General features: G+C 54.6%; 5 protein-coding genes and 4 long non-coding RNA genes across 18 annotated transcripts in view; 5 read left to right on the forward strand and 4 right to left on the reverse strand.

Moving 5' to 3' along the window:
* The first annotated feature begins 778 nt into the window (after positions 1 to 778).
* On the forward strand, positions 779 to 19,452 carry HSD3B7 (hydroxy-delta-5-steroid dehydrogenase, 3 beta- and steroid delta-isomerase 7). Its single transcript, XM_084630207.1, has 7 exons — positions 779 to 921; positions 5,944 to 6,109; positions 12,573 to 12,728; positions 13,448 to 13,556; positions 16,445 to 16,544; positions 16,989 to 17,151; positions 18,016 to 19,452. The coding sequence occupies exons 1-7, from the start codon at positions 850 to 852 to the stop codon at positions 18,438 to 18,440; spliced, it is 1,191 nt and encodes a 396-aa protein (XP_084486333.1). The 5' UTR covers positions 779 to 849; the 3' UTR covers positions 18,441 to 19,452.
* Positions 14,470 to 63,917, reverse strand: STX1B (syntaxin 1B). 4 transcript variants are annotated; one of them, XM_084630211.1, is made up of 10 exons: positions 63,706 to 63,913; positions 47,571 to 47,645; positions 46,132 to 46,231; positions 45,390 to 45,464; positions 45,168 to 45,241; positions 43,628 to 43,736; positions 42,284 to 42,357; positions 41,795 to 41,932; positions 39,276 to 39,386; positions 14,470 to 14,636 (listed from the first exon to the last, which is right to left on the reverse strand). In XM_084630211.1, the coding sequence occupies exons 1-10, from the start codon at positions 63,733 to 63,735 to the stop codon at positions 14,631 to 14,633; spliced, it is 792 nt and encodes a 263-aa protein (XP_084486337.1). In that variant the 5' UTR covers positions 63,736 to 63,913; the 3' UTR covers positions 14,470 to 14,630. The 4 variants fall into 4 exon arrangements, with proteins under 4 accessions (XP_084486337.1, XP_084486334.1, XP_084486335.1 ...); XM_084630208.1 differs by lacking the exon at positions 14,470 to 14,636 and adding an exon at positions 27,082 to 29,334 and having other exon boundaries at positions 63,706 to 63,917; XM_084630209.1 differs by lacking the exon at positions 14,470 to 14,636 and adding an exon at positions 38,086 to 38,192 and having other exon boundaries at positions 63,706 to 63,916.
* On the forward strand, positions 29,332 to 47,562 carry LOC311521712. The gene is made up of 3 exons (XR_014711955.1): positions 29,332 to 30,970; positions 38,207 to 38,311; positions 47,484 to 47,562. It is a non-coding gene; the product is annotated as an uncharacterized lncRNA (long non-coding RNA).
* An 11,920-nt stretch (positions 63,918 to 75,837) lies between the features above and the next one.
* Positions 75,838 to 84,682, forward strand: STX4 (syntaxin 4). The gene is made up of 11 exons (XM_084632311.1): positions 75,838 to 75,968; positions 78,510 to 78,620; positions 78,818 to 78,917; positions 79,759 to 79,833; positions 79,974 to 80,044; positions 80,132 to 80,240; positions 81,683 to 81,759; positions 81,855 to 81,992; positions 82,375 to 82,485; positions 82,775 to 82,912; positions 83,037 to 84,682. The coding sequence occupies exons 1-10, from the start codon at positions 75,858 to 75,860 to the stop codon at positions 82,856 to 82,858; spliced, it is 987 nt and encodes a 328-aa protein (XP_084488437.1). The 5' UTR covers positions 75,838 to 75,857; the 3' UTR covers positions 82,859 to 82,912; positions 83,037 to 84,682.
* Positions 84,683 to 86,399: 1,717 nt separating this feature from the next.
* On the reverse strand, positions 86,400 to 94,151 carry LOC311521624 (perforin-1-like). Of its 2 annotated transcripts, none has more exons than XM_084630005.1 (3): positions 94,105 to 94,151; positions 89,841 to 90,421; positions 86,400 to 89,621 (listed from the first exon to the last, which is right to left on the reverse strand). In XM_084630005.1, exons 2-3 carry the CDS (start codon positions 90,365 to 90,367, stop codon positions 88,553 to 88,555), a joined length of 1,596 nt encoding a protein of 531 aa, XP_084486131.1. In that variant the 5' UTR covers positions 90,368 to 90,421; positions 94,105 to 94,151; the 3' UTR covers positions 86,400 to 88,552. The 2 variants fall into 2 exon arrangements, with proteins under 2 accessions (XP_084486131.1, XP_084486132.1); XM_084630006.1 differs by lacking the exon at positions 94,105 to 94,151 and adding an exon at positions 90,966 to 91,255.
* Positions 94,152 to 99,269: 5,118 nt separating this feature from the next.
* On the reverse strand, positions 99,270 to 100,814 carry LOC311523016. The gene is made up of 3 exons (XR_014712243.1): positions 100,675 to 100,814; positions 100,455 to 100,585; positions 99,270 to 99,851 (listed from the first exon to the last, which is right to left on the reverse strand). It is a non-coding gene; the product is annotated as an uncharacterized lncRNA (long non-coding RNA).
* A 17,103-nt stretch (positions 100,815 to 117,917) lies between these two features.
* Positions 117,918 to 124,262, forward strand: LOC311521851. Its single transcript, XR_014711983.1, has 3 exons — positions 117,918 to 117,989; positions 123,656 to 123,762; positions 124,009 to 124,262. It is a non-coding gene; the product is annotated as an uncharacterized lncRNA (long non-coding RNA).
* A 7,962-nt stretch (positions 124,263 to 132,224) lies between these two features.
* LOC311522757 lies at positions 132,225 to 133,715 on the forward strand. Its single transcript, XR_014712177.1, has 3 exons — positions 132,225 to 132,390; positions 133,286 to 133,490; positions 133,605 to 133,715. It is a non-coding gene; the product is annotated as an uncharacterized lncRNA (long non-coding RNA).
* Positions 133,716 to 136,494: 2,779 nt separating this feature from the next.
* LOC311522438 (perforin-1-like) overlaps positions 136,495 to 139,096 on the reverse strand; it is a 6,408-nt gene continuing 3,806 nt past the window's right edge. For all 6 annotated transcript variants that reach the window (XM_084631771.1, XM_084631773.1, XM_084631774.1 and 3 more), the window contains 2 exons: positions 138,004 to 138,584; positions 136,495 to 137,784 (listed from right to left, as the gene is read on the reverse strand). In XM_084631771.1, coding sequence (XP_084487897.1) covers positions 136,740 to 137,784; positions 138,004 to 138,584 — 1,626 coding nt within the window. In that variant the 3' untranslated portion in view covers positions 136,495 to 136,739. The remainder of the gene's footprint in view (positions 137,785 to 138,003; positions 138,585 to 139,096) is intronic.

Below are 139,096 nucleotides of genomic sequence, written 5' to 3' on the forward strand. Positions count from 1 at the left end.
CGCCCCGCCAGCACCTACAGACTCCAGGGAGAAAGGGGAATAGAACCCAGGAGTCCTGACTCCTTGCCCCCCACCCCACCTCCCTCCCCTAGGTGGGGAGAGAACCCAGGAGTCCTGGCTCCCTCACGCTGCCTCGCTCTACCCATTAGACCCCACTCCCTTCCCGCAGCTGGGGAGAGAACCCAGGAGTCCTGGCTCCCAGCCCCACCCCCTGGTCTAACCCACTAGCCCCCACTCCCTTCCCGGAGCTGGGGAGAGAACCCAGGAGTCCTGGCTCCCTCCAGCTCCCTCGCTCTACCCATTAGACCCCACTCCCTTCCCGCAGCTGGGGAGAGAACCCAGGAGTCCTGGCTCCCTCCAGCCCCCCCCCCCCCCCGTCTAACCCACTAGCCCCCACTCCCTTCCCGCAGCTGGGGAGAGAACCCAGGAGTCCTGGCTCCCAGCCCCACCACCTGGTCTAACCCACTAGCCCCCACTCCCTTCCCGCAGCTGGGGAGAGAACCCAGGAGTCCTGGCTCCCAGCCCCACCCCCTGGTCTAACCCACCAGCCCCCACTCCCTTCCCGCAGCTGGGGAGAGAACCCAGGAGTCCTGGCTCCCAGCGCCCCCCCCCCCCGTCTAACCCACTAGCCCCCACTCCCTTCCCGGAGCTGGGGAGAGAACCCAGGAGTCCTGGCTCCCTCCAGCCCCCTCGCTCTACCCACTAGCCCCCACTCCCTTCCCGCAGCTGGGGAGAGGACCCAGGAGTCCGGAGGCCGCTAGGCGGGCACTAGGACCCGCAGGCGGAGGGCGGGGCGGCAGCTGTCAGTGCGTACAAAGGCAGCACCATGGAGGGGCTCAGAGCCGGAGGATGGCACTGCAGGGAGGACACAGCGGAGGGCAGCCGGGAACCCCGGAGTCCTGGGAGTCCAGGGCCGAGCAGGTACCGTGCCCCCCGCCGGCCCCGATCCGCCCCCTCCCGCGCCACTGCCGGGCTGCGTGGCCCTGGGGGTGCTGGGCTGGGAGCTGCGCACCGGGCTGGGCGCTTCCAGGACTCCTGGGTTCTATGTTGGGTTCTGGGTGGGGAGGGCTGGGAGCCAGGACTCCTGGGTTCTCTCCCCAGCTCTGGGAGGGGAGTGGGGTCTGGTGGGTTAGAGCGGGGGGAGGGGCTGGGAGCCAGGACTCCTGGGTTCTCTCCCCAGCTCTGGGAGGGGAGTGGGGTCTGGGAGTCAGGACTCCTGGGTTCTCTCCCCGGCTCTGGGAGTCAGGACTCCTGGGTTCTCTCCCCGGCTCTGGGAGGGGAGTGGGGTCTGGGAGTCAGGACTCCTGGGTTCTCTCCCCAGCTCTGGGAGGGGAGTGGGGTCTGCTGGGTTAGAGCGGGGGGAGGGGCTGGGAGCTAGGACTCCTGGCTTCTCTCCCCGGCTCTGGGAGGGGAGTGGGGTCTGGTGGGTTAGAGCAGGGGGGTCTGGGAGCCAGGACTCCTGGGTTCTTTCCCTAGCTCTGGGAGGAGAGTGGGGTCTGGGAGTCAGGACTCCTGGGTTCTCTCCACAACTCTGGGAGGAGAGTGGGGTCTGGGAGCCAGGACTCCTGGGTTCTCTCCCCAGCTCTGGGAGGGGAGTGGGCTCTGGTGGGTTGAAGTTGGCGGGGGAAGGGATCTAGGACTCCCTGTGTGGGGGGCGGGGGGGGACACACACACCAGTTGCTCTGATGCGTAGAAGCTGGAGCAAATTCAGCGTCTGAGAAATTTTCCATTTCCATCTCTGCTCGGTTAACCCCTTCGCGGCCCTTCCTGCTTGCATGAGAACAGGTGCTTCCCTGTCGGAGCCTGCAGCCCCGTCCAGCCTGGCATCCTGCCCCCGCCCTGCCAGCCAGGGGCCCATCTAGCCCGGTCTCTGGCCCCTGTTCTGGGCCTGGGGTTAACGCCTCTCCTGGCTGGGGGCTGCGATCTGCTCGAAGAACTAGGGCCGCGTTTCCACCCTGGCTGGACTCTTATGCTCTGAAGTAACAGCACCTGCTCGTCCGGCTGGTCTCGTTTACATGAGACCGGGTCACACCCATGTGTCGGGGCATCTCTCAGCCGGGGTCGGGCAGCTCCGCATGGCCCTAATCGGTGCAGGGCACCTTCTGGGAGTGGCCAGATGGGCCCAGAGTTCTGTATGGGGGAGGGCTGGGAGCCAGGACTCCTGGGTTCCGTCCCCAGCTCTGGGAGGGGGGTGGGGGCTGGTGGGTTAGAACAGTGGGGGCTGGGAGCCAGGACTCCTGGGTTCCATCCCCAGCTCTGGGAGGGAAGTGGGAGCTGGTGGGTTAGAACAGCGGGGGCTGGGAGCCAGGACTCCTGGGTTCCATCCCCAGCTCTGGGAGGGAAGTGGGAGCTGGTGGGTTAGAACAGCGGGGGCTGGGAGCCAGGACTCCTGGGTTCTCTCCCCAGCTCTGGGAGGGGAGTGGGGGCTGGTGGGTTAGAACAGCGGGGGCTGGGAGCCAGGACTCCTGGGTTCTCTCCCCAGCTCTGGGAGGGAAGTGGGAGCTGGTGGGTTAGAACAGCGGGGGCTGGGAGCCAGGACTCCTGGGTTCTCTCCCCAGCTCTGGGAGGGGAGTGGGGGCTGGTGGGTTAGAACAGCGGGGGCTGGGAGCCAGGACTCCTGGGTTCCATCCCCAGCTCTGGGAGGGCCGGGGTGACGGCTTTACGTGTTGGCGGCCGGTCAAGGGCAGAGCTGGTTCTAATCTCATGGCCATGCTCGCCCACGCATCTTATCTCTGCTTCACCTTGGCTACTCGCCTCTGGAAGCGGGGAGGGGGGCGCCGGGAGGCGCCAACAGGGGAACACAGCTACTGTGGGCTGGGAATGAACCAGGATGAGAGCCCTGGTGGTCAGGGCTGGCCCCAATGCCCCAAAGCGACGCTAGGGGGCACAGCAGAGGGCTCAGTAGGGAGCGCTCTCCCCTGGTGGTCAGGGCTGGCCCCAATGCCCCAGGGCGACGCTAGGGGTTGCTGTCCTGCAGGGTGCTGAGCTCAGGTGCTGTTCACCTGTGATTTTCCCAAGACCGGAGGGCTCTCAGGACGGGCTCCGTCTGTTCTTCATGTCCCCACGTCCAGCTGCCCTGCCCTGGGTAATGAGCCAAGGCTTCTGAAGCGGGCGGGAAAGTGTCTTGCTCCCTGCCGGAAGGCAGCCGGGTAACTGTGAACACCTGGCCCGCCATAGAATCTCAGGGTTGGAAGGGACCTCAGGAGGTCATCTAGTCCAACCCCTTGCTCAAAGCAGGACCAGTCCCCAATTTTTGCCCCAGATCCCTAAATGGCCCCCTCAAGGACTGAACTCCCAACCCTGGGTTTAGCAGGCCCATGCTCAAACCATTGAGCTATCCCTCCCCCCTTGTCTGCGGGGCATCGGCACGACCCGGTGCGGTGCAGCCCCGGCTTTCTGCGGGTGTGCCGTGGGGATGGTCCGGCCAGGCCGGGCCCATGAGATGGTTGATAAACGAGATGGATCTAACCTCTTCTGTCTCCAGAAGACGAGACGCACCGGCCTGGGCCGATCTGAGACAGATTCCACCCCCGTCCGCTCTCAGCTCTGCCAGTGCCCCTCCCTCCTGACCTGTGTGGCCCCCCCTTCCCCCAGCTGTGCCAGGGCCGGCCCCCTTCTCCCCACATAAGCCGGGGGCTTGCAATGACTTTTGCAGTGCTGGGGAGGCGGGGGGGGATCTCTTCCCTGTCAACCGCTTGAAGTCTGAGCTGGTGTGCGGTGATCTGGGGACATCCCCTGGCAATTATTTACAGACGCTGGATTAAATGGCTGGCTCCCAACAACTCGGCTGCCTGCGTGCCCTGCTGCCAAGGGGCAGAGCACGGGTGCGCTCCCTTCCCACCATGTTGGGTTAGAGCAGCGGGGGGCTGGGAGCTAGGACTCCTGGGTTCTCTCCTGGCTCTGGGAGGGGAGTGGGGTCTAGTGGGTTAGAGCGGGGGGGCTGGGAGCCAGGACTCCTGGGTTCTCTCCTGGCTCTGGGAGGGGAGTGGGGTCAAGTGGTTAGAGCAGGGGGGCCTGGGAGCTAGGACTCCTGGGTTCTCTCCTGGCTCTGGGAGGGGAGTGGGATCTAGTGGTTAGAGCAGGCAGGCTGGGAGCCAGCACTCCTGGGTTCTGCCCTCGGAGGGGGGATGGGGTTGGCTGGCATGCAGCATCTAGTCACTGCCTGAGTGCAGACCCTGGCTGGCTGGGCTGCTGGGGGGTTGGGGGTGGATAATTTGTCCTGCGTCAGGGAAGCACCAAGTGATCCCTGTCATTTCCCTCTCCTAAGCAGGTTTCCCGCATTTACTGGCCTTCCTGTTGCTGGGAAATTGAGACCGGAACTGAGCCGTGCTTAGGGTGCTGGGCTGGGTGATCCAGATTCCTGGGTTCTATCCCTGCCTCTGGGAGGGGAGCGGGGTTTAGTGGTTACAGCAGGAGCAGGGCTGAGAGCCAGGACGCCTGGGTTCTATCTCTGGCTCTGCCTTAGACTCCCTGTGGGACCTTGCGCAAGTCCTGGGTCTCTCTGAGCCTCAGCTTCCCCAGCTGTAAAAGGGGCAGAGCGTTCTTGCCTTTGTCCGGTTAGACTGTGAGCCCTGCGGGGCAGGGGCTGGCTCCCGCTGTGGGTCTGGGCAGCATCCGGCACTACGGGGCCCCAACGTTTTGTAGGGTGAAGGTGCTAATGCAATAGAAAAACTCAACTGTAATGCATGCAGCTGAGAGACACCACAGCGGGGCCAGCCCTAGCTGCCAGGGGAGAGCGCCCCCGTACTGAGCCTTTGCCCTGATCCCCGCAGCACAGCGCCCCCTAGTGTCACACTGGGGCATCAGGGCCAGCCCTGGCTGCCAGGGGAGAGCGCCCCCTACCGAGCCCCCCCAGTCCTTACAGCACACGGCTTCCAACCGCAGTGAACCAGAAAGAGCCAGAAAAGGAAGTTCTTTGAAAAGCGACAGGACATGCTAAGGTCACCTCCAGACCGCTCTTTAAAATAGCCCAGCTGCTTACGGCAAGAAATGTTCCCTCTGAGACGCAGAGGAGGCTGGGAAAGGGGTTGGGCGGCCATTCCTCAGCTGCCCCCGCCCCGAGGTGGCTGCATCTCAGGGCCAGGTGAGCCGTCCCCCGTGCGGTGTTTGGACTCATAGACTATCAGAGTTGGAAGGAACCTCAGAAGATCATCTGGTCCAACCCCCTGCTCAAAGCAGGCCCAATCCCCAATTTTTTTTTGCCCCAGATCCCTAAATGGCCCCCTCAAGGATTGAACTCACAACCCTGGGTTTAGCAGGCCAATGCTCAAACCACTAAGCTATCTCTCCCACCTATTTATGTGCGGCTGTTCCCCAGCTGCCCCGCCCCAGAAGTGGCTGCATCTCGGCGTCCCTGTACGGCTGTTCCCTTGGTTCCCCACCCCAGAGCCAGCCCAGCCGCCGCTTGTCCTCCCCTGTTGTTCGTTGTGATGTGGAAAATGGTTTGGGCTGTTGTAAATTCAAGAGCAGCTTTGCTTCCTGGCTATTGACAAGGGCTCATAAACACACAGGCTTCCTTTTGTCTTTCGCTATTTCAGAGAGGAAATTGCTCTCCAGTCTGCTTATGGTTCCCACAAGCCGCAACCCTGAGGCAGGAACCCAGGCATCCGGGGTAGCAAAGCCGTAAATTATAGCCCTGGGAGTCGGCAGCTGCCACAGAGGGGTCATTAAGTCTGGGACATCTGAGCCATGCCATTTGGGGACGGGAGGGTCTCGGGATGGTGGCAGGCTGGGACCCAGGAGTCCGGGACCACAGTGCTGAGAGTTGATCTCGAGGGGCCCCGTATTTCCCAGGGAGTGAAGGGGATGGGAAGGAGGCATCCAGGGCAGAGAGAAAGGATCGGTATGCGAACTCCCCGCCTGCCCCCCCGGCCTGAGCTCCCCCTGGCCTGCCATCTCCACCCCCCTTGCCTAACCCCCGTCCTGTCTGCCTTCTCCCCGCAGGGCCTGATGGAGTGGCACCGGGCCCGCCAGGTCTATCTGGTGACGGGCGGCTGCGGGTTTCTGGGCTCCCATCTGGTGCGGATGCTGGTGGAGCGGTCGCCCAACGTGGCCGAGGTCCGTGTCTTCGATCTGCAGCTGGATCCGGCCCTGGGGCAGCTGGGGACAGGTGAGGCGCGGGGTGTGCACCCTCCCCCCCCCAATTCCCTCCAGCAGGGGGCAGGGCTGCATGGGGCTGTACCCCAGGGTTGAAACAGTCCCTTGGGGGAACCCCACCAATAGGCCAGACCCCCAAGGGACCCCGCCCCCTTCCTTCAGGGTTGGCCCCGTGGCCTCCCCACCTCCTAGACTGAGCTGTAGGTCTCCAAACCGTCCCCCCCGCCCTCCCGGGACAGCTGTGAAAAGAACAGAGGGAAACTGAGGCAGAGTGGGATTCTGGAAAATATTATAGGAAATTCCCACTTCATCCCTCCCCTCCCCTTTGGAGGCCAAACCAAGCAGGGGCGTGTTAACCCGTGTCCCGGGGGGAGTTCAAAGCCGCCCACATTATCTGCCAGCCACTTTCAGATCCTTCCAGCTTGGTTTCTTAACCACCAAACTCAGGGGCTGACGCTCCGTGCGGAGCAGTTTTCCCCTCCCCCCGGTAGGGCTGCTCCGTTAGATGATGCTAACTGGGTGTATGGGGGGAGGGGGAAGTTTTCATGCCCCCCCCACTCAGCACCCATCTGCCACCCTGAAACCTTTGGGTGTGAAAGTGGGCTGGGTCCTGCCATGACCCCCCTCCCCTCATCTGCCAGGGGGTGAGGGGGGCAGGGGACTCACCTTCTCCCATGGCTCAGCTGGCTTGGGGTGCCCATCCCCCTAAGCTGTGGGGGAGGGAGGGAAGGACCCCCTGAGTATCTGGGGGAAGGGGCAGTGTAGGTTTGTCCCCCTGCAAAGTTGGGTCTTAACTGAGCCCTATCCCTGGGGCTCTGCTGGCCAGGGGCGCAGGGTGCTCCCCCACATTGGCAGGTTCCCTCCAGGGCTGTGTGCATGCAAGGGCCCCGTTGCCCTCCTGCCCAGGGCAGGGTCCTCTTCCCCCCCCTTGCCCCCCGGGGGGCTGTGATTTGGGCTCTGTTGGTTAAGGGAACCCCCCGGGGCCATGTCACACTCTGAGCGGGTGTCTCTGTGGCCGGCCGCCACCTCTCGGCTGCTTTCCCCTTCCCTGGGGCTTCTCCCGCGACCCGGCCAGGGTGAGCCTGCCCGCGTCTCCTGCCATGGGCTCCGATCCCACCGGGCTCGGCTGTCCCGGCCAGGGCGGGCAGGCCGGGAGCTTGCTCCCTGGGTCACGGCTGCGAGCTGCAGGCACGCCCGTGTGACTCATGTCTCGCGTGCAGAGCTGGCTGGGGCTCGGTCCCGCTCACGGGCCAGGGTTGCTGATGGGCGTCCTGAGGCTCAAGGGCCTTTCCTCTGTGTTAGGGGCAAAAAGCCTGGGGAGGGACCGTCCGCTCCCTGCCATTTCAGTTGTTTGCACTTTCGATGACGTCTCCGCTCTGAGCCCTGGTTTGAACTTTCAGCTGGCACAGCTCCAGGGCCTGACTTGTGGCTCGAAGTGACGCTGTCCTTCCCGAGGAGGGCATCCAAGCTGGGGAGCCCCCACTTCCCACCCCCTGCCCGAGCCGTCCTGTGTCTGTCCAGGGATCTGAGCCAAATAGCTCCGCACCTGGGCCCTTAGCCCGGGTCCCACAGCCCTGCAGCGTTGGAGGGGGTTGGAACAGAATCCCAGGACTGGAAGGGACCTCGAGAGGTCGTCCAGTCCCGTCCCCTGCACTCACGGCAGGACTGAGTATAATCTAGACCGTCCCTGACAGGTGTTTGTCCAACAGGCTCTTAAAAATCCCTAATGATGGAGATTCCACAACCGCCCTGGGCAATTTCTTCCAGGGCTTAACCACCCGGACAGGTAGGAAGTTTTTCCTGATGTCCAACCTAAACCCACCTTGCTGCAATTAAGCCCATTGCGTCTTGTCCTATCCTCAGAGGTTAAGAAGAACAATTTTTCTCCCTCCTCCTTGTAACGACATTTTACAGACTTGAAAACTGTTCTCATGTCCCCTCTCCGTCTTCTCTTCTCCAGACTAAACAAACCCAGTTCTTTCAATCTTCCCTCACAGCTCATGGCTTCTAGACCTTGAATCGTTTTTGTTGCTCTTCTCTGGACTCTCTCCAATTTGTCCACATCCTTCCTGAAATGTGGCACCCAGAACTGGACCCGATACTCCACTTGAGGCCTAATTAGAGCGGAAGAATTACTCCTCGTGTCTTGCTGACAACACTCCTGCTGATACAGCCCAGAAGGATGTTTGCTTTTTTTTGCAACAGCGTGACACTGTTGACTCACACTTAGCTTGTGATCCACTCTGACCCCCAGATCCCTGTCCGCAGTCCTCCTTCCTAGGCCATCATTTCCCATTCTGTGTGTGCAACTGATTGTTCCTTCCTAAGTGGAGTCCTTTGCATTTGTCCTTGTTGAATTGCATCTTACTGACTTCAGACCAGTTCTCCAGTTTGTCCAGATCATTTTGAATTTTCATCCTATCCTCCAGAGCGCTCACAACCCCTCCTAGCTTGGTATCGTCCGCAAACTTATAAGTGTCCTCGCTATGTCATTATCATGCCAGGTTTCCCTCCATCCTAGAATCTCTCCACCCAGTAGCGGTCTCCCCATTGACCCCACTGGGGACCACAGGAGTCTGAGACCCAGGAGACTCCAGCAGGAGATGGTGCTTGCCGTGGGATCCTCCCTGCCCCCAAGGGGTCTGGCTGGGTGATGGCTTTCCCCCCAGAGATCAATCCCAGAGTTTGCCCTCCCTGGCTGGGCGGCGGATGAGTGATCGCCTCCGGTCCGGGCAAACCTGATTTCATCGGACACCTGTGCCCTCTTTTCCTATAAAGGTTGCACCTCCCCCTGAGATCCCTTGCAGGAGGTCTGCCCGCGTGGGAGCCCCCGACCTGGCCCACTCCCCTTCAGCTTACTCTCTGCAAATTTGTCTGCCCGCCGGCCTACGCTCAGCAGCTCCCCCAGCTTCCTGTCCAGCCACGTTCTGCCCTCGTGGGGGCGGATCTCCGAGAGTCGCTCCAACCCGGCCGGATTAAATGAATCCTCCAGCGGCGTGAGCCCTGCACCCGGCCCCCACTTGTGGAGATATTCTCCTGCTGGGGGGGCGGGGGGGTGTCACACCCTGAGTCCTCTGAACACCCTGATAAGGTGTGAATTCAGACAGCAGCAATGGGGCCTTTGGGAACTTCCCCGGCCACCCACCACTCTCGCTCTGGGACCGAGGAGGGGGTGCGAGGGAGGGGCCGGGCCGCGGGGCTGACCAGGTTCAAAGTGCAGGACTTCTCGCCGGCCATGAGGTCGGCATCCATACCCCCCCACAACCCCTGTAAATTGAGGCAACAATTTGGTATCTTGGCTCCCTGCGGAATGGGCACCCCAGGGCCTTTCCCCAGTTACCCCTCTGTGGGTCCTCTTGCCCCTCCCCTTCTCCAGATCCAGGATCTGCCGGTGCTCACCCCTCTCTCCCTGTCCGAGCGAGAGCGGGGCTTAGGCACCATTCTCCTGCTGTTTCCTTTGACTTTGTTTTTACTGCCCATAAGTCACTTCTCGGCAAATGCTCCTGGTGGATTGTGGATCCCACCTCTGCCACCACCTGTCCTGGAGCCACAGGACCGGTGCTACGCCCCAGGTTTTAAACAGTCTCTTGGAGGGACCCCCGTACCTGGGATGGACCCCCGAGGGGTCCCTCTCTTCCTTCAGGGGCGGCCCTGCAGCCTCCCCGCCTCTGAGACGGAGTGTCTGGGCTCCAGCCCCCACTGCTTTGCTCCTCTAGCCTTGCCTGGCGAGTCCAGACCCCTGGGTGTACAGGCATGTCCACGCTGCAGGACCCACGGCACCCAGCTAGCATTGGCAGGGACATCCAGCCACCTTTTCCAAGCAGCGCCAGGTTTGTTGCTCACTTGGCCTCCAGCCCTGGCCCCCCTTAGCTTCGCCCAGAGCCGGGAGTGAGTGCCCAGCTTCCTCCAGGAGCACCCCCCTGCTTTATCCTCTGCTGGTCCCAGCTCGGGCCTCATTCTCCAGGCAGGGCCAGGCTGAGTTCATCCCCGCCACCCGGCCTGAGCTTCCCGCGGTTGAGCATCCTGGGAGCTGAGCTTGTCTCTGCGGATCCCTGTTGATCTGGGTCATTTTCAACCCGTCCCTTACTGTGTCCGAGACAGCCCGGTGTCTGACCCCTCCCCACCCCGTCTCCTATGCTGTTCCACGACCAGCGTTAACCCTTTTGTTCCCCCACCCCAGGCAGCCAAGCAAAGTACAGAGGGAAACTGAGGCACACATGGGGGAGGTCCTAAAAATAGTATAGACCATTCCCACTTTGTCTCCAACCCACCTGGCCCCGATTCCCTCCAGCCGGGGGAAGTACACACAGACACACACGGACACTGAAGGAAGTAACATGTTTTGCTGGTTCCTATCTGAGGGCTCGGCATGCAGGTGGTGATCTCAGAGTGAGTGTGTGTGTGTGTGGGGGGATCAGACAGCTGCGTGGGGGAGGGCTGAATCTCTAGCAGTTGCCTCTGTGGGTCACCCCAGAACAATAGCATTTGTGTCTGTGTTTTGTGTGTGCGTGTTGGGTGGGGGTGGAGGGACTTCCAGCTCCAGAGTGCTCATCACTAGTCCCTAGGATGCCTGGGTTCTGTACCTGGCCCTGGAAGGGGAGTGGGGTCTGGTGGTTAGAACAGGGAGGGGCTGGGAGCCAGGACTCCTGGGTTCTATCCCAGCACTGGGAGGGGAGTGTGGGCTAGTGGTTAGAGTGGGGGGGGTGGCTGGAGCCAGGACTCCTGGGTTCTCTCCCAGCTGAAGGAGGGGAGTGAGGTCTGGGGGTTAGAGCAGGCGGCTGGAGCGTCTATTTGGTTTCCAGCAGCACCCACGCTGTGGGGTCAGCGTTTGCCTCGCGCCTGACCCCTTGGAGGCAGCGGAGAGCTGCTCCCAGGCAGGACCAGAAGCTGTCAGTGAGCTGGAGGCAGGAACAGAATTGATTTGATCCTGAGCTGGCTGGGCCCTGATATTTATGGTCTTGGGCCAGGCTCTGGACTCGTTCACCTTGGCAACACCCCAGCATAACCCAGGCAGGCCTTTAACCGGAATCCTGCTCCCGCCAGCCCCTGCCCAAAGAGAGAGGTGAAATGGGAGAGCCAGCAGAAAGAGGGGTGCAGATCAGGGCTGGGCTGGCAGGAGGGTGTGGGTCGGGTGTGAGGGGCACCGGCAGAGCTGGAGGGGCAGGGCTGGGCTGGCAGGGGGCTGCGGGTCGGGAGCGAGGGGCACTGGCAGGGCTGGGCGGGGAGCCCAGGGCTGGGCTGGCAGGGGGCTGCGGGTTGGGAGTGAGGGGTAGGGGCAGGGCTGGGCTGGCAGGGGGCTGTGGGTCGGGAGTGAGGGGCACCGGCAGGGCTCGTGGGGGAGCCCAGGGCTGGGCTGGCAGGGGGCTGCGGGTTGGGAGCGAGGGGCACCGGCAGAGCTGGGGGGCAGGGCTGGGCTGGCAGGGGGCTACGGGTTGGGAGCGAGGGGCACCGGCAGAGCTGGGGGGCAGGGCTGGGCTGGCAGGGGGCTGCGGGTCGGGAGTGAGGGGGCACTAGCAGAGCTGGGGGGCAGGGCTGGGCTGGCAGGGGGCTGCGGGTCGGGAGTGAGGGGCACCGGCAGAGCTGGGGGGCAGGGCTGGGCTGGCAGGGGGCTGCGGGTCGGGAGTGAGGGGCACCGGCAGAGCTGGGGGGCAGGGCTGGGCTGGCAGGGGGCTGTGGGTCGGGAGCGAGGGGCACCGGCAGAGCTATGTGTTAGGAAACTCCCATTGGAAGAAACTGGCTTTCAAACTTGCTTTGCTCCATAAGATAAATTAATCACGGCTCCGTTTCTAAATGCCTGGAGAGTTTCCACTGGATTCCTGACTGGAGCCAATTAAACAGGGAATCAAGTTTTTTCTGAGAAAATTGAGTTGAGAAATCACCTTTCATCTGGGCCTCAAATCCCACCCCACACCCCCCGGAGCCAGCCAGTCCCCACCCTGGGGCTGGATCAGGGCCGGCGCCCCCTAGAGGCGAAAGGCGCCCTGTCCTGTTTCCCATTTCCCAAATCTCCTGTGCTTGCGTGATCCTCTCTCTGCGGGAGGATGTCCCATTGTCTGTTTCTCTCTGGTGGCTCATATCGGAAAATGTGTTTCAAGGCCGGAGGAACGTCTCCTTCCCCCGAAGGCCGAGGAAACAGCTGGAAGGCAGGGATGGAGAGACACGAAGGGGTCAGGTGGTGGCCGGACAGGAATGCGGAGGGGGGCTGGCACTGGATGGGAGCCAGGAATCCTGGATGACACCCGGCCCAGCTGGCAGGAAAGAGGATCGGGGACTGTCAAGACACCAGTAAAAGAAGTGACCCCACTCTGCTCCCAGAGCGAGGGAGAGAACCCAGGAGTCCGGGCTCCCAGCCCCCCTGCTCTAACCACCAGACCCCACTCCCCTCCCAGAGCTGGGGAGAGAACCCAGGAGTCCGGGCTCCCAGCCCCCTGCCCCATTTCAAGCCATCTCACCGGGGCTCTGTCTCTCTGTTTCAGAGAAGGTGAAGGTGAACCTGATCCGGGGGGACATCAGTAGCCCCACGGACGTTGGAGCTGCCGTGAAGGGGGCGGACGTGGTGATCCACGCAGCCAGCTTGGTGGACGTGTGGGGCAGGGTCCCGCCCGAGAAGATCACAGAGGTGAACGTTCACGGTATGGGAAGGGGCTGGGGCGGCTCACGTCGCTGGGGGTGGGGGTGGGGGGGCGCTTTGCTGCAGGGAGCGTGGCGGGGGTGCTCTCCCCTGGCAGTCAGCCTTCCTGCCTCGCGCTCGATAGCGCCCCCCTGCTGGCTCTGGAGTAGCCGGGAACACCCCCCCCTACCCCCAACAGCCAGCACCCCCTTGAGGCTGAGCCTGGGACTGCAATCCTGAACGTCTCCTCTCCTTTCCCACTCCTCGGAGCGATCTCCGCTGCTCTTGGCTCGGGCCGTCTGTCTCGCCTCCAGGTTTCCACGGAAAACCCTGAGCTTCGGAAAATCCCTCCCATGCAGCCCAGTGACTAAAGAGGGAAGAGGCTGCAGGTGACGACTCTGCGAGCTCTTTACCAAACACAAATAGCGTTACTGGGTGGGCCAGTGAATCCGGGGGGGCCCACTAGCCCCCGCACGAGCCCTGCCCAAGGTCCCGGCCCCAGCAGCCCGATCCGCCTCTTCTGAGGAACAGAGAATGATTCCCGAGCTGGAGAATTTAGGTGCAGAAGGGAAACTGAGGTACCGTGGAGTCCTGGCTCCCAGCCCCCACCCCTCTGGCTGCTCCAGGACCTGGTGCAGGGGCTGGGTTGTGGAGGAGAAGGCTCTCATGCCAGGAAGAGTTAGGGGTGCTCAGATACCTGATTAACCTCATGTTTTCCTTTCCCCCAACCCCCACCTCCAGGGACCAAGAATGTGATTGACGCCTGCATTGAGCATGGGACCCAGTATCTGATCTACACCAGCAGCATGGAGGTTGTGGGCCCCAACACCAAGGGGGATCCCTTCTACAGGTACCTAGGCTCCTGGCTCCCAGCCCCCCCGCTCCAACCACTAGACCCTAGTCCCCTCTTAGAGCCAGGGACAGAACCCAGGCGTCCTAGGGGTTAAAGGCCCTCATCCTTGGGAAGGAACAACCAGTTGCACACACACAGAATGGGAAATGACGGCCTAGGAAGGAGGACTGCGGACAGGGATCTGGGGGTCAGAGCGGATCACAAGCTAAATATGAGTTCAAAGTGTCACGCTGTAGCAAAAAAAGCAAATATCCTTCTGGGCTGTATCAGCAGGAGCGTTGTCAGCAAGACACGAGCAGTAATTCTTCCGCTCTACTCCACGCGGATATGGTCTTAGCTGGAGTATCGGGTCTGGTTCTGGGCGCCACATTTCAAGAAAGATGTGGACAAATTGGAGAGAGTCCAGAGAAGAGCAACAAAAACGATTCAAGGTCTAGAAGCCATGAGCTGTGAGGGAAGATTGAAAGAACTGGGTTTGTTTAGTCTGGAGAAGAGAAGACGGAGAGGGGACGTGAGAACAGTTTTCAAGTCTGTAAAAGGTTGTTACAAGGAGGAGGGAGAAAAATTGTTCTTCTTAACCTCTGAGGATAGGACAAGACGCAATGGGCTTAATTGCAGCAAGGGCGGTTTAGGTTGGACATTAGGAAAAACTTTGTAACTGTCAGGGTGGCTAAGGCCTGGAATAACTTGCCCAGGGAGGTGGTGGAGTCTCCATCATTAGGGATTTTTAAGAGCCGGTTGGACAAACCCCTGTCAGGGATGGTCTAGATCAGTGGTTCCCAAATTTAAACAACCCGCGAATCCCTTTCACGAAAATATCGGCTCTCGCGAACCCCCTCTGAAAAATGAACATTTCCAGGGATTTTCTCCCTTGCCTGAGCATAAATTACAGATGTGGAGTTCTTCGAAATAATTTGGTACCCTCACTGCACACCATTTAGTATTACATTATTACGTATCGTTACATTATTAATTGTATTACATTATGAAAACGGCAATGCTCTTCCAAGACTTCACGGCTGTAGCTTCTATCTCTTCGATTAAGCCTCCTCCGTGTTTTATCAGGGAGTATCAGACCTGAAATAGCAGGAAGGTATTTAAGAAGCCAACGCAATTAAAGAGTTCCTCCCCCAAGCCTTTGGGTCCTGAGCAGTCCAGGAAAACAAACACCCGGCTATAGCAAAGCTTCAAGTTGTTTTGCCAGGAAGTCATGGTCATGGGCTGCCAGCCCCCACGCCCGGGGTCCCTAGGGATGGCTCTGTCCCTCATTCCCGAATTTTTTCTGAGATGCATTTCACAAACCCTCCAAGGGTTCATGACCCCCCCCCAGTTTGGGAACCATGGGTCTAGATCATACTTCGTCCTGCCGTGAGTGCAGGGGATGGGATCTCTCGAGGTCCCCTCCGGTTCTGTGAATCTGTGGTTCCATGACTCCCCGCCCCTCCCTGCCTGCGGTCTCTGGCTCCCACCCCGGCTCAGCTGTTTCCAGCCCCACCCAGGGCTTCCCTCAGGGGTCCCACCCCAGCCCCATGGCAACCGCCACATGAAACAAACACACTGCAGGCATTGGGCACGTTGAGCCGTGACGCCCTTCCCGGGTGCCTGGGTCCCGTTCCCCATCTTTGTCTCTCCCCGCCCCGGCCCGGGCTACGCCTGTCTGCCATCCCGGATGCCTGGGTCCTGTTCTCATATCCTGAAGCTTTTCAGGAGGCAAGCAGCTGTGCTCTGTCTGTTTTTTGCTGCACACGGTTCCAGCGTGGCCCCTCCAGCTGTGGGTGGCTGGGGACAGCAGCTTCCACCCAGCGCTGGCTGGGGGTTGTTTCAATGTCCCTCCATTGCTTGGAGCCGGCTGGGGAGGTTCCAGGGTGGGGTGGTGGGGAATAGCAGAGGGGGAGAGGCTGGGCAGGTGGCCATGTGTCCCGGGGTCCCCGGGCGATGCTCTGGAGCTGCCCCCTATGCAGCCAGGCAGGACTCGGTGGAAGTCTCCTCTCGGGGAGCAGCCTGTCTGCAGGACACACAGCTCCCCCGGCTCCACCTTCCTGGGTCTGACCTTGGAGCATTCAGCCTCCTCCGCCCCTCCGGGCGCTTCCCACAGCGAGTCCGCCCCGGCGGGGTCCTGGGGAAGCCAGAGGGTCCTGCCCCCCAATTCCGCAGGCAGACGGGACTCTCAGCCAGCCAGGAAAACAGAGGTTTATTAGACGACAGGAACATGGTCTAACACAGAGCTTGTAGGTGAAGAGAACAAGACTCCTCAGCCGGGTCCATTTTGGGGGGCAGTGAGCCAGACAACCATGTCTGCACCTCACTCCACGTCCCCAGCCAGCCCCCAACTAACTCACCCTCCAGCCCCTCCTCCTCTGGGCTTTGTCCCTTTCCCGGGCCAGGACGTCACCTGATTCCTTTGTTCTCCAACCCTTTAGCTCTCACCTTGCACGGGGGAAGGGCCAGGCCATCAGCTGCCAGGAGACAGAGTGTCGGCCATTTATGTACAGTGGCCCTTTGCTCTGCAACAATTACACCCTCTTATCCCACCACCTAGAGACTTAAGAAATGCCTAGGGGAAACTGAGGCACCCCTGCAGTATTCAGAGGAAACATTAAGAACAGTCCCACTTCATCACACCATGGTCCAGAGCAAGACGGGTGGTGGGATCATAGCAGACTGGGAAGGGCTTAAGGGGAGGGGGGCGGGGACTGCCAGAGCTCAGAGCAAGGTGATGGTGGGGGTAGTGGGATCCCAGCAGAGGGGGAAGAGCTTAAGAGGAGGGGTGCGGGGACTGCCAGAGCTCAGAGCAGAGGGATGGTGGGGGCCGTGGGATCCTGGAAAGGGGACGGGCAGGAAGGAAGCGGCACTGCCCCTGAGTGTCTGTGTCTTGCCCGTTGCAGGGGGAATGAGGACTCGGCCTATGATGCCCTGCACGAGCAGCCGTACCCTCTGAGCAAGGCGCGGGCCGAGCGCATGGTCATTGAGGCCAATGGGATGCCTGTAAGTAGCCCCCAACCCCCTGGCACAGCCCCTGGGATGGGGAATGAGACCTACGCATCCGTTAGACCCCCCTCGCCATGGACCTCTGCATCCTCTGTCCTGTAACCCCACAGGAGGAAGGAAATGGGACCCAGGTGTCCGAGTCAAGGAACGGTCAGCACCTCTAGGGAGCCCCCCAGCACCAGGGAGGGAGTGAATGGGACTCAGGTGTCCGGGAAAAGAAATGGAACCCAGACATCCAGGACTAGCCCACTAAGGACTCTGCAGCCATCGGGGGGTGGGGTGGGGCGGGGAGAGATTGGGATGGGGAATGGGACCCAGGCGTCCGGGAGGGCATCACACAGAGCACCCAGCCTCTGGGGAGTGAGGGGATAGGACCCAGGCGTCCAGGTTAGGGACTGGGAACCCAGGCATCCGGGTGCTCACCCCCATGTCTGCCCACAGCTGGGGGGTGGTCGATGGCTGGTGACCTGCGCCCTGCGCCCCACGGGGATCTATGGGGAGAAACACCCACTAATGAAGGAATTCTACGAGAAAGGGCTGCAGACGGGACGAAGGCTGCTCCGGGCCATTCCCGTCAGCACCGAGCACGGCCGGGTCTACGTGGGTGAGTGACAGCATGGTGCCCCTCACGCCTGACCCACAGCCCCCTGCTCACCCAGCCCTGCCCCCCTGCCCAGCCCTGCCGGTGCCCCTCACGCCTAACCCACAGCCCCCAGCTAGCCCAGCCCTGCCCCCCCACTCCAGCCCTGCCGGTGCCCCTCACGCCTGACCCACAGCCCCCTGCTAGCCCAGCCCTGCCCCCCTGCCCAGCCCTGCCAGTGCCCCTCACTCCCAACCCGCAGCCCCCTGCTAGCCCAGCCCTGCCCCCCCACTCCAGCCCTGCCGGTGCCCCTCACGCCTGACCCACAGCCCCCAGCTAGCCCAGCCCTGCCCCCCCACTCCAGCCCTGCCGGTGCCCCTCACGCCTGACCCACAGCCCCCTGCTAGCCCAGCCCAGCCCTGCCCCCCTGCCCAGCCCTGCCGGTGCCCCTCACGCCCGACCCACAGCCCCCTGCTAGCCCAGCCCTGCCCCCCAGCCCTGCCGGTGCCCCTCACGCCTGACCCGCAGCCCCCGGCTCGCCCAGATCCCTCCCCCTCCCCCCCCAGCTCTGCTAATACTCCTTGGTGGGGGGCGGGTACCGGTGCGGTTTGTGCATGTGGGTGCAGGGAGACTGTGCAAATGGGGTGTGGTCCGGAGGCGGGGTTATGTGTGTGCAGCACTGCCCCCTGCTGGAGGGGATTGGGCTCGTGTGTGTGTCTGAGCCATGTCGCCATCTAGTGGCTGCAGCTCACAGGCAGGATTGAATTCCTGGCCAACCACGGGGAGATGTATCTTTGGGAGGGGGGATGCGAGAGCCCCACTGTCTCCTCCTGGGGCGGATCAGGGCTGGGCATTTGACACCCCCCCCCCACCTTGTCTCCCCTGCAGGCAACGTGGCCTGGATGCACGTGCTGGTGGCGTGGCAGATGCAGGACGCCCCGGCGGCCATCGGGGGCCAGGTCTACTTCTGCTACGACGCCTCCCCCTACAAGAGCTACGAGGACTTTAACATGGAGATCCTGGCCTCCTGCGGCTTCCGCCTCGTGGGCTCCCAGCCCGTCGTGCCCTTCTGGCTCCTGCGCTGCCTGGCCTTGGCCAACAACCTCATCCGGCGGCTTCTCCGGCCCTTCTTCTCCTACGCCCCCCTGCTCAACCCGTACACCCTGGCCGTGGCCAGCACCACCTTCACGGTGCAGACGGACAAGGCCCAGCGCCACTTCGGCTACCAGCCCCTCTACACCTGGGAGGAGAGCCGAGCCCGCACTGTGGCCTGGATCCAGGAGGTCGACGCCCAGAGAGAGGCGGGGAAGTAGGGCGGGTGGGAGCCAGAGCGGAGCGGGGGAGTGGGCAGCCGGGTCTTGATTCCAGCCTGCACGTATCTTTGCAATGAATCCAGCTCCGGAGAGAGGGATCCAGATCCAGGTGTTGTTCCAACCCACCAGGGTCAGTGCCAGGGGAGCAGGAAATCCAGATCTGGGTTTTACTTCTGCGGGTGTCAGGGCAGGGGCTGTGTGAATCCGGATCTGGCTTTTGATTCAGCCCATGGGTGTCTGAGCAGGGGACGTGGGAATCCGCATCGGGTTTTGCTCTGATCCTGCCTACATCCTTTCAGTGAGTCTGGCTCCATGGAGATGGATTCCGGATCTGGGTTTTGCGTCCAGCCTGTGCCCCTCCGTGCCGAGGAATTTGCCAGTCCAGGTCTTGTCTCATCCCAGCACACAGGGGACTTGGGATCCAGTTGCAACTTGGGATCTGGACTTGGGATCTGGACTCCCGGAGTCCAGCTTCTGCTTCCCCCCCCTAGTGCATGACTGCAGACCAGCCCACTCTGTTTGCAAATGGAGCCAAATCTGGATTTTGTTACCATCCTAGTGCTTTGGTCCAGATCCCCAGTGCACAAAGGGCTCTGGACCTGGAGTCTCCCCCCCACCCAAGCCCCATGTCATCGCAGAGGAGGGTCAAACAGCTGGACCCGGATCGTACTCAAGAAATCTGGGTCCTGGACTCCATTCTCCATGGGCTTTCCTTCCCACCTATGTATTATCGGCCGGACTGGACTCCATGCTCCATGGAGACCAACCTGGGTATTATACCTCTTGGATTGGAGTCCATGCCCCATGGGACTCCAGCTCCAGGCTTTCCTTCCCCTCATTAATACCTCTAGTCCAAGCATTAATTTCCTCAATAGTTAATAATAATTAATAATATTTTATTATGACTAATTCTAATAAGAGGCCTAAAGCCTACAGTCCATTACACACAGACGCACCAAGCAAAGTCTGGTAACTTATGTGTTAATTAAACTGTTATAGGATCACTTGATAATGGATAAAAGATTATTTTTGTGGGGTCGGAAGGGGACTGGCTGGTTCAGGGGGTGGGGAAGGAGACACGGGGCCTTTCCCCTCTAGGGGGCGCTGGCTCCCATCTGGCCCCAGGGCAGGGGGCGGGCTGGCTCAGGGGGTGGGGAATGGGACACGGGGCCTTTCCCCTTGTGGTGCAGTGACCGGGCCACGGCCAGTCCCTCCCCGTCCCCTGTGGCAGCTAAACGAGCCTGGCTCTAATTATCCCCAGCCACCACGCTGCACTCCGGCTGCCAGCCCCCGCGCTTGCTCACCCCTGGCCCTCTGCAACGTGAAACCTGCCTCCCCCGACCGGCACAGTGTGGGCACGGCCGAAGGTCGCCGGGTTTGTTTGCAAATCTTTGACTTTAGTCCATATTTCTTCCGGCTTCTGCTCCCCCCTGCTAGCCCAGCCCTGGGCTCCCTGCCAGCTCTGCCGGGGCCCCTCGCTCCCGACCCGCAGCCCCCTGCCAGCCCAGCCCTGGGCTCCCGCCCCCTCTATTGCTGACCCTCAGTTTTGCCCTGTATCCCCACTGCTGTCCAGAGCAGTGAATTAAGTGAGCACTTGACGTTGGCAGCCTGAGTTATAACTCAGAGCTTAAACAGGCGCCGGCCTCCCTGAGAACTGCCTCTGTTCTTCCACCCATAATCCCCCTGTGCTGAGAGAGCCTGGTGGGCAGGGAGCCAGGACTCCTGGGTTCTATCCTGGCCCTGGGAGGGGAGTGGGGTCGAGGAGGTCAGAGCGGCAGGGGGTGGGAGCCAGGACTCCTGGGTTCTATCCTGGCCCTGGGAGGGGAGTGGGGTTGAGGAGGTCAGAGCGGCAGGGGGTGGGAGCCAGGACTCCTGGGTTCTATCCTGGCCCTGGGAGGGGAGTGGGGTCGAGGAGGTCAGAGCGGCAGGGGGTGGGAGCCAGGACTCCTGGGTTCTATCCTGGCCCTGGGAGGGGAGTGGGGTCTGGGAGGTCAGAGCGGCAGGGGGTGGGAGCCAGGACTCCTGGGTTCTATCCTGGCCCTGGGAGGGGAGTGGGGTCCGGGAGGTCAGAGCGGCAGGGGGTGGGGTGGGAGCCAGGACTCCTGGGTTGCTGCTGGACCTGAGGAGCTGCCTGGGGCTCTGATTCCCTGCATGTTTCTGTTTCGTCTCTCATTCCACCCTGCTGCGATATGCAGCTATGTGAGTAATGGGGAGGTCAGGACTTACATACCACTGCATCCCTGGGCGGAGGCGAAGGCTGGGGCTGTGGAAATCCCACAGCCGCCTTCCATAGGCAGAGACCTGAGTGTCCCCGGTGCAGTAAAGGTCACAGTAACCTTAGGTGCCGCTTGTAAATACACACCACGGGGTGGGGGCAGCCAGGACTCCTGGGTTCTCTCCCCAGCTCTGGGAGGAGAGTGGGGTCTGGGAGTCAGGACTCCTGGGTTCTCTCCACAACTCTGGGAGGAGAGTGGGGTCTGGGAGCCAGGACTCCTGGGTTCTCTCCCCAGCTCTGGGAGGGGCTGGGATCTAGTGGGTTAGAGTAGGGGGGGCTGGGAGCCAGGACTCCTGGGTTCTCTCCCCTGCTCTGGAAGGGGAGTGGGGGCTGGTGGGTTGGGGGGGGCTGGGAGCCAGGACTCCTGGGTTCTATCCCCAGCTCTGGGAGGGGAGTGGGGTCTAGGGGGTGGGCTGGGCTCATTTCCTGGTGCAGGGATTTGTGGGGCTCACCCGGGCTCTGTACAGGGCCCGCTGTGTCCCCGCAGTGAGATAATCTCCTAGGCCCGGGGTGGTTTAAATATTGAAAGAAGGGGATTAACCACATTCCGGGACAGAGCTGAGATGGGAATGGGGAGGGAGAACATCTGCCAGCCTCCTGGCAGGAACATCTGGATTGGGGCACCACCCTGGGTGGCAGGAGGGGAAGCCAGCATGGGGCCCCCCATCCCATCCCCATCCCCAACAATGACAAGCAGTGAGAGCTTGTCCCTGCCCAAGAGGGCTTATGAGCGAGATCAGGCACCCTCTTGTGCCCCTGAGTTCTACCCTGCCTCACCCCACTCCCCTCCCAGAGCTGGGGACTGAACCCAGGAGTCCTGGCTCCCAGCCCCCCACTGCTCTAACCGCTAGACCCCACTCCCCTCCCAGAACTGGGGACTGAACCCAGGAGTCCTGGTTTGCAACCCCCTGGCTCTAACTGCTAGACCCCACTCCCCTCCCAGAGCTGGGGACTGAACCCAGGAGTCCTGGTTTGCAACCCCCTGGCTCTAACTGCTAGACCCCGGTCCCCTCCCAGAGCTGGGGACTGAACCCAGGAGTCCTGGCTCCCAGCCCCCCCTGCTCTAACTGCTAGACCCCACTCCCCTACCAGAACTGGGGACTGAACCCAGGAGTCCTGGTTTGCAACCCCCTGGCTCTAACTGCTAGACCCCGGTCCCCTCCCAGAGCTGGGGACTGAACCCAGGAGTCCTGGCTCTCAAGCTTTAGCCCATCGTGGGCCCATCGGGTGTAATCCTGCGCTGGCTAGGGACAGGCTGGGTGGGCCCTGAAATTTCCCTGCCCGGATCCAGGGTCCCCAGGCGGAAGCGGATCGGCGTTACAAGGGGCCCGCGGCTCCCGCGCCATTGGGCACCCCCCTCCCCCGGGGGGCAGCGCCGAGCAGGGGACCGGCCTGACGCGAGGCAGGGTGCATTTCTGCCCTCAACCGGGTCTTTGCTCCACAGCCGCTTCCAGAGCTGGCTGAACCTACTGGGGCTTCTCAGCAGCTGCCCGCGGCTCCGGGGGTCTCGGTCCCCCCCAGCGGCGTCTCGCCCAGGCCGGGCCGTTTGGGACCTGGACGCCCGCGCCGACCGTCGGGGGGAGGAGAGTCACTGCCACGGCCGCCGGCTCGAAGGCTCTGGGGAGGGGCAGCGAACCCGTGGCCGGGCGGGTGGGCCTGGCTGCCAGATTCGGGGCAGGAGGGAATACGTCTCCCGGGGTCCCCGGGGGCTCTTTCCTTTTGCCTTCCTCTGTGGTAAGGGGTGCGGATCGTCCCACCCGTGCAGCACCCCCCCTGCCCTCGCAGGGCCCAGGGGGGCCCCCCCTCAGTCCCTCCGGCTCGCACGCCCCATCAGTCTCCCGTGGGATGGGCTCAACCAGGCGGGCGGGACCCGACCGGCGGGTCGAACGGAGGAGCTCGGAGCCCACCTGGACACCTCTTGGCCCCCCTCTGGCTTTCACACCAGTCAACCAAGGGGTGCGGGGGGGGCGCAAGCGAGCATCTGCCGGGTCTCCAGCGGCCCAGCTCGGCGGTGGTGCCCCTCCACCCTCTCGTGGTGGCCAGGGCCCCATGGCAGACGTTCACCCATCTGCAGGCCCCGCTTTCCAAGGGCTTGGGCGTGACCGGTGGGGTGGTGGGGTGGTGGGGGTGGAACTGGCTGATGCCTGGGGGGTGCGGGGGCGGGGGGGGGTGCAGGGTTACGCCTGTATTCACGCAGTGCTGCTTAGCTCAGAGAGGTACGGGGCGCTCCTCGCCCCGCCCTCCGGGCACCTCCCCAGCTCAGGGCTGGCCCCACTGCGGCACTCGGGGGCGCTGTGCTGCAGGGAGCGGGGCGGGGGCTCAGCCGGGGGCGCTCTCCCCTGGCGGTCTGGGCTGGCCCCGATGCCCCAGCATCTGATCCCACACCGCAGGGTTTCCTGTGAGTGCCGCGGTCGCTGTGGGAGCCCCCAGTCCACCGAGGTAGAGGGCTGGTCGGGGAGAAAAACTCCCACAATGCACTTCTCCATCCTGTAGTCGGGGGTAAGGGGGGGCAGGCGTCCATCAGTGCAGAGGAGACGGATGGCAGGGTGGTGCGAAGACCTGGGGTTGATGCCCTGGATCCCTTAGGGTTAGACCCTCAACGGCAGGTGTTTAACGCCCCTTGGCTTTGAAGAGCATTAGGCGCAGAAGGGCCTTGGGTGTGCTCGTGCCTCAGTTTCCCCACTGACAAGGGACGATGGCCCCGGGCAAGTCGCAGCCCAGACGCCAGTGGCTGCGGGGGGCGGGGGCTGTGCGTTCATTCCCCGCCCGCGTTGGGCCTGGCCGGATGGCGAGCACTGCTTCGGGCTGGTGGATTGGGGTGGGGGGGGGATGACCTCTCTTTGGGCAAACCGGCTCACCGACCGGATGCTCAGCCAGGGGCGAGGTGGGCGGGGGGCCTTCCCAGCCTCCGAAGCTGTGTCTCTCCGGGGGAAGCTGCAGCCAGTGGGGTGGGCCCGGACGGGAGCAGCTGGCCACTTTGGCCGAGCGGACCTAGCTCATGGAGGGAAGAATGAAATTGCGGCATCATCTGACCCCTGAGGGACAGGGTGGGGGGGGCGGGGGGGCATCGCTGCTTGGGCTGGGTTCACACGAGCTAGGAACAGCTGGTCCCCCGTTTCCTGCCCCGGCTGGGAGGGGCTCGCTGGGCTGAGCTGTTGAAGAGATGGGGGGGAGCCCAGGGCCGGGAGAGCAGGGGGCTGCGAGTCGGGGCACCAGTAGAGCTTTGGGGGTAGAGACCGGGGCTTTGGGCTGTGCTGCAGCGAGCGGGGCCAGGGCTCAGCAGGGGGCGCTCTCCCCGGGCAGCCAGGGCCGGCCCCACGCCCCAGTGCGGCGCTAGGGGGCGCTGTGCTGCAGCGAGCGGGGCCGGGGCTCAGCAGGGGGCGCTCTCCCCGGGCAGCCAGGGCCGGCCCCACGCCCCAGTGCGGCGCTAGGGGGCGCTGTGCTGCAGCGAGCGGGGCCGGGGCTCAGCAGGGGGCGCTCTCCCCGGGCAGCCAGGGCCGGCCCCACGCCCCAGTGCGGCGCTAGGGGGCGCTGTGCTGCAGGGAGCGGGGGATCAGCAGGGGGCGCTCTCCCGGGGCAGCCAGGGCCGGCCCCAACGCCCCAGTGCGGTGCTAGGGGGCGCTGTGCTGCTGGGAGCGGGGCCGGGGCTCAGCAGGGGGCGCTCTCCCGGGGCAGCCAGGGCCGGCCCCACGCCCCAGTGCGGCGCTAGGGGGCGCTGTGCTGGAGGGACCGGGGGCTCAGCAGGGGGCGCTCTCCCCGGGCAGCCAGGGCCGGCCCCACGCCCCAGTGCGGCGCTAGGGGGCGCTGTTCTGCAGGGAGCGGGCAGAGATCGGTAGGGGGCGCTCTCTCCAGCAGTCTGGGCTGTTCTGGTTACTCCACCCCAGAGGCAGCTGTGTCTGCACAATGGGCAAGTGCTGCTGGCAGGGGAGCAAGGCGGGGATGAATGTTAGGGGCTCAGGCTGTGGCATGGAGCGGGGAGGGGGGTGCTCGGGGAGACAACAGGATTTCCCAGGCAGAAACAGGCTAAGGCAGCCCCTGCCAGATGTGCTCCCCGGCTCAGCATATGTCACTCTGACCCCAAGGGGATTGTTCTAACGAGATTGGCCTGTAACGAGCGGGGCTTACCCAGCCCTGTGCGATTAGCCGCCAATCGGCTTAGAGACAGGCCACTCGGCTGCCTGGTTGCGAACAGTGTCAGTTGTGTGGGCCCTGTCCATCCGCTGGATGCAAACTGTGAAGCCTCCTCCGGCGCAGAGCCCCCTCGCCCCGAGACCAGCCCTGACGGCCAGGGGAGAGCGCCCCCCGCTGAGCCCCCTGCCCTGCCCCCTGCAGCACAGCGCCCCCTAGCCCCGAGACCAGCTCTGACGGCCAGGGGAGAGCGCCCCCTGCTGAGCCCCCTGCCCTGCCCCCTGCAGCACAGCGCCCCCTAGCCCCGAGACCAGCCCTGACGGCCAGGGGAGAGCGCCCCCCGCTGAGCCCCCTGCCCTGCCCCCTGCAGCACAGCGCCCCCTAGCCCCGAGACCAGCCCTGACGGCCAGGGGAGAGCGCCCCCCGCTGAGCCCCCTGCCCTGCCCCCTGCAGCACAGCGCCCCCAAGCCCTGGGGCCAGGCCTGACGGCCAGGGGAGAGCACCCCCCGCTGAGCCCCCTGCCCTGCCCCCTGCAGCACAGCGCCCCCAAGCCCTGGGGCCAGGCCTGACGGCCAGGGGAGAGAGCGCCCCCTGCTGGAGGGGATCAGGGCCTTGCGTGTTTGTGGCTATCTCCACCTTGAGACGCACTGCCCTGTTTATTCCCGGGGCCCTCTTTCCTGCCCGCGATGGAGTGGGGCGGTGGCTGCTGCCCAGAGATTTGCCCTCGTCCCCGGTATCAGCTAGACAGACAGGCGGCTCAGAAGGAAGGTCCTCCCCCCGGGGTGGGGGTGGCGTGTGAATGCCTGACAGCAAAGCAACAGCACACATAGGGGGATAGACCGATGGAGGGGGGCCCCCTCTGTCATTCGAGGATCTCAAAGCACCAGACACACAAAAGAATTACATCTCCCAGAGCTGGGGAGAGATCCCAGGAGTCCGGACTCCCAGCCCCCCTCTGTCCCACCCCACTCCCCTCTTGGAGAACCCAGGTGTCCTGATCCACCAGCCATCCCATTTTAACTCACTAAGCCCGTCCAGTCTCAGAGAAAAACAAGGATGAACTGAAGAGAGGAAAGCTGTTCATACAGAAACAGAGACGCACAGGACCAGATGAGAATCAGAGAATCAGAGAATCTCAGGGTTGGAAGGGACCTCAGGAGGTCATCTAGTCCAACCCCCTGCTCAAAGCAGGGCCAATCCCCAACTAAATCATCCCAGCCAGGGCTTTGTCAAGCCTGACCTTAAAAACTTCTAAGGAAGGAGATTCCACCACCTCCCTAGGGAACCCATTCCAGTGCTTCCCCACCCTGCTAGTGAAAAAGTTTTTCCTAATATTCAACCTAAACCTCCCCCACGGCAACTTGAGACCATTGCTCCTTGTTCTGTCATCTGCTACCACTGAGAACAGCCGAGCTCCATCCTCTTGGGAACCCCCTTTCAGGTAGTTGAAAGCAGCTCTCAAATCCCCCCTCACTCTTCTCTTTCGGGTGGGGGACCATTTGTTACACTGTTGATGGTTGCTATATGGGGGGGTTGTCAACATTTTTCAGCTCAAGAACCCTTTTCTTGGCTTTAGCTGGGATCAGGGGGTCTGACTCCCCCCCCCACCCCATGAGTCCTGTGTGTGACCCCCCCTCCCCAGTCAATACCCCCACCTCTATGAAAACCTATAAAGGGAACGGTGGCGAAAGACCGGCCCTGATTCCATCTCGTGATGCCCAGCCAAGGCAGGCGTGAAATCGGGCCGACGGGGGGTCCGCACGCTCGGCCCGAATGGAAGCACAGGGTGGGCCAAGACGGGGATGAGGGCCTGGAAGGGACAGCTGGAGAGGAAGAGGGGACAGGAGCGAGCTGAGGACAGGAAGAGGCACTGGAGAATTGGAGAGAGCCGGACAGTTGCCAAGAACCGACGAGCACCAGCTAGAAAGTTGGCGAGCGCCCATAAGGAGATTGCTCAGAGATTGCAGTGTGTCAGACAGAAAGGCGCAGCGGGTGAGAGAGAAAGTTGTGGAGAGCTGACACAACCAAAAGGCACCACCAGAAACCATGAGAACCAAAGGAAAACAGACAACAGACGACAGGTGCTTTTTGAGTCCTTTTTTTTGGTTTTTTTGAACCCACACAGACTTTAAATTTTTTCATTCATTCGTTGTTTTTGCTTTGTTTTTTTCTCTCGTTCCAGAGGAGAGCAGAGCGCAAGGCAGAAGAATAAAGGGTACACGCCACAATCTCAAACCAGGTTTGGTGGGGGGTTTTTTTTTTTGTTCTTTTTTTTATGTTTTAGGTTTTTTTTTTCATTAAAACATGCAAGCATCTTTTTTCAAACCCGTGAGACAAAAGTTTTGCAGAGAAAAAATATTACAATTCCAGTCAAGCCAGGGATTAAGTCCTAAACCTTCCGCAGGAGATGAAAATATCTTGTGGCTCTTTCCTGGGTTTTTTCTGAGCATGGATTTCACCTGATAAATATTCATGCTTGCTGAGACAAACTGTGTGCTCCTATCAAATTCTAATCTTTGATCACTTTGCTGATGGGCACAATGAATGAGATGAAGACTGACTATTTTTTCGCTTTAGTGTAATTTCACCCCAATATTTTAGCCCCAAAATATTTATTCTTACTGAGACAAATTGTTTGGTCCTATGGGACTAAATCCTAATCTATTGTGCTGGTGGAAGAGTTGTATTGGGATGAATCTGACCATTAATTTTAAGGAGGGATTGCTGTGATCTTCTCCCGATTTGGTAAATTCTGAAGTCTAACCCTTGCCGGTGAATCTTCATCTTTTTATAGGGGACAGGGAAGTTCAACTTGATATTTTTAAGCCACAAATTGTGCTAGATTTGATTGTGCATTATCTCCAGAAGGAGCCCCAGTGGCTGAGAGGTGAAATCAGACAAATTCAGGCCAGAAACAAGGGACAAATTTTTTCACGGCAGCGTGGCCAACTCTGGAGATTTTCGTTGCAACTCTCTCGACAACTGGCACTCACTCTAAAGCCCCAGTGTCCTGTGATGACGGGGGAATCTCAGCTGTCAAACTGTTTTTTAAAAACCAAGTTTTTAGTCAATAGGGTTGTAGAGAAAAGCTCCAAAATGCAGTGTTAACAAAATGGAAGGCCGATAACCTACCATTTGGTATATTTTAAAGCTGATCTCATGGGCTTTCAAGATTCAGCGTCAACAACATGAAAGATGCAACAGATTCTCCATAGCTTGGCACCGTGTAGCTTGACATTGGCTGTGTCTCCACGGGCTACCCTCTTGCTCAAACTCAAGGTAATGCAGGAATCACGGGCAGAGTGGGGTGGGGGAAAATTCTCTGGGTTGTGTCAGACTGGATGATCTCTTCGGGCCTTTAATGTCTAATGAAATGAAACGTCTGCATTCTGCATATACATAATCAAACTCTCTGAAAAGCCTGGCTGGTGAGTCTATGTTAGCAAAGCAAAGCCTGGAGTTAAAAGATCTGGGTTGTCTTAAATCATTTACTTTCTGGACAATGTGCTTCAGACAAATGTAAATCACTGGGTGAAGTTCAGGGGTTGCCAGATGAAATTCTCTGGCTTGTGCTATGCAAGGGACAGACTAGATCGCCTGCTTGAGTGGGACAAGGTTGAGCAATTAGCCGCTGGCTTTAATGATGCACATTAGGACAGACATTGAAAACCGGAAGAATCAGACAATTCATTTGCTTTCCAATGAAAAAAAGAAAAGAAAAGAAAGAAAGACTTAAAACAAATAGATTAAAAACTCAGAAGCAAATGCCCAGAAGTGACACTCGAATGCTCCGCGACCAGGCTGGGGGTGGGGGGAAAAGCGCATTCAGAGGGGAAAAAGCAACTCAGCAGGCAAAAGGAAATGACCCGTCGTGCTCCTCAGTTAATATTTACACACAGCAGAAGGGATGGAAGGAACGAATGGCAAAATAGACCCAGAGGAAAGGAAGGAGAGGAGTGGGGGTGGGAGGTGACCTTGTTAACAGGATGGGGCCTGGGATCCTGCCGAAACTGAGGCGCCGGCTGAAACTGACGGGGGCCGTGAACGCCTTTAACTTTATGCGCGTGCTTAAATCTGAAGCCACTTATTGTTCTCGTTACGTCCTTCGCCTAAGCAAGCCGTCCCATGAACCCCGACGGGATCGACGGGCGGCCCAGATTTCCACGAAGCAGCCAAGGGCACATTGAGTCTGATCCAAAGGCAGAGACGCTCCGAAAGGAAGCGGTGGATTGGCCCGAAACGTCAGCTCTCGATTGGCCGCCTTGCTGGAAGACACGTGAGCTAGCCACAGGGTTTTAGGCTCCGGGCAGGGATCGGACAAGACACTCAAAAGCCCATCGACTCTTCCCGCTAGTCGGCAGGTCGGCATCTCAAAGGCAGGTTTATGTGCCGCAGTGAGCAGGGATGGATTTGGGCGCATAGGACCGGAGAGGTGATGCCAGCAAATCCATCCCGTTCGTGCTCTGACCAGCTGCTTGGCTGAATCGGTACCTGCAGGCACAAAAGCAAAGCCTGTTGTGCGTTTATAAAATCCGGATCCTCGACTGTATTTCATTCAGCTCATTTCCACGGACTTCAAGGAAGTTAGGAGCCTATATTGCGTTGATGATCAGGGCCTAACAGGGCCACCACAGTCACCCCGCGCTGGCTGCTTTGTTAAATCCAGGGCCGCACATTGATCTGGTGGCGATCATGGGTGTGCCTCACATGGATGAGGTGACAGGGTCAGGTGGGCGTCTCCTGCAGGGGTCAGTCCTGGGTCCGGTATTAGCCCATCTGACATTTTCGTGAATGACTTGGCTAATGGAGAGGAGAGTGCGCTATTCAAATTGCAGATGACCCGAGCTGGGCGGGGTGGCAAGCCCTTTGGAGGACAGGATTCGAACTCAAAACGCCCTTGACGGGTTGGAGAATTGGTCTGAAGCCAACACCAGGATGTTCAATACAGACACGTTCAACGTACTTCACTTAGGAAGGAAAAAATTGAACGCACAGCTACCAAATGGGGACTAAGTGGATAGGGGGTCAGATGGCTGGCAGGGCTCTGGGGGTGACAGTGGGTCACAAATTGGAGCTGAATCAGCCATGTGATGTAGTTCTGAAAAAAGGCTAATGACGAATGTCATTCTGGGGTGTATGAACTGGCGTGTCGTAGGTAAGACACAGAGGGTGATTGTCCCGCTCTGCTCAGGCCTCAGCTGGAGTCCTGTGACTTTAGGCCAGACGTGGACAAATTGCAGACAGTCCAGAGGAGAGCAACAAAAACGAGAAAAGGTTTGGAAAACCTGACCTACGGGGGAAGGTTATGGGGCTTTGTGGAGTGGAATCCTCCACCCTGCACCCTCAGAGGGAAGGATGCTAGTTTTTGGGGCGCTCCCAGGGTGCCTGCCTGAGCTGGGGGGGTAGAGAAGAGGGGTGATATGTTCTTCACTCAGTAGGTGGAATTATATCTGCCCCGGAGATACCCTGTCTATGAGGAATGGTAGCAGCTCCCCACCTTCTCAGCCGTGGGAGGTGATTTTATTTGTTGGGGTTTGCATCAAACTGGCCATGAAGGGGTGGGTCTATGTGTCTCTGTGTGTACGTGTGAAATGCTGCCTCCTGCTGGAGGAAATCAGGCCTTGTGTGTGCGAGAATGCACTTTTGTTTTGCACGCCCCCCCCCCGAATCGGTTCACTCTATGGGTGGGCGGGTGCATTTGCACCACCACTCACTATTGTACATCCTCAGTTCACTTTGTGCGTGTGTAGGCGTGTGATGTGTTGCTATTTATCTGGCCAAAACCATCTCACAGCTCCCATCTGGAACAAAACATTGGTTCCTCTCAGGTTCAGTGAGAGGGAGGGGAAAACTCTCTCGATCCAAAGCGGAGCAAATAATGGGGGTGGGGGGTAGGGGAAATAGAGGAGCGATAAATCCAGACAGGATCCCAGATCATGCGGTGATTGGAAAACTAATTTATTTTGGCTGTTCTTTTACATGTTTCCAAGCAGCAAAAGGGGGGAAAATGTGAGTGTTTTTTGTTTTTTTTCCCAGTTCATTTGTCTTTTTAAAAATGTTTTCGTGCCACACAGACCGAAGAGGGCCAGAGGAAGAGAACGGAAGTGGAAACAGGAAAGGGAGGAAGGTAAGAAAAAATGAAGATGTTATTTGTTTGTTTGTTTCTTAGCAAACACACCACAGATTACAGGAAAACAGCCCACATTGAAACAATACACAGCTCAATACCCAAAAAAGGGAAGTCGAGGGACATCGACAACTCGGTAGGAATTTTTCTCCCGCATTTGTTTTGTTTTTTTAGTCTTTTTTTAACGGCTTTTTTTTTTTGTTCGCTTTTGTGTTTTGTTTAAAAAAGATCAAAAAATCTAAGTTTGGTTTGTTCCTTTTTTTTTTTTTCTGGAAGGTGGGCTGGGAATGCAGACACGGAGGAATGGAGATTGTGTAGGTGGGTACAGGGATTGTGAGCGCACACACAGATCACATACTACATATAACGGCTAGATCCTGGGGCCAAGCCGCAGCTGATAGAAATGGTTAGTGGTGCTAAATCCATGGAACGATCATCGTTTGTACCAGCTGGGATTCTGGCTCTGTATGTGAGTGTGTGTGTGTGTCTAGTATATTTTGACACACTGTGTGTGTATGAATACATAGGTATATAGTATATTTGTGATATATGTGTGTATACATAGTTACACACATATATAGTATAGCTATATGATATGGGAATGTAGCTATATACTTATACATAAAGATACACACAGAGGATATTTTATATATTTATATATGTGTGTGCGTGCATAAAGGTAGATAAACATCTATAGTAAATGTACTATATATGTATGTGTGTATTTATTTATATACAACATATATATATAAATATTATACACATAGTAAAGATATTATGCATATATTTTTATATAAAGATAGATATAGACGCATATGGTATATTTCCTATACATATGTATGTGTGTGTGTATATAAATCTAAATATTTACACATATATCTATGTATATATATCTATATATGAGATATATATGTGATATAGATATATGTATGGTAAATATACATATTGTACATGTATTATATACGTTGTATATATATAAATATACATATTGTATATAGAAATATATATTATTTTATTATTATATTATATATATAAATATATATAAAAATACATATTGTACATGTATTGTATATGTGTACTTATATTTATATAGCAATATATCTGCACCCATACAGATACATAAGAAATATACTATCTACACACACATAATAAATATGCCGTAGATGTGTCTTTATGTATCTTTAGATATATGAATATACACATAAATATTAAATACCCGATAGATGTGTGTATTTATCTTAAATATAAATATATTGACTCAGGCATACAGATATATAGGAAATATACTATAGATGTGTCTGTCTATACTCATACACGCATAAGCAGTAAATATGCTGTATATGTGTGTATCTTTATATACACACACACACTAGAAATATTAAATATATTATAGAGGTTTAATTCAATATACCATATTTAATATTCGTGTTTATATACACACATCTATAATATATCTAATACATACACATATACAGACATCTATAGTATATTTAATATTTGTTTATACACACACACACACACATATATATATATACACACACACACATCTGTAGGATATTTAAGATACAAATATACACATATGCATATCTATCTATCTACCTATCTATCCCGGTACATACACATACACGTTGCCTCCAATATATTCTCACACCCACTGGGCCAGATCCCCAGCTGGTATAAAAGAACCACCTTCTTTGCCTTCAGTGAAGCAAAGCTGAATGACACCAGCTGGGACCTGGCCCCAGTCCGGGCCCACCCTGCTTGTATAGTATATTTGGTGTGTTTATGTCTGCTCGGCACACAACAATGTTCCTCACTCTTCTCCCTGATCTAGACAGGAGGCCCCCACTCCCCGTCAGAGAGCGGGCCGGTGGGACCCACCTCAAATACAGCAGATTGACTCTCCGCTACAGCTGCACCGACAGCTGTGGCTATAGCCACTGAGCTGGAGACTCAAACACAGATATGTGGTATACACCGTGTGTATCTCAATCTATCTACCTAGTCACAGGATATAGTTTTATATAGCATAACTAGAATTATATATACATACATATATATATATATAATGTGTAAGTGTATATACACACACACACAATCACAAATATACACACACACACAATCACAGACACACACACACACACACAAAATCACAAATAAGTAAATACACACCTACGCATATACATATAGGTAGATACACATACGTTAATGTATACAATATGCAGCATGCAGAAATGTGTTGTGTATAGCATGGGTGTGAATACACACACATATGTATGGAAATAGAAATACACACACACACACTATATATATGTGTGTGTGTGTGTGTGCGTGCACCCACGTATGTTATAAAATGCAACAGTGTGACACAGTAGTCAGGAAGACGACCTAGTGGGTAAGGACGAGGTACAGGGACAGAATTATGTCGCCCCATTGCTGGGACATTGGAAAGCAGGATTCCGGGGCAGCAGATGGTCAGGGATGATTGTGCCCCAGTTGGGTACGGGCTAGATGGGTCCTGATGGGGTGTCTCCTCATAGCCTGACGGGTGATCACCCCTCCATCTGGGATGAGGGACCAGCCACAGTCCCACCACGTGGTTTGTAGCAATCTAGTCCCTTCCTTTATGCCTATTCCCTCCTGAGGCCAAAGCTCTCAGTAGCGTTTGGCCACAAGATACTTCCGCCGTAGGGTGCCTTGAAGACTGTTAATACCCAGGTGTGGCTGATATTGCTCTGGGATAACCTTACCCACCACAAAAAAACCCACTCTCCTTACAGCATCCCAGAATAATTGCCCCAGATACTTGTAGGAATACTCCACTGTACTAGAGTAATGAGCTCCAATACCATAGTGACATGGCAGCGTTTGGGGCTATTACTCCAGAATGCTGCAGTGTAATTTGGGAGGACTAGCCGTTGGAGATACATTATTATTCCAGTATTTTTATCATGGCATACTTGGGAGCCATAAATACTCCAATTTCTTTAGTATTTTACAAGGGTGTATTTGGGACCGGTTATTACTCCACATTACTCCATGATTTTCTGAGGGTCTGATAGGGAGACACTATTACTTTAACTTACTATAGTATTATTATAAACATGTATTTGGGAGCCATTATTGTTCTCGGTTACTATTCTTAGAGAAGTATTTTTTTAAAGAAAACAAGAATAATCTAGAGTAATATTTGTTTCCAAAGTGTGTTTGGAAGATATTATTACTCTAAATTAGTCTAGAAGTGTATTCAGGAGCCACTGTTAATTAGATCACTATTTATAGAAGTTTAGTGTATACAAATGCTCGCATAATCTAGAGTGAGAATTGTTTCCAAACTGTATTTGCAAGCCATGGTTACTCTAGATTATTCTAGTATTCTTACAAAAGTGTGTTTTGGAGTCATGAGTACTTTATATCATTGAAATATTTTTATAAGTGTTTTTTTCAGGGAGCCATTATGACTCAAAATTACTCTAGTATTCTTACAAGAGTGCGTTTGAGAACCATTATTACTCTAGATTACTATCGTACTTTTTACAAGGCTATATTTAAGTGCCACTATTACATTATATACTCCAGGGTCTTTATAAGAGTGCCATATTTGGATAATCATTATTACTCAAGACTACCACAGTATTTTGCAGAGCTATAGTATTTGGGGACCAGTATTGCTTTAGATTACTGCAGCAATCAAATATAGCCAGCATTACTCGAGATTAGTTTTACATTTCTAGAACTGTGCAGTATTTGGACATCTGTTATTACTCTAGCATTTTTATAAAAGGTATAGTATTTGGGGAGCCATGATTGCTTTATAATATTGTATTATTTTCTCCAGAGAAACAATATTTCAGCATTCACTGTGACTCTATATTGCCTCGGTATTTTCCTTAAGGGAGCATTCTTTGGAAAACAGTAACATTCTAGAGTACCGCAGTATCTTTTATAAGGGTGTAATATTTGGAGGGTCGGTATTACCGTAGTATACTGTCGTAATTTTTCCGAATATAGCATAGAAAGGTAAAGTATTTAGGCATCCATTATTAATTTATAGCGATTTAGCATTTTTATAAGAATGTTGTATTAGGAGAGCTACCATTATTCTGGAATACTGTAGTATTTTTTAGCTCTGTATTGCTTGGCTATCCAATATTACTTTAGGTTTCTGCAATATTGTTTCAGGGGCATATTTGAACAGCCCTTATTATTCTGTACTATAATTGTATTACCCGCAGAGCTATTACTAATATACCCTGGTGCAATATTTTTATATGAATGTAGTATTTGGGTTTCATTGTTACTATATTCTATTCCAGGGGTTGTCAACCTTTTTCTTTCTGAGGCCCCACAAACATGCTATAAAAACTCCATGTCTCATCTGTTCCACAATAACTGGTTTTCTGCATATAAAAGCCAGGACCGGCATTAGGGGGTAGCAAGCAGGGCAGTTGCCCAGGGCCCCATGCCACAAGGGGCACTCTGAAGCTAAGTTGCTCAGGCTTCTGCTTCAGCCCCATGCAGTGGGAATTCGGCTTTCTGCCCTGGGCCCCAGCAAGTCTGCTTGGCGGCCCCCCTGAAACCTGCTCATGGTCCCCCACAGGGCCCGGACCCCCATTGCCCTATTCTATGATTCTTTTAAAATGAGGGTATAATATTTGAGATGTTTACAGTGGTGTAAATCTTGGCAAGCCATTGTTACTGAAGACTACCGTAGTATTTTTCTCAAAGAGATGCTATTTGGATATCCATTTTTACTCCATATTCCTTTAATATTTTTATCAAGGACGTATTTACTTGGCCACTTACTCTCACTCCAGAATACTGTATTTTTTCTTTTCTTAGGCATAATGTTACATATTCCATATTACTCTATATAACTCTGGTATTTTTAAATAAATGTGTAGCCCATTACTCTAGAATACCGTGATATTTTTCCATAGACATACAATTTAGCATTTATTACTAATAATTACCAGTCATTACGTATAGTATCCAAGCAATTTTATAAAGGTGTAGTATTTGGGCACCACTATTAGTCTAAAATACGGTGGGATTTTCCTCCCCAGAAACCTGTATGTCCAGTATTTATATATTACCTGAATGTATTATAAGAGTGTAATATTTGGGTAGCCATTATTACTCTATAGTGCTGCAGAATTATAATAAGGTTGTAGTATTTGGGAGCCCTTATTTTTCTAGTATCTTATATGGCGTTAGCATTTTGGGGTGCCATTATTACTCTAGAATTTTACAAGAGTTTAGTATTTGGGACCTGTTATTACTTTAGAATATTATTCTAGTGTTTTATAAGGGTGTACTGTTTGGTACTTATACTCCAGTATTTTGTGAGGGCTTAGGTTATAGGAGCCAACATTGCACGAGGACACCACAGTAATATCCTTCCTAAGGCTGTTGTATTTGCGATCATGTATTACTGTTTTATTACCCTCAAGTACTGTGTCATTTGCCTTGTCAGTGTACATTATTCTAGTATATTTTACAATGGCCCAGGATTGTTACTCTGGCATAGTGTAATACATTTCCTGATCATTAATAACTTAATAATATTTTTTGTTCATAGCTGCTCTCATGCAAAGGAGGGGCTGAACGTTAGGATCTCCCCATCTAGAATACTGGAGTATTATTTGATTTTGTAGCATTTCTGTAGTAATGCTCATTTCTTTTTCAATAACACCTGACATAGTGGCAACCATTCCTGGCATGTGTAATTGGAAATAGGCGTGAGCTGGAATAGCCACGTGCTTCCCCAAGTCAAGCATACTGGAGTATCTTTAGAAACTGGAGTATTTTGTAGTATTCTCATATCTTCTGATGAGGGATGACTTCATCTGGACAGTTTGAACACTCTTACATACTGTTGTATTGCTACTCCAGTCTTCATGACTACTGCATTCTTGCTCGCGTAGCATAAATACTCCACTATTCCTGGGTACTGCAGTAGAAGCAGTTTGGGTTCTTGGGCACTTTAGCAGCATTGCTCTCGTACACCTGGATGCAGTAACACTGATATCTGAGGGTTTTTTTTGTAGGAGTGGTGGGTGAGGTTCTGTGGCCTGCGTTGTGCAGGGGGTCGGACTGGGTGATCGTAGTGGTCCCTTCTGACCTGGATATCTATGAATCTATATTGAAGTATTCTGAGGTATGGCAGCATTCTTTGGAACGACAGTATTTGTACTCTAGCGGTTTTGATACCGTAGCATTGATACTGTAGCACTGGAGTCTGCTGTAGCATTCCTCTATATGTTAATATGTTAATGCAGGACTAGTATGTTACTATTAGTATTTTGGGATCGTGCTTCATTCATCCTCAGGTATAACTGGATGCTCTTGAATTCCTCAATGCTCTAGTATGAACACTGTTTCCTGTTACTCTAGTATTTTATGTAACAGTCTGTCATCCCCCCCCCACCCCAGCCAGTGACTGACTGGTAATCATTCTGATATTCCTTAATATTTTAGTACTGATATTGTAATAGTTTGCTGCTCTAATGTTTCATATACTTCTCTGGTATTTTTTCCAAATGACTGATGGGTAACGACCCCTCTTTTCCTCAGTGGGCTAATATTGACAGTGTAAGAGTCAGGTACTGTCGTATTTCCTAGAATAAACTGGTATTTTTTTTCATAGCAACTGATTGGTAACCACTCTGGCATTCCTTAACAGTCTAGTATTGACAGTATAATATCCTGTTATACTAGTTTCCCATGTATTTTACTGGTATTTTTCCCCTCTACTATTGGCCACACCATCCCCAGCAGAACCCAAAACAAGATAGCGTTAACAAAGGACAGATCACCACACCGTCCCTCCAGGCTAAGCCCTGATGTGAAGAGGAACCGGAGCTTTGGGTCACTGTGAACCCAAAGGTTGGTTATGAGACAAATCGACGCCCTCCTACCAGTGGTCAAGGATGTCAGAAGATCTGGGGAGAACCCAGGCCTCTGGGGGATGGAGAGATGGATGGAAAGATGGCAGAGAACAAGAAACTTAGATTTGCTGACCCCCAAGGAATGTATGTATAGGTAGCTGGAACATGTGCTGTTATATCCATTGCATGTACAATTTTTCTTTAAATTATTATTATATTATTATTATTATTATATATTTTTTTGCTTTAATTTACAACCCCAGAGTCCCCCCAATTGAGGAAGCAAGAACTACACCAAGGACCACGCAACAAATTATAATCATAATTTTCTTCTACATTACCCCAGGGATCCAGGAAGCGAGCGAGAGAGAGAGAGAGAAGGAAGGAGAGATGTTAATGGCTATTTTAATACTTTCATGGCTGGACTGGGCATCAGCAAGACAATGAGCAGGTGAGTGAAATCTTCAGCTGGCGGAAATCACAGGAGCTACATGGATTCCCACCAGCTGGGAATCTGATCCTGTTGACCCCAATGGAGTGACGGCCGAGTGACCCCAGCTGGGGATCTGGCCCTATTGACCCCAATGGAGCGACGGCCGAGTGACCCCAGCTGGGGATCTGGCCCCATTGAACCCAATGGAGCGACGGCCGAGTGACACCAGCTGTTCTTATTTATTTCCATTGCACAAAAAGGTGATTTATTAAATCACCATCCATCTATAGAATAAGGAATAGAACCCAGGAGTCTGGGCTCCTATTTCCCCTGGCTCCATCCTGTTAGACTCCACTCCCCTCTTAGAACCAGGACTAGAACCCAGGGGTCCTCAGTTCCTTAGATCTCTCCATCTCCTGATGGAAACAAAGGGTGTCCCTGAGCCTCATGTTCACCCGGAGCATCATTCCTCTCCCGCTCTTGGACTCATCACATCTGTTTATTCACATTGCCAGGTGGCAGTCTGACAGAGATCCCTCATTGCCCTGCCAAGGGGCTGGGACAGGAGAGGGCTGTGGGTCGGGAGTGAGGGGCACCGGCAGAGCTGTGGGTGTGGGGGAGGCCAGGGATGGGATAGCAGTGTTTCGACAGCTGGGGGAAGTGGGGGCCAAGACAGAAGGAAGTGGATAGACAGAGACTGCCAAACACAAAATTAACAAAGTGTGTGGTGTGGAGAGGTCTTGGGGATGGAGTGATGGAGAGAGGGAGACAGGAGAAGGGAGGAGACTGACTAGAGGGGCTCCGGTGGGGCGTCTCCCTCTCTGCTGTGGGAGGAGGCTCTCGGGGATGACCTGCCTTGGGTGGTGACGGACAAGATATGTGTATGGGTTTCTGTGGGGTCTCAGCCTCTCTCCCCAGCTGAAGGGGGTTCATTGCAGAGCAGGTTGGGTCCACCCCTCCCCAGCCCCATCCCCGCACTCACCCTCCGAGCCTTGCTCTGGTATTTTACAGCTTTCTTGGTGTCGGACACAGCTCTTTCCACGTAGTCAACAGAGTGCTCCACGTTATATTCAATGCGGTCAATCATCTCCCCCTGAAACAGAGAGCCCAGGTGAGGGGTAAACCAGCACAGAAAGACTGGCCATCTCAGGGAATGGGACCCGGGCTCTTTGCCCTGCAGGGGGCATTGGCTCCAAAATGGGATTGGCTTGCTCAAGGGGGCAGAGAATGGGACACTGGGCCTTTCCCCTCTAGGAAGGTGCTGTAAGTCAGCAGTGAATTTTATCTGAAAGCTTTTCTGAGTCTTGTGTGCAACGAGTTTCATGAGCCTCAGTCCAGATTCTCGTGGGAGAAGAGTTCCCCGTCACAACATCACAATGGGGCCTTGGCTGGCAGCCCTTTGGAGAGAAGCCAACGGCTGAATTGGAAATCTTGTTGTGAGCTTAAAAACGCACACCATGGGACACCTTTGCAGCCCCTGCTGGACTCTACAAAGCAGCCCCATTTAGTGCTTCCCGGGTGCCAGAACCTTTGAAAGATTGGTGAGTCTGTTTCAGAACTTGTAACGCTGTACATTCTGGAACCAAGAACGTGCACCCTCGATCCACTGATGTTCTAGAAGAGTTCTAGAGTGGACCGTCACCTTACGGTAGGGTGTAAGATAGCGCATCCACCATCTGGAGACTCTCTCTAGCACTTTTCCTGGCCCCAGAGTGTTGGAATGCTATGGGTTCTAGATGGCAGAGCACATGCAGCTGTAAGTATCTTCAGAAGCATCACCATCCAGATCTCTCTGGGTTCTAGACTGGGGAACCCATCTGGCTGTCAAGTGTCCTGCGTTCCAGAATGCATTATGTTCTCGACCATTGCTCATGTCTTTCACGATCCAGAACTCTCACTGTTCTGTAATGCAAAAGACCTCTGAGGTTTTAGTGGCTCAAAGGACTGAGAACTTGGCTAATCCTGAAATGCTGAAGCCAACCATGGGCTCTGAAATCCAGAACGTTATCAGTTCTAGACTGCCATTGCAGGTTCTGGATCATGGAGGCTTAGATTCATGAAGCTGTCAGGTTGAGGTAATAATCTCAGGGGTTCTAGGTTACAGTCCCCTGTAAATTATGGGCTATGTTTCATGGGTTCCATGATATAGAACTTTCTGGGTTTTCTAGTGCAACATCTAAGTTCTAAGGTGCAGAAGGCTGTAGATTCTAGATAATAGTTCATTCTTGGATTTATCATGCCAGAACGGTCCATAATGCATGGATTCCGTAATTCAGAACACAGACTGTTGCATTTAGGTGCAGAAGGCTGTTGGGATGCAGATGTCGACTGGACAATAATCTCATGGGTTCAAGGTACAGAACCCTGTACATTCTAGAGCATAGCTCATGGGCTCCATGATCTAGAATTCTGCTGGTTGGAGATTTATTTCTGGGTTCCATGGTCCAGATAGCGGCAGGTTCTAAACTATAACTCTTGAGTGCTAAGATGCAGAATGCTCTTGAGGTAATAATCTCCTGGGTTCCACAGTATAGAACCCTATACATTCCAGACCATATCACATGGGTTCATTGATCCAGAACTCTCTTGGATCTAGGAAAAACGCATGGGTTCTAAGATGCAGAAGACTGTGGATAATAGTTTATGGGCCCCAAGGTTCAGAACCCTGGAACACAGCTAATGGGTTCCACAATCCAGAACTCTTCAGGTTCTAGAGTACATGGGTTCTAGGACCCTGACTTTAGACAATAGCTCATGGGTCCAAGGTCTAGAACCCTGTATGTTGTAGACCACAGCTCATGGGTTCCACAATCTAGAACTCCGTAGGTTCTAGCCTACAATATATGGTTTTATGATGCAGAAGGCTGTGGATAATATGGGCCAAAGGTTCAGAACCCTGCAGTCTCCCTGCAGAGGGAGTCTGGATTATAGAAACGAGCATGCCACCATCCCCCAGGGCCTGCAGGTTCTAGACCAGTGTTTTCCCTATGGTGTGCTGTCAGGCCTGAACAGGGGTGCCAGGGAATTTTCTGAAAAACTACAAAAGGGGGAAAGCTGCGTTCTGATTGGTCATCTGCCTCACTGACCTGCCTCCTCCAGGGGTGGAGCAACCAATCAGAGCTCAATATCCCTCTCTTCCCCTCTTCCCCTCCTGTGTGAGCAACGGGTTGGCTCCTCTGCCCCTCCCCTTCCCTCCTACAGATGCCAGCTGGGGGGAGGGGAGGGGAAGAGCCCCTGGAGCTCAAGTTGTGCCACAGCAGAGAAAAAGTTGGGAACCACTATTCTAGACCATCGTTTATGGGTTCCACAATCTAGAACTCTTGGGGTTCTAGATCACAGTGCATAGTTTCTACGATGCAGAAGGCTGTTGAAAATAGTTCCTGGGCTCCAAGGTCGAGAACTCTGCAGGTTCTTAACCATAGCTCCTGGGCCCCACCATCGAGAAGGCTGCGGATTCTAGGCTGAAGCCCACTCTAGACCCAGAACACGGCAGGTTCTAACCTGGCTCTCCACCAACATAGCCATGTCCACAAACATGTCATGCAGCTCGCGGATACTGGTTTCCAGTTTGATGATCTCATTGTGTCGGGTCTCGATCTCATTCAGAGCCTGTTTCGTCATCTGTGAGTCCATTTTGATCTGTGGAAGCAGAAGGGAGTCTGGATTATAGAAACGAGCGTCCCACCATCCCCCAGGGCCTTCTAGTGCTCACCCATTGCTGAAATGCAGCCACCTCTGGGGTGGGGCAGCAGGGTAACAGCGCACACTGCTACGCTACATGGGGATTGCTCGCCCTGTGCTGAAATGCAACTGTCCCCAGTGGCACAGCGCCCCCAAAACACAGCGCTGGGGCACTGGGTTCAGCATTGACTGCCGGGGGGGGGCGGGGAGCACCCGCTAGTGCTGCACTGGGCTACTGACTTGGTCTCCAATCCAAGTCTGGAACACGGGTAGCCCTGTTTCGGGTGACATCCCAGTCCTGACACTCACATCATCAGTGAAAATAGCCAGTTTGCCACTCTCCAGCATGTCTTCGAGCTCTTCATTGGTGGTTGTCCTGCCAGCTGTGAAGGGGATAGAAGGTCAGTGGCCTTGGCCCATTGCTCCAGGGCTGATGGAAGCAAAATCCCCCCCCCCCACTGAGCCCCTGCTCCCAGCAGCACAGCACCCCCTAGTGCCGCACTGGGGCGTGGGGGCCGGCCCTGGCTGCCCGGGGAGAGCGCCCCCTGCTGATCCCCCGCTCCCAGCAGCACAGCGCCCCCTAGCTCCGCACTGGGGTGTGGGGGCCGGCCCTGGCTTCCCGGGGAGAGCGCCCCCTGCTGATCCCCCGCTCCCAGCAGCACAGCGCCCCCTAGCTCCGCACTGGGGTGTGGGGGCCGGCCCTGGCTGCCCGGGGAGAGCGCCCCCTGCTGAGTCCCCGCTCCCAGCAGCACAGCGCCCCCTAGTGCCGCACTGGGGTGTGGGGGCCGGCCCTGGCTGCCCGGGGAGAGCGCCCCCTGCTGATCCCCCGCTCCCAGCAGCACAGCGCCCCCTAGCGCCGCACTGGGGTGTGGGGGCCGGCCCTGGCTGCCCGGGGAGAGCGCCCCCTGCTGAGCCCCCGCTCCCAGCAGCACAGCGCCCCCTAGTGCCGCACTGGGGTGTGGGGGCCGGCCCTGGCTGCCCGGGGAGAGCGCCCCCTGCTGAGCCCCCGCTCCCAGCAGCACAGCGCCCCCTAGTGCCGCACTGGGGTGTGGGGGCCGGCCCTGGCTGCCCGGGGAGAGCGCCCCCTGCTGATTCCCCGCTCCCAGCAGCACAGCGCCCCCTAGCTCCGCACTGGGGTGCGGGGGCCGGCCCTGGCTGCCCGGGGAGAGCGCCCCCTGCTGAGCCCCCGCTCCCTGCAGCACAGCGCCCCCTAGCGCCGCACTGGGGCGTGGGGGCCGGCCCTGGCTGCCCGGGGAGAGCGCCCCCTGCTGAGCCCCCGCTCCCAGCAGCACAGCGCCCCCTAGCGCCGCACTGGGGTGTGGGGGCCGGCCCTGGCTGCCCGGGGAGAGCGCCCCCTGCTGATCCCCCGCTCCCAGCAGCACAGCGCCCCCTAGCGCCGCACTGGGGTGTGGGGGCCGGCCCTGGCTGCCCGGGGAGAGCGCCCCCTGCTGATCCCCCGCTCCCAGCAGCACAGCGCCCCCTAGCGCCGCACTGGGGCACTGGGGTCACTCAGCACTTTGAGGGTGCGCACACACCCCCCCCCCTCGGGCCCTGATTCCCACCGGCAAGGGGAAGTGCCGCACTCTCTCTTACACACACTCACAACCACAGCTTCCCACCCTGCAACGGCCTCCCCCCCGAATCCAAACATACTTATCTCCAGCTGCCTCTGGATCCGATCCTTGCAGCGGTCCCGGTATTTGGACTGGGTGGCGTTGTACTCCGTCATCACCTCCACGAACTTACGGGACAGGGTGGAGTGCTGGGGGGAGGGGGCGGGGAAGGGAGACACTGTGAGCGACGCAGAGCGGGACGATTTCTTTTTGGTTCCCTTCGGTGGCGGAGGGTTGTGGTGCTGAGTGAGCTTGTGAGTGATCCGCCCTCGGCTTAGTGGAGGGAGGGTTGCGGGGAGCTGTGATGGGAGAGAGCTGGAGAGGTGGGGAAGGAAGGGATGGAAGAGAGAGGATGGCTCCAGAAGTTGATGATGCTGAGGCTGGGGCTTCAGGAGGGAGGGATATTGGGGGCGGGAAGATGGAGGGATACCTGTGTTGGGGGGTGATGGCGGAGGGATACCTGTGTTGGGGGGTGATGGCGGAGGGATACCTGTTTTGGGGGGGGTGATGGCGGAGGGATACCTGTGTTGGGGGGTGATGGCGGAGGGATACCTGTTTTGGGGGGGGTGATGGCGGAGGGATACCTGTGTTGGGGGGGTGATGGTGGAGGGATACCTGTGTTGGGGGGGGTGATGGAGGAGGGATACCTGTGTTGGGGGGTGATGGCGGAGGGATACATGTGTTGTGGAGGGTGAGGGCGAAGGGATACCTGTGTTTGGGGAAGGCGAGGGATACCTGTTTTGGGGGGGGGGTGATGGCGGAGGGATACCTGTGTTGTGGCGGGTGAGGGCGGAGGGATACCTGTGTTTGGAGAAGGTGAGGGATACCTGTGTTGGGCGGGGGTGATGGCAGAGGGATACCTGTGTTGGGGGAGGGGGTGATGGTGGAGGGATACCTATGTTGTGGCGGGTGAGGGTGGAGGGATACCTGTGTTGGGGGGGTGATGGCGGAGGGATACCTGTGTTGGGGTAGGGGGTGATGGTGGAGAGATACCTATGTTGTGGAGGGTGAGGGATACCTGTTTCTGGGCGGCGGAGGGATACCTGTGTCTGGGGAGAGGAAGGCGGAGGGGGATAGGGATACCTGTGTTTGGGGGAGTGAGGGCAGAGGGATACTTGTAATTGGGGGCGCCGAGGAGGGACGGATACCTGTGTCGGGGGGGGCGGAGGGATACCTGTGTCGGGGGGGCGGAGGGATACCTGTGTCGGGGGGGCAGAGGGCGGAGGGATACCTGTGTCAGGGGGGCGGAGGGATACCTGTGTCGGGGGGCAGAGGGCGGAGGGATACCTGTGTCGGGGGGGCGGAGGGATACCTGTGTCGGGGGGGCGGAGGGATACCTGTGTCGGGGGGGCAGAGGGATACCTGTGTCAGGGGGGCGGAGGGATACCTGTGTCGGGGGGGCGGAGGGATACCTGTGTCGGGGGGGCAGAGGGATACCTGTGTCGGGGGGCAGAGGGCGGAGGGATACCTGTGTCGGGGGGGCGGAGGGATACCTGTGTCGGGGGGCAGAGGGCGGAGGGATACCTGTGTCGGGGGGGCGGAGGGATACCTGTGTCGGGGGGCAGAGGGCGGAGGGATACCTGTGTTTTACGGATCCGCAGGTCAGCCGAGGACCGGTTCAGCCCCTCCTCCTGCTCAATGCTCTGCTCGATGGCTGCGGAGAGACATGAGAGACATGAGGAGCAGCGTGAGAGCCGCGGACCCCTTGGCATGGAAGAAGGGGACTATTTCTCAGGGCGGAGTGACATGCCCTGGAGGGGAGGGCGTGCAGGACCAGCCAATATGGCCACGCGGGCTCGTACCTTTCAACTTGGAGCGCACCTTGTTGGCCGTCTTCTTGATGTCGGCCGTGAGGTCCTCCAGCTCCTGCTTGGTCTCTGCACGAGGGGAGGAGAGGGGCATGAGATGGAAGAGTCTCCACCATGCCCGCCTCCCACACTGGGGCTGAGGCCACCTTCCTGGCCCCCTGGGATCCCCATGGCGGGCACGCCCCCCCCGGGGCGTCCCCTCCCTGCCCCCCTTCCACACGGGGGGCGGGGCCTGGAACAGTGGGGTGAAGAAAGGGTGAATGGAGAGAAGCGTGGCTACGGATAGGTAGGTGCATTCACAGGATGGAGGCAGGGATGGAGGGACAGAGTGACGAAGAGATGGAGGGCGGGAGGGACAGTTGGGTAGGCAGATGGAGGGCTGGCTAGAGGGCTGGTGGACAGACAGACGGATGGGTGGACGAGGAGGCGAGAGGGATGGATGGATAGCTGGAGGTGGGGAGGGATGAAGGCACAGAGAGACGGATGGCAGGAGGAAGGGGGAGGGATGTATGGGCGGACAGGGATGAATGAAAGGAGAGGGTTGGATAGACAGAGGGGGGTGTATGCGGGTAGGTCGGTAGGTCGGTAAAGGGGTGAAAGGGTTGATAGATGAAGGAAGGAGGAAGGAAGGGGTGGATGGACTCCTCTAGGTTCCGTCCTCTTCTCCCCCCAGCAGAGCAGGGAGGCGATGGGGCTCAGAGACCCCCCCCCCGCAGCCTGGGGCACCCCAACTCACTCTCGTCTGGGTTGGGAGCAGCCAGGATGGCGCTGTGCTGCTTCTTCACCTGCTCCACGTCCTCCGACAGCTTCTCTATGCAGCCGCGGATTTCCTCCACCTGGGGGTGGACAGACGGACAGATACATGCACGGAGGGAACCGCAGTCTCCAGGCATACCAGGATGGGGCTCTGTGCTGCAGGGAGCGGGGCGGGGGGCTCGGAGGGGGGCGGCGCGCCGCAGGGAGCGGGGCGGGGGGCTTGGTAGGGGGCGCTCTCCCCTGGCATTCCATGCTGGCCCCAATGCCCCAGCGCAGCACTAGGGGGTGCTGGGCTAAGGCCCTGGGTCTTGTCCCACATCGCCCCCTAGCTCCATGCTGTGGCGTTGGAAATGAACTTCCTCCTGCCCCCCGCACCCTACCCGCCATGGCTGCAGAATTAACTAGGCCAGGTGTATAATTTACGACATCACCACCTGCGTGCGAAGGACAAACTGCATCATTAGTGAGCTCCTTTGCCTGTTAATCACCCTGTCTGAATATTAATGAGGCCAGCTGCACGCTAATTCAGAACCACCTGCCTTGGCAGGAGTTATTTCAGGTTACACAGAAACCCCATGTCGCGAGCTAAGGGGCTAAGATGCAGCCAGGTCTGGGGTATGGCAGCTGGGTGAGGAGTAGGACTGGGGTTGCCAACTGCCTAGTCACACAAACCCAAACACCCTTGCTCCGCCCCCCACCCCCGCCTCCCCCTTCCCCAAGGCCCCATCCCTGCCCTGCCCCTTCTCCGAGGCCCCATCCCGCTCCCTCCATTCCCTCTCCCTCTGTCGCTCGCTCTCCCCCACTCTCACTCACTTTCACGAGGCTGGGGCAGGGGACTGGGGTGTGGGAGGGGGTGCGGGCTCTGGGTTGGGGCCGAAGGGTTTGGAGTGTGGGAGGGGGCTCTGGACTGAGCCTGGGGCAGGGAGTTGGGGTGCAAACTCTGGGAGGGAGTTTGGGTGCTGGAGGGGGCTCTGGGCTGGGGCAGGGGTTTGGGGTGCAGGAGGGGCTGTGGGGTGCAGGCTCCAGGAGGGGGCTCATGGCAGGGGACTCCGCGCCCTGCCCCTGGAGGGGGGGCAGGGAACTCCGCGAGCTGCCCCTGCCTGCAGGCACCACCCCCGCAGCTCCCATTGGCTGCAGTTCCCGGCCAGTGGGATCCGTGGAGTCGGCGGTCGGGGCAGGGGCAGTGCGCGGAGTCCCTCTCCCCTTCCAGAGGCCACGGGACATGTCGGACACTTCCAGGAGAGGCGCAGGGCCAGGGCAGGCAAGGAGCCTGCCTTAGCCCCGCTGCGCCGACGAACTTTTAGTGCCTAAAATCTCCCGGTTTGGCTTCAGTAGCCTCCGGCAGACAGAGCCCGATTCCGGGAGACTCCCAGTGAAACCGGGACCAACTCATATGAAGAGCAGCCTTTCATCTCTCACCTGTTCGAAGAATTCGTCCATAAAATGATCCCGGTCCACATGAACCACCTCTTCTTCATCGTCGCTGTCTTTGGCCTGGAGAGGAGAGAAGAGAAGAGAAGATGTTAGACCCTGCGCTGTCTCCCCCAGATGCACACGGATCCCAGCGGCCACCTTCGAGCAATTTCCAGGGTGGGCAGGCATGTATCACACAACCCAGCCCTGAGATGCAGCCACCTCTAGGGTGGGACAGCTGGGGAACAGCCACACAGTGACACCACGTAGGGATGGCTCACCCGCCCTGAAATGCGGCCATTTCTGGGGTGGAGCGCAGCAGTTGTCCTGCAATTTAGGACATAAAATGCCCTTTGACACCAATCTGCAGTTCCTTCATGCTATTCAAGCCATGAGCTCCCCCACCCACAACGCTGTTGAAACACCCATTAGCTATCTATCTATCCCCATTTGGGTTGCCAACCCTCCAGGATTGGCCTGGAGCATCCAGGATTTAATGAGTAATCTTTCATTAAAGATAATGTCATGTGAGGAAACCTCCAGGAATTCATCCAACCAAAGTTGGCAAACCTACTTTGGGGTGCTGTCCTATACACCACATTGCCCACGGTGGCCTGCAAGGCCTGCAAAGGCCAACAGAGCCTGGGCCTGGAGTAGTTTGCTGGCTGGACAGGGAGGCTGAATCTTGGGAGAGGGGAAAAATTGAGACTCTGGCTTTGACCCTCTTTAGGCCAAAAGCCTTCAGGGAATAGGACCCAGTGCTCCCCACTAAAGACAGGGGTGGCTCTGGGGTCTTGCATCCACCCCACAGTTAACAATGGGCGATGCTGTGTCTGGTTTTGGCAGAGGAGGCGGGAAGCGGGATGTGGGAGGCAAGAGATTAAGAGGAGGGGTCCCCCTAAATAATTTCACTGGGGTTCCCCATCCATCCTTCCCCACCAAACACTAAAGTCAGCCTGGCCTAAAGAAGGAACAGATCTACTGCAACAGCTGGGGAAACTGAGGCACAGAGTGCCAAAGGGGGTGGAACAAGGTCATGCAGTGCTAAGACTAGAACCCAGCAACCCTGACCCCCATCCCTCCCTTCCTGCTCTAACCCACTAGACCCACTCCCCTACCAAGCCAGGGATAGAACTCAGGCATCCTGACTCCTAGCCCCATCTATTCTAACCCATTACATCCCACAGATAGAGAGGTGTCTGTATGGAGATGGACAGACAGATATTTGTTTTGGAGGATAGGGAGATCTATCTATAGAATCGTAGGACAGGAAGGGACCTCAAGAGGTCATCTAGTCCAGTCCCCTGCACTCATGGCAGGGCTAAGGATTACCTAGGCCATCCCTGACAGGTGCAACTGCTCTTAAAAATCTCCAATGATGGAGACTCCACAACCGCCCTGGGCAATTTCTTCCAGGGCTTAACCACCCTGACAGGTAGGAAGTTTTTCCTGATGTCCAGCCTAAACCGCCCTTGCTGCAATTAAGCCCATTGCTTCTCGTCCTAGCCTCAGAGGTTAAGAACAATATTTCTCCCTCCTCCGTGTAACAACCTTTTACATACTAGAAAACTGTTCTCATGTCCCCTCTCCATCTTCTCTTCTCCAGACTAAACAAACCCAGTTCTTTCAATCTTCCCTCACAGCTCATGGGTTCTAGACCTTGAATCGTTTTTGCCACTCTTCACCGGACTCTCTCCAATTTGTCCACATCCTTCCTGAAATGTGGCACCCAGAACTGGACCCGATACTCCACTTGAGGTCTAATTAGAGCGGAAGAATTACTCCTCGTGTCTTGCTGACAACACTCCTGCTGATACAGCCCAGAAGGATGTTTGCTTTTTTTTGCAACAGCGTGACACTGTTGACTCACACTTAGCTTGTGATCTGCTCTGACCCCCAGATCCCTGTCCGCAGTCCTCCTTCCTAGGCCATCATTTCCCATTCTGTGTGTGTGCAACTGATTGTTCCTTCCTAAGTGGAGTCCTTTGCATTTGTTCTTATTGAATTCCATCCTATTGGCTTCAGACCATTTCTCCAGTTCGTCCAGAGCATTTTGAATTTTAATCCTATCCTCCAAAGCGCTTGCAACCTCCCAGCTTGGTATGGTCCGCAAACTTTATAAGTGTCCTCTCTATGTCATTATCTAGATCATTGATGAAGATATTGAACAGAACCGGACAGTGGCGCTGGAATATTTTTAAGAGTGGGGGTGCTAAAAACCAGCCTCCTTATCCCTACCCACTCCTCCACCCCCGAGAGCGGAGGCTGGGACCCCGGGCGTGTGGGGACGGCAGCCGAAACCCGGGGTGCGTGGGGCGGCAGCTGGGACCCCAGGCACGGGGCTGGCAGTCAGGAACCTGGGAGTGCTGCAGCACCCCCCGCACCCCTAGTTCCCGCGCTTATGGAACTGGATCCAGAACTGGTCCCTGCGGAACCCCACTCATTACGCCCTTCCAGCATGAGTGTGAACCACTGATAATGCCTCTCTAGGAATGGTTTTCCAACCAGTTTTGTACTTATGTATCTAGTTCTCTCTCTGTCTCTACTGAGATACAGATCTCTCTGCAACTATGATCTATCTCAGCTAAAAAAACCACGAGGTGTCCGGTGGCACCTTAAAGATGAACAGATTTATTGGGGCCTAAGCTTTCGTGGGTAAAAAACCCACTCCAAATAAATCTGTTCATCTTTAAGGTGACTCCTCGTTGTTTTTGTGGATACAGACTAACACGGCTACCCCTCTGATACTTAGCTCAGCTAGCTACAGACTCCTTTACCTCGGCCAGTGGTTCTCAACCTGGGGTATGTGTACTCCTGGGGGTACACACAGATCTTCCAGAGAGGACATCACCTCAGTTAGATATTTGCCTAGTTTTACAGCAGGCTACATGAAAAGCACCAGCCAAGTCAGTCCAAACTAAAATTTCATACACTGATTGGTTTATACTGCTCTGTATACTACATACTGAAATGCGAGTACAATATTTATATTCCAGTTGATTGACTTCATAATTATATGGTAAAAAGGAGAAAGTCAGCAATTCGTCAGTAGTAATGCGCTGTGACATGATTTGTATTTTTATGTCTGATTTTGTAAGCAAGTAGTTTTTAAGTGAGGTGCAACTGGGGGGGCGGGTATGCAAGACAAATCAGACTCCTGAAAGGGGTACAGTCATCTGGAAAGGTTGAGAACCACTGATCTAGGCTTTGAGGGATTTAATTTTTATTGTTAAACATCGATTTCACCGTACACACACACAGAGCAATGAAACAAAATATTTCCATCCATAACAACTGAAACTGACAACTGGGCAAAGTAAGGAAGATTTTGCCTGAGAGGAGAGTTTGATTTAAGTGTACGCTTATGCGTTGACATGTGATGTGGACAATTGGTGTTGTAATGGTTACAACGCTTTTTGAATCTCAGCATTTCCTGCCATTAAATAATTATGGCCTCATGCCCCCAGGGAATTTCCCACAACTCTGAAAATTGAAATCAATACAAACACAAAAAATTGCATGAACCCCATAATTTTGTGCACCAATGAAAATTTAAATTGACAAAAATTGGAAAAAAATGCTTAAAAATAAACATCAAAATTAATTTTAAAAAGTCAAATTCTTCCAACTCTACCTTTATTTATCCATCCCTATACACCCCCATCTCTTCCCACTACACCCCATCTATCTATCTATCTATCTATCTATCTATCTATCTATCTATCTATCTATCTATCTATCTATCTATCTATCTATCCCCATACACCCACCCATCTATCTATCTATCTATCTATGCCCATACACCCATCTATCTATCTATCTATCTATCTATCTATCTATCTATCTATCTATCTATCTATCTATCTATCTATCTATCTATCTATCTATCTCATGCTCCTCCATTCCACAGCCCTACTTGCAGCCCTGTCTATGCCACGACTATACTCCACTTACATAAGACGCTTTCCAAACTTGATCTAACCCCAGGCGACATGGTCTGGACTGCCGGTGTGGGAACATCCCCCCTGGGTGGGTTATGCTCCCTGCACAGAGCCCCAGCACTGCAGGGAGTGTATCGGCATGGGCCAGGGGGTCCCACCCCAGAGCTGGGGGGGGAGAAAGACCCATCCCCCGAAGCTGGAGAGAGATGGGGTGTCCCAAAGGTGCTCCAGGAGGGGAGGGGTCTGGGATTGAGACATGGAGGGGTGAAGATGGGTTGGGGAGGGGCTGTGGCCGAGGCTGTGTCTGTGTGCCTCTCCTGGAGGGCATTCTGGCTCGCATCTCTCATGCGTCTCCTTCGCTTCAAGGTCACTGCTTGGTGTGTTGGAGCGGTGACATAACGCACACGCTTCGGTGGCTGGGGGGGAAAGGGGGCGGAGGGCAGCCCATCCTCCTCTTGGGGGGCTCTCACCTTCCCATTGTCCTTCCAGGAACCCGTCATCCCCAAAATAACCTGCCTCCGGAGTGGCATCAGCGCTGACCCAACGCCCCAGTGCAGCACTAGGGGGCGCTGTGCTGCAGGGAGCCCGGCGGGGGCTCAATAGGGGGCGCTCTCCCCTGGCAGTCAGGGCTGGCCGCATTGCCCCAGTGCGGCACTAGGGGGCGCTGTGCTGCAGGGAGCCCGGCGGGGGCTCAATAGGGGGCGCTCTCCCCTGGCAGTCAGGGCTGGCCGCATTGCCCCAGTGCGGCACTAGGGGGCGCTGTGCTGCAGGGAGCCCGGCGGGGGCTCAATAGGGGGCGCTCTCCCCTGGCAGTCAGGGCTGGCCGCATTGCCCCAGTGCGTCACTAGGGGGCGCTGTGCTGCAGGGAGCCCGGCGGGGGCTCAATAGGGGGCGCTCTCCCCTGGCAGTCAGGGCTGGCCGCATTGCCCCAGTGCGGCACTAGGGGGCGCTGTGCTGCAGGGAGCCCGGCGGGGGCTCAATAGGGGGCGCTCTCCCCTGGCAGTCAGGGCTGACCCAATGCCCCAGTGCGGCACTAGGGGGCGCTGTGCTGCGGGGAGTGGGGCGTTCAAGATTCAGGTGTCCTCCCTATAGCCTCTGTTGTCATACAGGGAGGAGGGGTCCCCCCAAAACGTAGCTAGACTGCTCCCCACTCCTTGTTCTCTGGCCCTCCTGCGCCCCATCTCTCCTCCTGACCCCTCCCCAGAGACAAGCCGTCCACACCCTTTCACCAGCCTGCCCGGCCATACGACACACAGGCTGTGTGTGTGTGTATTTGTGCCTGGGGTTTTGTGGCTGGGTGTGTGTGTGGGTGTGGGTCTGCAGGCCGGCGTGTTTGCCTGGTTGTGTGCTTTCGTGCACACCTGCGGTTTTGGGGCTGTGAGTGGACCAGAGCCACACACCACTGACATATCCCAGCGTGTGTTTGTGTCAAGGCATCTCTCGACCTTTGACTGCGCACCTCGAGCCTGGCGGCTGTGTGGGCGCGTGTGTGTTGTTCGGTGCCGCTGGGTGCCCTGCTGGGCGGGTGTGGTCTTTGGGCTGGTGTGTCTCTGTGGGTGTTTGTAGATGTGTGTCTCTCTGTGCCGGTTTCCTGCCCTCTCGGTGTCTGTCTGCACAGCCTGTCAGTCGCCAGGTCCCTTCCCCTGCAGCTCTTTTCTCCGGCCGGCTTTCTGCTGCAGCATCATGCAGGGATCTCCATCACGGGCAGCCTGCAGCATGGACAGGCAGGGAAGAGGGGGGCCCTGGGGGGAGCCAAGGGATTCAAGCCCCGCAACCAGGGGAAAGTCTAGGCAGGGTTCGGGATGGGAGCAGGGGGGGAGATGGATGACGTAAGGAGCACTGTGGGGGGATGTTCAAATTGTAGGGAAAGTGATGGAAATCCAGAGCTCTGAGTGGGGAGTGGGGTCTAGTGGGTTAGAGTGTGTGTGTGTGTGGGGGGGGGGGGGCTGGGAGCCAGGACTCCTGGGTTCTCTCCTCAGCTCTGGGAGGGGAGTGGGGTCTAATGGGTCAGAGCAGGGGGGCTGGGAGTCAGGACTCCTGGGTTCTATCCCTGACTCTGGGGAGGAGTGGGGTCTAGTGGGTTATAGCAGGCGGGGCTGGGAGCCAGGACGCCTGGGTTCTCTCCCCAGCTCTGGGAGGGGAGTGGGGTCTAGTGGGTTAGAACGGGGGCAGGGGCTGGGAGCCAGGACTCCTGGGTTCTCTCCCCAACTCTGGGGGGGGGAGTGGGGTCTAGTGGGTTAGAGCAGGGGGAGCCGGGAGCCAGGACTCCTGGGTTCTCTAGCAGGGGCATAGGGTCAAGCTGTATAAGCAGGGGTGTCCCCCCACCCATGGCCGTTAAACAGCTGCCACACCCCACCCCAGGGGCAGCTGCATCTCAGTGCCGGGGGAGCGACGCTGACAGGCCCCCAAAGCACTGGGTTGCTCCTGCGGAGTAATCCTTGATCATAATTAGTGCTACGGCTCCCGTTCGCTCCCGGCCCCCGAGAGGCACGTAGCGTATTTAGCAGCACGGCCCCCCCCTCGCTAGCTGAGGAAAACCCAGGGCACCAGCGTCACAGCATTGGGCTAAAAAAAGACTCAGCTGCCCAAATATGGAGCCACTTAAACAGCTTCATGGCTGCTCGGCCCACGACTGCTGCCCCCGCCCGTGGGTTCTCCCCCGTACCGCCTCCGCTCTGACCACTAGACCCTACTCCCTTCCCATAGCCGGCACAGAACCCAGGTGTCCTGGCTCCCACCCCCCTGCTCTGACCACTAGACCCCACTCCCCTTCCAGAGCTGGCACAGAACCCAGGAGTCCTGGCTCCCAACCTGCTCTAACCCATTAGACCCCACTTTCTTCCCAAAGGGTTGTGTTTGGAAGGGACAGAGAGTTGGGGGGTTATGGGAAGAGAGAGAGAGAGAAAGGACACTTATAGGGATGGATGGCTAGACAGACAGAAAGATAGATGGGGTGTAGGAGGATGGATGGGTAGGCTGGTAGATGGAGGGAGTATATAGGGATGGATGGATAGGTAGGTAGATGGAGGGGGAAAAGGGGATGGATGGGTAGATATATAGAGGGGACATAAGGGGATAGATGCATAGATGGATTGGTAGATAGATGGAGGGAGTGTATGGGGCTGGCTGTCTTGATAGATAGATAGTTGGAGAGGGTATATGGGGATGGATGGATAGATGGGTAGATGGATGGAGGGGGATATACAGAGATGGATGGACAGATAGACAGACAAAGGGGGTATATGGGGATGGATGGACGGGATATATGGAGATGGATGGATGGATAGACAGAGGGGTATATGTGGATGGATGGATGGATGGATGGATGGATGGATAGATGGGGGGGTATATGTGGATGGATGGATGGATGGATGGATAGACGGGGGGGTATATGTGGATGGATGGATGGATGGATGGATGGATGGATGGATGGGGGGGTATATGTGGATGGATGGATGGATGGATGGATGGATGGATGGATGGGGGGGGGTATATGTGGATGGATGGATGGATGGATAGATGGGGGGTATATGTGGATGGATGGATGGATGGATGGATGGGGGGGTATATGTGGATGGATGGATGGATACATGGGGGGTATATGTGGATGGATGGATGGATGGATGGATAGATAGAGGGGGTATATGTGGATGGATGGATGGATGGATGGAGAGGATAGATGGAGATGGATAGATGGATGGATCTTCCAAACTTTCTAATCTCCCCTCTCTGCCCCCGTCCTAGAAGAGACCCAGAGCCCCTGCTCCCCCCGTGCTGGGTGACCCAGATTCATTCCCTGCTCCTGTCCAGTCTGTCCCTCCGTTACCCTGGGGGTCCCAGCCCCACACTGCGGGGCTGGTAGGACCCAACTGCCTCTGGCACCAGATGTGGGCCGATGCTTAATCTGTAATGAAAGAGGTGCCGGGGCACAAGCAATTTTTTTACATTCATACCTGACGCAGCGAGCCCAAAGCTGCCGGGGCCGTGACCTGCCGAGCCCAGAGGTGCCGTGGCCGTGACCTGCCGAGCCCAGAGGTGCCGTGGCCATGATCTGCTGGGCCCAGAGGCGCCGGGGCTCTGACCTGCCGGGCCCAGAGGCGCCGGGGCTCTGACCTGCCGGGCCCAGAGGCGCCGGACTCTGATCTGCCGAGCCCAGAGCTGCCATGGTTCTGACCTGCCGGGCCCAGAGGTGCCGGGGCCGTGACCTGCCGGGCCCAGGGGTGCCGGGGCTCTGACCTGCCGGGCCCAGAGGTGCCGGCGCTCTGACCTGCCGGGCCCAGAGGCGCCGGGGCCGTGACCTGCCGGGCCCAGGGGCGCCGGGCTCTGACCTGCCGGGCCCAGAGGTGCTGGGGCCGTGACCTGCCGGGCCCAGAGGTGCCGGGGCTGTGACCTGCCGGGCCCAGGGGCGCCGGGCTCTGACCTGCCGGGCCCAGAGGTGCTGGGGCCGTGACCTGCCGGGCCCAGAGGTGCCGGGGCCGTGACCTGCTGGGCCCAGAGGTGCCGGAGCCGCGACCTGCCGGGCCCAGAGGTGCCGCGGCCGTGACCTGCTGGGCCCAGGGATGCCGGGGCTCTGACCTGCCGGGCCCTGGCACAAATTACGCCCTGGCGCTTCACCTTGACAGTAATAGCAACCAGGCTGGAGTCCGGGTCCCCACCAACTGTGGGGCTCCAGCCACTGCTCTGGGGTCTCAGGGCTGAGAGGGTCGGGAGGGGACAGGGTGTGTGTGTGTTGGAGAGAGACAGCAGGTGTCCATGTGACTGTGTGTGAGAGAGGCTGTGTCTTTCTGTGTGTGTTCAGGAGAGCTTGTGTGTATCTCTGTGTGTGTCACTATGTCTGTATGTGTAAAAGAGGTTATGTTTGTGTGGGAGCGGTTGTGTGTGTGTGACTGTGTGTCTGAGGGTGTATGAGACAGATTGTGAGCATCCGTGAGACTTGTGTGCGGGGGTGTGGCTCTGCATCTTTGACATTGTGTGTGTGAGAGTGAACGTGTGTGACAGTGTGCTTGTGTGAGAGAGACACTGAGAGTGTGACTGTGTGGGGGAACAGAGATGTTGTGTGTGTCTGTGTGTGTGTGAGAGAGAAAGTGCAAGTGTGTGTCTCCGAGAGTGTGGGTGTGTGTATGGGAGAGAGGGTGTACGCTGGAGCGCGTGAGCGTGTGTGTGTCACAGAGAGACTGTGTGTGTGTATTGGGGGGGGTGCGCTGCGGGGAGAGAGAGTCTGGCTGTCTGGCTGTGTCCGCATGTCTCTGTCTGCTGGGCTGGTACCCCCCCCCCGCCCCCTTGCAGTGAAACCTTCCAGAGGAGCCAATAAAACCCAGCGCTAAAGGCCCAGACCCCAGCCAAGTATCTGCCCCCTGCCAGGCACCCTGAGCTGGGGCGACCGATGGGGAGGGACAGAGGCGCCCCGTCGCGGCTGCCCTCTCCCCCCACCCCGGGCACCTGCATTGCAGCTGTCTGGCGGGGAGGGACTGGTGGGCAGGAACGTGGAGCCACGGTTAGACACACACAGACACACACGGCCTGTGCTGTGGGGGGGCCCGAATGGCAGCCCCCGGGGCACCCACCAACCACCCAGCTACTGCCAAAAGCCCAGTGCTGCGAGCAGGGAGAGCCAGCGCTACCGAGAGATCTGTACCCACACAGAGGGAGAGAGAGTATCTCTCTCTCTCCCCAGACACCCCCGTATCTATCTATCTATCTATCTATCTATCTATCTATCTATCTATCTATCTATCTATCTATCTATCCCCATACACCCCTCTCATCTATCTATCTATCTATCTATCTATCTATCTATCTATCTATCTATCCCCATACACCCCTCTCATCTATCTATCTATCTATCTATCTATCTATCTATCTATCTATCTATCTATCTATCTATCTATCTATCCCCATACACCCCTTTCATCTATCTATCTATCTATCTATCTATCTATCTATCTATCTATCTATCTATCTATCTATCTATCTATCTATCTATCTATCTATCCCCATACATCCTCTCTCTCTCTCCCATACACCCCCTTATCTATCTATCTATCTATCTATCTATCTATCTATCTATCTATCTATCTATGCCCACACACCCCTCTATCTATCTATCTATCTATCCCCATACACCCCTCTCATCTATCTATCTATCTATCTATCTATCTATCTATCTATCTATCTATCTATCTATCTATCTATCCCCATACACCCCTTTCATCTATCTATCTATCTATCTATCTATCTATCTATCTATCTATCTATCTATCTATCTATCCCCATACATCCTCTCTCTCTCTCCCATACACCCCCTTATCTATCTATCTATCTATCTATCTATCTATCTATCTATCTATCTATCTATCTATCTATCTATCCCCATACACCCCGCTCATCTATCTATCTATTTATCTATCTATCTATGCCCACACACCCATCTATCTATCTATCTATCTATCTATCTATCTATCTATCTATCTATCTATCTATCTATCTATCTATCTATCTATCCCCATACACCCCTTTCATCTATCTATCTATCTATCTATCTATCTATCTATCTATCTATCTATCTATCTATCTATCTATCCCCATACACCCCTCTCATCTATCTATCTATCTATCTATCTATCTATCTATCTATCTATCTATCTATCTATCTATCTATCTATCTATCTATCTATCCCCACACACCCCTCTATCTATCTATCCCCATACACCCCTCTCATCTATCTATCTATCTATCTATCTATCTATCTATCTATCTATGCCCATACACCCTTGTATCTATCTGGCGAGGTGGGGGGTAGCTTCCGTCCGGGACCTGCCCCCTAACTGGATGATCTCAGCCCCTAGCTTCCTCTGGCGAGATGTGTCTCGCATGTGGCCTTGTGCCAGGGGCAGGGGGGCAATTCGGGGCCCCCTCGTGCCAGCCGCTGCCCCACGGTGGGAGCTGCCATGCCAGTGTCTCCCCACCGCTCAGCACCGTCCGGGTAAGCAGCTCCCCCAGCCAGCCCAGCAGGGTAGGTTTGTGGGGCCACAACACACCCACACATTCAGAGTCACCCAGATGGGAGAGAAAGCACACGAGACATCTGCTGCCAGGCTGTATGGTGCGTGTGTTTCGGTGGTGGATCTGTGTGTGTGTGTGTGTCAGATGTGTGGGCATGTGCAAATGTGTCTGTCAGACGTGGGCGTGCCATCTCCCACCCAGCGTCCCTGGTTTTATAACCCACGCAGCCAGACCCACACATGCCTACTGACATGGGCACACACCTCACTGACAAACACTCTCACACACACAGCCACTCACACACATCACTTACACGGACAGACACACACGTTACACACTCACGCTCTGTCTCTCACACACGCTGACTGACCAACGCACACAGCTCTTTCTCACACTCACACACACACTGAGCGTCCCCTCCATCTCTCTCTCTCACACACACACAGTGACTGACCCATATGTGTCACTCTCTCTCTCACACACACACACTGACAGACACACATGCCACTCTCACACGTATAACACACTAACATACACACCGACAGACACACACGTCATTCTCACACACACTCACACTAACACACTGACATACACATATCACACACATACTCTCACACCACACACACAATGACACATGCATGTCACACATACGGTTTCTCTCATACACCCACACACTAACACACACTCTCTCTCACACACCCACCCACACATTAGACACACACCGATAGATACACAGATCACATACACTCTCAATCGCTCACACACATCACACACACTGACAGATTCACACCTATTGCTCACACATGCACGTGTCACACACACACACTAACACACACCCATCACTCACACATGGACACACACACATACTGACACACACTAATCACACACTGACACCCACCCATTGCTCACACACAGGCACACAAACATCACATACACACTCTTTCACACTCACACACATCACACACACTGACAGACACACACCCATTGCTCACACATAGACACTCACACTCTCTCTCACATTACACACATTAACAGACACACATGTTGCTCAGCCACAGACACACAGATCACACACACAACACACACTTACACACACAACACAAACATCATACACACTGACACTCACCTATTGCTCACACACAGACACACACGTCACACACACTCTCTCACACTCACACTGACAGACACACACTTATTGCTCACACACAGACACACATCCATCACACACACGGACACACGTGTCTCACACACTCACACACTGACAGACACACCCACCGCTCTCACACAGACACATACATGTCAAACATGCTGACACACACATCACACGCACACTCTTTCTCACACACTCATCACACACTCACAGACACACATCCATTGCTCACACATAGACACACACTCTCACATCACACACTGAGAAACACTCATCACTCACATACACACACACGTGACACGTCACACACACTGACAGACACACACTCATTGCTCACACATAGACACACACTCTCTCTCGCATCACTCACCCTGACAGACACACAGCCGTCGCTCACACATGGACACACACACACACTGACAGACACACAGCCGTCGCTCACACACGAACACAGACACACACACTGACAGACACACAGCCATCGCTCACACACGGACACACACACACACTGACAGACACACAGCCGTCGCTCACACACGGACACACACACACACTGACAGACACACAGCCGTCGCTCACACACGGACACACACACACACACTGACAGACACGCAGCCATAGCACACACATGGACACACACACAGCCGTCGCTCACACACGGACACACTGACAGACACACAGCCATCACTCATACACACACACACACACACACACACAGCTGTCGCTCACACACGGCCACACACACACAGACACACACACTGACAGACACACAGCCATCGCTCACACACGGACACACACACACACACTGACAGACACACAGCCATTGCTCACACACGGACACACACACAGCCATTGCTCACACACGGACACACTGACAGAGACACAGCCATCGCTCACACACACACACACACACTGACAGACAGACACACAGCCCTCGCTCACACACAGCCACACACACATAGCCACACAGCCATCTCTCACACACAGACACACACACTGACAGACACACAGCCGTCGCTCACACACGGACACACACACACACACTGACAGACACACAGCCGTCGCTCACACACACACACACACACAGCCACACAGCCGTCGCTCACACACAGACCCACACACTGACAGACACACAGCCATCACTCACACTGACAGACACACAGCTGTCGCTCACACACGGCCACACACACACAGCCACACAGCCATTGCTCATACACACACACACACACAGCCGTTGCTCACACACGGACACACTGACAGACACACAGCCATCACTCACACACACACACACACTGACAGACACACAGCCATCGCTCACACACACACACACACACTGACAGACACACAGCCATCGCTTACACACACACACACACAAACACACAGCCATCGCTCACACACACACACACACAGACAGACACACAGCCCTCGCTCACACACGGCCACCCACACATAGCCACACAGCCATCACTCACACACACACACACTGACAGACACACAGCCGTCGCTCACACACGGCCACACACACACACTGACAGACACACAGCCGTCACTCACACACAGACCCACACACTGACAGACACACAGCCGTCGCTCACACACGGCCACCCACACATAGCCACACAGCCATCACTCACACACAAACACACAGACACACAGCCGTCGCTCACACACGGCCACACACACACACTGACAGACACAGCCATCACTCACACACACACACACTGACAGACACACAGCCGTCGCTCACACACGGCCACACACACACACTGACAGACACACAGCCGTCACTCACACACAGACCCACACACTGACAGACACAGCCATCACTCACACACACACACACTGACAGACACACAGCCGTCGCTCAGACAGACACACATCACATACACATGCTCATCACACGCTGACAGACACGTCGCTCACACGCACGTCACACACTCTCTGTCACACACAGACACACACCCTGTGTCTCTTTGCTGCATTCACTCCCCACCGCTGAGTGAAGAACCCCCCTCCATTCCCTGCAGCAAACCCGCCCCAGCACCCACTGCGCCAGCAGCCAGCCGGGCCATCTTCCCTGCACCCACCTGCCCACACCTGCCGCTGGGCCAGGGGCGCGGGGCCCAGGGCCTCCCGCAGGCCTCAGCCCCCTTCGGTCCTGGTGGCCCCTGGGCCAAGGGCCACAGAGAAGGCAGCCGCCTTCGCTCTCCCCAGGAGCAGCCCGGAGCTCTGAAACCCATTCCCATCTCTCCGCCTCGCTGCCTTTCTCCATCCCTCCATCCTCGTAGCGAGGGGAGCGCCGCCCGCTCACCGAAACCAGCCATTCATTCCTCCTCCGTCCATCCCTGTGCCCCTGCAACCAAAGAGCACGCTCCAGGCCCGGCTGCCTCTCTCCTCCTCTCTGCCTTTCCCGTTCCCTCCGTCCCAGTCAGCCTTCCCTGCCTCCCGCCTCGCAGCCTAGGGGGGAAAAGGCCCCCCGCTTCTGTTCACTGCAGAAGGGTGCACTGGCCACCAGTTATTTAAGACTCCATCCGCCGAGCAGCGGTGTCTGTCTGTCTCCATCCATCCATCCATCCATCCATCCATCCGTCCGTCCATCCGTCCATCCATCCAGTAGCAAAGCGGAAAGCAAATCAACCAGCAATTTTGGAAGGATTCCCCCCGCCCCCAAGCTGTAATTAAACTGTGTTTCTCCCTGGGTATTTGTTGTTAAACACACACACACACACACACACACCACACACACACACAAAACCAGAGCCCAATATAACCCACAGGAATCACAGACAGAAATAGATCCTGCTTTTCCCTTGAGAGAACGATTTGCAAAGACCCAGATTCCCAGCTCCCGCCCACCGCCCCAACCTTGATCTGTGACATAAATGGGGGGTGGGGGGTGGAGGAAAAGGGGTGGTTCTTTCTCCATCACCCCATATATATATTTTATCCTGCCACCGCAATCCTCCTCCCTCCCCCCCCCCCCCGCATCCTCCCAGAAAACCCCCAAAGGAGAGTGGAGCGGGGGTGGGGATAGGAATCCTGGCCGGGAAACTGGCGAAATATCACCAGGGGAAAATATTATGAAACAGACAAGTCCGATTCGATTGGGGCACCAGGGCGGGGTGGGGAGCGGGTTGGATGCAGCTAGAAAGAAAGGGGTTGGGGGGGTCTGAATCACCCCCCCCCCGCACCGCATCCATCACACATACCCCTTTCCATAGACCCATGGAAATATATCCCGGGGAAGGGTTATCCCCCCGCACCTTATCGCCAACTCATCCCCTCCCTCTGGGTCCCTTTTGGGGGGGGGGCTGGATCCCCTCCCGAACACACTCCCTGGGAGTTCAGCAATGGACCCCCCACCATCTAAATTTCCCCTCTTTGGAGATTTGAGCTTGGGGGTCTGCCCCGACCACCACCGCCCCCTGGAGATCTCAGTTTTGGGGGGGGGGTCTGATCTCCCTTCCCCCTTGGAGAGCTCAGCTTGGGGAGGGGGGGGGTTGATCTCCCTTCCCCCTTGGAGAGCTCAGCTTGATGGGGGGGTCTGATCTCCCTTCCCCCTTGGAGAGCTCAGCTTGGGGAGGGGGGGGGTCTGATCTCCCTTCCCCCTTAGAGAGCTCAGCTTGGGGAGGGGGGGGTCTGATCTCCCTTCCCCCTTGGAGAGCTCAGCTTGGGGAGGGGGGGTCTGATCTCCCTTCCCCCTTGGAGAGCTCAGCTTGGGGAGGGGGGGGGTCTGATCTCCCTTCCCCCTTGGAGAGCTCAGCTTGGGGAGGGGGGGGGTCTGATCTCCCTTCCCCCTTGGAGAGCTCAGCTTGGGGGGGGGGGGTCTGATCTCCCTTCCCCCTTGGAGAGCTCAGCTTGGGGAGGGGGGGGTCTGATCTCCCTTCCCCCTTGGAGAGCTCAGCTTGGCGGGGGGGGGGGGAGGATCTGGTCGCCCCCCAGTGTCCCCTCCCCAGGGGCAGTCGGGAATCTCGCCCCCCCCCGGCCCTGGGGGTATGTGGGGGGGGTCCCCCCGAGGCTAGGTAGAAAGGAGACATTGGCTCTTACAGTCCTCAGCTCCTGAGTACGGTCCTTCATGGCTGCTCAGGCTGCTCCCTCCTCCAGCTGCCGCAGACCCCGCGAGCCGGGCGGGGAGGGGGGCCCTGCTGCCGGGGCGGCGTGGGGGGGGAGAGGAGGAGGTGGGGGGGAGGCTCTGGGTTACTGCAGCGCCTGGTCGAAGCTCCCTGCTCCGGGCGGGAGGCTGCTGCCGCTGCTCAAGGATGGAGGGAGGTTGGTGCTGATGCAGCAGAGGGGGCGGGGGGGGGGATGCAGGGGAAGGATGGAGGGAGGGGGGAGATGGGGGTCTGGGCATGCTCCCTGCACCCCCCTCCCGGCCCGCCTGCCCCCCCTCTCCCCAGGGGAGCGCTGGGAGTTGTAGTTTCGTGGGGGGGGGCGGGGCTGTGCAGCTTTGGGGGTGGCCTGGGTGTGTGAGTGGCTCGGCGGGTGTGTCACTGGGTGGGTCTGTGAGCCGGTGAGTGTGGGTCTCAGAGCGTGTGTCAGGGTGTGTCCGTGTGTGTGTGTCTGTGTGTCAGAGTGTTTGGGAGCGTCAGTGAATGTCTCAGGGTGTGTGTGTGTGTGTCTCAGAGCATGCGTCAGAGTGTGTCTGTGAGTGTGTTTGTGTGTCTGTCTGTCAGAGTGTTTGGGAGTGTCAGTGAATGTCCTGGTGTGTGTGTGTCAGAGTGTGTGTCAGTGTGTCTGTGAGTGTGTTTGTGTGTCAGAGTGTTTGGGAGCATCAATGAATGTCTTGGTGTGTGTGTGTGTGTGTCTCAGAGTGTGTGTCAGTGTATGCCTGTGAGTGTCAGTGTGTCTGTGAGTGTGTGCGTCTGTGAATGTTGGAGTGTGTGTCATTGTGTGTCTCAGTGCGTGTGTGTGTCTCAGAGGGTGTCAGTGTGTGTCTGTGAGTGTGTAAGAGTGAGTCTGTGAGTGTCTGTGTGGGTCTGTGAGTGCTGCAGTGTGTGTCTGTGTGTCAGAGTGTTTGGGAGCGTCAGTGAATGTCTCAGGGTGTGTGTGTGTGTCTCAGAGCATGCATCAGAGTGTGTCTGTGAGTGTGTTTGTGTGTCTGTCTGTCAGAGTGTTTGGGAGTGTCAGTGAATGTCCTGGTGTGTGTGTGTGTGTGTCAGAGTGTGTGTCAGTGTGTCTGTGAGTGTGTTTGTGTGTCAGAGTGTTTGGGAGCATCAATGAATGTCTTGGTGTGTGTGTGTGTGTCTCAGAGTGTGTGTCAGTGTATGTCTGTGAGTGTCAGTGTGTCTGTGAGTGTGTGCGTCTGTGAATGTTGGAGTGTGTGTCATTGTGTGTCTCAGTGCGTGTGTGTGTCTCAGAGGGTGTCAGTGTGTGTCTGTGAGTGTGTAAGAGTGAGTCTGTGAGTGTCTGTGTGGGTCTGTGAGTGCTGCAGTGTGTGTCTGTGTGTCAGAGTGTTTGGGAGTGTCAGTGAATGTCTCAAAGTGTGTGTCAGTGTGTCTGTGACTGTGTGTGTCTGTGAGTGTTGCAGTGTGTGTCATTGTGTGTCTCAGTGCGTGTGTGTCTCAGAGCGTGTCAGTGTGTGTCTGCGAGTGTGTCAGAGTGAGTCTTAGAGTGTGTGTGTCCGTGTGTGTCTGTGAGTGTGTGGCCCGGGAACGTCTCAGAGTGTGTGTGTGTCTGTGAGTGTGTCAGTGGGTGTGTGTCTTAGAGCATGTATTGGTGTGTGTCTGTGAGTGTTGCAATGTGTGTGTGTGCATGAGTGAGTGCCTCAGTGTGAGTGTGTGTCTGTGAGTGTGTGTCAGTGTGTGTCTGTGAGTGTGTATGTCTGTGGGTGTGTCTACACTACGGAATAAGGTCGAATTTATAGAAGTTGGTTTTTTAGAAATCGGTTTTATATCTTCGAGTGTGTGTGTCCCCACAGAAAATGCTCTAAGTGCATTAACTTGGCGGAGCGCTTCCACAGTACGGAGGCTAGAGTCGACTTCCGGAGCGTTGCACTGTGGGTATCTATCCCACAGTTCCCGCACTCTCCGCTGCCCATTGGAATTCTGGGTTGAGATCCCAGTGCCTGATGGGGCTAAAACATTGTAGCGGGTGGTTCTGGGTACATATCGTCAGGCCCCCGTTCCCTCCCTCCCTCCGTGAAAGCAAGGGCAGACAATCGTTTCGCGCCTTTTTTCCTGAGTTACCTGTGCAGACACCATACCACTGCAAGCATGGAGCCCGCTCAGGTAACCGTCACCCTATGTCTCCTGGGTGCTGGCAGACGCGGTACGGCTTTGCTACACAGTAGCAGCAACCCCTTGCCTTGTGGCAGCAGACGGTGCAATACGACTGGTAGCCGTCATCGTCGTGTCCGAGGTGCTCCTGGCCACGTCGGCTGGGAGCGCCTGGGCAGACATGGGCGCAGGGACTAAATTTGGAGTGACCTGACCAGGTCATTCTCTTTAGTCCTGCAGTCAGTCCTATTGAACCGTCTTATGGTGAGCGGGCAGGCGATACGGACTGCTAGCAGTCGTACTGTACCATCTTCTGCCAGGCAGGCAAGAAATGAGGATTGCTAGTAGTCGTATTGTACCATCTTCTGCCAGGCAGGCAAGAGATGAAGATGGCTAGCAGTCGTATTATACCATCTTCTGCCAGGCAGGCAAGAGATGAGGATGGCATGCAGTCCTTCTGCACCGTCTGCTGCCAGCCAAAGATGTAAAAGATAGATGGAGTGGGTCAAAACAAGAAATAGACCAGATTTGTTTTGTACTCATTTGCCTCCTCCCCTGTCTAGGGGACTCATTCCTCTAGGTCACACTGCAGTCACTCACAGAGAAGGTGCAGCGAGGTAAATCTAGCCATGTATCAATCAGAGGCCAGGCTAACCTCCTTGTTCCAATAAGAACGATAACTTAGGTGCACCATTTCTTATTGGAACCCTCCGTGCAGTCCTGCCTGAAATACTCCTTGATGTAAAGACACCCCCTTTGTTGATTTTAGCTCCCTGAAGCCAACCCTGTAAGCCGTGTCGTCAGTCGCCCCTCCCTCCGTCAGAGCAACGGCAGACAATCGTTCCGCGCCTTTTTTCTGTGCGGACGCCATACCAAGGCAAGCATGGAGGCCGCTCAGCTCACTTTGGCAATTAGGAGCACATTAAACACCACACGCATTATCCAGCAGTATATGCAGCACCGGAACCTGGCAAAGCGATACCGGGCGAGGAGGTGACGTCAGCGCGGTCACGTGAGTGATCAGGACATGGACACAGATTTCTCTGAAAGCATGGGCCCTGCCAATGCATGCATCATGGTGCTAATGGGGCAGGTTCATGCTGTGGAACGCCGATTCTGGGCTCGGGAAACAAGCACAGACTGGTGGGACCGCATAGTGTTGCAGGTCTGGGACGATTCCCAGTGGCTGCGAAACTTTCGCATGCGTAAGGGCACTTTCATGGAACTTTGTGACTTGCTTTCCCCTGCCCTGAAGCGCATGAATACCAGGATGAGAGCAGCCCTCACAGTTGAGAAGCGAGTGGCGATAGCCCTGTGGAAGCTTGCAACGCCAGAAAGCTACCGGTCAGTTGGGAATCAATTTGGAGTGGGCAAATCTACTGTGGGGGCTGCTGTGATGCAAGTAGCCCACGCAATCAAAGATCTGCTGATATCAAGGGTAGTGACCCTGGGAAATGTGCAGGTCATAGTGGATGGCTTTGCTGCAATGGGATTCCCTAACTGTGGTGGGGCTATAGACGGAACCCATATCCCTATCTTGACACCGGAGCACCAAGCCGCCGAGTACATAAACCGCAAGGGGTCCTTTTCGATAGTGCTGCAAGCTCTGGTGGATCACAAGGGACGTTTCACCAACATCAACGTGGGATGGCCAGGAAAGGTACATGATGCTCGCATCTTCAGGAAGTCTGGTCTGTTTCAAAAGCTGCAGGAAGGGACTTTATTCCCAGACCAGAAAATAACTGTTGGGGATGTTGAAATGCCTATATGTATCCTTGGGGACCCAGCCTACCCCTTAATGCCATGGCTCATGAAGCCGTACACAGGCACCCCGGACAGTAGTCAGGAGCTGTTCAACTACAGGCTGAGCAAGTGCAGAATGGTGGTAGAATGTGCATTTGGACGTTTAAAGGCGCGCTGGCGCGGTTTACTGACTCGCTTAGACCTCAGCGAAACCAATATTCCCACTGTTATTACTGCTTGCTGTGTGCTCCACAATATCTGTGAGAGTAAGGGGGAGACGTTTATGGCGGGGTGGGAGGCTGAGGCAAATCGCCTGGCTGCTGGTTACGCGCAGCCAGACACCAGGGCGGTTAGAAGAGCACAGGAGGGCGCGGTATGCATCAGAGAAGCTTTGAAAACCAGTTTCATGACTGGCCAGGCTACGGTGTGAAAGTTCTCTTTGTTTCTCCTTGATGAAACCCCCCGCCCCTTGGTTCACTCTACTTCCCTGTAAGCTAACCACCCGCCCCTCCTCCCTTCAATCACCGCTTGCAGAGGCAATAAAGTCATTGTTGCTTCACAGTCATGCATTCTTTATTCATTCATCACACAAATAGGGGGATGACTACCAAGGTAGCCCAGGAGGGGTGGTGGAGGAGGGAAGGAAAATGCCACACAGCACTTTAAGCACAGCACTTTAAAAGTTTACAACTTTAAAATTTATTGAATGACAGCCTTCTTTTTTTTTGGGCAATCCTCTGTGGTGGAGTGGCTGGTTGGCCGGAGGCCCCCCCACCGCGTTCTTGGGCGTCTGGGTGTGGAGGCTATGGAACTTGGGGAGGAGGGCGGTTGGTTACAGAGGGGCAGCAGTGGCAGTCTGTGCTCCAGCTGCCTTTGCTGCAGCTCAACCATACGCTGGAGCATACTGGTTTGGTCCTGCAGCAGCCTCAGCATTGAATCCTGCCTCCTCTCATCACGCTGCCGCCACATTTCAGCTTCAGCCCTGTCTTCAGCCCACCACTTACTCTCTTCAGCCCGCCACTTACTCTCTTTCAGCCCGCCACCTCTCCTCCTGGTCATTTTGTGCTTTCCTGCACTCTGACATTATTTGCCTCCACGCATTCGTCTGTGCTCTGTCAGTGTGGGAGGACAGCATGAGCTCGGAGAACATTTCATCGCGAGTGCGTTTTTTTTTCTTTCTAAGCTTCACTAGCCTCTGGGAAGGAGAAGATCCTGTGATCATTGAAACACATGCAACTGGTGGAGAAAAAAAAAGGGACAGCGGTATTTAAAAAGACACATTTTATAAAACAGTGGCTACACTCTTTCAGGGTAAACCTTGCTGTTAACATTACATACATAGCACATGTGCTTTCGTTACAAGGTCGCATTTTGCCTCCTCCCACCGAGTGACTACCCCCTCAACCTTCCCCCCTCCCTGTGGCTAACAGCGGGGAACATTTCTGTTTAGCCACAGGCAAACAGCCCAGCAGGAATGGGCACCTCTGAGTGTCCCCTGAAGAAAAGCACTCTATTTCAACCAGGTGACCATGAATTATATCTCACTCTCCTGAGGATAACACAGAGAGATAAAGAACGGATGTTGTTTGAATGCCAGCGAACATACACTGCAATGCTTTGTTCTACAATGATTCCCGAGTACGTGTTACTGGCCTGGAGTGGTAAAGTGTCCTACCATGAAGGACGCAATAAGGCTGCCCTCCCCAGAAACCTTTTGCAAAGGCTTTAGGACTACATCTAGGAGAACCGCAAATGCCAGGGCAAAGTAATCCTTTCACATGCTTGCTTTGAAACCATGTATAGTATTTTAAAAGGTACACTCACCAGAGGTCCCTTCTCCGCCTGCTGGGTCCAGGAGGCAGCCTTGGGTGGGTTCGGGGGGTACTGGCTCCAGGTCTAGGGTGAGAAACAGTTCCTGGCTGTCGGGAAAACCGGTTTCTCCGCTTGCTTGCTGTGAGCTATCTACAACCTCCTCCTCCTCCTCATCTTCTTCGTCCCCAAAACCTGCTTCCATATTGCCTCCATCTCCATTGAAGGAGTCAAACAACACGGCTGGGGTAGTGGTGGCTGAACCCCCTAAAATGGCATGCAGCTCATCATAGAAGCGGCATGTTTGGGGCTCTGACCCAGAGCGGCTGTTCGCCTCTCTGGTTTTCTGGTAGGCTTGCCTCAGCTCCTTCAGTTTCACGTGGCACTGCTTCGGGTCCCTGTTATGGCCTCTGTCCTTCATGCCCTGGGAGATTTTGACAAAGGTTTTGGCATTTCGAAAACTGGAACGGAGTTCTGATAGCACGGATTCCTCTCCCCAAACAGCGATCAGATCCCGTACCTCCCGTTCGGTCCATGCTGGAGCTCTTTTGCGATTCTGGGACTCCATCATGGTCACCTGTGCTGATGAGCTCTGCATGGTCACCTGCAGCTTGCCACACTGGCCAAACAGGAAATGAGATTCAAAAGTTCGCGGTTCTTTTCCTGTCTACCTGGCCAGTGCATCTGAGTTGAGAGTGCTGTCCAGAGCGGTCATAATGGAGCACTCTGGGATAGCTCCCGGAGGCCAATACCATCGAATTGTGTCCACAGTACCCCAAATTCGAGCCGGCAAGGCCGATTTAAGCGCTAATCCACTTGTCAGGGGTGGAGTAAGGAAATCGATTTTAAGAGCCCTTTAAGTCGAAATAAAGGGCTTCATCGTGTGGACGGGTGCAGGTTTACATCGATTTAACGCTGCTAAATTCGACCTAACGTCCTAGCGTAGACCAGGGCTGTGCGTGTTGCAGTGTGTCCGTATCTCAATGGGTGTGTGTGTGCCTCAGAGCATTAGTGTGTCAGTGTGTCAGTGTTTGTGTCAGTGAATGTCTCAGAGGGTGTGTAATGTGTGTGTGTCTGTGAGTGTTGCAGTGTGAGTGAGTGACTGCCTCAGAGCCTAGGCATGTTGTTCCAGCAGTGGGCACTGGGGGCGGGGGCGTGTGCCTTGCTCTGAAGCCGCTAGTGTGTGTTGTGTGCATCAGGAGACGAGAGGCGTTTTAGAGCGCGTGCAGCTGTGTGTGTGGGTGTGTATCAGTAAATGTGGAGTGTTAGAGTGAAGTTGTGAGGGGGTGGGTGTTATCAGCAGAGGAGAGGGTTTTTAGAGTGTGTGTGCATATCCGCAGATAAGGGATACTGGAGTGTGATTGTGAGGTTGTGTGTTTGTGTGTGTTTTTTATCAGGAGAGGAGGGGTGCTAAAGTATGTGTGTATCTGTCAGCAGATGAGGGGGGTTGGAGTGTAGTTGTGAAAGTGTGTGTGCATCGTCTGAAGTGTGTTTGCTTGTGACAGTGTTGAGTGTGGATTGTGGGTCTCTGTGCTGGGGTTTGTCTTGGAGAGTGTGTGCATGAAAGACTGGGAGAGAATGTTTGTATGTGTTGTGGTTGTGTAGGGGACTCACAGTTATGGCATTGTGTGTGAGTGTGAAGTGGCTGTGTAGGACACTCACTGTTGTGATATTAGAGGGTTGCGGGTCTGTGTTGTGGTTGTGTAGCTCACTCCCTGTTGTGGTGTCAGGAAGCTGGGTGTGTTTTGGTTGTGTAGGGCACACAGTGTTGTGGTGTCAGGGGCTCAGTGTTTTTATGCTGTGGTTGTGGAAGAACTCATTGCTGTGGTGTGAGGGAACTGTGTATGTTGTGGTTGTGTAGGGCACCTGGGATAAAACTACTTATTCCAGTATAGCTAGTCCAATACAGGAAGGGGAATAGGTTCTACCAGTATACGACTCCTTTATCCCAGTATAGCTGCCCCCACAATTGATGCTGGACCAGTATAATTGTATGATGAACAAATCATTCCCCTTGGAAGGGAATTTACGGTTAAGCCCAAATAGCCATTGTGTGCTACACCACACCCGGTCCTGTCTGCAATGGGCGTGTTCAACGAGTGGCCCTAGACTCCTTCGGCCGCCGCAGCTGGGGAATTAGATGTAAGTGTTCGAGATGTGAGGGGGACATTCAAAAGTATTGTTACCGTTTAGAACCACGGCACTGATTTTAAGAGAGCTAGAGGTGAAAGACAGAGCTATATGAAGGGCTTGGATGCATGGATGGAAGGAAGGAAGAAAGGAAGAAGGAAGGGTACAGCATGGATGGCTGTAAGGAGGGAGGAAGGAAGGAAAGGTAGAGGATAGGTGGATGGATAGAAGAAGAGATAGGTAGAGTTAGAGAAGAGATAGGTGGATGGAGGGAAGGAGGGACAGAGATTAGATGGCTCAATGTCTAGACCTTGGATGGAAGGAAGGATGGCTATAGCCAGGATGGGTAGAAGGAGGGATGGCTATAGCCGGGATGGATGGAAGGAGGGATGGATATAGCTGGGATGGGTGGCAGGAGGGATGGATATAGGTGGGATGAGTGGAAGGAGGGATGGGTATAGCCGGGATGGGAAAAAAGACAGATGGGTATAGCAGGGATGGGTAGAAGGAGGGATGGATATCACTGGGATGGGCGGAAGGAGGGATGGGTAGAGCTGGGATGGGTAGAAGGAGAGATGGGTATAGATGGGATAGGTGGAAGGAGGGATGGGTATAGCCGGGATGGGTGGAAGGAGGGATGGGTATAGCTGTAGTGGGTGGAAGAAAGGATGGCTATAGCAGGGATGGGTGGAAGGAGGGATGGGTATAGCCGGGAGGTGTGGAAGGAGGGATGGGTGTAGCTGGGTTGGGTAGAAGGAAGGATGGGTTTTGCCGGGATGGGTGGAAGGGGGGATGGGTGTAGTTGGGATGGGTGGAAGGAGGGATGGGTATAGCCGGGATGATGGGAGGATGGATGTCTACAGCTTATCAAGATGGATGGATGGACAGAATGATGGGCTGATGGATGGATGGATGGATGACTAGGACTTGAAAGGATGGATTGGTGCCCTTGTGGAAAGATATGCATGCTGTTTGTGATAATATACGAAGCCATGCTACACTTACAAGCTTTCCGCAACATAGCTGTTCTGATACAGCTGCGCCGCTGTAAGATCTCTCATGTAGCCGCTTCATGCCGACCGGAGAGCACTCTCCTTTCGATGTAATAAAACCACCTCAACGAGGGGCGGTGGTTATGCTGGCAGGAGGGCGTGTCCCATCGACATACCGTTTTGTACACAAGTGCTTATGCCGGCCAAATATGCTACTCCGTGGGGGTGTTTTTTTCACAGCCCTGAGCGACAACAGTTTGGCTGTTCTAAGTTCTCGTGTAGACATGGCCCAAGACGGGGAAGTCTTGAGGGCAGGCTCTTTCTTTCACTCTGTGTCTGTAGAGCACCTGGCACCACAAGGACCCTGATCTCCCACAAAGTCAGTGGTGCCACCTTAGTGCACCTAATAGATAAGAATGAATAAATGGATGACTTTATCTGGTGGTTTTTCTCTACAGTCCTTTTTTACTGGAAGCAGTAGCTATGGCATGTGAGTCATGCTGGAGTGTGTCAGGTAATCAAGGCAGCTAGTTTATGGCCATGAATGTAAGGGGTGAGTCAGCATGGAAGAGGGCTGGGGCTCAGAAGGGGAGGAGCCAAATTAGGGCTGACTCACTTGGCATTCATCCTTAGGAAGTGGGGTTAAACCGATGATTTTGCGGGGAGTCAGAAATGACCATGGTGGGTTTGCAGCCAGGTTTAGTTGGGGCCTGTGGTTTGGGGCTGAGGGGCTTTGACAGTGCTGTGTGTGTATAAGACCGCAGGGCTGGGAAAGAAGGGGTCTGTGGGTCAGGATTTAGGGGCACCAGCAGTGCTGAGGTGAAGGAACCCAGGGCTGGGATAGCAGGGGGCTGCAGGGCAGGATGGAAAGGCACCCGCTGAGTGTGGGGCAGGAGGAGCCCAGGGCTGGGATAGCAGGGGCTGCAGGTTGGGACTGAGGACTGTCCCTTGCTCTGTCCCCTTGGCTTTGCTGCTTGGCCTTGGTGGGATGAATTAATTCATTCTGGTTCCCACCAGGATGATTTCCAGCCCTGACTCATTGTGCAGAGAGACAGGCAGGGAAAGTGCCAAGCAAGCAGCATGGGCGTTCAGTCACAGAGAAGAGAAAAGCAGCAGCCAGTGTCTTGCTGCCGAAAGCAATACCCTGGGATTTACCTGCCAATGTCAAAGGGGAAGTTGGGCTTATGGATTTGGCACTTGGCATGGATTCAGGACGATCCTCCAGCCAGCTGCCGTAAGGGAGGCATCATAGATCCTGTAATTAATGCACTGGACTTTGAGTCAGGACTCCTGGGTTTTATCCCCAGCTCTGCCACTGACTCCCTGTGTGACCCTTGGCAAATCACTGAGTCTCTATTAAATGCTACCATAATACACCTAATAATGTCCATCAACTCATTAGGTATGTGCAATATTGATAGGTGGGTTTTCCCAGACCAGCCCCACATTGTCTCACTCTAGGAGATCAGTGTCTTTATCTCCACTTTACAGAAGGGGAAACTGAGGCACAGGGAGAGGAAGTGACTTGCCCAAGATAACGCAGAAGGCCAGTGGTAGAGCTGGGAAAAGAACCCAGGTTTCCTGAGTCTAAGTCTAGTGCGCTCCCCACTAGGCCACTTCACAATTAGTGTGTCATCCTTGGTCGGGGGCCATGCTAATTGTCTCTGTATTTGTCCACTTTCAGTGTATGGGCCACTTTGACGGATGAGGGGAAAACAATGGATGTGTTATTCCTTGACTTTAGCAAAGCTTTTGATACCATCTCCCTCAGTATTCTTGCCAACAAGTTCAAGAAGTATGGGCTGGATGAATAGACTATAAGGTGGATAGAAAGCTGGCTAGATCATCGGGCTCAACGGGTAGTGATCAATGACTCCATGTCTAGTTGATGGCCGGTATCAAGCGGAGTGCCCCAAGGGTTGGTCCTGGGGCTGGTTTTGTTCAATATCTTCATTAATGATCTGGAGGATGATGTGGATTGAACCCTCAGCAAGTTTGCAGATGTCACTAAACTGGGAGGAGTGGTAGATACACTGGAGGGCAGGGATAGGATACAGAGGGCCCTAGACAAATTAGAGGATTGGGCCATAAGAAATCTGATGAGGTTCAACAAGGACAAGTGCAGAGTCCTGCACTTAGGACGGAAGAACCCAATGGACTGCTACAGACTAGGGACCGAATGGCTAGGCAGCAGTTCTGCGGAAAAGGACCTAGGGGTGACAGTGGACGAGAATAAGTCAGCAGTGTGCCCTTGTTGCCAAGAAGGCTAACGGCATTTTGGGATGTATAAGTAGGGGCATTGCCAGCAGACTGAGGGCCGTGATCGTTCCCCTCTATTCAGCATTGGTGAGGCCTCCTCTGGAGTACTGTGTCCAGTTTCGGGCCCCACACTACAAGAAGGATGTGGAAAAATTGGACAACGTCCAGCGGAGGGCAACAGAAATGATTAGGGGACTGGAACACATGAGTTATGAGGAGAGGCTGAGGGAGCTGGGATTGTTTAGCCTGCAGAAATGAAGAATGAGGGGGGGGTTTGATAGCAGCTTTCAACTCCCTGGAAGGGGGTTCCCAAGAGGATGGATCTGGACTGTTCTCAGTGGTGGAAGACGACAGGACGAGGAGTAACGGTCTCAAGTTGCCGTGGGGGAGGTCTAGGTTGGATATGAGGAAACACTTTTTCACTAGGAGGGCGGGGAAGCCCCGGAATGGGCTCCCTAGGGAGGCGGTGGAATCTCCTTCCTTGGAGGTTTTTGAGGCCCAGCTTGACCAAGCCCTGGCTGGGATGACCGAGTCGGGGGTGGGGCTAGACACCCCCGAGGCCCCTGCCAACCCTGATCTTCCATGATTCGATGGAAGGCCCCGTACCCCATTCTCCCCGCCCCCGCCCTGCAGTTGACAAGGTGACTCTCTGGTCTCTCTTGACTTGGCCGACTCTATGGTTGGTCTCTCCGCGGCTGCGCCTCTCCCGAGGCGGGGGGGTGGCCCGCTACCGTCCCTGGGGCCAGATCAGCAGCGGGCTGGGCGCGATCTGGCGGGGTGACGTGTTTCTGCGCCGGGAGGGCAACTTCCGGTCAGGGCAGAGCAACTTCCGGGACGGAGACTCCTGGGCATGGGGCGATAGCCTGTTGGGGCGACCCCACTTCCGGTCGCGGCCCTTGCCTCCTTGGGGTCATCGACTTCCGGCCCTCCCGCGGCTCCTGCATTGCCGGGGCCAGACACGCTTCGGGGCAACTTCCTCCTCTCGGGGCGGAGTTACTTCCGGCGTGGGGTTCCTACTCTTCCGGTGGCGCTCGCTGGGGGCGCCCTGCGCATGGGCAGAGCGAGGCGGGAGAGTTCCATATCGGGCGGGCTGAAGGGGTGGGGGGGGGAGCCCCTACGGCTGGGAGAGACCATGAGGGATCGAACGCAGGAACTCAGAGAGGTGAGAGCCCCCCCCACTCCCGTGGCTGTTCCCTACAGGGAATCCCCTCCCTCCGGGGCTGTTCCCCCCCAGGGAGCCCCCTCCCCCCTCTGCTCCTCCCACTCTCCCCCGGGCTGTTCCCCCCCCAGACGTCGCTCCCCCCTTTGCTCCCCCCATTCACCTTCGGGCTCTTCTCCCCTCCTCCCCCCCAGGCTGTTCCCCGCTCTGGCTCCCCCCCCCCTTGGGCTGTTCCCCCTAGGGAACTCCCTCCCCCTCTGTCCCCTGGGCTGTTCCCCCCGCCCCCCGTGAGCCCCCTCCCCCCCTCTGCTCCTCCCCATTCACCCTCGGGCTCTTCCCCCCTCCCCCAGGCTGTTCCCCTCTCTGGCTCCCTCCCCCCTGGGATGTTCCCCCCCCACTGCTCCCCCCCATTCACCCCCCCGGCTCTTCCCCCCCCCTCCCTCCAGGCTGTTCCCCTCTCCCGTCCCCTCCCCCATGGCTGTTCTCCCCCCTCTGATTCCCTCCCCCCTGGGCTGTTGTGCCCAGGGAGGTCCCTCCCACCTCCGCTCTTTCCCCAGCCTCATCTCCCTCTGTCCTTGCCCCTCACCCTGGTATCCGGCCTTCTGCGCTGCCTGTCTTTGGGAGAGATGTGACCCCCCTGACATGCAGCAGGCGAAGGGTTAATGTCTCTCCATGGGGTCAGTGTCCAGGTGGAGCTCCCTCCCCAGGCCCCACAAAGCCTTGGAGATGCCCTGTGGCGCCGGGCGCTGCACAGACCCCCCCTCTCCTCCAACTGAAATCAGGGCCTCCGTCGCGCCAGGCGCTGCGTAGACATGGGGAGAATCATAGAATCATAGAAGATCAGGGTTGGAAGGGACCTCAGGAGGTCATCTAGCCCAACCCCCTGCTCAAAAGCAGGACCAATCCCCAATTAAATCATCCCAGCCAGGGCTTTGTCAAGCCTGACCTTAAAAACTTCTAAGGAAGGAGATTCCACCACCTCCCTAGGTAACGCATTCCAGTGTTTCACCACCCTCTTAGTGAAAAAGTTTTTCCTAATATCCAACCTAAACCTCCCCCACTGCAACTTGAGACCATTACTCCTTGTCCTGTCCTCTTCTACCACTGAGAACAGTCTAGAACCATCCTCTCTGGAATCACCTCTCAGGTAGTTGAAAGCAGCTATCAAATCCCCCCTCATTCTTCTCTTCTGCAGACTAAACAATCCCAGCTCCCTCAGCCTCTCCTCATAAGTCATGTGTTCCAGACCCCTAATCATTTTTGTTGCCCTTCGCTGGACTCTTTCCAATTTATCTGCATCCTTCTTGTAGTGTGGGACCCAAAACTGGACACAGTACTCCAGATGAGGCCTCACCAATGTCGAATAGAGGGGGACAATCACGTCCCTCGATCTGCTCGCTATGCCCCTACTTATACATCCCAAAATGCCATTGGCCTTCTTGGCAACAAGGGCACACTGCTGACTCATATCCAGCTTCTCGTCCACTGTCACCCCTAGGTCCTTTTCCGCAGAACTGCTGCCTAGCCATTCGGCCCCTAGTCTGTAGCTGTGCATTGGGTTCTTCCGTCCTAAGTGCAGGACTCTGCACTTATCCTTATTGAACCTCATCAGATTTCTTTTGGCCCAATCCTCCAATTTGTCTAGATCCCTCTGTATCCTATCCCTGCCCTCCAGCGTATCTACCACTCCTCCCAGTTTAGTGTCATCTGCAAACTTGCTGAGGGTGCAATCCACACCATCCTCCAGATCATTAATGAAGATATTGAACAAAACCGGCCCCAGGACCGACCCCTGGGGCACTCCACTTGACACCAGCTGCCAACTAGACATGGAGCCATTGATCACTACCCGTTGAGCCCGACAATCTAGCCAACTTTCTACCCACCAGGTAGTCCCCACCCTGACAAACTCATGGTCTGAGCAGACAAAGGCAGGATCATTCTCCCCATTTTACACATGGGGAAACTGAGGCCCAGAGATGCAGTCCCTTGTGCAATCGCACAGAGCATCTGCGGCAGAGCTGGGGAGCCAGCGCCGATTGCAATGGGAGAGCACCCCTTACTGAGCTCCCCAGCTGCTGCGTTAATGGATTTAGCGTAGCTGGGGTTAGATGGGGTGGGGTGGGGGATGGTGCCAGGCTGGGCTCAGTAGGGCCAGGACAAGGACCTGGAGCCAATGAATTGATGGCATGAGGATTGGTGTGGGGGCGAGGGAATGGGGGGACCAGAAAGAAGGTTGGGGAAAGGGCACAGATATGGGGCCGGGAGATCAGGGCCGAAGCATGCCCAGGGAAGCGGGGCAGAGTGGGTGGCGGGGACTGGAGTGGGGTGCGTATAGTGGGGGAGGGTGGAAAGTGTTAGGCATCGGGTTGCGGGGGTGGGTGGAAGGGCAGGGGTCGGGGTGGGGCGTGGATGGGGCTGGGGCAGGAAGAAGGAGATAGGGGGCGGGGAGGGGGAGCAGAGGGGGATGGGTGAGGTGTGAAGGGTGGAGCTGGCTGCAGAGCGGGGCTCCATGTCCGGTGCCTGACCTCCCCCTCCCCGCAGGATGACGGGAGCTCAGACGATGAGGGGGCCGAGCGGATGGTCCTGGTCGTGAAGCCAGGATCGGCCAAGTTCCAGGAGGAAGAGGAGCCACTGGACGAGTTTTTCCAGACGGTAACACAGCCTCTGCCCTCCAGAGGGCGCCAACTCCAGTCCCAGAGTGGGGGCGTGGCTGGCCCAGAGTGGTGGGGAACGGGACACGGGGTCTTTCCCCTCTAGGGGGCGCTGGCTCTGATCCAGCCCCAGGGCTGGGGACTGCCTGCTCCGGGTTGCAGGGTGGTCTCATCTCTGTCTGTTTTCCGCTTCCACAGGCCCAGGGGATCCGCGAGGCGCTGAAGACCCTGGAGGGGAAGGTGAAGGATCTGGAAAAGCATCAGACTACGATTCTGGCCACCCCGCTGCCGGAGGACAGTAAGCTGGGGGGGGGGGGGGTGCAGGGCTGGGGGGCAGGAATCCTTCCAGCACTGGCACAATGCGCCCCCCTGTCCCCATGTGGCTTGTAACGTGGCATCATGTATGGCCTGTGCCAAATTCTGGGTCCCCGTGGCAGGGTTGGGTTGTGGGGGGGAGGGGCATGGTTTGTGGGTCCCCTGCAGGGTGTGGGTGGTCTGGGTTGGGGCAGGGGGTTTATGTGTATGGAGGCTGGAGGGTTGCCAGGGAGGAGTATGGGGTAGTGTTGGGAAGGGAGGGCTTTCAGGAGGAAGTGTGGGGTAGGGTTAGGAAGCTGGAGGTGAGGTGGGGTATTGTGGGGGTCTGGGAGAGTGGAGGGGGAAGAGGCAGGGGGATGAGGGGAACTGGAAGGGTGGGTTGGGGAGGATGGGAAAGGGGGTTCGGGGAAATTTGTAAGAGGGGAACACAAAGGGAGATGTGGAGGGGCATGTGACCAGGCTTATGGGGCGATCTGCAGGCATGGGGAATCTGGGGTGGGAACATGAGGCAATGCAAGGGAAGGTCTGGAAAGGGTATAGTTGGCGTGTGGGGTGGTGTGCGGCGAGCAGTTTGGTGGGTGGAATATGTGGGGTGGTCGGGGGGGGAATATGTGGGGCAGGCGAAGAGGGGCTCTTTGGGTAGTATTGGGGAGTGGAGGGCTTTGCCTAGATCAGTCCTGGGGAGGGGGGCTCTTGAACTTCCCCACAGGAGTGGATGGATCTAGGCTTATCTTTGGGACCCCTTAAAGGTCTGGGGTTGGGATTGTCCCTGGAAGGGTGTGGGGCTCGGCTGACATCTGACACCACCCCCTAATCTGCCTCAGACATGAAGCGAGATCTGCAGAGACTGCGTGAGGAGATCAAGGACCTGGCCAAAGACATTCGGCGCCGCCTGAAAAGTGAGTCTGAAATTGGGGGGCTGGGAGCCCGGACTCCTGGGTTCTGTCCCCAACTCTGGGAGGGGGGTGGAGGTGGGGTGGGGGCAGGGCTGGAAACCCGGATTCCTGGGTTCTCTCCATCAACTCCAGTCTCTCTCCAGCCATTGAGCCCAAGAAGGGCGAGGAGGACGAGAACAGAAATGCCATCAACAACCGGATGAAGAGAACCCAGGTGAGGGGTCTGTGAAGAGGGTGCTGGTGGGGGGCGGGGTCTGGGCCTAGGAGCTGCGATTAACCCCCCTCTCCTCCCCGTTCCCAGCACGGCATCCTGTCCCAGCAGTTCCTGGAGCTGATCAACAAGTGCAACACCATCCAGTCGCAATACCGGGACCGCAACGTGGAGCGAATCCACCGCCAGCTGCAGATCAGTAAGTGCTGGCCTCTGGGCCTAGCCTGGGGCCTTTCCCTCCATCCCCCCCAGATCCTGCCCCTATGATTTCTAGAGCCGTGGATCATGCCTCACCGTCAGTCCAGAACATCAACCTGGACTCTGGGTTGGCTAAGGGGTCCTGCCCCTTTGATGGTCCTTGTCCTTGGCTGGGGTTCTGGATTGGTCAAGGGGTCCTGCCCTTCTGACAGTGCAGAGCCATGGGTCCTGCCCCTCTGATGGAGCAGATCCCCGACTGGGATTCTACACTGGCCAGACGGTCCTGCCCCCAGTCCCTAGGGAGGGCCCTGGGATGTAACTTGTCGAGTGAACGTGCCCCTTTAGTGGCTCATCGATATGGGCTAATTGCCTGTTGCTAAAGGAGCACCTCCTTTAGGTCTGCAGTGAGGGTAACAACCAGCCACTGCTACTAGCCAATGGCATTCCCCCTTCAGCTGTGTACAGAGGCTGTAAAGCTGCTACCTGTTAAGGCAGGTGACCCCTGGAGCTAGAGCAGCGGGGGTCTGTGCTGCGGGGCTGGAATTCATGGGTCAAATCCATGCAGGGGAATCGGTGGATGATAAACCTGTTCCAATGACCTTGGGGAGGCCAGGGTTCGAGCAGGGGGGCTGGGAGCCAGGATTGCTGGGTTCTATCCCCGGATTCTAGAGGGCAGTGGGGTCTGGTGGGCGAGAGCAGGGGAAGTGGGGGAGGGAGGCTGGGAGTCGGGACTCCTGGGTTCTCTCCCCGGCCCTGGGAGGGGAGTGGGGTCTGTTGACAGAGGTCTCCCATCCAGCCATTGACCCGGCCAGGACCTTGCTCCGCGCGGATCTTTTCAAACAAGCGTCCTTTTCAAACCCCAACGACCCTACGCTGCGCCCTGCTCGGGGTGGGGTCGTGTTCGTCGGGCCCTGCCGTGTGGGAGTTCAACGTGCTGAGAGCTGAGGATGGTGCCTCTTCTGGCTGGGTGTGTTTGGGGGAAATCTCGGAAGTGTCCGGGCTGATTTTTCAGCTCCGTTTGCCCTAAGATCACCAGATACGCTCACGTTTCCACGTGTAATTTGTTTGGGGCTTAACTTCCAAGGATCTGAGCTTCCAAGGGCAGCTTAACAAGGAGAAGAACAAGGAGATCACAAGCCGTCGGTGTCTTTATCCATTCTGTCAATGGCACAAGAGCACTACAGTACTGTCCCAAGGTGAAAGGGCACCGATTTTGACCAAATATCTCGATATTGGGCTTACGGGTAGGGTTGTATCACTAGACCCGGGTCGGGACTCCTGGGTTCGATCCCTGGTTCTGGGAGGGCAGTGAAGTCTAGTGGGTTAGGATGGGTGTGGCAGGCTGGGAGTCAGGACTCCTGGGTTCTATCCATTGCTGTGAGGGGGGAGTGGGGTCCAGTGGGTAAGGAAGGGAGCAGACCCAGTCCCTTACTCTCCCGGCAGCCGGTGGCGGCGTGGTGTCGGACGAAGAGCTGGAGCAGATGCTGGAGAGCGGCCAGACGGAGGTGTTTGTCTCTAACGTGAGTGCCAGGGACGGGTGTGTGTGTGGGGGGAGAATGACGGGGGGGCAGGGTCTGGCCAGGCCAGGCTATTGACCCCCTCCCTCCCCTCCCAGATCATGAAGGACACGCGTGTGACCAAGCAGGCGCTGAACGAGATAGAGACCCGGCATGACGAGATCCTCAAGCTGGAGCGCAGCATCCAGGAGCTGCATGACATGTTCACCTACCTCGCCATCGAGGTGGAGCTGCAGGTATGGGGGGGCCCAGAACCCCCCCCCCCCCGGGGCACAGCTTTGCTCTCCTGGGCAGCTGGCTCCTTCCCACGGGCCCGCCCTCTCCCGCCAGCCACCACTTTCACTTGCCCGCTCTAGCCAATATCCGCTTCCTGTTTTAGGCAGGGCCGCTTCCTGTGTGCCCTGCCCATTCCCGCCCCCCACTGCCAGTGGCCACTTCCTGTGTGCCCTGCCCGTGCCCATTCCCGCCCCTCACTGCCAATGGCCACTTCCTGTCCATCTCCCCTCCGTTTCAGCTCTCCCGCCTCATAGTCCCCCGTCTCTCACCCTTGTTCCCTGTTCCCCGAATCCTGGACCGGCTGAGGGTATCGCAACCACCTCCTTCTCCCTTGGGCTGTAGGGGGAGATGATCAACCGGATTGAGAAGAACATCCTGGACTCGGAGAACTACGTCCACAAGGGACACCTCCATCTCAACTCTGCCAGGGAGAGCCAGCAGAAAGCCCGCAAGGTGGGTCCCCTGATGTTCCCTTCCCACCCCACTGAGCAAACCAGTCTTACCCCCCCGGACCCCAGCTTAGCAATCGGATCAGAACCAACGCCGCTCGAGGAGAAAGGACCCGCATCCTGCTTTCTGTACACCTCACTGTTGATTGGGAGTCAGGACTTCTGGGTCCTATCCCCAGCTCTGGGAGGGGAGTGGGGTCTAGTGGGTTAAGTAGCAGAAGGTGGGGAGCCAGGAGTCCTGGGTTCAGTCCCGCGCCCGCTAACACTTTCCCCTTCTGTGCGGGGCTTGGTAGAAGAAGTTCATGATCATCATCTGCCTCTTGGTCACCGTGGTCATCGTTGTGGTTATCATTGGAGTGGCCATTGCCACCGGCTAGACCTGCGTCCGGTTTCCGCCCCCTCTCCCCTTGCTGTGGGGCTGGGGCTTGCTGGTAAGTACCATGGGGCGTAATCACCCCGCAGCACACACCACTGCTGTAGATGGGGGGGGGGGGTGCTGGGGCTGGGTGGGCCCATATTGAGTTTCTAACCCCAGCTATATTCTCTGCCTTTCAGGATTCGTGAGCGCGGCCCCGTCTTCCAGCGGAACCACTGCCCCCTGCTGGGAGGTTTATGCACTGATGGCCGGAGCGAACGCTGGGTTCAAATCCTGATCTTCAAGCACAAGCCAGCTCCCTCCCGTCCAGAATGGTTTCTATGGACTCCTCGTATCTCTTGCCTTCGGAGTAGGGGTGAGATCCACCCTGAAGAGCCTCTGATTTTCCGAGGTCTGTGAATTTGTGGCATTTTGGTCTGACGGTTCGTCCTCCTTGTCCCTTCCTGTGGCTCTGTCCCTCCCCTTTGAGCCTCTTCCTGTTTTGGGCAGTGCCACTTTGTGTGGCAAAGCCCCTCACACTAGCATTAACTTCATGCACTAAGCAAGTCAACTTCTTCTAAGCCCACCTCTACCCGGCCAAGCCCACTTCTTGTCTCTTCGCCCCTCCTGCCAGTACCTACTTCCTGTTTTGGGAAAATCGGCTTCCTGCGGGCCCTGCCTCTTGCTCTCAGTCTCTACTTCCTGTTATGGTAACGAGAACTTCTTTTTCGTGCTCCGGCCCCTCCGCTCTGGTGTCAGCGTCCTGTCTCGGGCGGGCCTGCTCTCTGTGGTATGGTCCACGCCCCGCCCCCCTCTCCAGGTGTGCCCACTTCCTGGGTACCTGCTGCTCTCCCCAACTCCCCTCCTTAGGGAGGGGGACTCCATGCCCCAGTGAGGGTATTTGGGGCATCCTAGGCCCATAGGTTGCTGTTTGCCAGGGGGGTGGGGTGTGCCCTCCGACCTCCCCTGCTCACAGTGCCCCATCACTGCCTTAACGGGAGGTTCCCTCTATGGCGCAGGGTGGGGCCGGTATCTCTTCACACTGCCAGTGAGGTAAGTGCCAATGCAGCATGGTGGCTTTTCTGGGGTGGGCATCCTGTCCCCCCCAGCGAGTCAGGACTCCTGGGTTCTATCCCCAGCTCTGAGGGGAGGGCCACCCTCCCCATGTCTCTTGTGCCTTAACCCACTGGGGCTCAGTATTTAATCATGATCCCATTCAAACCCGCTCCCGCCTCAGTTGACCCTCTCCATCCCCCAGCTGACTGGCAGGAGGGGGGCCATTCCACATGGCCCACTGCCTGGCACCTTTGCCCTGCACCCCCCTACCCATGCTTTCCCCCCACTCCCATCAGTGCCTGCTCTATAGCTCTCCTTGGCTCCTCTCCTCCATCACAGTCTCCATCAGCCCCCAGCCTTAGCACGGCCTTTGACACTGCCTGCGACATACCAAGTGGGGGCCCTCACCCCCAGGCCTTGGCTGCCCCCTCTCTTCCCTGGCCCACCCCACCTCTTCATACACCACCCCCTGATCCCTGTAGATGGGGCGGGGGTGTCAACTGACCTAACCCCCCACGGCAAGCCGGAGAAGGGTCTCTGACCTCCTTGCCCCTCCACTTGCCCCCCTGCCAAGCTGGGTCTGACTGACTGAGGCATGAGCCAGATTTTAGCTCTCCCCATTAACCAGGCAGAGGATCAGGACGACCGGGTTCTTGCCCTAGGTCTTTGTTTTAATTCTTAACCTCTCAGCTGCAATATGGAGTGACCTTTCCCTGTTCCCTTGGTGACTGAATGTAACGTGGCCTGACTTGTATTTTGTAATAAAAATGATAAATCATGTTAAAAACGTCCCGTGGGTGGCAAAAAGTTTGATTCTCATGCGATCGGCGCAAGTGCCTGACGGTGTGCAGAGATTGTTCCCCTGCTGCCCTGCCCCAGAAGCGGCTGCATCTCAGGGCCCGGCGAGCCCTCCTGGCGCGACGTCACCCTGTGCCTGTTCCCCAGCTGCCCCTCCCCAGAGGTGGAAGCATCTCCGTGCCTGGTGAGTACTCCGGGGTCGCTGAAGTAACCTGAAACATCCACTCAACGTGCAGCAGCAGTCAAACAAGCGAAGAGAATGCTGGGAATCATTAAGAAAGGGATCGATAATAGGACATAAAATGACAGGTTTCAGAGTAGCAGCCGTGTTGGTCTGTATTCGCAAAAAGAAAAGGAGGACTTGTGGCACCTTAGAGACTAACCAATTTATTTGAGCATAAACTTTCGTGAACTACAGCTCACTTCATCGGATGCATACTGTGAGGGTGGGGAGAAAACCTGGATTTGTGCTGGAAATGGCCCACCTTGATTATTATACACATTGTAAGGAGAGTGATCACTTTAGATAAGCTATTATCAGCGGGAGAGTGGGTTGGGGGGAGAGAAAACCTTTTGTAGTGATAAACACCCATTTTTTCATGGTTTGTGTGTATAAAAACATCTTCTGTATTTTCCACAGTATGCATCCGATGAAGCGAGCTGTAGCTCACGAAAGCTTATGCTCAAATAAATTGGTTAGTCTCTAAGGTGCCACAAGGACAGAAAACATCATCTTGCCTCTGTATAAATCAGTGGTACTCCCACATCTTGAATACTGCGTGCGGCTGTGGTTGCCCCATCTCAAAAAAGAGACATTGGAATTGGAAAAGGTTTGGAAAAAGGCAACAAAAAGGATTGGGGTATGGAACGACTTCCGTAGGAGGAGAGATTAATAAGACTGGGCCGTTTTAGCTTGGAAAAGAGACGGCTAAGGGGAGATATGATTGAGGTCTATAAAATCATGACTGGTGTGGAGAAAGTAGATTAGGAAGTGTTGTTTACTCCTTCTCATAATTTCATTTGGTGACCCCTAGTTCTTATGTTAACAGGCAGCAGGTTTAAAACAAAAGGAAGTATTTCTTCACACAACACACAGCAACCTGTGGAACTCCTTGCCGGAGGATGTTGTGAACTCCAAGACCATAACGGTTCAAAAAAGAACTAGATAAATTCATGGAGAATAGGTCCACCCATGGCTATTGGCAGGGATGGTGTCCCTAGCCTCTATTTGCCAGCAGCTGGGAATGGGCGACAGGGGATGGATCACCTGATGATTCCCTGTTCTGTTCATTCCCTCTGAGGCACCTGGCACTGGCCACTGTCGGAGGACAGGATCATGGGCTACATGGACCTTTGGGCTGAGCCAGTAGGGTCGTTCTTATATCCTTAAAGTGCCTGCTGTAATACAGTGTCCACCAGGAGGGGGCGATGCTTCTCCATGCGTCTCCAGTCCCCCTGAGCGGCTCCTTTCACAACAGTCCCTTCTGGATGTGCAGTCGGCTGGCTCAGGGTAGGAGTCTAGGGCAGTGGTTCTCATAACACACATTTTTGGTGGCCTCAAAGTGCCGACACCAACGTTTGCTGGGGGCTGCTCTGGCCCCCCCCTTTTTTGTGTATAATTGTTAATTAATTGTAGGAAAAACATAAGTGAGCACAGATACACGTCCGAATCATTGTCATTTATTTATGTAGGGTCTTTTTTGCAGACTCAATAATAAAAATAACGTACAGCTGTATTTTGGTGCCCTTGGCCCTTGCTGCCTCCCTCATGCATCGCCCTGGGCCTGATGCTTCCCCCCCACCCCCCGCACTGGCCGTGAGCTCCCTTCTGTGCCCTTGCACCCCAGGATCACCTTGACCAGGGCACCCAGTAAGGTTGGCTCTGCTGAAACCCAGAGCCCTATGGCTGGATCCGGGGGGAGGGGGCGAAGCCCAGAGCCCCATAGCTGGGGGGAGGCAGGGGCTGAAGCATGGAGCCCAAGGAGGAGGGTTAAGACCACCCCTGGAACCGCGCAGCTGTGGGGGGATTGATGCCCGCCGGCGGAGACTGGCTGGATCAGGAGAGGGGGGCTGAAGCCCACCCCTGGAGTCCCCCGGCTGAAGCCAGACAGGGAGGGCTGAACCCTGCCCCCGCAGCCCTTGGGTGCGGCAGGGAGGGGGTGCTGCTTTGCCCCCCTCCCCCGTATCTGCCCAGGCATCTCTCGGGGCTGCAGCGCCGCCTGGCTCGGAGATCCAGCATCCCCCAGGAGAGTGGGAACGAATGGACCGAAAGCGGCGGGTCGGAACCGATCCTGATTGGTGGACAAAAGCGGGAGGGGAGGGGTATTCCGGCCACCGCCCCCTTTCGGGGAGCACGGGGGGTGGGGATGAAGGGAGCCGGGTGGACAGAGGGGAGCCAGTGGCCCCATCTCCGGGCTCCATCACGACGTCCTTGGGCCTTCGTTGTCTTGGGTCTAGGAGCTGAGCTGGGATCAGGCCAGATGGAGGGACCCAGGCGATGTTGCCACCCGTACTGGCTCCGGTTCAATCCCAAATCAGAGCCCTTGGCAGGGTGGGGTGGGGGGCAATGGGGGGCACTCAGAACCCTAGCCTAGGGGGAGGGAGAATGGGGGTCACGCAGAGCCCCGGGCATGTAGGGGAACTGGGAGGGGTTGCAAGGAGGGGTCCAGAGGGCGCTGGTGCAATGAGCTGCAAGACCCAAGGCTGCGACCCCTAGTTTGATGCTTTACGAGGGCTAAGCCTGGGCGGGAGCTTCCCAGCCCCCCAGGGCGGCAGCGGTGAGCAGCGGCCCCAGGAGGCCAGGGGAGGGCGTTCCCCAGAGGCGGCAGCAGGGGGCGCCAGAGGCGGGCAAGTCCACCTATCACAGGGGTTCTCAAACCGGGGGTCGGGACCCCTCAGAGGGGCGTGAGGTTATTACAGGGGGGGTCACGAGCTGTCAGCCTCCACCCCAAACCTCACTTCGCCTCCAGCCTTTATAATAGCGTTCAACCTAAAGAAAGTGTTTTTAATGTATGGGGGTGGTCGCACTCAGAGGCTAGCTGTGTGAAAGGGGTCACCAGGACAAAAGTTTGAGAACCCCTGCCCTATAATAAGTGGAATTGGTCTTTTTTTTTAAAGGTTGCTTAAATTTTTTGAGAGCGACGGCCTCTGGTGGTGGGCGGAGGGGTTCGGGGCTTGTTTTATTTGGAGGTAGCTTCTTTCGTTCGTGTACGAAGAGTCTTCGGCACAAAGCGTAGGGTGACCCGAGAGCAAATGCGAAAAATCGGGACGGAGCCGGGGGGTTCCTTTGTAAGACAGAGCCCCGACTCTTGGGCCTGTCCCTATGAAAGCGGGACGTCTGCTCACCCTACCAAAGTCGCGCCATAAAACCGGTGGTCGGCGCGGTTTCGGTGACTCATGCCCGTCGTCAGAATTTGAGGAGCCCCCGCTCCCGCTCAGTGAAGAAAATCCCGCCCCCTCGCTGCATCCCGCGCCGGAAGATGCTTCAACGGTTCCACGCGGGAACGTCCCACCACGAGGCACCGGAGCCCGCGGCGGGTGGCGAGCGAGAGGGTGACCTCTTTCCTTAACAAGGGAAGTCCGTGAGCGCTTATTATTTTTAATGTGTAACTTCCTGTTTTGGCAGCAAAGAACTGGAACGACTGAAAAAAAGAGAATGGAATTTGTATAACACCCCCCCCCCCACACACACACACACAAATACACACACAACTCATTCCTCTGAGATGGGTTGGGCTTGTTTCAGGCCCTTTTTTTTTTTCTCGTGAGACTTGGAGCTGGGGCCCCTGGTTTCGGATCCCAGCTCTGGGAGGGGAGTGGGGGCTGGAGGGTTAGAACAGTGGGGGCTGGGAGCCAGGACTCCTCAGTTCTCGCCTCTCACAGGCACGTATTCATGGCAGTTGTTGCCCCCCAGGTTGGGCCCGCACTCCAGTGTGTAGGAAAACTTGAAGTGGCCGTGTTCAAGGTTGCAGGTGAGCTTGACATTCTTGCCGACCTTGAGGTAGGTGTAACACCTGCCCAGGAGGTCGTCCTCCAGTAGGTCCTCGTCCCACACCTCCATTTCCAGTTTGGGCAGCTCTGGCAGCGTCACTGGCCCGAAGTCCAGGTCTTCTCTCCAGATGGGGTGGTTATCTTCCTTAACTTGGCCCGTCTGCAGCTGCTGGCCTTGGAACGAGAACTTGACGTAGGCGTCGGTGTCGGTCACGGTGTCTCCCCACAGGTCTGTGCCCCACAGCACATGGACCTTCAGCCGGGCCATGCCCCGCTTAAGTGAACAGCACATGGAGTTGGTGAGGGGGTTGCCGGAACAGTAGCATTTGCAGGGGTCCAAGGCGTCGGCCTGGCCCCATTTTGGGCAGCTACGAGGGCAACTCTTCCTGTGCCCCCGCTCAGCCACGTACTCCTTCACTGCCTGCCTCAGCGCCTCCCGCCTGGGGTCGTCCGGTCTCACCAGGGCGTGGATGGGCATCAGAGAGTAGGAGACCAGGTCGGGGCTGGCTCTGAGGCTCTCCATCCAGGTCGAGAAGGAGCTGGCATTTTGCTCAGTGGAGAAGAGCTGGTTGGAGTAGCTGTGGCCACCCGTCACCTTGATGTGCTTCTCCATGTAGGGCACCTGGGAGCTCCCCCAGCCCTGGTTGCTCTCGTTGCTGGACTGGGCACTGGAGGAGAGCGGGCTCAAGCCCAGGTCTTGCAAGAACTGGGAGCCCAGGCGCGCCTTGATTTCGGTGGCTGTCAGCCCATCCAGCACTGCCCGGCAGGTCTGGACGGCCGTCAGCTGCCGCACCTGCCCCCCCAGGTCTGCCTGCCTCACATAGTGGGTACCATACTTGGCCAGGAAGGGCCAGTATATGGATGAGTTGTAGCCGGGTGGGAGACTTCTCAGGGTCCAGAAGAACTGGGGCATCAGTGGGGGGTCTTGAGCGAGACTCAGCCTGCCCAGAAGGGAAAGAGAGAGGAGTTAGGAGCCAACCAGAGACCCCCTGCATCTTCCCCCTGAACAAACTGGCCCCACTTCCCCAGTGCTCACTCCGTGGCTTCCCTGGCAGGTGGGGGGCAGTGGGAGACGCTCTCCTCTTGCAGTCAGTGCTACCCCATTGCAGCAGTAGGGGGCGCTGGGCTGCAGGGAGCAGGGCGGGGTGGGGGATTCTCACCTGTAATACACGCAGGGTATCTCTTGGCGCACGAACATGTACTTGTCCTGCAGCTCCTTCTGGTAAGCGTAGCTGGTGAGCTGGGATTTGGACCCCCCCAAGGCCAGGCCATGGGACTCGTCTAGCAGCTCCAGCTCTGACATCCAGTCATTGTTCACATCCAACGCCAGTACCCGGCCCACTGCTGCGGCTGACTCTTCCACTGCGCTGCTGAGCTCCCGGTTGCACGAGATGTGGACCCTCCAGTCCACCACGGCCAGCGGCAGCCTCTGGTGCTGTCTCCCCTGCAGCCGGTTCTCGCACAGGGTGCAGGTGCCATTTGGGCGACGCCACAGGCTGGTGTCCACCAGATTGGCCCCCGTCCACTCCAGCGTGGTCACGTCGATGCCCTCCCCCACCAAGCTGTGCGCGGGCACGAAGGTCATGGGCTCATCGCACTCCTCAGCTGTGCCCGTGTAGCAGTCGGGGGAGACTCCAGGGAGAAGGAAGAGGAGGAGCAAAGGGATGAAGGCACCGGATCTCGCCATGGCTGGTGCGATGGTGCCTGTCACCTGGGAGCGGCTTTTGGACTCTGAGCCTCCCTGGAGGGAGAAAAACAGAGAGAGGATTCATTAACGACAATCTAGTGGCAGGCAGTTCCACAGGCACAACACATCCTAGCAGCATCCCAGAAGCCTGCAAGCTGCTACGACCCTCCCTGAATCTGAAAGAAGAGCTCTCCACCAACCTGTGCTATAGCCTGCCTACCCCATTGCTGGCCGATTCTGCTGGAGAGTTGCTGCTGGGTGTGAACAGTACCGGGACTAGGACACATACAATCTGGCAGTTCTGATTCTGTCCACCAGGGTGCAGTTGGTTTAGTTGTCTGTAGTAGGGGACCTGAGACACATGGGTGAATAGTTCTCATTCCATGTAATAGACAGCTGCGCAGATATACACCTGTGCCCACCCCTGCTTCCCACCCCACCCCCAAGATGAATCTCCCCTCATTGTGCCGGGAACTGAATCCCCCACGTGAGCTACAGGAAGTAGGGTGACTCTTGCTGAAATATGCACAGCCCCATTCCCTCCTGCAGGAAGAGAAACGCACCCACACGAGTGTCCTCAATTCCCTTCATGTCTTACCTCCTAAATCGCTGTATGTGCCAGGCTCCTTCACCTGGCACTGAGATGCAGCCAGCTCTGGGGCAGGGCAGCAGGGGAACAGCCACCCAGAGAGCTCTGGGGAGCATTGGTGTGGCTACTGGGGTATGGTGATGTCCCCACAGCTACCCCGATTGCTGCTTCCCAGCACCTCCCCCAGGCTCCCCTGCCCCATGGATTTCCTGTCTGCAGCAAAGCGCAGGGCTCCCGTGTGGGGATCACGGCAGCTGGGCTGGAGCAGTGGCATTTCCAGGGGCCACCCTGATGCAGATGTCAGCTGGATCATAGTGCAGGAAGCTGAGCTCTCTGGGTTTGTCAACTGGGAGGCGGAACAGGCAGAAAGAGGGAGCCCCGCCTACAGCAAAATCCCCCCCCCCGAACGAATCCAGGAGGATCGGGGGAGAAAGGAAAGTGTGGGGGGACTGTCTGGGGGGAAGGGCCAGATCCTGACATCAGTGATCCAATTGTAAATTTGGAGTGGGGTCAGTCAGGCTAGAGAGGGGAGCCAGGAAGCCAGGACTCCTGGATTCTATCCCTGGCTCAGGGAAGGGAGCGGGGTCTAGTGGTTAGAGCAGGGGGGCTGGGAGCCAGGACTCCTGGGTTCTCTCTCTCTCTGGGAGGGGAGTGGGTTCTGAGTCTGGACATTTGGGTGCTTTCCCTGGGAGTGGAGCAGGATCTAGTGGTTAGAGCAGGGGATGCTGGTGGGAGCTGGGAGCCTGGACTCCTGGGTTCTTTCCTTTGCTCTGGCAGGGGAATTGGGTCTAGTGGTTAGATCGGGGGGGGGGGGCGGGCACGGGCTGGGAGCCAGGACGCCTAGATTCTATCCCTGGCTCAGAGAGGGGAGTGGGATCTAGGGGTCAGAAGGGGGGTGGGGGACACAGGGCCAAGAGGGGTTAAACACTAGCAGACTAACTAGCCCATATTCAACCTTTAGAGACATATTAGGAGATAATTGTGTTTTGTGTGTGTTTCCATATATGCTGTTATAGGTTGACAATGTAACCAAACGGTTCCTGCCTGCCCTATATTCTGTAAATTCAGAGATCCAAAGGAGATGTTAACTGTAAATGTAGGAACATCGCTGTCTTCACTCTCTTTTAGGCATGCAGTTAATTACTTGTAAATGACGGGAGGTGGGCAGTTACATAATGTTAATCCATGCAGCTAATTACTGGTGGTCCTTTGGAAAGAGAAGGTTTTACTTCATAGATTCATAGATTCATAGATATTTAGGTCAGAAGGGACCATTATGATCATCTAGTCTGACCTCCTGCACAATGCAGGCCACAGAATTTCACCCACCCACTCCTACAAAAAAACCCTCACACCTATATCTGTGCTATTGAAGTCCTCAAATCATAGTTTAAAGACTTCAAGGAGCAGAGAATCCTCCAGCAAGTGACCCATGCTACCACAAACTATAAAAGAACTCTTGGGCCCTGATCCTGCCATCTCAGATCTGCTTAAGCTTCATGGGGGAAGTTTGAGTTGCAAGACTGAGGTCTCCAGCTCCCGTCTGGATCACGCTGATATTGGCCATTGGCTGTCTTGGGATTATAACCTGATGAACCGATTGGGAAAAGGACTCTTTGCCGTTCTGCAGCTCACCATCTTTACTATGAAACTGACCTAAGAACTCTATTGCTAGCTGTATGGATAATGATCTTTTAACCAATACTCTCTCTTTTCTTTTGTAATAATGTTTAGTTTAGTTGACAAGAGTTGGTTGTAAGCGTGCATTTGGGTAAGAGCTGAAATAGTCACTGACCGGGTGGGGAATTTCGCCAGTATTTTTATATGATGAGTAAGATTTTCAGTAATCCTTATCATATTTGACTTGGCTGTCTGGACTAGAGCCCAAGGCTTGTTTTTTTTAAGGGCACTCTTTTGGCTTCTGAGTAAGCAGTCAGTTCTTGCGGAAGCTGTTTTGTTGCTGGCTTGGTGACTCTAAATATTAGAAAAATCACCAGTTTTGGGGATCGTCTGCTCCATCCTTTGCAGTTTGCCCTGATTGAGCAATCTCGGGTTCTCCCCCCGCTGCCGTGAGACACCAGTCACAGGGCCTGGAAGCCAAGACTCTTGGGTTCTTCTGAAAGCTGAGGACTTGCTGGGGAGCCAGCGTTGGTGGGTGCTGGGTCCCCTCTGGAGATGTGTGTTGCCTCCTGCCCCTCTCTGCTCTCAGGACAGGGTGTGGGGAGGGGCGGGACACTGGGAAAGGAGACAAGGGGGCAGGGCGAGTGGCAGGGTTTAGTCACGGGGTGGGTCTGAGCCCCTCCCTCGCCTCCTCTGGACAGGCCAAGATCTGTGGGCGACCTGAGCCCCACTCTTAATTTGGTTTGGTGACCCCTAGTTCTTGTGTGATGAGAAGTTGTAAACAACACTTCCTTATCTACTTTCTCTACACCCGTCATGATGGTGTAGATCTCAAGCACATCTCCCCTTCGCCGTCTCTTTTCAAGCTGAAAAGTCCCAGTCTCGTTAATCTCTCCTCCTACGGAAGCCATTCCATACCCCTAATCCTTTTTGTTGCCCTTTTCCGAACCTTTTCCAATTCCAATATCTCTTTTTTGAGATGGGGCAACCACAGCTGCACGCAGTATTCAAGATGTGGGTGTACCATGGATTTATACAGAGGCAAGGTGATATTTTCTGTCCTGTTATCGATCCCTTTATTAATGATTCCTCGCATTCTCTTCACTTTTTTCACTGCCGCTGCACAGTGAGTGGATGATTTCAGGGAACTGTCCACAATGACTCCAAGATCTCTTTCGTGAGTGGTAACAGTGTCCATACCCTCTCCCTGCCGCCAGGCTTGTGCTGGGATCTGGGGGTCAGGAAGGAATTATTCATTGGGCAGAGTGAGGGAAGCTGGGGGGCAAGAAGGAGTGGGGGTGGAAATGGGAGAGGGGCACTTGGGGTAGAACGGGGGTCAAGGAGGTTATCAGGGGCTAGCGCGGTGGCTGAGGGACTTCCTTTACCCTCCTCAGCCCCTCTGCACCCGGACACCAGCTCGAGGAGTGGGGTCAGATCCTGGAGGAGGATCTCCCCGCTCGCCCCCTCAAGATCTCAGGGTTTCTCTTCTACATTTTCAAATGTTTTGCAATAACAAAACAGGACTTACCTTGTCTGTGCCAGAAGCTGGAGTACTCCCAGCTCCTAAAGAGGACTCTGATCACCTGGGTTTGCCTTATGACATATAAATCCAGTCATAGGCGCTGGCTTCTAGTTTTCCCCGGGGGTGCTCCTCCCCCTTCCCTGAGGCCCCACCCCCTGCACCCCCTCTCCTTAGGCCCCCTTTCCTGCCTCTTCCAGTCTGGGCAAAGGCATACCCTGACCTCACACCTCTCCCACCACCCCCAGGTGAGCCCCCTGCCCCCCCAGTGGCTGGGCAGACCCCCGATGCGCACCGTTCCTGGGGACTAAGTCCCCACCCTTCCCGTCTCTCCTCTGATGCCGGGACTAGGGGAAGTCCAATCCACTCCCCTGCCCACCCCGCTGATCCCAGGGCTGGGGGAAGCCCGCTGCCCACCCAGGCTGGCACAGAGCTCTGCAGACCCCAGCTGTCATGGTTTCCTAGGCCGTGTGGGGTCCAAGCACTGGGTGAGGAGGTGGGGCAGGGATGCTACAGTGACCACCAGCAGCCACCCCCTCCTTTGCCCTACTCCCCCAGTCCCTGCCCTCATATAATCTCTTCCCACCCCCACTCCGCCCCCTCCCCAAGGCCTGCACACATGCCCCTCACCACTCTCCACCCTCCACCAAGGCCCCTGCCCACGAGGGCAGCCTGCCTTACATAGTGGGTGCCCTACGTGGCCTGGAAGGGCTGGTACACAGATGAGTGGTAGCTGTGTGTCAGGAGATGCAGGGCCTGGGTGAAGTGGGGTGGCAGCAGGGGGCTTTGGGGTCCCTTAACCTTCCCAAAGGGAAAAGAAAGAGGAATTAGGAGCCAAACAGAGACCTCCCCTGGATTCCCTGGGGCAGGGGCTCTGTGGTGGGTGCTCTCTCCTTGTGGTCCCTCCTGGCCCCATAGCCCTAGTGCAGCACTAGGGGGTGCTGTTCGCCAGAGAGAAGGGTTGGGGGATCGGTAGAGGATGCTGTGCTGCAGGGGGCCAGCAGGGGGAGGAGGAGGAGAAGGCTTGGGGGCAGGTGATATCAGATGCCCAGCTGCAAAGCTCAGGGTCTCTGGACTGGGGAGAGGGAGCAGGCAGAGCCCACCCGGATGTAGGAGGGACTGAGATGTGCTGGGCTGAGGGAGGGCAGGCCTGAGGGCCCTGAGAGTTCCTATGCTCAATAAACCCTCCTGTTTTACGCTGGCTGAGAGTCGCTCCAGGTTAGAGAACAGGGTGGCATTAGTCCCTCTGGGTTTGGAGGTCTCATCTGAGTGGACTTCCTGAGGGGGCCCATGTTGAGAGACAGGCATGCTAAAGGCTCAGAGAGCTGCGGTTCCAGGGACCGCACGGGGCCAAGACTGGGCACGACCTATGGGTCCATGACACCTGCAAGGTACTCTGGGATGGACTCCCAATGGTCAGTGCGGGCAACTGGGACCGGCAGGAGTTGCCTCTCAGTCTGGCTGAGTTCTCAGAGGTCCTCCCTCTCACGCCCACTGATCAATCTCCAGGCATGGATGGGCTGACCGTGGAAGTCTACCACATGTTCTGGGATGTCCTTGGTCTGGACCTTGCCATTGTCTGGGCCGAGTCCGTAGGGAGCACAGTGCTACCCCTATTGTGCAGGCGAGCCATGCCCACCTTTGAAGGGGGACCTCTGCAACACAACCTTTGGAATTTGTGTCCCATCTCACTCCTCAGCATAGCCTACATGGCCATAGCGTGGGGGGCCCCGTGCTTCCGGGGGATGTGTTATGCTTATAAGAAGCACACAGGATCTTTTTCAGGGGATTAGGCAGTACGCCGTGTTTATTAAGAATACAATAGCTAGCGTATGCTCACTTAAACACACACACACTCAGACACCCACGCACTGTCCCACCAGTCAATGTTATAGTTACCAGTCTGTAGCTTGGACTAATCTAATGGCCAGTTAGATTCACACTTATCTTCTAAGATACACATCCCTCATAAAACAGGACTGATTTGCACAGAAACAGTATGAACATTTAAGCAGGAACATCAGGTTACAATTTAAAGAAACCAATCATCACACTCTTCTATTTCTTTCACAATGCTAACTTTAAATCTATAACAAAGTGGTGACCATAAGGGTCTGTTCCTGCCTTGAAATCTACTGTAGACACAAGATTCTGACAGATGCATCTTTACCAATGGCACACTAGGCCATTCCTTCCTGCTTTTAGAAAGGGTGGCTGGCAGGGTACATCAAATTATAATTACAGAATACATCAATACATTTAATAAATACTACATTATTTATTATTGTTCATTCTAACTAATTCATACCTAAACTAAAATAGGATTTTTCTACTACAGATGTGAGGTCCAGGGTGGCCTGTGGGGCTAGCAGGAGCCCTGGTGCTGGCAGCAGCAAGCGACCTAGCCCCAGCTCACCCCACTCTGCTGGCTCCCTGTGTCACTCAGGGGAGGGGGTGGAAGCTGGAAAGAGGCAGGGTGGGGGCTTGGGGTAAGGGGTGGATTGGGGACGGGGTGGGGCGGAGCAGGGTTGGGAAGAGGCAGAGTGTGTGTTTGAGGGAAGGGGTGGAGTGAGGGCAGAGCAGCTGTGAGGAGAGGCGGGGTGGGGGCTTGGAAGAAGGGTGGAGTGGGGGTGGGGGCCTGGAGTGGAAGAGGGGTTGTTGTGGGCCCTGTTCCTCCCGTAGGGATGGCTCTGGCGACTTGGGTCCACATTGGTGTGCTCTGGGACCTCCTTGAGTTCGTGTGTAGGGATGGTCTGTCATTCGCAGGAGAATGCATTTGACAGGGTGGACTATGGGTATCTCCTGGGCACTCTGCAGGCGTTCGAGTTTGGGCCACTGTTTGTGGGTTTCCTCCAGGTGCTGTACAACTCCATGGAGTGCTTGGTCAGGCTCAGCTTGACCCTGATTGAACCGGTCATCTGTCAGGCGAGCCGCACACTCAGGCGAGCTGCACACATTGAGCCCTTCCTCCATCTGCTCCGGACGATGAGCCGGAGTTCTGGGTGGTCCTGTCAGCATATGCCACCAACGTTCTTCTTGTGGTGCAGGATCCAGGCACCCTGGTGTGGGTGGAGGTCTGACTGGCTATCTACTCAGCAGCCTCCTCCTCCGGGTCAGCTGAGTCAAGAGCTCTGACCTGGTGGTCAGGGACAGGTGGCAGCTGAGCTCCCTCCCACCCATGCTTCAGGCCATCCAGTAGAGCATGGGTCTGCTACTCTGTCTGAGCATTCACCTTTCCTCCACCCATCCCCCTCCATCAGAGAACAGGCAGGATTTGGAGGGCAGGGTGGCTGAGTGGCTGTGGACTGGACTGGTCCAGTGCCTCTTCCTGTGGGGTAAAGCACTGATGCTCAACCAGCTAGTCCCGTCCATGCTCTGGCACCGGCTCAACACCCTGAGCCTGGCCCTGGATTTCCCGGCCCAGCTCCAGAAGGTAGCTCTGGGGTTTTTCTGGCCAGGACTGCACTGGATCTCTGTGGGGGTTCTCAGTCTCCCCCAGAGGAGGAAGGACAGGGCCTGGTCTGCCTCTGCACGCAAGTCCAAGTCTTCCACCTCCAGGCCCTTTGTTGGTGCACAACTTCCTCTGCCTCCCCCAAGGGCTCCGATACGCCCAGAAGCTCTTTTTTCTCCATCCGAGGGGTCTGCAACCTGGTGCACTTGAGGTAAACATGTGGCAAAGTCTCCCTCATGCTACAAAAGGGCTAGTGCCTGGGATAGGTGTGAAATGTCCAAGTACCTTCCTGGAGCCATCAGCTGATATTCCTGGTGAGCCACAGAACCCAGGTGGCATAAAGGCTGGCTCACCAGGGTTCCTCACTGTCAATACGTAGAGTTGCTACGTCAATAACAAGGTCGAGAGGGCGGGGGTGAGGGGAGGGTGAGGAGCACCCTCTCATGGAACCTACTCAAGGAAAGCCAAAGAGGGAGGTGGTAAGGCTGCCCTCACCTCCGGGAGTACATGCCAGGAGGCCTGAGGGGTGGAGAGCCCCATGAAACGACCAAGTGCCAGGGGATCCACCCAATCTCTTCCTTTCCCCTACTCGTAGTGCAGGAGGTCTCAGATCCTGGTGCTTCCTGCCAGGACCAGCCTCCAGTGCACTGAGGGGGACCCCGCGACTCCTACATCGAGTTGGAGATTGTGCAGCACGAGCTCCGCAAAGAGATCTACCCCCGCAGTGGCTGCCGCAGTCCTAGACGTGGGCACCAGTCTGAGCCGTCCTGTCCATAGGATGGTTTGGGGCAACCGCGCTGGGCCCCGTGCTTTGGGGGGCATGTGGGACCCATGGCGGCCCAGAGGGTTAGTGTATGTGGGGGTTGGCCTGGCCCTGGCAGCAGGGGTCGGGCTGCATCCACATCAGTATCACTTGCAGGAGGGGACTTGGGGGAAGGGCTGGAGTGGGTCAGAGCAGGGGTGGGGGTTTAGGGGAAGGAGGTGGAGCAGGGATGGGAAGGGGCAAGAAAAGGGCCTGTGTGGGGGGGTTGTCCCGGGCCTTGTACTCCCCTAGGGATGGCCATGAGAGGCATGGCCCTGTAACCTCCTGTTCCTGTTTGATCATAAGTTTCCCCCTGAATTTAGTTGAACCTGGGGCTTTGTTAGTGGTTTCTCCCCATGAGCTGGTGTCGGAGACTTCAGTTGTGGGTGGGCTAGCACCCTCCCACCTTCCCGGGACTTTGATAGGTGGGTTTGCTTTGTATGATGGAGAAAAAGAGCCAATAGGAAACTGGAAGTAAAACTCGTTCAGGGTCACTGGCTTCCAGCCTTTACTTTGCATTTACCAGAAATCACACAGAGCACAAAGTCCAGAAAAGGTCAACAGCCTTCCTCTCCTAACCCGGGCCCCCTAGTCACGGCCGGACAGCAGTGGGAAAGCATGTTTGCTACTAGGGTGGCATCCTAAAGGTGGGCCATTCACAGCTCTGTGTAACAGTCCAGTTGGGTGAGACTTGCTTGTCTGGACACTCTCTGGAAGTGATGGCCATTGGTATGAGAAAGTCAGATCCCTCAGGGGCGGATCAGCACCACGGAATATGAGCCCAAACCGGGGCTGGCTTTGAGGCTCTCCAGCCAGACCAAGAAGGCTCCAGCCCATGCCAGGGGCTCCATGTGCCCCCATTCCCCTTCCCCACATACCAGGGGCTCTGTGTGCCCCATCCCCCTCCCCCCATGCCAGCGGCTCTGTGTTTCCCCCCTTCTCATGTTGTTTCTCCGTGAGTCAGGGCATTGACATTTTAAATGCCATAGGAACTCGGAGGAAGAGATGGCTGGGTCCTTCTGAGATGCTGGCAGGGGTTAATCTTCCCCAGGATGGGGCACTGACTGAGTCAGAGGGATGGGGAATGGGGTCTTTCCCCTCTAAGGGGTGCCGGCACCTATCTTAACCCAAGAGCCACGTGCCATTCCGCACCCAAGGGGTGTGTGAGATGCAGCTGCCTCTGGGGTGGAGCGGTGGGGACCTGTCAGGGCATGGCCGTTTCCTTCCCATTTCAAAGGGGACCTCGCAATCCACATCAAAGCCCCCAGCCATGCGTGGGGCCAGGAGTGGGCTGCAGATGCAGTGAGGCTGGTGTGGCCACCAGGAGTCACGGGCTGCCGGTAAGCATGTGAGCAGAGGTGGCACCAGGATGTGGCCAGAAGCACGCTCAGCAGACAGCCCTCCGTAGCTCCCACCCCTCCCAATGGAGAGTACGAGAATCGAGACCACAGACGTCAATGCAGCTTTGGGGGCAGAGTCCCATCAGAGCGGGCCTGCTGAGCCCTGTGCAAAGAGAAACAATCATCAGCTGGAATGTTTTACAGGTGGGGAAACTGAGGCAGGGAGATGGTGGGCCTAGGTCACAGTCAGGGAGCCCATGATAGAACCCAGGAGTCCTGGCTGCCTGCCCTGCCTTCCCAAACCACCAGCCCCCACTCCCCTCCCAGAGCCCTTTGTGGCCTTGTGTGACAGACACAGAAGAAGGAAGAACACTGGGAGCCTTTGAAATGGAAACTAAGCCGTGGAGACCTTGACTGTACCAATCGGCTAAACTCCCTTTCCTGTCCGGCCCCAGAGCTGAGGGGCTGGATGGAAAGGGACATAGGGCCTTTCCCCTCTAGGGATGCCAGCTTCACTCCATCCCGAGGGAAGGGGGCTGGCAGCCTCAGGTGAGTGAGAATGGGACTTGGGACCTTTCCCCTGTAGAGGGCAACAGACCCCGGTCTCCCCCACCACAGCCAGCCCCTGCCCAGGTGTCCCCCACACAGTCAGCTTCCACCTTGGCCCCCTGCTGGCTGGCTCAGGCAAGTGTGTTATGGGATTTGGGGCCTTTCCCATCAAGGGAACGCTTCTCTGACCCAGCCCCGGGTGGGTGGGGGGGTTTACCTTGTATTTTGGTAAGGGACCCCCTGTCTGACAGACTGCTGTTTTTCTAGCTGGAACAAGCTGTCCTCTGCGGGGCAAGGAGCCGTGGGTGGACCTGCTGGGGAGGTTGCTGCCATTGGAAAATGCCGATCCTGTCTCCCAGAAGACCCAACAAGGTTAATACACATGAAAGGGGACGGAAATGACCAGAAGGGAGAGGAAAATTCAGCTGCTGACTCACTCTTGTAGCCTCATAGCTGGAGAAACAAGGCCCCAGAGCCCGCCCTGACCAGCAACTTCAAGGCCTGGCAAACGGTACAGCTGGCTGCCATTAGGGTGAAACTTGTTCCCATCTGTCCACCTGGCCTCTTCATCACCACCCCAAAGTTTTCTCCAAAAGGGGGCAGTGGCCAAGCTAGTCCCTCCCCTCCTAGTTTTCTCCACCAATCAGGCCTCCAATTTTATTATCTGCTAGGGACTTCCACCATTAAGATAATTTTTGATCCCTGCAGCATGCTCTGTGGATATATAGCAGGAGTTGGGGGCGGGAGTCGCTTGTCACATGTTACCTACCAGCTCTGTGTTTTTGGGAAACCAGGGCACAGTATACAGCCTGTCTGCCTCACAAAGGACCTTCCCCCGCCGCAACCTCTGCTCCAATCAAAACTGCTCAGTTTGCTACAAAAAGCAATGAAATTGCTACAATTGCTACAAAAAGCAATGAAATGGCAGAGAGAGACACACCGAAGCCCCTCCGGACAAGGGTGACAGGATTAAGGCAACTCCCCTAGCCTCATTTGCATCAAAGATGGGACAGGGAGGCATCTCCATTAGCATACAGCATGGAGAACAGAAATTCCAAGGCAAGGACCGCACTGGACTCTGGGACCAGAAAAACAGGGAAGCACTGCATGATGGGAAATCTCTGCTCCAGATGTTAATGAACCCACGCCTGCACACCCCCAACTCAGTAGTTATCAGACCAATTCTACTAATAAATCCACTGTTGGTATCCAAAATACTGAAGCTGCCTAATTGCATTGTGAGCTCCCTCGACGGAACACCACCCATAGGCAGCAATGATCAGTTCTCATCGTCTAGCCTGAATAAAACATCTTTGATATACTCCCTTAAATCATCAGTTTTGCCACCAAGAAATCTAGTGTTCTCCCTTGAACCATTGTTCTTTTTCTACAAAAACCCCTATACATGCTCAAGTAAGTCTTCTGATGCCTGAATCCAAACTCTGCATCAGTTGCACCGGGACTTCTCCTGACTAATGGTGCCGGGAGCTCTGCTTGTCTCCAGCACTCCGGATCCTCAGCTACCAGCACCACCTGGGACCCCCGATCGATTCAAGCTTCACAGAGAGGTGAGAACCCTCCCTCCCTCTCTTGTGGGTGTTTTTTGCTTCCCCATTCACTCTGCAGCAACTCTCTTTGTACCTAAGCTAAAGACCCCTGTGTGATGGGTCTGGTCACAGAAACCTCCTTGGGACTGCCATCTGATGTGCTGAGATTACCTCTAAGCCCATTTCCCCTGCAGCTTGGGACTTTGGTACCCTGTCTCATTGAGCCAGGCATGCTAGCCTGCTGCAAACACAGACCCAGGTCTGAACCATGTCCCCCAAAACTTCAGGCTTAACTGAAAACAGCTCCTGTCTCTGGCACCCAGACACCCAGCTACTAATGGAATCCAAACCCCAAATAAATCCATTTTACTCTCTATAAAGCTTATACAGGGTAAACTCATAAATTGTCTGCCCTCTATAACACTGATAGAGAGATATGCACAGCTGTCTGCGCCTCCAGGGATTAATTACTTACTCTGGGTTAATTAATAAGTAAAAGTGATTTTATTAAATATAAAAAGTACAATTTAAGTGGTTCCAAGTAATAGACAGAACAAAGTAAGTTACCAAGCAAAATTAAACAAAACACACAAGTCTAAGGCTAATACATTAAGAAATTGATTACAAATAAAATCTCACCCTCAAAGATGTTCAAATAAGCTTCTTTCATAGACTAGACTCCTTTCTAGTCTGGGCCCAATCCTTTCCCCAGTACACTTCTTATTCCAGCTCAGGTGGTAGCTAGTGGATTTCTCATGACTGTAGCTCCTTTGTTCTGTTCCAGCCCCTTACATAGGTTTGGTACAAGGCGGGAATCTTTTGTCTCTCTGGGTCTCCACCGCTCCTTCTAAATGGAAAAGCACCAGGTTTAAGATGGATTTCAGTACCAGGTGACATGGTCACACGCTCTGTGAGAGCCCAAGCCTTCATTCTTCCCTGGCCTGACTCATGGGAAGGCTTGCAAGTAAACAGAGCCATCTACAGTCAATTATCCTAGTTGATGGGAGCCATCAAGATTCCAAATCACCATTAATGGCCCACACTTTGCAAAATTACAATAGGACCTCAGAGTTATATGTCATATTCCCAGTTTCAGATACAAGAATGATACAGTCAGACAGATAGGATGACCACACTCAGTAGATTATAAGCTTTGTAATGGTACCTTACAAGAGACCTTTTGCATGAAGCACATTCCAGTTACCTTGTATTCAAACTTCTTACCATGTTTTCATGAAATCATATGGAGTGCAACTTCACGTCCTGCAGTGCCCAAAAATCCTGTGGGGTTTGCTCATCAAGTGGGTTACGACCAAGAACGACTGCAATGTGGAAGTGGGGATAGGGACGTGCTGAACCCGGGGCATAGGAGGGTGGCAGCTTGGAGGTGCTGCTCGACCCGGCCTGCTGAGTCCAGGGACATATAAGGGGTCAGCTTGGGAGTGCTGATTAATCCAGTCCTCATGGACACGCTCTGTTAATGTGTGTGTGTGTGTGTGTGTTCAGACTGGGTTTCTGTCTCCGTGAGGGAGACATCAGGGCAGCGCTGCACAGGGGACAGGTTTGTCAATCCTTATCGGGCCCTGCTGGGCATACAGGGAGAAGACAGGGCCTTCCCGGGTGACAGCCAGGTAGAAATGCAGGGAAGGGGCGTTTTCTGTGCTGAGCCCAAAGAGAACAACTGATCCCCATCCTCTTTATAGTAGCCATGACCATATTTAAAGACTGTTCCCAAGTCCCCCTTGTTTTCTCAAGACTAAACATGGCCAGATTTTTAACCTTTCCTCACAGGTCAGGTTTTCTGAACCTTTCTCATTTTGGTGGCTCTCCTCTGGACTCTCTGCAGGGTGTCCACATCTTTCCTAAAGTGCGGCTCCCAGAGCTGGGCGCAGTTCTCCAGCGAAGGCCTCGCCAGTTCTGAGTAGAGCAGGGACAATTACCTCCACATCTTATGTACGACGGTCTTGTTTGTGCACACCAGAAAATTCACTTTTTTCTCACCCGCATCGCGCTCTTGACTCATATTCAATTTGCGATTCTCTGTAGCCTCCAGGTCCTTCCTGACACTGCGTCCTCCTCAGACTGAATGATTGGAGTGATGTGAAAACCTGTTTTTCACGCTGTTGGCTGGCTGTGCCAAACACTCACAGGGGGAAAATTTTAGTTTTGGGTGAACCTGAAAAGAAAGAAAAATCAGTTGTTTGTTTGGCAAAGTGAGAACACAGGAACATAATCATCATGGGTCAAATGAAATGCTTCGAGGTGGAGGGATTTTTTTAAAAAAGAAGATTTTGACTGGAATTGAAAGATCAAAATGTTTCAAAATTTTGGACCATTTTAGGGACGCGGATGGAAACAATTTGCTGAAATTGACACAAATTCGCAAAATTTCTCTGTCAACTTGAATCTGCATCTAAAATAAAAAAATTTTGAAAGTTTTTGCCCAGTTCAGGCCAGGAGCCTGAGCTCCCCAAGCCCTGGCCCACCCAGGTTCTATCCCAGCTTTGGGAGGGGAGTGGGGCCAAGTGGGTTAGAGCAGGGGTGGGGGGATTGGAGCCAGGACTCCTGGGTTCTATCCCCAGCTCTGGGAGGGCATAATCATAAAGCCTCCCTAGATGCCTACACTGAGTCAGACGACTGCACAAACAGAAGGAACTGATGTTAAAGGAGCAGTTCCCGGGGACTGTAGATGCACGGAGAAGCATCGCCACCTATTGGTGCATATTAAAATTTTTATCAACGCTAACGTTTAAAGTCAAATTTACACAAGTTAAGGAAGAAGGTACTGTACATCTGGGGTCAGGCTCGAGTTATGAGAGATTAGAAATATCAGTTACAAGGTTCACAAGGTACATACATAGTACATAATCAGTATCGACCCAGATTGGGGAGCATACTACAGCAGGCCTAACAGGAGACACATTCAAGTTGTCAGTGATGAATGACCCTGCAGTATTCACCCAGCACTGAGATGCAGCCACCTCTGGGGAGAGGCAGCTGGGGAATAGCCACAAAGTGATGGCTCACCAGGAGGGCTGCCTGGTGACGAAATGTAGCCACCTCTGGGGACCAGCACTTTGGGAACAGCGACGTGATGACATCACACCAGGAGAGCTCACCCAGTGCTCAGATGCAGCCACCTCTGGGGCAGAGCATCTGGGGAACAATCTTTACACACGGGGAGCCACATGTGCCAATCACACGAGAATCAAACCTTTTGTAACATGGGACCTTTTAAAAAGTGCTTTATTTAGCATTTATTATTACAAAATGCAAGTCAGGCCAGGTTTCATTCAATCACCAAAGCAACTGGAAAAGTCACTCCACATTGCAGCATAGAGGTTAAGAATTAGAACTCCCGGGTCTATTCCCACCTCCAGGATAGGAAGGGAGCTGTTTGGAGCAGGGGGGGCTGGGACTGATGAAACTTGGGTTCTATCCCTGGCTCTGGGAGGTTCAGATGGGTTTACAGGGTAGAGAAGGGAGCTGACCCAGTCCCTTACTCTCTCGGCAGCCGAGAGCAGTGTGGTGTTGGACAAAGAACAGGAGCAGACGCTGGAAAGGGGTCAGACAGAGGTGTTTGTCTCCACTGTGAATGCAGGGGGCGGGAGAACAATGGGGGGCAGAGTATGTCCAGGAATTAAAGGTTAATCTTTCACTAAATATTCTATCATGTGATGAAACCTCCAGGAATATGGCCAACCAGAATCAGCAACCCTACCTGGTGGAGTCCAGGAGACGGTACAGGTGGCTGCCCTGACGGTGAAACTTGCTCCCATCTGTCCACCCGGCCTCTTCATAGCCACCCCAAATTTCTCTCCAAAAGGGGGCAGTGGCAAAAATAACCCCGCTCCTGATTTTGTCCACCAATCCGGCCTCATTTCCAACCCCTCAGATTTGATCCATTCATTCCCAGTTCCATTCTCCTTCTGAATCAGACATATCTGAGCCAGGAGGTGCTGCCAGGACCATCGGAAGGAGACTAGGCATGGCTCGCTCAGCCGCGGTCCCAGCACCTGGCCCATTTTGGATCCAGCGAAATTCTATTCCAGCATTATCTGCTAGGGACACCCACCAGTAAGATAACATTTGAGCCCTACAGGTGGCTCTTGGGAGCGCTGGTCAACCTAAGGGTGACAGAACCGCTGAAGTGAGCTCTGAGCTCCTTGCATTAGACTGGGATTCTGTCTCTGTAAGAGAGATCAGGGCAGAGCTGTGCGAGGGGCTGGCTCATAAATCCTCATCAGACCTTGCTGGGTGTATGGGGAGAAGACAAGGCCCGGCATGATGACTGTTGGGTAGAAATGTAGGGAAGGGGCCTTTTCTGTACTGATCAAAGTTTTTTCTAACCTAAATCTCCCTTCCTGCTGATTAACCCCGTTACTTCTTGTCCTACCTGAACAGTTGATCCCCGGTCTCTTTATACCAGCCCTGAACATATTTAAAGACTGTTCTTGAGTCCCCCTTGGTTTCTCAAGACTAAATATGTCCAGTTTTTTAACCTTTCCTCACAGGTTTTCTGAATCGTTTCTCATTTTAGTTGCTCTCCTCTGGACTCTCTTTAGTGTGTCCACATCTTTCCTAAAGCCTTTTTTGCAACTTCATCCTGGTCTTGACTCATTCAATTTGTGATCCACTGTAGCCCCTCGGTCCTTCCCTACACCAAATCCTCCTTACGTGATGCCAAAAACTCGGGATCGGGGGGAGATTTCATCTTGGCTTACCCTGAAAAAAAAATTCATTTTTTTGGCAAAGTGAAAGCCCATAAAAAATATCATGTTCGGTCAAATAAAATGCTTTGAGGGTTTTAAAAAATCAAATGGGAGATTTTGATTGGAATTGAAATATCAAAATGTCTCAATTTTTTGACCATTTTGGGGGAGTGAGGAACAATATTCTGAAGTTGACGCAAATTTGCTAAATTTCTTCTGTCAGCTTGAATCTGTACTTTTTGATGAAATTTTTTGCCCAGTTCTAGCTTGGACTCCAAGGTCCCCAGCTTTGGCCCCCTCCTGGGTTCTATCCCAGCTCAGGGTGGAGAGTGGGGTTTGGTTGGTCAGAGGGGTGGGTCTCGTGGGTCAGAGTTTCTGACCCATGGCAGCATGAGCCAGATTTTGGCTCTCCCCATTATCCAGCAGGGGGTCAGGACTCCTGGGTTCTCTCCCCAGCACTGGGAGGGGATAATCATAAAGCCCCCCTAAACTCCTACCCTGAGTCAGACCACTGCACATACAGAAGGAACGGACACGAAATGAGCCTCTCATGGGGATTGGAAATGCATGGAGAAGCACTGCCCCCTACTGGTGGATACTGTACTACAACAGGCCTAACAGGAGACACATTCAGGTTACTTCAGTGACCGAGGACCCCAAAGTCCTCACCCAGCACTGAGATGAAGCCACCTCTGGGGAGGGGCAGCTGGGGAACAGGTGCAGGGTGACGTCACAGTAGGAGGGCCATGTTTCGTTCCATTGCCAAGGCAACTGGGAAATGTCACTCCACATTGCAGCTTAAAGGTAGAGAATTAAAATAAAGCGCTCGGGGTAGGACCCAGGTGTCCTGGCTCCCAGCTCCCCTGCTCTAACCCACCGGAACTTGCTGCCCTCCCAGAGCTGGGGAGAGAACCCAGAAGTCCTGACCCCCTGCCGGGTTAATGGGGAGAGCCAAAATCTGGCTCATGCTGCCATGGGTCAGACACAGCTTGGACCGGGAGTGGAGAGACAAGGACGTCAGAGACTCCTCTCTGGCTTGTTGTGGGGGGTTGGGCCAGCTGACATCCCTGTAAACACAAAGAACAGGGGGTGCGGTGGGCCAGGAAAGAGAGGGGTCAGCCAAGGCCTGGGGGTGAGGGCCCCCACTTGGCACAACACAGGCAGCGTGAAGGCCGTGCTAAGACTGAGAGCTGGTGGGGAGGGTGACGGAGGGGAGGGGCCAAGGCGAGCAGTAGATCAGGGGCTGATGGGAATGGGGGGAAGCAGAGGCTGGGGGTGCAGAGCAAAGGTGCCAGGCACCAGTAAGGAGACAGCCATCACCCCCAATCCGCTGCCTTCTGAGATGCTGCCTCCTTTTCCCAGCTGCCCCTCCCCAGAGGTGGCTGCATCTCAGTGCTGGGTGAGTACTTCAGGGTCATTCATCACTGAAGTAACCTAAACGTGTCTCCTCTTAGCCCTGGTCTACACTAGGACTTTAGGTCGAATTTAGCAGCATTAAATCGATGTAGACCTGCACCCGTCCACACAATGAAGCCCTTTATTTCGACTTAAAGGGCTCTTAAAATCGATTTTCTTACTCCACCCCTGACAAGTGGATTAGCGCTTAAATTGACGTTGCCGGCTCGAATTTGGGGTACTGTGGACACAATTCGATGGTATTGGCCTCCGGGAGCTATCCCAGAGTGCTCCATTCTGACCGCTCTGGACAGCACTCTCAACTCAGATGCACTGGCCAGGTAGACAGGAAAAGAACCGCGAACTTTTGAATCTCATTTCCTGTTTGGCCAGCGTGGCAAGCTGCAGGTGACCATGCAGAGCTCATCAGCACAGATGACCATGATGGAGTCCCAGAATCGCAAAAGAGCTCCAGCATGGACCGAACGGGAGGTACGGGATCTGATCGCTGTTTGGGGAGAGGAATCCGTGCTATCAGAACTCTGTTCCAGTTTTTGAAATGCCAAAACCTTTGTCAAAATCTCCCAGGGCATGAACGACAGAGGCCATAACAGGGACCTGAAGCAGTGCCGCGTGAAACTGAAGTTGCTGAGGCAAGCCTACCAGAAAACCAGAGAGGCGAACAGCCGCTCTGGGTCAGAGCCCCAAACATGCCGCTTCTATGATGAGCTGCATGCCATTTTAGGGGGTTCAGCCACCACTACCCCAGCTGTGTTATTTGACTCCTTCAATGGAGATGGAGGCAATACGGAAGCAGGTTTTGGGGACGAAGAAGATGATGATGAGGAGGAGGTTGTAGATAGCTCACAGCAAGCAAGCGGAGAAACCGGTTTTCCCGACAGCCAGGAACTGTTTCTCACCCTAGACCTGGAGCCAGTACCCCCCGAACCCACCCAAGGCTGCCTCCTGGACCCAGCAGGTGGAGAAGGGACCTCTGGTGATGCTTTCAGAGAAATCTGTGTCCATGTCCTGATCACTCACGTGACCGCGCTGACGTCGCCTCCTCGCCCGGTATCGCTTTGCCAGGTTCTGGTGCTGCATATACTGCTGGATAATGCGTGTGGTGTTTAATGTGCTCCTAATTGCCAAAGGGAGCTGAGCGGCCTCCATGCTTGCCTTGGTATGGCGTCCGCATGGAAAAAAGGCGCGGAACGATTGTCTGCCGTTGCTCTGACGGAGGGAGGGGCGACTGACGACATGGCTTACAGGGTTGGCTTCAGGGAGCTAAAATCAACAAAGGGGGTGTCTTTACATCAAGGAGTATTTCAGGCAGGACTTCACGGAGGGTTCCAATAAGAAATGGTGCACCTAAGTTATCGTTCTTATTGGAACAAGGAGGTTAGCCTGGCCTCTGATTGATACATGGCTAGATTTACCTCGCTGCACCTTCTCTGTGAGTGACTGCAGTGTGACCTAGAGGAATGAGTCCCCTAGACAGGGGAGGAGGCAAATGAGTACAAAACAAATCTGGTCTATTTCTTGTTTTGACCCACTCCATCTATCTTTTACATCTTTGGCTGGCAGCAGACTGTGCAGAAGGACTGCATGCCATCCTCATCTCTTGCCTGCCTGGCAGAAGATGGTATAATACGACTGCTAGCCATCTTCATCTCTTGCCTGCCTGGCAGAAGATGGTACAATACGACTACTAGCAATCCTCATTTCTTGCCTGCCTGGCAGAAGATGGTACAGTACGACTGCTAGCAGTCCGTATCACCTGCCTGCTCACCATAAGACGGTTCAATAGGACTGACTGCAGGACTAAAGAGAATGACCTGGTCAGGTCACTCCAAATTTAGTCCCTGCGCCCATGTCTGCCCAGGCGCTCCCAGCCGACGTGGCCAGGAGCACCTCGGACACGACGATGACGGCTACCAGTCGTACTGCACCGTCTGCTGCCACAAGGCAAGGGGTTGCTGCTACTGTGTAGCAATGCCGTACCGCGTCTGCCAGCACCCAGGAGACATAGGGTGACGGTTACCTGAGTGGGCTCCATGCTTGCAGTGGTATGGCGTCTGCACAGGTAACTCAGGAAAAAAGGCGCGAAATGATTGTCTGCCCTTGCTTTCACGGAGGGAGGGAGGGAACGGGGGCCTGACGATATGTACCCAGAACCACCCGCGACAATGTTTTAGCCCCATCAGGCACTGGGATCTCAACCCAGAATTCCAATGGGCAGCGGAGACTGCGGGAACTGTGGGATAGCTACCCACAGTGCAACGCTCCGGAAGTCGACTCTAGCCTCGGTACTGTGGAAGCGCTCCGCCGAGTTAATGCACTTAATGCACTTAGAGCATTTTCTGTGGGGACACACACACTTGAATATATAAAACCGATTTCTAAAAAACCGACTTCTATAAATTCGACCTTATTCCGTAGTGTAGACATACCCCTAGGCTTGCTGTAGGACAGTATCCTCCAGTAGGCGGCGATGCTTCGCCATGCATCTTCAGTCCCCGGGAGACCTCCAGCAAGGAACACAGTCAGGGAAATAACCCATTTCCTTCCCTGACAGACTGTATCCGTCTATAGAAGATCCACCAGACACTGACGAACCAAGGGACAAACTCCACCCTTGTCCATATCTTGTCAGCTTTATAACCAAGACTTTTCATTTCTCATAATCCAAGCCTGACCCCCAGATGTACAGTGCCTTTCCTTTAAACCCGTGTAACGTAAACTTGATTCCAAACATTAGCTTTAATAAAAAATTTGGTATTCACCAGTAGGCGGTGATGCTTCTCTGTGCATCTCCAGTCCCCAGGAGCTGCTCCTTTACCCTCAGTTCCTTCTGTATATGCAGTACTCAGACTCTAGGGAGTCTTTATGATGATCCCCTCCCAAAGCCAGCCATAGAACCCAGGAGTCCTGGCCCCAGCCCCCCCTGCTCTAACTCACTTGACCCCACTCCTTTCTCAGAGGCAGGACTAGGTCCTAGGTGAGCCACAGCTGGGGAGCTCAGATTCCCGGCCTGAACTCAGCAAAAATTTTCAATTTTTTTTTTTAAAAAATGCAGATTCGAGTGGACAGAAAGTTTGTGAATTTGTGTCAATTTCAACAAATTGTTTCCGTCCCTGTCCCCCACATGGTCCAAAATCTTGACAAAATTTGGTATTTCAATTGCAGTCAAAATATTCTATTTTATTTTTAAAGTTCCTGATGTTAGAGAGAGGAGCAGGGGGACCCAGAAGCGGATTGAATCAATGGGCTTCTTTTTTGCATAACTCGTTCCCCTCGACAGCACCGTCAAGTGAGCACCAGGTTAATCTCATCACATTTCTTTATCTAAGTTAATATGTAAATGCACAAATTTGCTACAATACCCCCAAACCCCTTATTTAGTAATATAAGAATTTAAGAATGGCCAGACTGGGTCAGACCAAAGGTCTGTCTAGCCCAGTGTCCTGTCTTCTGACAGTGGCCAATGCCAGGTGCCCGAGAGGGATTGAACAGAACAGGGAATCATCCAGTGATCCATCCCCTGTGGCCCATTCCCAGCTGCTGGCAAACAGAGGCTAGGGACATAATCCCTGACCATGCTGGCTAATAGCCATTGATGGACCTATCTATGAATTTATCTAGTTCTTTTTTGAACCCTGTTATGGTCTTGGCCTTCACAACATCCTCTGTCAAGGAGTTCCACAGGTTGACTGTGCGTTGTGTGAAGAAATACCATGGATTTATATAGAGGCAATATGATATTTTCTGTCCTATAATCTACCCTCTCTTAATTATTCCCAGCACTCTGTTTGCTTTTTTGACTGCTGCTGCACATTGAGTGGATGTTTTCTGAGAACTATCGACGATTCCGAGATCTCTTTCTGGAGTGTTAACAGTTAATTTAGACCCCATCATTGTATCTGTCTAGTTGGGATTATGCTTTTTAATGTGCATTACTTTGCATTCATCAACATTAGATTTCACCTGCCATTTTGTTGCCCAGTCACCCAGTTTTGAGAGATCCTTTTGTAGCTTTTCGCAGTCTGCCTGGGTCTTAACTATCTTTAGTAATTTTGTATCATCTGCAAATTTTGCCACCTCACTGTTTACCCCCTTTTCCAGATCATTTATGAATATTTTGAGTAGGACTGGTCCTAGAACAGACCCCTGGGGAACACCACTATTTACATCTCTCCATTCTGAAAACTGACCTTTTATACCTACCCTTTTAACCAGTTACCAATCCATGAGAGCACCTTCCCTCTTATTCCGTGGCAGCTTACTTTGCTTAAGAGCCTTTGGTGAGGGACCTTGTCAAAGGCTTTCTCAAAATCTAAGTACACTATGTCCACTGGATCCCCTCTGTCCCCATGCTTGTTGACCCCTCAAAGAATTCTAGTAGATTGGTGAGGCATGATTTCCCTTTACTAAAACCATGTTGACTCTTTCTTAACAAATTATGTTCATCTATATGTCTGACAATATTGTTCTTTATTATAGTTTCAATCAGTTTGCCCGGAACAGAAATCAGGCTGACAGGCCTATAATTGCCTGGATCACTTCTGGAGTCCTTTTTAAAAATTGGCGTCACAATAGCTATCCTGCAGTCATTGGCTACAGAAGCTGATTTAAATGATAAGTTACAGACTAGAGTTAGTAGTTCTCCAATTTCACATTTGTGTTCCTTCAGAATTCTTGGGTGAATCCCATCTGGTCCTGGTGACGTATTGCTGTTTAATTTATCAATTTGTTCCAAAACCTCCTCTAATGACACCTCAGTCTGGGACAGTTCCTCAGATCTGTCACCTAAAAAGAATGGCTCAGGTTTGGGAATCTCCCTCACATCCTGAGCCGTGAAGACCGATGCAAAGAATTCATTTAATTTTTCCGCAATGGCCTTATCGTCCCTGAGTGCTCCTTTAACACCTCGATCGTCCAGTGCCCCACTGGTTGTGTAGCCGGCTTCCTGCCTCTGATGTACTTAAAAATTTTTTTGCTATTGCTTTTTGAGCCATTGGCTAACTGTTCCTCAAATTCTTTTTTGGCCTTCCTAATTGTATTTTTATACTTCATTTGCCAGTGTTTATGCTCCTTTCTATTTTCCTCACTAGGATTTAACTTCCACTTTTTAAAGGATGCCTTTTTGCCTCTCACTGCTTCTTTTATTTTGTTGTTTAGCCACGGTGGCTCTTTTTTGGTTCTCTTACTCTGTTTTTTAATTTGGGGTATCCATTGAAATTGAGCCTCTATTATGGTGTCTTTTTTAAAAAGTTTCCATGCAGCTTACAGGGATTTCACTTTTGGCGCGGTACCCTTTAATTTCTGTTTAACTAATCTCCTCATTTTTGAGTTGTTCCCCTTTTGAAATGAAAGGCTACAGTGTTGGGCTTCTTTGGTGTTTTCCCCACCACAGGGATGTTAAATTTAATTATGTTATGGTCACTATTACCAAGCGGTCCAGCTAGATTCACCTCTTGGACCAGATCCTGTGCTCCACTTAGGACTAAATCAAGAATTGCCTCTCCTTTGGTGGGTTCCAGGACCAGCTGCTCCAAGAAGCAGTCATTTAAGGTGTTAAGAAACTTTACCTCTGCATCCCATCCTGAGGTGACATCTATCGAGTCAATATGGGGATAATTGAAATCCCGCATATAGAACTCAGGAGTCCTGGCTCCAGACCCCCTGCCCTAACTCATGTGACTCCACCCTCCATATGTTGAATATTAATAGCCATACACTGAATATGATTATACCCGCCCCTGTTTACTGTTTACAGCATTAAGCATATTACGCATGCACTTTTACCTTCAATATACATTTCTTTGCAGTAATTGTAGCCACAGATTCCCTTAATCAGCAATTTTCAGGGGCGGGAGGAAGGAGCCACGACCCCGAGCTCGTTTATGTAGCTGGGAAAAAGGGAGAGGAGAGATAACAGTACTTTACACAAGGGGTACTCTTTAGACAACCGCATTTCTGATGCAGCTGCAACGCTTATCTATCCTTAACAAGCAAAAAGGAAGGAGAAGGGTAGCAAACTTTATCTATCAAGAAATACTGCTTGCCTAGGCCATACTGCCTATGACCATGGTCACCCAGGTCTTTATTTAACCCTTACATACCCCAACACCCCCAAACCGAAATATTTCATTTGACCCAACAAGATTTTACCCCTGTGTTTTCACTTTGCCAAACATCTGGTTTTTTCTTTCTTTTCTGGTTCAGCCAAGACGAAAATTTCCCCCCTGTGAGTGTTTGGCACAGCCAGCCAACCGCGTGAAAAGCAGGTTTTCACATCACTCCAATTATTCAGTTTGAGGAGGATTTAGTGTCGGGAAGGACCTGGAGGCTACAGAGAATTGCAAATTGAATATGAGTCAAGAGCGTGATGCGGGTGGGAAAAAAGTGAATTTTCTGGTGTGCACACACAGGAGTGTCGTACGTAAGATGTGGGAGGTAATTGTCCTGCTCTACAGGGAACCGGTGAGGCCTTTGCTGAAGAACTGTGCCCAATTCCTGGAGCTGCACTTTAGGTAAGATATGGACACCCTGAAGAGAGTCCAGAGGAGAGCCACCAAAATGAGAAAGGTTTAGAAAACCTGACCTGCGAGGAAAGGTTAAAAATCTGGCCATGTTTAGTCTTGAGGAAAGAAGGGGGGACTCTGGAATAGTCTTTAAATATGTTTACGGTTGGTATAAAGAGGACGGGGATCAATTGTTCTCCCTGGCCACAGAAGCAGGGCAAGAAGCAAGAGTTTAAATCTGCAGCCAGAGAGAGTTAGGTTAGATAGCGTGAAAAACTGAGATCAGCACAGAAAACGCCCCTTCCCTGCATTTCTACCTGGCTGTCGCCCTGTAGGGCCCTGTCTTCTCCCCCTATACCCAGCAGGGTCTGATAAGGATTGACAAACCTGTCCCTTGTGCAGCGCTGCCCTGATCTCTCTCTCACGGAGACAGAAACCCAGTCTGAAGCAAGGAGCTCGTAGCTCGTTCCACAGGCCCCATCGCCTCTAGGGTGTGTTACCAGATTTGCCTGTTACTTTGGGTTACGCTCATTTTTGAGGGTTACTCTTTGTGTGTGTGTGTGGGGGGGGTGTGGGGTGTGTGTTCTGTAATTCTATCAGTGCTTGTGTCACTTATGTTCTCATACAGAGGTCTACTTCTCCCTGCTGCACCTTCCCTCCCATAGAGCTATCCTGCAGGACCTAGGTTCCCCAGAGCTGGGTTCTTCCAGCCCCCGAATCAGATGAACACACACACATTAACAAAGCATGTCTATGAGGACCGGGTTAATCAGCACTCCAAAGCCGACCCCTTATATGTCCCTGGACTTAGTAAACTGGGTTGATCAGCACTTCCAAGCTGCCAGCCACCCTCATATGCCATGGGCACCGCACTGGAATAGAGCACGCCTGAGCGGCCGGGTCGAACAGCCCTTTCAAGCTTCCACCCTCATAGGCTCTAGGTTCAGCACATCCCTAACCCCACTTTCACGGTACAATTATTCTGGTAGTAACCCACTTGATGAGCAAACCCCACAGGGTTTTTGGGCGCTGCAGAGGTCTTTAGCTTAGGTATGAGGAGTGTTGCTGCAGAGCGAATGGGGAAGCCAAAAACACTCACGAGAGGGGTGGTTTGAATTGAATTTTGAATCGATCGGGGGTCCCAGGTCGTGGTGGTAGCTGAGGGTCTGGAGTGCTGGAGACAAGCAGGGCCCCCAGCACCCTCAATCAGGAGAAGAAGAAGTCCCAATGTAACTGATGCAGATTTTAGATCCAGGCATCAGAACGCTTACTTGAGCATTTATAGGGGTCTTTGTCGAAAAAGAACAATGGTTCAAGGGAGAACACTAGATTTCTTGGTGGGTAAACTGATGATTTAAGGGAGTATATCACAGTTGTTTTGTTCAGGCTAAACAGTAAGAACTGATCATTCCTGGCTATGGGTGGTGTTCCTTCGAGGGAGCTCATAATGCAATTCGGCAGCTTCAGTATTTTGGATACCAAGCGCCCCCTCCCAACTCCTGCTATATATCCACAGAGCACGCTGCAGGGATCAAACATTATCTTAATGATGGAAGTCCCTAGCAGATAATAATTTTGGAGGACTGATTGGTGGACGAAATCAGGAGGGAAGGGACTAGTTTGGCCACTGCCCCCTTTTGGAGAGAAGTTTGGGGTGGTGATGAAGAGGCCAGGTGGACAGATGGGAGCAAGGTTCACAATCAGGGCAGCCACCTGTATCGTCTCCTGGTCTTTACCAGGTAGGGTTACCGATTCTGGCTGGCCATATTCCTGGAGGTTTCATCACAAGACAGAATTTTTAATGAAAGATGAATCTTTTGTTCCTGGAGGTTCTAGGAGGGTCCTGGAGGGTTGGCGACCCAACCGCCATGACATCATTGGAGCTTCATTGTCCTGGGCCTTGGAGCTGAGCTGGGATCAGGCCAGACAGACGGGTGATGTTGCCACCCCCGCTGGCCTTGGCTAAATCCCAAACCCGGCCGGGGAGGTGAGACGTGAACGTCCTGCTCCCTCCCCCTCCCTCATGCTCGTCTTTTCCTTCCCCCTCTTCTTTCTTCTCTTGTCTCTTTCTCTAGCTCTTTTCGCCTCTCTCTGATTAGAGTCTGGTGCCGCTGGCCCAGGCCACATCTTTTGCAGAGATTATGTCATGTGATGGACCCTCCAGGAATACATCCTATCAAAATTGGCTACCAAAATGGCCCATTGCTGGGACAAGTTTGCCAGGCCTTGAAGTGGCTGGTCAGGGCAGGGTCTGCGGCCTTTTTTTTCCAGCTATGAGGCTACAACAGTGAGTCAGCACCTGAATTTTGCTCTTTCTGCTGGTCTTTTCTGTCCCCTTTCATGTGTGTTCATCTTGTTGGGTCTTCTGGGAGACAGGATCGGCCTTTTCCAGCAGCAGCAACATCCCCAGCAGGTCCACCCATGGCTCCTTTCCCCCCCAGAGGACAGTTTGTTCCAGCAAGAAAAAAAGCAGTCTGTCAGACAGGGGGTCCCTTATCAAAAAAAGAGTCGGGCCCCAGGAGCCCACACCATCTTGCCTGCGTCTGTGGCCCAGTCCTGGCCCCATGCAAGGCTGGGGGCTTTGATGTGGACTGCGAGGCCCCTTTTGAAATGGGAAGGAAATGGCCACGTCCTGGCAGGTCCCCACCACTCTACCCCAGAGGCAGCTGCATCTCGCACATCCCTAGATGGGGAATGGCGTGTGGCTCTTGGCTTAAGATAGGAGCCAACACCCCTTAGAGGGGAAAGACCTGTATCAGATTAACCTCTGCCAGCATCTCAGAAGGACCCAGTCATCTCTTCCTCTGTGTTCCTCTGGCATTTAAAATGTCAGTCTGTCAGGAGAAAAGACATGAGAAGGCGGAAACAAAGAGTCACTAGCTTGGGGGGAGGGGGAATGGGGCACACAGAGCCCCTGGCATGGAGATGGTGAGTGGGGGGCACACAAAGCCCCTGGCATGGGAGGAGTGAGAATGGGGGCACATGGAGCCCCTGGCATGGGCTGGAGCCTACTTGGCCTGGCTGGAGAGCCTCAAAGCCACCCCCAGACTGGGCTCATACTCCCTGGTGCTGATCCACCCCTGAGGGATCTCTCTTTCTCATACCCATGGCCATCACTTCCAGAGCGTGTCCAGCCGAGCAATTCTCACCCAACTGGACTGTTACACAGAGTTGTGAATGGCCCACCTTTAGGATGCCACCCGAGTAGCAAACACGCTTCCCCACTGCTGTCCGGCCGTGACTAGGGGGCCCGGGTTAGGAGAGGAAGGCTATTGACCTTTTCTGGGCTTTATGCTCTGTGTGATTTCTGGTAAATGCAAAGTAAAGGCTTGGAGCCGGCGACCCTGAAAAAGTTTTTCTTTCAGTTTCCTATTGGCTCTTTTCCTCCATCATACAAGCAAACCCACCTATCAAAGTCCTGGGAAGATGGGAGGGTGCTAGCCTACCCACAACACGCTGGGCAAGGGGCAGCCCCACCCCTCACTGCCAGTAAGGCTACAATGAGGGGCAGCAGCAGGGGAGGTGAGGAGGTTTCCTGGACCGGAGAGGGGCCCGAGAGGGACAGTGGTGTGAGGTGAGTGTGCTGCTGGGGAGTCGTCCTCTCGGGCCCCATCCCCAGGGCAGCCTGCCTGCACCCCAAACTCCTCATCCCCAGCCCCACCCCACCCCAGAGTCTCCACCCCCAGCCAGAGCCCTCACCCCCCCCACACCGTAACCCTCTGCCCCAACCCTGAGCCCCTTCCTGCATTCTGAACCCCTCATCCCCGTCCCCACCCCACAGCCCTCACCCCTGCCCCTCAACCCTCTGCTGAATTGCTCCCACACCCCAAACCCCTCATCCCCACCCCAGAGCCCTCACCCCTGCCCCTCAACCCTCTGCTGAACTGCTCCCACACCCCAACCCCCTCATCCCCAGCCCCACCCCAGAGCCCTCACATTTTAACATTATTTTAAAAAATATATATTGGTTTACAAGGCAGGTGTGGGGGGACGGGACTTGGACCTTTTCTGGGCACCACCAAAAATTATTTCAAAACCTGCCACCCTGAGAACTGAAGGCTCCTGTGCCAGCTCAGGGGGAGAAACCACTAATTAAGCCCAAGGTTCAACTAAATTCAGGGGACGACAAATGATCAACCAGGAACAGGAAGTTACAGGGCCATGCGTCTCACGGACATCCCTAGGGGGGTGCAAGGCCCGGGACAACCCCGTCCTCCTCTGCCGTAAGCCCTGCCCCTTCCCCTTCCGATCCCTGCTCCACCCCTTCCCCTAAACCCTCGCCCCTGCTCCGCCCCACCCCGCTTCTTCCCACCCCTACTCTGCCCCCACTCCAGCCCTTCCCCCAGTTCCCCTCCTGCGAGTGATACTAATGTGGATGCAGCCCGACCCCAGCTGCCAGGGCCAGGCCACCCCTCAACACTAACCCGCTGGGCTGCCCTGGGCCCCACATGCCCCAGAAAGCATGGGGCAGTTGCCCCAAACCATCCTATGGATGGGATGGCTCTGACAGGTGCTGACATCTAGGTCTGCAGCAGCCACTGCGGGGGTAGATCTCTTTGCGGAGCTCTTGCTGCGCACTCCCCAACTAGGTGTAGGGGTCACGGGGTCCCCCTCAGTGCTCAGGAGGCTGATCCTGGCAGGGAGCACGAGGGTCAGAGACTTCCTGCACTATGAATGGCCACCGGACTGGGTGGGTCCCCTGGCACTTGGTTGTTTGATGGGGCTCTCCACCCCTCATACATCCTGGCATGTACTCCTGGAGATGAGGGCAGCCTTACTGCCCACCCCTGTAGCTTTTCTTTAGTAGGTTCTGTGAGAGGGTGCTCCCCACCCACCCCTCACCCCTGCCTCTCGAACTTGTTATCAGGCCCCTGCCCTGTAAGACCCCCATGACCCACTCCCTCTCACAACTTGAGAAGGCTACATAATCTGCAGCCAGTTCATTTCCGAATCACACAAAGGAAACCTCTGTACACACTCATGCTCCTCACGTTTCATTTGCTCACCCTCATCTCCTGCCCCAATATGAAGAAGTGCCACCTTGTGCCATCTATTGAGGATGAGGAACCCCAGTGATCCAGCCTTTATTCCACCTGGATTCTGCTGTCTGCTAGGAATATTAGCTGATGGCTCCTTCATGGAGCTCTGAACAGGGGCGTGTACTTGCATGGTTCACTCCTGTCCCAGGCACATGCTCTTTTGTGGCATGAGGGAGACTCTGGTGCATGTTTACCTCCTGTGCACCAGGTTGCAGACCCCTCGGATGGAGGCAAAAAGAGCTGCCGGGCAGAGGCAGAGGAAGGCGTGTGCCAACACACTTCATGCACCTTAAAGGAGTCTATTCAGGGCCTGGAGGTGGAAGACTTGGACTTGCATGCCGAGGCAGACCAGGCCCTGTCCTTCCTCCTCTGGGGGAGACTGGGGAGAACCCCCACAGAGACCCAGTGCAGTCCTGGCCAGAAAAACCCCAGAGCAACCTTCTGGAGCTGGGCCGGGAAATCCAGGGCCAGGCTCAGGGTGTTGAGCCGGTGCCAGAGCATGGACAGAACTAGCTGGTTGAGTACCAGTGCTTACCCCACAGGAAGATGCACTGGAACAGTCTGGTCCACCTCCACAGCCGCTCAGCCACCCTGCCCTCCAAATCCTGCCTGTTGTCCGATGGAGAGGGATGGGTGGAGGAAAAGTGAATAGAGTAGCAGACCCATGCTCTACTGGATGGCCTGAAGCGTGGGTGGGAGGGAGCTTCCCTGCCACCTGTCCCTGGCCACCAGGTCAGAGCTCTTGACTCAGTTGACCCGGAGGAGGAGGCTGCGGAGCCGATTGCCTGGCAGGCCTCCACATGCACCAGGGCACCTGGGTCCTGGACCACGAGAGGCACGTCATTGGCATATGCTGACAGGACCATTCACAACTCTGGCTCCCAGAGCACCAACCCCATCACCCTCCTCCAGAGGAGTTGGAAGAAGGGCTCAACGGCCAGAGTGTGCAGCTGGCCTGACAGCTGACCGGTTCGGTCAGGATCCAGATGAGCCTGACCAAGCACTCCGCAGAGGTGCACAGCACCTGCAGGAAACCCACAAACAGTGACACAAACTCGAACGCCCGCAGAGTACTCAGGAGATACCTATAGTCCACCGTGTTGAACGCCTTCTTCTGCTCAGGGACAGGAGGGTGAACGACAGACCATCCCTACCCATGGTCTCAAGGAGGTCCCTGAGCCAGCCAGTGTGGACCCCAGTCACCAGGGTGATCCCTGGAGGGGTACAGGGCCCAAGACCCCCTCCACTCCAGGCCTCACCCCCACTGCACCCCATCTTCCAAGGCCCCACCCCATCTCTTCCTGCCCCTGCTCCACCCCAACTCCATCCCTTCCCCCAAGCCCATCCCCGCCTCTTCCCTTCCCTGCTTTGCCCTGCCTCACCCTCACTCCACCCCTTCTCTGAAGCCTCCAGCCTGCCTCTTTCTGGCTTCCACCCCTTCTGGTGAGTGACACTGGGAGCCAGTGGAGTGGGGTGGGCTAAGGCAAGGTTGCTTGCTGCTGCCAGCATCAGGGCCCCTGCTAGCACTCTAGGTCTCCCGGGACCCCGCATCTGTAGTGGAAAAGTCTTATTTAGTTTAGGTCTGAGTTAGTTAGAATGAAGGATACTAAACAATGTAGAATGTATTAATGAATTTTGTAATTATAATTTGATGTACCCTGCCAGCCACCCTTTCTGAAAGCAGAAAGGAATGGCAGGTGTCAAGGTTCCTTCCCCACTCTGAACTCTAGGGTACAGGTGTGGGGACCTGCATGAAAACCTCCTAAGCTTACTTTTACCAGCTTAGGTTAAAACTTCCCCAAGGTACAAATTAATTTTACCCTTTGCCCTTGGAATTTCCACTGCCACCACCAAACTTTAACTGGGTTTACTGGGAAAACGTAGTTTGGACATGTCTTTCCCCCCAAAATCCTCCCAACCCTTGCACCCCACTTCCTGGGGAAGCTTTGGTAAAAATCCTCACCAATTTGCATAGGTGACCACAGACCCAAACCCTTGCATCTTAGAACAATGAAAAAGCATTCAGTTTTCTTACAAGAAGACTTTTAATAGAAGTAAAGGAATCACCTCTGTAAAATCAGGATGGTAGATACCTTACAGGGTAATTAGATTCAAAACATAGAGAATCCCTCTAGGCAAAACCTTAAGTTACAAAAAGGACACACAGACAGGGATAGTCATTCTATTCAGCACAGTTCTTTTCTCAGCCATTTAAAGAAATCATAATCTAACACATACCGAGCTAGATTACTTACTAAAAGTTCTAAGACTCCATTCCTGTTCTGCCCCTGGCAAAAGCATCATACAGACAGACCCAGACCCTTTGTTTCTCTCCCTCCTCCCAGCTTTAGAAAGTATCTTGTCTCCTCATTGGTCATTTTGGTCAGGTGCCAGTGAGGTTACCTTTAGCTTCTTAACCCTTTACAGGTGAGAGGATTTTTCCTCTGGCCAGGAGGGATTTTAAAGGGATTTACCCTTCCCTTTATATTTATGACAGCAGGTGTGCCACTGGTAAAGATGCATCAGCCAGAATCTTGTGTCTGAAGCTGATTTCAAGGCAGGAATAGACCCTTACGGTCACCACTTTGTTATAAGTTTAAAGTAGCATTGTGAAATAAGTAGAAGAGTGTGATGATTGTTTTCTTTAAATTGTAACCTGATATTCCTGCTTAAATGTTCGTACTCTTCCTATGTTAATAAATCCTGTTTTATGTGTGAATGCGGGATGTGTGTGTTAGAAGATAAGTGTGAAGGCCATCACCGGACCAGATGTTCTGGGAAGGAACCGAAGACAGATATAAAGGTGCCAGGAGATTGCTGTATAGCCCTAATAACATTTTGAGGAGGAGGGCAGATTAACCACTCCAAAAGATGAGGCAATCACCTATCAGTCAGGAGAAGAGAGCTGTAACCAAAACCAGTCTGGGGCAATTCCCTGAGGAATGGATGGAAGGATGAGAAGAACAACTTAAGAAAACAAGTAGTCGACAAGCACTCATCAAACGGTGATTGATTACAGCTTGACGGTGCGAAACTCACTGATCCCAATACAAGAAAATTACTCTAAAAGCAGGGTGCTTTGCCTTGGGACCTTTGGTTCACCTTGGCACAACTTGGGAGCATCAGATCACGACTGACAGGACCCCACTCCCCACTCGTGACCAATCTAACTGGCCGTTAGAGTAGTCCGAGCTACAGACTGGTAACTATAACATCGATTGGTGGGACAATCAAGTTGCAGTGGGGGAGGTTTCGATTGGATATTAGGAAAAACTTTTTCACTAAGAGGGTGGTGAAACACTGGAATGAGTTACCTAGGGAGGTGGTAGAATCTCCTTCCTTAGAGGTTTTTAAGGTCAGGCTTGACAAAGCCCTGGCTGGGATGATTTAACTGGGAATTGGTCCTGCTTTGAGCAGGGGGTTGGACTAGATGACCTTCTGGGGTCCCTTCCAACCCTGATATTCTATGATTCTATGACAGTGAATGTGTGTGTGTGTGTTTATGTGAGCATACGCTAGCTGGTTTACTATTGTATTCTTAATAAACGCGGCGTACTGCCTTATCCCCTGGAAAAGATCCTGTGTGCTTCTTATAAGCATAACACACACCCCTGAAGTGCGGGACCCCCCAAAGCATGAGCCCCGGGGCAACTGCCAATCCCAGCCACATGGCCTTTGCTATGACCATGTAGGCTATGCTGAGGAGTGAGACGGGACACCAATTCTAAAGGTTGTGTTGCAGAGGTCCCCCTTCAAGGTGGGCATGGCTCGCCTGCATGACAGCGGTAGCACTGTGCTCCCTACAGACTGGGTCCAGACAATAGCAAGGGCCAGGCCAAGGACATCCCAGAACTCAACGGTCAGTCTGTCCATGCCTGGAGATTGATCAGTGAGCAGGAGACGGAGGGCTTCTGAGAACTCAGCCAGAGTGAGAGGCAACTTCTGCCATTCCTGGTGGCCCATTCTGACCATTGAGAGTCCATCCCAGAGCACCACACAGATGTCACGGACTCATAGGTCTTGCCCACTCTTGGTCTGGTGTGGTCCCTGGGGTCCAGAGACCCTGAGCTTTGCAGCTGAGCCTCTGATATCACCTGCCCCCAAGCCCCACCCCGTCCTTTGTTTTCTGTCCAGGTAAACAGGGTTGCCTGGGTCTCCTCTCCTTTCAGCCTCTCCTCTCATCTGTCCTTTGTTCCTCTAGGTCTTGAACCACCTGGTCAGGTCACTGGGGTCCTGTCTCTGCAGCCCATTGTCCTCCTGCTGGCCAGAACCGGCTGTGGCATCCGAGCTGTGTCTCCCGATCACCAGGTAACCAGTCGCTGGGGTATCCATTCTCCAGGCGATTTTCCGGGGTCCCAAGTTCCATCGCCGGTCCCTGTAACAACAACCTCACTCTACCTTAAACCAGTAACACACAGGGAAACTGAGTCCCACCACCTCTGCATGCACACCATTGAAAAACCCAGAAAATTCCCCACTTCATCACAGCAGGAATTGGGCTGCCTGCAACTGGATTCTCCTTCATTAAGGTTCTCTCTGTTTCTCTTCTTTTAGGGAGGATCAGAGACCAAACAGCCCCTCTCTGGTGAGAGACCCCATCACACCGGCCATGCCCAGATCTGGTGCTTCATCCTTCTCCTCCTCCTCCTCCTTCTCCTGGGAGGTCTCCCCCAAGTGCTACACCAGCAAGGCTGAGGGTTGCGATGAGAACCTGGCCTCTCTGCCTGCGTACAACCTGGCGGGGGAGGCCATCGACTTGACCATGCTGGGTGGACCCCAGCCTGTAGCGCGGTCTGAACAGTCCCTGCAGCCTGTGCCAGAACCTGCCCCAGGGAGGCCAGCAGCAGAGGCTGCCGCTGGCCATGGTGGACTGGAGGGTCCACAGCTGGTGCAACGGGACCTCAGCAGCTCGGTGGAAGACTCAGCCATGGACCCGGCCCAGGCAATGGGGTCGGATGTGAACAATGGCTGGAAGTTGGAGCTGGATCTGTCGGATACATTCTCATTCCTGGCCCTGGGCGTTCCTGATCCTGGCTCACCAGCTATGCTTACCTGAAGGAGCACAGGCCAAGTTCATATTTGTGCACCACAAGGTGTCCTGTGTGTATGACAGGTGAGACTCCCCTGCAGTGCCCCCTGCTGGCCCCCTGCAGCATGGCATCCTCTACCAAGCCCCCCGCCTTTCTTTCTGGAGAATAGCACCCCCTAGTGCTGCACTAGGGCAATGGGGCCAGGACTGACCACAAAGAGAGGTCGCCCACCACAGAGCCCCTGCCCCAGGGAATCCGGGGGAGGTCTCTGTTTGGCTCCTAATTCCTCTCTCTTTTCCCTCTGGGAAGGTTAAGGGATCCTAAAGCCCCCCACTGCCACCCCACTTCACCCAGGCCCTGCATCTCCTGCCACCCAGCTACCACTCATCCGTGTACCGGCCCTTCCAGGCCATGTAGGGCACCCACTATGTAAACCAGGCTGCGCTGTGGAGCTTGGCCCTTGGGGCAGAGTGGGGGCATGAAGAGATGATATGAGGGTAGGGATTGAGGGAGGGAGGCAGAGGAGGGGGTGGCTGCTGCCACTTCACCTGCTTGGCATGAGGATGGCAGTCCTAGTGATGACTGTAGTGTGTTCTTATGTATTACTTTTAACAAGTTCAAGGGATTTCCCAAAAGATTGGATACATTATATATTTTTACAGTCCTTGGTAATATCAACACATTAGTTACAAAAATCACCATTAGCAATAACAACAAATTTATTGCAAGTGTCCATTTACAATTATTTGTGTCATGCCACACCTCTGGCCCAATATCTTTGGGGTTTTGGCATTTACGGTTACCCTGTGGCTTCCTTTTGCAAAAGAAAGTTCTCTTTTTTCCTCCTTTTCCTGAAGGATCAAGTGCAAATTTCTCTTGCTTAACAGAATTCACTGGCGGATTGGGTGTGCTCTCTTTGCTAGCAACTATTAGCAAGTCTTTCTTCTCCCTGTCAGCCCGGTAATTTGCATCAACACAGACAGGAGCCTGTTCACCAGTTTTCAGATCCTTAACTGCTACGAATTCCAAGGCTGGACTCTGTCTTAAAGAGATACCACACAAATTCAAAGAGTCTGAGGGTGAGAGTTTGCTTGCTCTCCTATGCATCCTTAAGCATTCAGCCATACAACTGTTGTGCTCTGAAACACCAGTAACCAAATCTGTCCTCAGACCCTGAAGCACAGACTGCTCACTTAAAGAATTAGCGTGGAGACATTCCTGTTCCAACACCATTGTCTTCCCAACAAGCTGGCCAAACACAGCCACTTGGTCATAGGGCTGTTTAAATTCCCTGACAATTTTCATTTCTTCTGAGACCTTCTCTAAGTGATCCACACTGTATCTTTCAAAAGGAAAGTCAGTGGATCCATTCACAACAGAAACTTTCTGGCTGTTAGGAACTGAAACTTTCTTGATTAAATTACATCCACACCCTTCAGTTGCAGCAAACTGCTTGCAAAGACTACCCCGAAAATTTTATTCTTTAGGAATCTTTCTAAGCACCAATTCACCTTTACCTTGCTCCACAGAAGCATTGCTCTGCTAAGCCACTACCAACTCCTGAGTTTCACTTACATCCAGAATCATCTTTGGCTCATTAGGCAAATTCCTACACAATCCCCTTTCAGGCAAGATTTCATAGTCAAAAGGTTAGAAGCATTCTTCTTCCCTTTGCCACACACAAGCTTAGGAATATTTTTCTTCTGGCTATGAGTTTCCAAACTGTCAGTAGGCAACACAATCAAATTACCTTTATGCTTTCCTTGTGCCCCAGCTAGGGCATCACCCTGATCAGACAGAGTTGCTACACCCTTTCCCAGCAACACATTAGCAACAGGCAAAATACAAACACCAGAATTGTCTGGTCTCTGGGATTTTGCTAAGACACTAATTGGATGCACCCTAGTTCCAGTGCCATTCTCCCTAGCAGACACAAGTTAGGATCATTCCCTTCCTGGACTTTAGTTGAATCCAGAACCAACTCTGAGACAACGGCACTATTCTCAACTATCACAGGCTGAAAGGCACCTTCTGTCTGCTCTACCAACAAAGAAGAGCTGGAGAAACCTTCCCTTTTTATAGTCACACAGCTTGGGATTTCATTTCCCTTATCCCAACACACAGGGCTGTTCACAGACAACTGCTTCAAGATTGGGGTAGCTCCCTCCCTAGGCAAGTCAATACCCCTAACAGATACAGGTACATTTCCTTCACTGTCACAATTCTCCACCCAGGTAACAGGTAAGGTACAGGGACACTCATCTTCCATTATCCTTGCCTTCCCAAACTGCTGACTAGATTAAGCCATCAGCTCACAAGGCTGCCTAGGCTGCTCCAAAATTTCCTTGTCCTCCTCTCCCATCAAAAACCTACCCTTTCCTTCCTCAGTTAGGGCTTTAACCTGACCATCCACTTTAATTTGCTCCTGAGAAACATTTTCCTGACCAATGAGTGCTTTCTGTGCTTGATCTAATTCCAGATTCACTTCTGAGACATTAGACAGACATTCAGAAACTTCATTCACAGACAGACTACTCTTTTCTCAGACAGGTTTCAGAGTAGCAGCCGTGTTAGTCTGTATTCGCAAAAAGAAAAGGAGGACTTGTGGCACCTTAGAGACTAACCAATTTATTAGAGCATAAGCTTTCGTGAGCTACAGCTCACTTCCTCAGATGCATATCGTGGAAACTGCAGCAGGCTTTATATATACACAGAGAATATGAAACAATACCTATTCCCACCCCACTGTCCTGCTGGTAATAGCTTATCTAAAGTGATTTCCAGCACAAATCCAGGTTTTCTCACCCTCCACCCCCCCACACAAATTCACTCTCCTGCTGGTGATAGCCCATCCAAAGTGACAACTCTTTACACAATGTGCATGACAATCAAGCTGGGCTATTTCCTGCATAAATCCAGGTTCTCACATCCCCCCCACCCCCATACACACACAAACTCACTCTCCTGCTGGTAATAGCTCATCCAAACTGACCACTCTTCAAGTTAAAATCCAAGTTAAACCAGAACATCTGGGGGGGGGGGGGGGTAGGAAAAAACAAGAGGAAACAGGCTACCTTGCATAATGACTTAGCCACTCCAAGTCTCTATTTAAGCCTAAATTAATAGTATCCAATTTGCAAATGAATTCCAATTCAGCAGTTTCTCGCTGGAGTCTGGATTTGAAGTTTTTTTGTTTTAAGATAGCGACCTTCATGTCTGTGATCGCGTGACCAGAGAGATTGAAGTGTTCTCCGACTGGTTTATGAATGTTACAATTCTTGACATCTGATTTGTGTCCATTTATTCTTTTACGTAGAGACTGTCCAGTTTGACCAATGTACATGGCAGAGGGGCATTGCTGGCACATGATGGCATATATCACATTGGTGGATGTGCAGGTGAACGAGCCTCTGATAGTGTGGCTGATGTTATTAGGCCCTGTGATGGTGTCCCCTGAATAGATATGTGGGCACAGTTGGCAACGGGCTTTGTTGCAAGGATAAATCTTGGGAGACAGGCCAGTCCTTGCCTACAGACAGCCCCGCAACCTGAAGCAAATACTCACCAACAACCACATACCACACAACAGAACCACTAACCCAGGAACTTATCCTTGCAACAAAGCCCGTTGCCAACTGTGCCCACATATCTATTCAGGGGACACCATCACAGGGCCTAATAACATCAGCCACACTATCAGAGGCTCGTTCACCTGCACATCCACCAATGTGATATATGCCATCATGTGCCAGCAATGCCCCTCTGCCATGTACATTGGTCAAACTGGACAGTCTCTACGTAAAAGAATAAATGGACACAAATCAGATGTCAAGAATTGTAACATTCATAAACCAGTCGGAGAACACTTCAATCTCTCTGGTCACGCGATCACAGACATGAAGGTCGCTATCTTAAAACAAAAAAACTTCAAATCCAGACTCCAGCGAGAAACTGCTGAATTGGAATTCATTTGCAAATTGGATACTATTAATTTAGGCTTAAATAGAGACTTGGAGTGGCTAAGTCATTATGCAAGGTAGCCTGTTTCCTCTTGTTTTTTCCTACCCCCCCCCCCAGATGTTCTGGTTTAACTTGGATTTTAACTTGAAGAGTGGTCAGTTTGGATGAGCTATTACCAGCAGGAGAGTGAGTTTGTGTGTGTATGGGGGTGGGGGGGATGTGAGAACCTGGATTTATGCAGGAAATAGCCCAGCTTGATTGTCATGCACATTGTGTAAAGAGTTGTCACTTTGGATGGGCTATCACCAGCAGGAGAGTGAATTTGTGTGGGGGGGTGGAGGGTGAGAAAACCTGGATTTGTGCTGGAAATCACTTTAGATAAGCTATTACCAGCAGGACAGTGGGGTGGGAATAGGTATTGTTTCATATTCTCTGTGTATATATAAAGCCTGCTGCAGTTTCCACGATATGCATCTGAGGAAGTGAGCTGTAGCTCACGAAAGCTTATGCTCTAATAAATTGGTTAGTCTCTAAGGTGCCACAAGTCCTCCTTTTCTTTTTTCTCAGACAAACATTTGGAGAAACCTTCCCCAGCAAATCACTGCCCATAATAGACACAGATTTAAGATCATTCCTTTCCTGTGACTGGTTACCTGGACTGAACAAAGCTTTAATATCTTCCCCAATCAAAAAATCCTTAGGCAATAACTTCCTTACACTAGCTATAACTTCATGCTTAGTACCATTCCATTCAAGGTGGATTCTGGCTAAAGGCACACTTACAGTAAACTCACAGAGGACTACAACATTCAATCTCTGATTTGGTAAGTAATCTTCCTTTTTGACAAGATCTGCTTTAACAAGAGTGATGTTAGAAGCTGGACAGATTCTGTGCCCATCTTTGCTGTTGAGAGAAACTGGCTTTCCAGGATGATATAGTTCCTGTTGTTCCTTTATTTTCTTGAGTTGGAGCTTAAGTCTTTCCACTTTTGCCTTAGCTTCTAGTTTCTGCAATCGAATTTCTGCCAGTCTTTGTTCATGTTCAAACTGCAGCTTGATTTCTTCTGCTGATGCTTTCTGGCTCATGATCACTGATCTTTACCCAGCAAAACTCTCAATACAAAAATTCCAATTTGGATAGCGTGGGGTTCTGATCCAAAGCTTAATTGACCTGGTTCTGTGGATCCTGCCGACTACGCCACTGTAATGATGCTGCCCTTGGTGGGACACTTGGTGCTCTGGGAGGGCAGTGGGGGCTAGTGGGTCAGAGCAGGGGGGTCTGGGAGCCAGGACTCCTGGGTTCTACCCCAAGCACTTTATTTTAATTCTTAACCTCAAAGCTGCAATGTAGAGTGACATTTCCAAGTTGCATTAGTGACTGAACGAAACATGGCCCTCCCGTTGAGACGTCACCCTGCACCTGTTCCCCAGCTGTCCCTCCCCAGAGATGGCTTCATCTCAGTGCTGGGTGAGGACTTTGGGGTCGTGGGTCACTGAACTAACCTGAATGTGTCTCCTGTTAGGCCTGTTGAATTACAGTATCCACCGGTAGGGGGCAGTGCTTCTCCATGCATCTCCAGTCCCCATGAGTGGCTCATTTCCTTTTGTATGTGTAGTGCTCTGACTCAGGGTAGGAGTCTAGGGAGGCTTTATGATTATCTCCTCCCAGAGCTGGGGATAGAACCCAGGAGTCCTGGCTCCCAGCCCCACCAGTCTGACCCACCAGACCCACCCCTCTGACCAACCAAACCCCCTTCTCCACCCTGAGCCAGGATAGAACCCAGGAGGGGGCCAAAACTAGAACTGGGCTACAACTGGGCAAAAATTTTCATAAAAAAATACAGATTCAAGTTGATAGAAGAAATTTAACAAATTTGCGTCAACTTCAGAAATTTTTTCTCTCTCCCCCAAAATGGTGAAAAAAATTGAGACATTTTGATATTTCAATTCCAATCAAAATCTCCCATTTGATTTTAAAAACCCTCAAAGCATTTTATTTGACCGAACATGATATTTTTTATGTGCTTTCACTTTGCCAAAAAATTGAATTTTTTTTCGGGTTAAGCCAAAATGAAATCCCCCCCCCCCCCAACCCCGAGTTTTTGGCATCACTCCAAGTCATTCAGTTTGAGGAGGATTTGGTGTAGGGAAGGACCGAGGGGCTACAGTGGATCATAAATTGAATGAGTCAAGACCGTGATGCAGTTGCAAAAAAGGCTTTAGGAAAGATGTGGACACACTAATGAGAGTGCAGAGGAGAGCAACAAAAATGAGAAAAGATTCAGAAAACCTGACCTGTGAGAAAAGGCTAAAAAACTGGACATATTTAGTCTTGAGAAACCAAGGGGGACTCGAGAACAGTCTTTAAATATGTTCAGGGCTGGTATAAAGAGGCCAGCAATCAGGTAGGACAAGAAGTAATGGGGTTAATTGGCAGGAAGGGAGATTTAGGTTAGAAAAAACTTTGATCAGTACAGAAAACGCCCCTTCCCTACATTTCTACTGATCTGTCGCCTTGTAGGGCCTTGTCTTCTCCCCATATGCCCAGCAAGCTCCGATTAGGATTTATGAACCCGCCCCTTGCACAGCTCTGCCCTGATCTCTCTTACAGAGACAGAATCCCAGGCTAATGTAAGGAGCTCAGAGCTCGCTTCAGTGGTTCTGTTGCCCTTAGGTTGACCAGCGCTCCCAAGAGCCACCTGTGGGGCTCAAACGCTATCTTGCTGGTGGGTGTCCCTAGCAGATAATGCTGGAAACATAGGCGCCGACTTCTCCTCTTTCCCATGGGTGCTCGATCCCCCGGTCTTCCCCTGGCCCCACTTGCACTCCACCCCTTCCATGAGGCCCTGCCCCCTGCCCCACCTTTTCTCACCCCTTCCCCAAATTCCAACCCTTCCCCAAATCCCCACCCCAGCCCCGCCTCTTCCCTGCCTCCTCCCCTGAGCACATCACATTCCCTCTCCTCCCCCGCTCCCAGAGTGTGCTAATGCATTGAAACAGCTGTTTGGTGGTGGCCTGTCGGGAAATGCTGGGAGGGAGGCATAAGAGCGGGGACACGGCACACCCGGGGGGGGCAGGGCGGGAGGAGGAGGTGGGGGGGAGGGAAGCTTGGCTGATGGTAGGTCCACTAATTTTTCGCCGTGGGTGCTCCAGCCCCAGAGCACCCATACAGTCGGCGCCTATGGCTGGAATAGAATTTAGCTGGATCCAAAGTGGTCAAGGCACTGGGACCAGCTGCCCCCCAGCAGACACCCCCATTGGTCCTCCATCAGCTGCAGCCGCGGTAGGGTTTAGCCGTAAATCGCGAGGGTAGATAGCAAGCTTTTCACCCCTGGAACCTCGGCACGCGTCCTGATCCCCTGCTTTTTGCCTAGCTTCCGTAAGGGCAGCCGCGGCTGAGCGAGCCCTGCCTCGTCTCCTTCCGATGGTCCTGGCGGCACCTTCTGGCTCGGATATGTGTGATTCAGAAGGAGAATGGAACGGATCAAATCTGGGGGGCTGGAAATGAGGCTGGCTTGGTGGACAAACTCAGGAGCGGGGTTATTTTGGCAACTGCCCCCTTTTGGAGAGAACTTTGGGGTGGCGATGAAGAGGCCGGGTGGACAGATGGGAGAAAGTTTCACCCTCAGGGCAGCCACACTGGGTCAGCTCCCTTCTCTACCCTCTAAGCCCAACTAAATCGCCAAATGAAACCATGTCATTTCACCCAACATGATTTCTTCCCTGTGCTCTCACTTTGCCAAACAAACATCTGATTTTTCTTTCTTTTCAGGTTCACGCCCCCCTCCAAATTCCCTCCCCTGGTTTTTGGCACAGCCAGCCAACCGTGTGAAAAGCAGGTTTTCACATCACTTCAATCATTCAGTTTGAGGAGGACGCAGTGTCGGGAAGGACCTGGAGGCTACAGAGAATCGCAAATTGAATATGAGTCAAGAGCGTGATGCAGGTGAGAAAAAAGTGAATTTTCTGGTGTGCACAAACAGGAGTGTCGTACGTAAGATGTGGGAGGTAATTGTCCTGCTCTACTCGGAACTGGCGAAGCCTTTGCTGGAGAACTGTGCCCAGCTCTGGGAGCCGCACTTTAGGAAAGATGTGGATACCCTGCAGAGAGTCCAGAGGAGAGCCACCAAATGAGAAAGGTTTAGAAAACCTGACCTGTGAGGAAAGGTTAAAAATCTGGCCCTCTTTAGTCTTGAGAAAAGAAAGGGGGACTTGGGAACAGTCTTTAAATATGTTTACGGCTGGTATAAAGAGGCTGGGGATCAATTGTTGTCATTGGCCACAGAAAGCAGGGCAAGAAGCAAGAGTTTAAATTTGTAGCCAGAGAGATTTAGGTTAGATAGCGTGAAAAACTGGGCTCAGCACAGAAAATGCCCCTTCCCTGCATTTCTACCTGGCTGTCGCCCAGTAAGGCCCTGTCTTCTCCCCATATGCCCAGCGGGGTCCGATAAGGATTGACAAACCTGTCCCTTGCGGAGCGCTGCCCTGATCTCTCTCTCACGGAGACAGAAACCCCAGTGAGCTCAGAGCTCGTTCCACCGGCTCCGTCGTGTCTAGGGTGACAAGCGCCCCCCTCTCAACTCCTGCTGTCTGGCCGCAGAGCACCCTGCAGGGATCAAACATGATCTAACTGGGGAGCATCCTTAGGAGATAACTCTGGTATAGCATTTAGCTGGGCCAGACTCTGGGAGCAGCCCCCCAGCAGACACCCCCATTGCTTATCCATCAGCTGCAGCCGTGGCGGGGTGAAGCTGTAAATTGCTATGGCAGATCTTACGCTTTTCACCCACCGAACCTCAACATATGTCCTGATCCCTTGTTTTTTGCCTTGTTCCCGTAAGGGCGACTGCGCATGAGCGAGCAGTGCCTAGTCTCCTTCTGATGGTCCTGGCGGTGCCGCCTGGCTCGGAGATCCACCATTAAAGAGAATGGGAACGAATGGACCCAAATCGGCGGGTCGGAAATGAGGCCTGATTGGTGGACAAAAGCAAGAGAGGAGGGGCTATTGGGGCCAGCGCCCCTTTTCCAGGATGGAGAGAGAGCCAGGTAGGGTGACCAGATGTCCTGATTTTATAGGGACAGTCCCGATATTTGGGGCTTTTTTTTATATGGGATCCTATTACACTCCACACTCTGTCCTAATTTTTCTGGTCACCGTAGAGCCAGATGGACAGATGGGAGCCACCGGCACCATCTCCTGGGCTCCACCATGATGTCGTTGGTCCTTCAGTGTCCTGGGTCTAGGAGCTGAGCTGGGGTCAGGTGAGACAGAGGGACCCAAGGTGATGTTGCCACCTCCACTGTCTCCGGCTGAATCCCAAACACGGCCCGGGTGGTAAGACATGGACTTCCTGCTCCCACCCTCTCCCCCATGCTCTTCTTTTCCTTCCCCCCTTCTTTTTTCCACCTTTCCCTGAGAAGAGTCAGACTTAGCTGGTCAAGGCAGCATCTTTGGTTGCCAACCCTTCAGGACTGGCCTGACATTTCCAGGAACCGAAGGTTAAACTTCAATGAAAGATTATTTTGTGACGAAACCTCCAGGAATACGTCCGACCAAAACTGCCGACCCGTCGCTGGGACCAGTTTGCCACTTTTCGGCATGGCCCATGGGAGCCAGGCCTGGGCTTGTGTTTCTCCAGCCGGGAGGCTATGAGGGAGAGTCAGTGGTTGCTGCGTTTTTCTCTCTTTTCTGTGCTTTTCTTGCCCCTGTCGTGCATGTTCGTCTTGTTGGGTCTTCTGGGAGACAGGGTATGTAGGAACCCCAGAAGCTCTGGCCTATCTCGACCCACTTGCACTGGAGGGTTCCTTATGAAAACACAAGGTCAAGTCCTCCCCACCTGGGGCTGGATCAGAAGCACCCCCTCCACGGGAAAGGCCCCAAATCCCATCACCCATCTGCCCAAGCCAGCCAGAAGAGGTGACTGTGTTGGGGAGGCCTGTGTAGTTGGTAGCTGTGGTGGGGAAGGATGTCTGGTGCCCCCTAGAGAGGAAAGGCCCTGTGTCCCGTTCCCAGCGAGCCCCCCTGCTCTGGGGCCAGCTGGGAAAGGGGTATGGGCTACTGGTACAGTAAAGGTCTCCATGGACTATTTTCCATTGCAAAGACTCCCAGTGTTCTTCCTTCTTCTGTGTCTCCTGTACGAGGCCCCAGAGATTTAACCCACTAGAGTTCCCTCCTCGGCTCTGGGAGGGGAGTGGGGTCTAGTGGGTTAGAGGAGGGTGGGGCTGGGTGTCAGGACTCCTGGGTTCTATTCCTGGTTCTGGGAGGGAAGTGGGGGCTAGTGAATTAGAGCAGAGGGCGATGGGGCTGGAACCCAGGACTTCCCAGCTCCCTGTCCTTGAGCAACCCCCACCCTCTCCCTGCCTCAATTTCTCCACCTGTAAAACAATCCAGCTGATGATTGTTTCTCTTTGCACAGGGCTCAGCAGGCCCTGCTCTGATGTGCCTCTGCCCCAAAGCTCTGTTGACCTCTGTGGTCTCAATTCTCCTACCCTTCCACTGTGGGGGAGGGACGGGAGCTGTGGAGGGCTGTGGAGGGTCTCCTGTGGGGGCTTCTGGCCACATCCTGGTGCTGCATCTGCTCATGCACTTACTGGCAGCCCGTGACTCATGTGGCCACAAAGAATCGATCCCCAGGAGCCCACAGCATCCTGCCTGCGTCTGCAGCCCAGCCCCAGCCCCACCTGCGGCTGGGGCTTTGATGTGGACTGCGAGGTCCCCTTTGAAATGGGAAGGAAATGGCCACGCCCTGACAGGTCCCCACCGCTCCACCCCAGAGATAGCTGCATCTCACACACCCCTCGGGTGGGCAATGGTGTGTGGTTGTTGGGTTGATAGGAACCGATGCCCCCTAGAGGGGAAAGACCCCATTCCCCACCCCCATGAGTCAGCCAGTGCCCCGCCTTGGGGCTGGGTTGGAGCCAGCACCCCCGAGAGGGGAAAGGCCCCATGTCCCATTCTCCACAGCCCCCGAAGCCAGCCAGGCCCCTGCCCTGGGGCCAGATTTATCCCTTCCAGCATCTCAGAAGGGCCCAGTCATCTCTGCCCAGTGTGCATATGGCATTTAAAGTGTCAACACCGTGAACCCTCAATGTCAACTCTTTGCCAGGGGATGTTGTGAAGGCCAAGACTATAACAGTGTTCAAAAGAGAGCTAGATAAGTTCATGGAGGATAGGTCCATCAATGGCTATTAGCGAGGATGGGCAGGGATGGTGTCCCTAGCCTCTGTTTGCCAGCAGCTGGGAATGGGCGACAGGGGATGGATCACTTGATGATTCCCTGTTCTGTTCATTCCCTCTGGGGCACCTGGCACTGGCCACTGTCAGATGACAGGAGACTGGGCTAGATGGAGCTTTGGTCTGACCCAGTCTGGCCTCTGTCATGTTCTTAACCCTGAGGTCTGTGATAGGCCAAAAAGACATGAGAAGAGGGGGCATGGGAGGGATTGTGGGGCAGAGAGCTCCTGGCATGTAGGAAGGGAGTGAATGGGAGGGGACAAACAGGGCCTCTAATATGCATGATAAACAGAGCCCCTGGAATGGGGGGAGAGGGAATGGGGGCCCTGAGAGCAGGGGAGGGTGTTCCCGAGAGGAGGCACCGGGGAGGGGGCGGAGGCAGGTTGTACCCGGCAGAACTGGGCTTGCTTTTTTCAAAAGTTGCTTTAATTCTTTCAGAGTCAGGGGCTGAGGGGGAGGCTGTTGTTTTGGGGGGAGGGGCTTGTTTTAGGGCATCTTTATACTAGGGGATTCAACACACTGTTCCAGTTGAAAAAGGGGTGGCAGAGCGGATTCGGTGATCGACTGGTGCCAATGTCGACGCCCATCAGAATTTGAGACGCCCCCAGGCCCGTTCAAGGGACAAAACAGCCCCAAATTTGGGAACTTTCTGACCTGCCCGTTCAATACATACTATGTGCCAATTTCTTGTCCTTCTCCTGGATATACTTCAACACAGGCATGTGCCATAGGGAGGCAACAGAGCCCATGGGTGTCTGGCGAGCGCGAGGAGAACCTTTATTAATAAAAACAAAATAATGCAAGGATACACACACATTTATTAGTTTCATGGTTTCAATGTGCAACTTCCGGTTGGAAGCATCAACACTAGAACTACGAAAAATAACAAAGGGATTTGTCAAAAGACACCCCTGAGCTCTCTCCGAGATGGGCTGGGTGAGCTTGGAAAGGTGTAACCACTTTGTTTTCTTGTGAGACTTGGTAACGCTTGGGAAAGGGAGTGGGGTTTAGTGGGTTAGAGCAGGGGGGGCTGGGAGCCAGGACTCCTGGGTTCTCTCCCTTCAGCCTCTCACAGGCACGTACTCATGGCAGTTGTTGCCCCCCAGGTTGGGCCCACACTCCAGCGTGTAGGAAAACTCCAAGTGGCCGTATACAAGGCTGCAGGTGAGCGTCTCGCTCTTGCCGACCTCAAGGTAAGTGTTGCAGTCACCCAGGTATTCGTCCCTCCATAGGTCCTTGTCCCACACCTCGATTTTCAATTCGGGCTTCACTGGCAGCATCACTGGCCCAAAGTCCAGGTCTTTTGACCATATGGGGTTGTTATTGTTACGAATGTGGCCCGTCTCCATGATCTGTCCTTGGAAGAGGACCCTGACATAGGCATCGGTGGCGGACGTGGTGTCTCCCCACAGGTCTGTGCCCTGCAGCACATGGACCTTCAGCCGGGCCGTGCCCCGCTTAAGTGAACAGCACATGGAGTTGGTGAGGGGGTTGCCAGAGCAGTAGCATTTGCAGGGGTCCGAGATGTCGGCCTCGCCCCCTTGTGGGCAGCTACGAGGGCAACTCTTCTTGTGCCCCCGCTCAGCCACGTACTCCTTTATTGCCTGCCTCAGCACCTCCCGTCGGCGGTCGCCCGGTCTCACCAGGGTGTGGATGGGCATCAGAGAGTAGGAGACCAGGTCGGGGCTGGCTTTGAGGCTCTCCATCCAGGTGGAGAAGGAGTTGGCGTCTTGCTTGGTGGAGAGGAGCTGCTTGGAGTAGCTGTGGCCACCCTTCACCTGGATGCGCTTCTCCATGTAGGGCACCTGGGAGCTCCCCTCGCCCGGGCTGCTCTGCTTGCTGGTCTGACTCAGGCCCAGGTCTTGCAAGAACTGTGAATCGAGGCGCGCCTTGATGTCAGCAGCTGTCAGCCCATCCAGCACTGCCTGGCAGGTCTGGATGGCTACCAGGCGCCGCATGTACCCCCCGAGGTCCGCCTGCCTCACGTAGTGGGTGCCGTACGTGGCCAGGAAGCGTCGGTATATCGCTGAGTCGTAGCTAGATGGGAGGCTGCTCAGGGCCTGGGAGAACTGGGGTGCCAATGGGGGGTGTTGAGTGAGCCTCAACCTGTCCAGAGGGGAAAGAGAGACGAGTTAGGAACCAATCAGAGACCCCCTGCATCTTCCCCCTGAACAAACTGGCCCCACTTCCCCAGTGCTCACTCCGTGGCTTCCCTGGCAGCTGGGGGGCAGTGGGAGACGCTCTCCTCTTGCAGTCAGTGCTACCCCATTGCAGCAGTAGGGGGCGCTGGGCTGCAGGGAGCAGGGCGGGGTGGGGGATTCTCACCTGTAATACACGCAGGGTATCTCTTGGCGCACGAACATGTACTTGTCCTGCAGCTCCTTCTGGTAAGCGTAGCTGGTGAGCTGGGATTTGGACCCCCCCAAGGCCAGGCCATGGGACTCGTCTAGCAGCTCCAGCTCTGACATCCAGTCATTGTTCACATCCAACGCCAGTACCCGGCCCACTGCTGCGGCTGACTCTTCCACTGCGCTGCTGAGCTCCCGGTTGCACAAGATTTGGACCCTCCAGTCCACCACGGCCAGCGGCAGCCTCTGGTGCTGTCTCCCCTGCAGCCGGTTCTCGCACAGGGTGCAGGTGCCATTTGGGCGACGCCACAGGCTGGTGTCCACCAGATTGGCCCCCGTCCACTCCAGCGTGGTCACATCGATGCCCTCCCCCACCAAGCTGTGCGCGGGCACGAAGTCCATGGGCTCATCGCACTCCTCAGCTGTGCCTGTGTAGCAGTCGGGGGAGACTCCAGGGAGAAGGAAGAGCAGCAGCAGAGGGATGAAGGTACCAGATCTTGCCATGGCTGGTGCAATGGTGCCCCACACCTGGGAGCGGCTTTCGGACTCTGAGCCTCCCTGGAGGGAGAAAAACAGAGAGAGGATTCATTAACGACAATCTAGTGGCAGGCAGTTCCACAGGCACAACACATCCTAGCAGCATCCCAGAAGCCTGCAAGCTGCTACAACCCTCTCTGAATCTGAGAGAAGAGCTCTCCAACAACCTATGCTATAGCCTGCCTACCCCATTGCCTGCTGATTCTGAAGGAGAGTTGCTGCTGGATGTGAGCAGTACAGGGACTAGGACACATACAACCTGGCAGTTCTGAGTCTGACCAGTAGGGGGCAGTTGGTTTAGTTGTCTGTAGTAGGGGACCTGAGACACATGGGTGAATAGTTCTCATTCCATGTAATAGACAGCTGCGCAGATATGCACCTGTGCCCACCCCACCCCCAAGATGAATCTCCCCTCATTGTGCCGGGAACTGAATCCCCCACGTGAGCTACAGGAAGTAGGGTGACCTTGCTGAAATATGCACAGCCCCATTCCCTCCTGCAGGAAGAGCGAGAGAGAAGAGAGAGAGAGAGAG

Source organism: Lepidochelys olivacea, assembly GCF_965140295.1.
Source record: "Lepidochelys olivacea isolate rLepOli2 genome assembly, chromosome: 6".
Lineage (NCBI taxonomy): Eukaryota > Metazoa > Chordata > Testudines > Cheloniidae > Lepidochelys > Lepidochelys olivacea.

Bases quoted from the DNA above. Each gene is read 5' to 3' on its own strand.
- STX1B (XM_084630208.1), bottom strand. From the start codon at position 63,735: ATGAAGGACCGTACTCAGGAGCTGAGGACT. The intron at 47,646-63,705 runs GTAAGAGCCAAT...TCTCCTCTCCAG, and splicing joins GTACTCAGGAGCTGAGGACT to GCCAAAGACAGCGACGATGA. The intron at 42,358-43,627 runs GTATGTTTGGAT...TCCCCTTCACAG, and splicing joins CCAGAGGCAGCTGGAGATAA to CTGGCAGGACAACCACCAAT.
- STX4 (XM_084632311.1), top strand. From the start codon at position 75,858: ATGGGCAGAGCGAGGCGGGAGAGTTCCATATCGGGCGGGCTGAAGGGG. The intron at 79,834-79,973 runs GTGAGTCTGAAA...GTCTCTCTCCAG, and splicing joins CATTCGGCGCCGCCTGAAAA to CCATTGAGCCCAAGAAGGGC. The intron at 80,241-81,682 runs GTAAGTGCTGGC...CTCTCCCGGCAG, and splicing joins CCACCGCCAGCTGCAGATCA to CCGGTGGCGGCGTGGTGTCG.
- HSD3B7 (XM_084630207.1), top strand. From the start codon at position 850: ATGGCACTGCAGGGAGGACACAGCGGAGGGCAGCCGGGAACCCCGGAG. The intron at 12,729-13,447 runs GTATGGGAAGGG...CCCCACCTCCAG, and splicing joins CACAGAGGTGAACGTTCACG to GGACCAAGAATGTGATTGAC. The intron at 13,557-16,444 runs GTACCTAGGCTC...TGCCCGTTGCAG, and splicing joins AAGGGGGATCCCTTCTACAG to GGGGAATGAGGACTCGGCCT.
- LOC311521624 (XM_084630005.1), bottom strand. From the start codon at position 90,367: ATGGCGAGATCCGGTGCCTTCATCCCTTTGCTCCTCCTCTTCCTTCTC. The intron at 89,622-89,840 runs GTGAGAATCCCC...CCTTCTGGGCAG, and splicing joins ATACCCTGCGTGTATTACAG to GCTGAGTCTCGCTCAAGACC.